At 47.7% G+C, this 144,179-nt stretch overlaps 1 protein-coding gene and 1 long non-coding RNA gene across 5 annotated transcripts; one reads left to right on the forward strand and one right to left on the reverse strand.

Moving 5' to 3' along the window:
- Positions 1-8,754: 8,754 nt before the first annotated feature.
- Positions 8,755-98,938, reverse strand: LOC144176070 (uncharacterized). Of its 4 annotated transcripts, XR_013323770.1 has the most exons (6): positions 98,300-98,938; positions 97,413-97,465; positions 85,916-86,024; positions 77,691-77,841; positions 65,605-65,695; positions 8,755-9,254 (listed from the first exon to the last, which is right to left on the reverse strand). It is a non-coding gene; the product is annotated as an uncharacterized LOC144176070 (long non-coding RNA). The 4 variants fall into 4 exon arrangements; XR_013323769.1 differs by lacking the exon at positions 85,916-86,024 and having other exon boundaries at positions 98,300-98,934; XR_013323768.1 differs by lacking the exons at positions 77,691-77,841; positions 85,916-86,024.
- LOC144176069 (zinc finger MYM-type protein 1-like) lies at positions 28,778-30,729 on the forward strand. Its single transcript, XM_077705191.1, has one exon. The coding sequence runs from the start codon at positions 28,836-28,838 to the stop codon at positions 30,249-30,251; it is 1,416 nt and encodes a 471-aa protein (XP_077561317.1). The 5' UTR covers positions 28,778-28,835; the 3' UTR covers positions 30,252-30,729.
- Positions 98,939-144,179: the final 45,241 nt, after the last annotated feature.

The raw sequence follows: 144,179 nt of genomic DNA on the forward strand, positions 1-144,179 counted from the left end.
ACACCAACCGCGGCTTAATTGGTGCATTTATCAGTAAATTAGAAAAACATGTAAATCTGCGACTTTCCTAACAAACAAAGGAGCCACCCACGTGGTCGGCTAAGTCGGAAAATAGAATTGCCAAGTAAATAGCAGTAGCACCACCGTATCGGGCGTCGCCTAGCGAAGAAAAAGACACCCCCCATACTAAAATCGGGAAAAAATCAGGTTAGGTAGCAAATTTTAAGCGAAATTCGAAAAGCAGCAGCACCCCTCAGGACTTGGTTGTTTTGATCTCACTGACCCCTATAACTCTGCGCAGGTGCTAGCTAGAGCGCCCAAATTTGCACCGGGTGTTCGCTAGGAACACCCGACGACAGCAACATCTTAATTACAAAGCTCGGCTAATTAGTTTTTAATTAAGAGGCAAAAACTTAGGAAAATCTAAATCCTCTCAAAAAACCACTTTTTACAAATTTTACCTAAAATCCAACCGTAGCACAGCCTCCGCAATGTGAACGCGATAAGAACCATAACAAAATTGTCAAAATCGAATAGGAATTAACAATTTTAGAGTCGTTTTTCTGGAGCGAGTTGTAGCAACAAGGGGCCACACACGTGGTCGCCTAAGTCGAGAACCAGACGCGGCACAGAATCCGGAGTAGCAACATCGGTTTCGGCTGACCAAAGCTTAAAAGGAGACACCACCATTGTTAAAATCTAATAAAAAATGGGTTAAATACAGATTTTTAACTGAATTTTCAAATTTGGGGACTGAAAATTTTTCGCTAGAACAAGTAATCTCTGAAGCCGGAACTGTCTGCGGTGAGGTTCCTAGGGAGGTTCTCATAGACCCATGAGTGTGTGAGCCAGGGCCGCATACAGCGCGTGAGCCCCCCCCCCCTCCTTTTTTTTTTTTTAACTCTATTTCACTGATGACAGGGAAGAAGAGGGGTGCGGCAGGGCGGCTCAAGCCTGCAGACGCGCCAGGCACACCGAAGCAGAAGCAGCCGCACAAGTCGGCTGAGTTTGTGCCTTCCTCCGACAGTGAAAGCGAACGCGATGGGTCAGTTGCCAGCAGGGTCGGTTCGGGCAGCTCGGAAGGCGCAGGCAGCAGAAGGGGAGATGAGAGTGCCGCAGAGGGCGGTAGCGGTGACGACGGCCAAGGCCGCACAATCCCTGCCCTGGGAGCGTGCAAAACGGCCGCCACTGCGGAGGTTCCTGGTACAACTGGAATCAGGTCCTACGCGGAGGTCGGGCGGTCGGGTGTCGACCCGGCACTTGGTGATGCGATTGAAGCAGGAAAGCGGATCGAGATCGACCAACTATGACTTCCTTTGGCTGGGGGAAAATGGCGAAGCAATGTAATCCAGCGTGGGAGGAGGCCGCGGAGTCAAGTTGCGAAAGTAGCAAGTGCTGCAAGCGTACAGTCGTGCATTGGGAATACCGAGTAAATTCGGGAAACCTTGCAGGCCGGGGGACTGGCGACCCTTGTAACCGCAAGCTTTGGCGGGGCCAGCGACCTGATCGCTATACGTCGGGGGGAGTGACCTCGCCCCTGTAACCACATGTCAGGGGCCAGATGTTGTACAATCCGTATGAGGCTGGGGGAGGTCGCGCCCCCCTGTAACCTTGCTGTGAGGGGCCTATAGATTGATCTTCTCTGGCTTCCACGGGACGTGCTACCACGAGCTACTGGGTGTTCCGCAAGGGGAAAACGAGGAAAGGTGAAGTTAGTACACCGACCGGGGAAACTCCTGGCTTAGTAACGGCTAGTAGGCCAGGACCGATCTCCTCTGCTGAGCCGCCCAGCCCAGCGGCAATGCCACAAGACTCTTGTTCCATTGAGCGATAGAGTAGGCACAGAGGAGGACATAAGAAAAAGGGACCGTAAAGAAAAGGAGAAACGGAGGATTTAAGACTAGAGCCCTGCGAACGTGGTTGGCTTGCCAACATGGATTTCAGTTCACGTTCGCATACAAACTTCCGGTGTCCGGAGACCGTGAAAAGCAGGTGTTGCAAGTACCCGTGTAGAGTGGAAAGCTTCATTGGTGATTCATGAGTACCCTGTGCGGGGCAGTTGATCGAGGACGTTAGTACGCATCGGCCGCAGAGCTGGGGGTCGGGGAGGACCTGACCGTCGCCACTAAATAGGGTACTTCCTGTCTCCGACAGTTGGGGCCCAGTTATCGAACCCTATGGGTGAGCGGTAACCCGTGGCAGGGACCGCATATTTGGCAATTGGCACTGTCTGATGCCCTCGCTGAGCAATCAGTCTTGGAAGAGAGTCAGGCATAAAGATTGGAGCAAAATTGCTTCCCTCATTCCCACCCTTTTCCCATAACCCAACCCGATGCCCAAGTTCCCGTTCCCAGCAACGCACCCTATCCGGCTTTTTCCTAGGGGGGACAAGAGGGGTCCCCCCGGGCTCGCTCCCCTGGTGGTGGGTCGCAAGAAAGTTTTTCCCGTTAATTTCTCTCCACCTTCGTGTGGACAAAATTTTCTTTGCCGGTTGGCCCTATTTTTGTACTGTTGCAATTGGGTATAACCGGTTGTACTTCGTGTGGTACCGGGGAGCTATTGAAAGCTCCATTTACTCATGTCCCTATCTACTACTCCGCGCCGCGCCGCCGCCGAGGAAGGACGTGCTCCGACCGCGCTCTGGTAAGCTCCCGCGATGGGCATCCGTTTTTTTTACCATTCTTTCTAACATCGTAGCTTAGCTCAGACTTGAGGTAGGGCAACTAAACTTGCACCGGGTGCTGTGCTAGATCAGCCGACGACACCAAGCTATTAATTTTCCAAATCGGTTCATTAGTTTTTAATTAATGATCAAAAGATGTAGGAAAAAAGTTTTCACAGAAAACTCGCGTTTATTCACGTGCCGCCAAAATCCAAGACAGCTAAAGTGTCCGCAATAGCCTAGCGATCACATAGATATCATTTTTGTTTAGATCGGATCAGGAATAACCATTTTAGAGCAGTTTTTCTAAATTCTCCCCCTTACCCTCCCCCTCAAGATTGGAATGTGGCGTGTAACGTAAAAACTAGTTAACTCAGAACAATATAATTGGTACCACCGTGTACGCTTGTGTAAGCGATCAAATTGAGACCAACCGCGGCTCAATTGGGGCAATTTTCACTGATTTAGACAGCATGTAAACTTCTGTTCTCCCCAGCGAACAAAGCAGCCACCCACGTGGTCGGAAGTCGGAAAGTAGAATAGCCACGTGAAAAGCAGTAACACCATCGTGTCCGGCGTCGCCTAGCGAAGAAAAAGAGACCCCCCATACTAAAATCCGGAAAAAATTAGGCTAGTTAGCGAATTTTAACCGAATTTTAAGCGAATTTTAAGTTCAAAGATCGGATAAGTAGTTTTTAATTAAGAGGCAAAAATTTGGGAAAATCTAAATCCTCTCAAAAATCCACTTTTTTCAAATTCCACCTAAAATCCAGCCGTAGCACAACCTCCGCAATGTAAACCCGATCACAACCACACCAAAAGCGTCAAGATCGGTTAGGAAATAACTTAATTAGAGAAGGTTTTCTAAACTAACTTACCACAACAAAGGGGTATAGCCACATTGAACTTAGGCATGTAATCAGGATGTAGGCAAGGCAGAAACAAACCAGTCACACGGTCGTGAAGCGCTCACCCACGCGAATAAACTAACTTAATCCGCAAACTCCTAGGACAAATTTTCACCCGTTTCTCTAAGGTGTAAACTCCCAAAAATCTATAAACAAAGTGGCCACACACGTGGTCGCCCCAAGCCAAAACCAGACGCGGCAGAGTCACAGAAGTATTACCGTTGCATCCGTCTGACGAAAACTAAAAAAAACACACCTCCCAAGTAAAAATCCAACAAAAAATGGGCTAATTACCGATTTTTAACCAAATTTTCAGTTGTACCAACTTGAGAGTTTTGCCAAACAACCTAAATCTCGGAAAGCCGGCTTGGCCTGCAAGTGAACCCTCCTGAAGATGTTTGATTAGACGCAGCAAGGGAGGGAACCCCCTTTTGTTTTTGTTTTTAACGCTATTTCACGGCGGGGAGGCTGCTGCGTGCCTCACACAGCAGTAGAATGACAGGGAAGAAGAGGGGTGCGCCAGGCACACCGAAGCAGAAGCAGCCGCACAAGTCGGCTGAGTTTGTGCCTTCCTCCGACAGTGAAAGCGAACGCGATGGGTTAGTTGCCAGCAGGGTCGGTTCGGGCAGCTCGGAAGGCGCAGGCAGCAGAAGGGGAGATGAGAGTGCCGCAGAGGGCGGTAGCGGTGACGACAGCCAAGGCTTTCCCTCCCTCAAGGAGGTGGCAGAGGAGGAGGAGCTGAGCTCGGCTGAGTCTCTCTTCCTCACACAGCTGCTGAGGGCCCAGGCAAAGGGCCTAGAAGAAAAAGTTGCAGGGGAACTGCTATGCGCTTTCCAGACTGTAAAAGAGATTGCCCAAAGGAGAGCAATAAAGGTGGCAGGCCTTGAAGGCGAGGTGCGCGGCCTGTCACACCGGTTGGACCAGAGGCCCGCAAGGAGGCCGACCTCCCAGACCACTTGCGACTCAGCCGAGCAGACCAGGGAGGAAACAAATAGAGAAGTAAATCAGAGGAAGGAGACGAAAGCCCTGCTCATAGAGTCAACCGACCACCAGGCCATAGCACCAACCAAGGTGATGGAGATGGTCCAGAGGACTTTCAACCCCCAAAAGATAGGCTTTAAAGAGGTCCTCATGAGACCCACCAGCAAGGGGGTGGCGGTCGTCTCCTTGGATGTGGGGGGGCTGGATCAGTTGGCCTCCGCCATTCAGAAGAGCAGCGCCTCGCAGGCCCTGAGGGAGGGGGAGGAGCGTCGCCACACGTACAAGATAGTGGGGATCGACCCAGCCGTGGGGGCGGACATGCTGGTCCCACAGCTACTAGAGCAGAACGAGTTGGAGGGGGAGCACCGGGACATCCAAATCATTCGGGATAGGGAAGGAGGAACCGGACTCCGCACTACCATTCTGGCGGTGACAAGGGGGGTCAGTCAGCAGCTCTTCTACAAAAAAAGGTCGCAGGTGGGGTGGACACGGTGCCCCATCTACAAGTAGCCGAAGGTAGCGAGATGCGGGCGCTGCGCCCAATACGGGCACTACGACGCAGACTGCAGGCAACAACAGCCAACATGCATGCACTGCGCGAAGGGGCATGCTACCCAACATTGCCCTAAGGTGGTGTTTGAATGCCCGGCGTGCCGCAGAGAGGGCATTCCAGAACGGCAGCACTCCATGCCAGCGAGCTGCAGTGGCCATAAAAGCTTGGGGGTTCTAAATGGGCGACCTGCGCATAGTCCAAGCTAACCTGGCAAGAGCGTTTCGCGCAAGCGAAAACTTAAACATTTACCAAGGGGAAAATTCGCACCAAATTTCAGTAATTCAAGAGCCCTATCTGTACCAGGGCAAACTAATTGGATTTCCTTTAACGCACCGAGTAATAGCAGCATCTGGTAATGCAAAGGTAGCAACAGTGGTGCACGATTCAGAGATCAAACTCCTACCGATTAAAATTTCCCAGAAACTAGTTGCAACAAGTGTCACATGGCAACACCATGACCTACTCATCGTCAATTGCTATGCACCCCCCAGTGAGGATATTAAAGATACGATAACCGAAATCGAGGAACTATTTGCCATCCATCAATTTGATAAAATCCTGTTACTGGGCGACTTCAATGCAAAGAGTACGGTATGGGGAGGCCAAAAGACAGATGATAGAGGAAAAGCATTTTCAGAATTTTTAATACAAAGGAACCTCTATGTTCAAAACGACGCTGGCTCTCTCCCGACTTTTGAAACGAAGAACGGCAGAAGCTGGATTGATCTAACGATAATCACGCCTAACTTAATCTCGGAGATGCAAGAGTGGAATGTGTTGGAGGTCCCCACAGCTAGTGATCATAGGTATATAGAAATAAAGTTGTTTAAAGAGGAAATACAGAAAACTAAAAGACTGACGTTACGAGGTAAGGAGAAGGTGCTAAATACACTCAAACAGGATCCATGGTTTAAGGAGGTGGCACAGACGGAAATAGGAACACCAGAACAACTCGAGGAAGTAATAGAAACGTTTTATGATCAAATAGACTCTCTGAAAAGAAAATATGCAAGGGAAGCACCAGACAAGAATAAGCAAGCTAAGCCCTGGTGGAATATGGACCTAGAAATACAGAGGAAGCATACAGGGGCCCTTCGTAAAAGATTTCAGAGATCAACCGGACAGGACAGAGAGATTAACAAGAGAAGGTATTATGAGGCGCATAAGAGGTATGTAGAAAATATAGCGAAAGCCAAGAAGGACAGCTGGCGGGACTTCTGTTCAGCGACACTCAAAGGGAATCCTTTTAACTTACCTTACAAAGTAGCACGTGCGAGGCTGAAATCCCCGGTAATTTTAAACAGCATAGAGAGGGAAGACGGCACGTATACCGCTACACAGGAAGAAACGGCCCGCTATGTCATAGAGGAACTGTACCCAACCGTAGCGGAATTCCCCCCGCCAGAGGGTAGTCAAGAGTCAGCGGATTCGAACAATGCAGAGGACGATACGCCATTTACCAATCTGGAGATAGGGAACTGCGTACGGCACCTGAGAAATAAGGTAGCCACAGGGCCAGATGACCTATGTCCTATCTTTCTCAAAAAGCTTTATGAAATGCACCCAGAATTCTTTCAAACTATTTTTAATTCGGCGCTAAGGACTGGCTCTTTCCCCAAGAAATGGAAAACATCTAGAATAATTCTAATCCCAAAGGCCGTAGAATCTCCAGGAGCTCCAGTGGCCAAAACAGTGCGTCCCATCGCCATCAACTCAGTTCTAGGCAAGGTTTTAGAGAAGTTACTCAAGAATCGACTATACTATTTTATGAATAAAAAGAGACTGTTTAACAGCCGTCAATTTGGGTTCACGCACGCCACCTCCACCACTAACGCACTAAGAACTATTACAGAAAAAGTACGGAAGGCCAAAGAAAGAGGGGAGGGGACAATAATGATAGCACTGGATATTTCCAATGCATTTCACTCTATCAATGCAGAGTATATAAACGCCTACTTGATTGAGAACCACTGCCCGGCCAACATACGGGCGCTGTGCATTAATGTGATACGCAACCGAAGCCTCACATTTCAATGTGTAGATAAAAAAATTGACGTTAAATTAGCTAAAGGCTCCCCGTAGGGGTCACCGCTCAGCCCACTTTTGTGGAATATTACGATCTCTTCTCTTTTAGATAAAAACTATCCAGACGGGGTGCACATACAAGCGTTTGCAGATGATGTGGTTATGGTGGTGACCGGGGCATCCAGGAAAGCACTTGAAGGAAAGGCAGAGCACAGCCTTCAAATAGCCGACGAATGGGCCGGGGAAACACAAGTGCACTTCAATATGGCCAAAAGTAAGATGCTGGTGGTGGGGAGAAAATATCAGGGACGACAACCTAACGTTATTATGCAGAACCAAACACTCAAAAAAGAAAAGGCCTTGAAGATCTTGGGAGTGATATTCGACCCCGGGCTTACGTTCCTTCCTCATTTAGAGTACGTACAAAAAAAAGTGCGAATCTTAAGCCACAAACTATGTCTATTGTCGGGACCGGAATGGGGATTTACAGGTAGTAAGCTGGCGATGGTATATAAGAAGGGTATTGAGCGAATGATAGTATACGCTGCGCCGGTGTGGTACTCTGCTCATCCACATAAGGCCAGAAAACTGCGGGCCATTCAGACTCACTAATCAGAATCACTCAGGCCTACCGCACAACCTCAAATATTTCCCTCAACGTTCTGGCCGGGATCCCACCGGTACACCTCATCATAGAAAAGGAACTCGCCATATTTAGGATTTTTCAAGAGGGAGAGAAGTTCTGCTGGGGGGAGAGTATTTTGAGAGACTACAAATTTCAGACAGATTCGATATCTGGGAACGCCACCCCAGTGAAATTAGTAGTATCATGTTCGATATGCAGCAAGACGGGAACGCAGATGTAAAAATTTACACGGATGGGTCAGCCACCGACGATGGGGTGGGAGCGGCTTACGCAGCGTATGACGCCCAGATGCAAGTATTACAGGAGAGTAAACGTAAATTGCCTAAATAAAGCAATAACTTCGAAGCGGAGGGAGTGGCCATTCTCAAAGCATTAGAATACATCAGTACTCTTGAGGAAGGCCTGCACGTAAGGGCCCTAACAGATAGCTTGTCCACATTGAAGGCACTATCGAACGCAGAAAACACAAACTGTCTCATTAATCAAATCAAATTGAAATGTCAGACAATTCAAAACCATTTCCTTGTACATTTTACCTTCGTCAAAGGGCATATTGGGATAATAGGGAATGAACAAGCTGACGAATTAGCCAAGGACGCAGTGGCAAGGGGGTTGCCTACAGAGGTTCCCATGACGAAAAGATTCATTAACAAAGAATTAACTACTGAAGTCTTCAATAAATGGCAGCTTTTATGGATTAGGGAAGGACGCGAATCACCTACGTATCAATGGATTAAAAATGTCAAGCATATTCCCTTGCATTTTCCCACCAACAGGTTCACATCACAGGCCTTAACTGGACATGGGCGATTCCCGTTCTACTTTCTACGGTTCGGGATTCAAGACAATCAATTGTGTAAATGTGGCGCTAATGCGGAAAGTATAGATCATTACTTAGAGGATTGTAATTTAACTAAACAATTCATAGATGCCCTCAAGAAAAGGCATCGGGGGAAATCAACTCAAGCTAAACCGGAAATTGTGAAGGATAAGGTCTCTCTTGACATTGTAGGCACAATGATTAAGGACATTAGTCAATGGTAGACAAGGATAATAGGCTCTCTCGGTGGACGAACCCCCTCCTGGCAAGCAGCTCTCCGTCAGCGGGTTGGGCGGGCCTTCTCCCCAGCACCACATCCACATAACCGGGATCAGTCAGACTCTCCAATTCAAACTCCTGCTTGGTTGTTGGATAAATGTACAAGTTGGTCAACCCATAATACTTAGGAAGGGCCATTGTTCACTCTCTGGGAGGCGGTGGCACGCGACACGGCACCTAGGCACGAGGCGCTAACTTAGACTTAAGGAGTACAACAGGTTAGCTGCGAGGGCGCTCGTCAGTACAGGCCCCCCCCCCCCCTCTTCGCTCGGGATGAGGCTTAGAAGTACTCCACGTCGGCCGACAGTGGGGTGGCAGTTCGGACCGTCCCAGGCCGGCCGCCGCCGTCTCGACGCTGCTCGCTCGGCGGTAATGGCGGCCTGCAAAACGCACCAGACCCCACCGATTACGACGTGTGAGGCCGCCCTTCCAGGGCGGGAGGGCATACGGGCTAGTACGGAGACCTCAGCAGCACCTGGCCTCCCGCTGGTGCTGCTTCCAGATTCACTGGTGCAGCCACTTTTCGGGGGCAGTCACCAGTCACCTTTTTTTTTTTTACATCATACTCTAGTAGTAGGTCTGTGTTTAGTGTAGTAGGTATTTTCTGGTGTGTTTTATTCTCTTATTGGTGTATCTTCATTAACACGATACCCCTTTCCAGTATTTTAGGTTCCTTAATTATTTTACGTATTTTTCTCTTTCTATTTCGCTAGATTGGGTTTCGTCTCGTTTTTGTTTTGTTGCTTGTGTGTTTGTTTTTGTTTTGGCTTTGTGGGTGTCGGGGGTGCAATGCCTTTGGGGCCTTACTGTCAACCACATAGGATACAAGAATCCGCTCTAAATTGGGGAACTTAAGGCCAGGATGGGGGGGGGGGTGTTTTAACAGGTTTTTCTTAGATGCAGTGCGCAGGAGCAGGGTCAGTATCCAACTAACTCTGAACAAGGACTGCAAAATACTGCAACCCAACGGCAGGACATCAGAGCAAGACTGGGACCGGGAGGAACCTCGGCCATACCAAGACGTCCAAACAAGAGCAAGAATGAAGACTCCGGCTCCTAAATTAAACAGGTCAGGAGAGGTTGAGACCAGTCTCATCACCCTGGGAGGTTTTTTAACCCAGCCAGGAGTGAGAGGCACGGTTTTTCCTCCCAGGGGTTGGGATAGTTTTCCAAACATCTGAAAAGTGCATTTTATCATATTGGCTTAATTCAGACCTCCACTGGCACTGCACACTTAACATTCTTTTTTTGCCTAATAAATGCCGCTGTGTTGCTTTGCCTGGGGCTGTGCGTTTCTGCAGAAGTAGATTCTTTCTTTCTGTTCTCTCGTTTTTTTTTGTTTTCTCTTCTTTTTTTTACTTTTATTTACTCATTTATTTTATTTTTTATTTTATTTTTTTATGTTCATTTCATTTATTTCATTTTATTTTCCTTTCGTCTTCTCTCTCTCTTTTTTTATATAACCGGTTGTACTTCGTGTGGTACCGGTCGAGGCAGCTTTGCCTCATTTACTCACTGTCCCTATCTACGGCCCCTCCCCCCCTGTTGTCCCCCCCCTTTTTTTTGTAAGCAATTTTGTTGCGGGGAGGCTGCCGCGTGGCCACACACGAGCTAACATATGGCTGGGAAGAAAACGGGTGAGGCTGGGCGACTCAAGCCAGCAGAGCAGGCGATGAGCACACCAAAACGAGGGAAGCAGCAGCACAAGTCGGAGGAGTTCGTAGCTACCTCCGACAGCGACAGTGATCATGAGAGGTCAGTGAACGGCGGGGTGGGCGCGGCCCGCTCGGACGGTGCAGGCGGCAGGAGCAGGAGAGAGGAGGTGGGTGGCGGAGAGTCAGACAACCGCGACACGCAGCCAGAAGATGAAACGGAGGATGCGAGCAGCACCAGCAGTACGCCGGCAAGGGGTGCGTCCAGCCATAAAGCAGGGGTAGGGGAACGCACACAGTTCCCCAACATAGAGGAAGGTACAGAGAAGGAGCTCCTGGTCAGGACAGACTCAGAGTTCCTCAAACAGCTGTTGCAGGCTCAAAACCAGGGGCTTAAGAACGAGGCAGCAGGGGTGCTCTTGTCCGCGTTCCAACAAATGAAGCAACTTGCACTCAGGCAGGCTTTAAAGGCGGCCCGCCTGGAAGGGATGCTTCGCGGGGAAAGTCAACAGCAGCCCCAAACGCAGCTACAGACGCAGACAGATGGGAGGGCAGTGACCTACTGTCAGGCAGCATCGACGGGAGCAGGACAGCGGGATACTGTTAAGAGCGGCAAAAATGAGGCATCAAGTCCCGCAGCGCTTTTGGTAGAGTCGACTGACTCGCAAGCCATAGCGCCGGAGAGGGTGGGGGAATTTCTTCAGAAAACGTTCCAGCCGGAGAAATTTGGGTTGAAAAGAGTGGGGCTGCGACAGATTTCGAAGGGGGTGGCGGTACTGTCTCATGATGAGGCAGGTCTGGAGAGGCTGGCAGAGGCCATTCAAGAATCCTCGGCTGCCGGCGCGCTGTCAGTAAGAAAGGGAGGAGACAGGAAGGCGACCTACAAACTGGTGGGGGTGGACCCGGGCGTGGGCATAATAGACATCATTCCACAACTGTTTGCACAGAACGAATTGGAAGGCCAGGCGGAGGAGTGTGCCATCCTGAAGGACTTCGTGGGCAGGGGAGAGCGCGCACGGTCATAATCTCAGTGCCACAACAAGTGGGCCGGCAGCTGAGGGCTAGGCAAAAGGTGCATGTGGGGTGGGCGGTCTGTGCGGTGTATATGAGCCCTAATCTGCCCAGGTGCAACAAATGCGCAAGCTATGGGCACTTCAGAGTGGCATGTCCGGAACGGCAACCCACATGCATGCATTGCTCGGGTAGTGTAGGGCGGAACGCCGCAACTGCCCTGCCTGCCGGCGCCAGGGTCGCCAGGCTGATCGCGAGCACTCGATGTCGTCAGCCTGGTGCCCAGTGGCTAAGGCCACCAGGTTTTGGGCTTAAAAATGGAATCGCTGAGCCTTATCCAAGCTAACCTAGCAAGATCATATAAAGCCAATGAAAATCTAAGCATTTTACAGCAAGAAAACGCAAACGAAATCACTCTTATTCAAGAACCATATCTATTGCACAACAACCTCATTGGATTCCCAATAAAACACCGAATAATTGCAGCCTCGGCTGGAGCTAAACATAATTCACGATACTAACACAGAGGCACTTCCCATTCGGGTTCGACAAACCTTGATAGCTGTAGGCACAACATGGCGGAAACAGAAAATGTTAATTATTAACTGCCATGCACCACCCCGAGAGAATATAAACGATACTATACAGGAAATTGAAGAGGTGCTGGAATCAAGCAGCTACGAAAGAATAGTAGTGTTAGGTGACTTTAACACAAAAAGCACGGCTTTGGGGGGAAGTAAAACAGATGACAGAGGTAAAATCCTATCAGAATTTATAATCACAAAAAACTGGTACATTCAGAATGACTGCACTTCACTCCCCGCCTTTCAGACAGTCAACGGCAAGAGCTGGATAGATCTTACTATAATCTCTCCAAACCTAATACGGGAGGTCCAGGAATGGAACGTCCTGGATCATCCGACGGCTAGTGATCACAGGTACATTAAAATCAGATTATTTCAAGCCCCGGAAGAGAAAACAAGGAGACTTACAATGAAAGGGGAAGAAAAGGTGCTGAATAGTCTAAAGGAATTTTAACCGAAATTTTCACTTTTGCGGACTTAGAAATTTTCGCCAGAATTTTCACTGTGGACAAGTGTTCAACATGCATGTTGTAACCGCGCTAGAAGCTGGCGTGTGGTAACCGGCCAGTGCCAACGAAGGTGTGAGCAGGGGTCGCATTCTGAGGGCCGCCCCCCTCATCCCCCCCCCCCTTATTTTTTTTTTTGGGGGGGGGGTGTTTGTGTTGTTCCCCTGGTTTTTTGACTAATGAATAGACAACTCAGTCAACCAATGGGCCAACTAAGGGTTAATTTTGGGTTTGTTACAAGTTGAATCTGGGGATCGTGTGCAGTCGTGCAGTGCAGGGCACTGTAGTCTTGCTGGTAGGGCCAAGAGTGTTGTGGTCACTAAGACAAGTGGCCTGCAACCAGGGGGCCTGCAAAGGGTTCTGCAGCCCCGCCGCATCCCCCGGCCTTTTTACTTGCCTTTTATTTTTATTTTATTTTTTTTTACTCATTGTGACAAGGGATGCCGAGGGAGTAGGTATGATGACTGAACACCAGTGGCAGACAAGCTCGAAGAAAAAACTCTGCATGAAAGAATTCATTAGACGAGAAGGAGAGGACGACGAGGTGGGTCGGGACTCGGATTCGAGCAACTTGGGGCCAGTTACCAGCAACACGGAGGGCGAGGAGGACGTGCAAAGAGGAGTAGGAAGGTCCCCCGAACAAGCAAAAATGAATCACGGCAGAAAAGATCCCGAAGACTCCCGCGACATGCAGCCAGGCGAAGAAAAGGAGGACGCTGAAGACAAACAAGGCCGATGCGGATTTTCTGACGCACCTGCTGAGGGCGCAGAACAGCGGATTAGGCTTGGGGGCAGCACAGGGAATGCTGGATGCCTTCCAAAGGATGAAAGGGATCGCTTTGAAGCGGGCCATCCGAGTGGCAAACCTGGAGGGGCAGCTGCAGGGACAGACTCAGATGCAGCAAGACATGGCACCCACCAAACCGACGTACCTGGAGGCCCTGTCCATGAAGGAGACCACTCGCACGGGCGCGCGGACAGGGTCACCTTCACAGGAAGATAAGCAAACACCACCACCCAAAGTCCTCTTGGTGGAGACGACGGATCCACAGGCCATCGACTCCAAGAAGGTACAGGAGTACGTCAGCAGGTCCTTCGATCCCAGGGCAATGGGATTGAAGAAGGTGACCATCCGGCCCACATACAAGGGGGTCGCGGTCATCACGAACGACGAGGCAAGTTTGGACAAGCTGGCGTCGGCCATCGCGGCCACGCCGGCCTCCAGGGCGCTTAACGTCCAGCAAGGCAGCGAGCGTAGACCAGTATACAAGCTCGTAGGGGTCGACCCGGCTGTCGAGCCGGACACGGTGGGATCAAGGCTCTTGGAGCAGAATGATTTGGAAGGAAACAAGGAAGAGTGCAAGGTCCTGAGGGACTCCGTAAATGAAGGGGGCACCAGGATTCTACTGGTAGAGGCGTCCAAGCAGATTAGCCGACAAATGTTCAACAAAAACAAAATCCAGATAGGCTGGACAGTCTGCGCCCTCTATAAGAACCCAAACATCCCGCGTTGCACTAATTGTGCCAGGTATGGGCATTTCACCAGAGACTGCTTCCAAAAGGAACCTACTTGCATGCACTGCAGCGCTCCCCATCCGACCAAGCAGTGCAACGGAACTGTCTACCCTGTGTGTGGCGACCACGGTTTCAGTTACAGGTTTCCATGCAATGATATAGGTGCCCGGTGTACCGCCAACAAGTCGAGAGGGCAACGAGGACATGGGTGTAAGGGATGGAATCGCTGAAATTACTCCAGGCCAACTTAGCTAGAGCACTTAAAGCTAACAAAGTATTAAATGTTTACCAGCAAGAACAATCTCATCACATCAGCTTCGTTCAGGAACCATACCTTTTTCAAGATAAACTGATCGGGTTCCCACTAAAACATCGGATAATTAAAGCAAATGGTAAAGCAAAAGTCGCTACAATAGTACATGACTCGGGTCCGTCAAACAATGGTAGCCACAGAAATTACCTGGCACAAACATAAAGTGCTCGTCACCAACTGCTACGCACCCCCACGAGGAGACATTAATGAAACGTTGGGAGAAATTGAGGACGTCCTCGAGAACTTTTATTACGAAAAAACAATTTTCTTGGGGGACTTCAATGCGAAAAGCACAGTATGGGGAGGCCAGAGGAAGGGCGTTAGCAGAGTTCATTATCTCCAAAAACATGTACGTTCGAAACGACACAACCTCCCTCCCCACGTTTCAGTAAGCAATGGTAAGAGCTGGATAGACGTAACTATCATTTCCCCAAACCTAATTCGCGAAATAGAAAGCTGGTCGGTCTTGGACATTCCAACGGCAAGTGACCACAGGTATATCTCAATTGAACTCTTCAACGAAGAAGTGCCGAAAACGAGGCGAGAAGATAAGGTACTGACAGCACTAAAAGAGGATGAATGGATTAAGAATATGGCAGATTCAGAAATTGCCACAATTTCAGAACTAGAGGCAGTACTCGACAAATTGTACACAAAGATCGCGCACCTACGGGAAAAATATGCAAGAGTAGTTAAGCACAACAATGAACAGGCTAAGCCCTGGTGGAACGTCGACCTAAAAATTGAAAGAAAAAGAACAATAGCGCTCCGGAAAAGATACCAGAAGTCCAACGGACCCGAACGGGAGGTCGACAAGAAAAAGTACTATGATGCTCACAATAAATATGTGGAAAACATTGCAATGGCTAAACAAGCTAGTTGGAGGTGAGCTATGCTCGGCGGCACCCAAGAGAAACCCATCTAGCCTGCCATATAAAATAGCAAGAAAGAAAATTAAAACCCCTATGACCTTGGGAACCATCAAATGACAGGACTCCTGATACACCAAAACCCCCAGAGGAATCGATCTCTTACATAATGCAGAACCTATACCCGGTCGTGTCAGAGTTTCCGGAGAATCCACAGAAAATCGAGGCGCCCAATGATACCCCTTTCGCAAATGCAGAGGTGGACAATTGCGTCAGCAATTTGCGCAGTAGAGTCGCCCCTGGTCCGGATGGGTTACGCTCAATCTTTTTCAAGAAGCTATATAACTATCATCAGAACTTTTTTAGAAATATTTTTAACACAGCATTACGACTTAGACACTTCCCACCGCAATGGAAGATGTCAACAATTACCTTGATTCCAAAGGCAGGGGTTAACCCAGGGGAGAACATCATTAAATCATTAAAAGTGTGATACCTATAGCCATCAACTCCATCCTGGGAAAAGTCTTGGAAAAGTTGCTCAAGTTGCTACTTCATGAACCCTTGCTACTTCATGAACAAGGGTGGCTTCCTACAAACATCAATATGGGTTCCAACATAACAGGTCTACATCCAACGCATTAAAGGCACTAACTAAAATTGTTCAGGAGGCGAAATGTCAAGGGGAGTCTACCATTCTAATAGCACTCGATATCTCGAACGCATTCCACTCAATCAATGCAGAATACATAGACGAATACCTCTGCCTGATCAACTGCGTGCACTGTGTATAGACGGATTACGGAACAGGAAGCTCTCATACCAATTAGGCGACAAAAACCTAGAGTTTAAGATTGCTAAGGGATCCCCTCAGGGATCCCCTCTCAGCCCACTCTTGTGGAACATCATGATGGAATCTATGCTAAGTAGGCCACTACCAGAAGGGGCTCATGTTCCGGCATTCGCAGACGATGTGATAATAGCAGTGGTGACACACAGCAGGAACGCACTGGAGCAAAAGGCCAGCCTCTGCACTACAGCTGCAGAACAGTGGGCAGCGGAAATGGGAGTCCACTTTAATATGGCGAAAAGTAAAATGTTGGTGATGTTGGCAAAGCCCCTAAGGTGATGTTGAATGGTCAAGCTATCAAAAAAGAAAAACTCTTGAAAATACTTGGAGTCATATTCGATCCTGGACTTACGTTCTTACCACACCTGGAGTATGTACAAGGCAAAGTGAGCAAGCTAAATCACAATCTCGCCGTCTTCACGGGCCCCGACTGGGGGTTTACGGGCAAGAAGTTGATAGATGTGTACAAAAAAGCTATCGAACGGATAATCGTGTATGCAGCGCCGGTATGGTACTCGAACCATCCACACAAGATAAGAAAACTGCGGTCTATGCAGAGGTTCTTGTTACTCAAAATAACCCAGGCATATCGAACAGCTCCCAACAATTCAGTCAACATAATGGCAGGAGTACCCCCGGTCCACCTTATCATTGAGAAAGGAGACACTATGTTCGCAATTCAACAGGAGGGAGCACCTTTCACATGGGAGGAAACCGAGTTCCGGGGAGAGCAAATAGTAACGAAATTCGACTCGTGGGAGCATCACCCTAGTGAACTTAGTATAGCATTCGACAATGGGTCAGAACCGACAGAAGGGCTCAAGATTTTCACAGATGGCTCGGCTAGCGAGGAAGGGGTGGGAGCAGCGTTTGTGGTATTCGATGAGACAGGCCGCAAAGTACACAGCCTTCAAATGAAGTTGCCAAACTACAGCAACAATTTTGAAGCTGAAGGGGTGGCAATCCTCAAAGCCATAGACTATATCTCAACCCAAAAACAGGTTCAAATTCTTACCGACAGCCTGTCAACCTTACGGGGAATGGCAAATTATGAAAACAGGAATACGCTGGTCAACCAAATCAAGTCAAGATACAGGAGTATATGCGGAAAATTTCAGATGCAATTCTCGTATGTAAAAGCACATAGTGGAATCGGAGGCAACGAGCTAGAAGATGAACTGGCTAAAGAAGCCATAACGACTGGCAAAAAACTAAATATTCCCATAACTAAACGATTTATCAACGAACAGCTTACCAAGAACATCTTCGAAAAATGGAACAGCATCTGGACTACGGAAGGCAAAGACTTGGAACTGTACCAATGGATTAGAAATGTCAAACACATACCGGACCACTTCCCTAGTGACCGCCGGACCTCACAAGCCTTAAAGGGGCACTGACACAAAAATTTAGCATCTTGTTTTTTTCGTTGCGATAAGTAGCTAGTGACCTACTTATAACCTGTAGAAACCTCATTTGCTTCAGCGTGCGACGGTTGTTTAATTAGAGGCATTTTCAATGCGGCCAGTCGCAGTTTCGGTTTCAGCGAGTGCCGCGAAACGATGGATTTTGTGTGAACAAAGCTGACCACGTGACCGTCGGAGGGATATCACAGAGCAGAGCCGCCGTAGCACTGTCGAATCCGCATCGACGGCAGTTTCTCGTGAGGCGCTTAATTAAAAAGCGACCGTGGATGTGACTCAGGCGCTGCGAGTGCAAATGCTACCGCGGCTAAAGAACGACGCGCGACGCTCGAGACGCTGGGTGGCAAGACGCGCGCTGGGAGCAGCCGGCCGGTCTGCCTACAGGTCCGCCTACAGATGTGTTCGGCTCAGCACTGCGGCGGATATTCGAGTGCCGCTCTCGTAAGCGGTGCAGATTACAATTTTTAATGCAACCCGCCATCGCATCATTAACTCCTTTCTCATGTAAGACACTATGGTCGGGACTTGGGGACAATTTCGTGCAGCGGTAAGAAGCTATCACTCGAGCTACCTGCGCCGGCCTGGGCCACTTCGCGGCCGTGGCCGCCGCCTGCACAGCGACCGTGCGGCTAGCTCAGTGGGCTTTTCGTGCCTCCGGCGCGTTTTCGCATCCAATGGTAATAAACAGTAATAGAAACAGAGTGCCTGGAATCGCTGTAGAACTTTGGTCGCGGCCAGCTGCCCGATTAGCTGACGAAATCACGGCGCCTCCGCCGCCAACGATCGGGTCGTTCGTTCTCGAGAGCAGAAGCTCCGCCCTCCGGCCCTCCGATTGGAGCGGCGAGCCGGGCGAGCCCGCGTAAAACGCCGGTAGTGCGGAAGCGGCAAACACAAACTCGTGACGTGTTTGGATGTTGTTTATTTACAATTGCGCGTGGTCCTCTGCTGGCTGCTCGGTTGCGTTTCGCACACTTCAAAATTTATTTTAAATATGTTCTAGGCTGTATTCGCCGCTGATATTTTGCAGATGATGTATATGTGTTCCCACCAATCTATCTCCGACGTTATCTCGCCTTCAAAATTTTGTGTCAGTGCCCCTTTAACTGGTCATGGAAGGTTCCCGTTCTACCTTTACCGCTTTGGAATCCGCGAAAACAACAAATGTCAATGTGGGCTACCGGCAGAAAACATGGACCACTTCTTAAAAGACTGCCCGTTAACAGAAGAGTTTAGAGCAAAGCTGAAGAAAAAGCACCATGGCAGGATCATTGAAGCAAAGCCAGAAATAGTGAAGAGTAAAGCATCGCTTGCCATTTTAGGCGAAATGGTGGACCACATTAACCTAAAGGCCTTATAGACTTGCCCTCTCCCAAAGGATAGGTCCTATGCTTCACTTACAGTCTACTATTAGTATCAGCCAATACTCTCTTTCCTACCATTACTCCGCTGGACTGAACAGCAAACGCTTAACTCGACATAATGGAACAGGGGCTCGCATTGAGCAGGAAAACAAAGCAGCAAAAAGCAGAAATAAGGCCTTTGCAGGGGGCAGTCGTATGGGTTGGGGGATCAATCCTCTGAAAACACGAGGCATAGGCCACACGATCAATGCAATCGTCGTTGATGCTTCAGCTGGGAGGAATGAGCCCAAGGCGGAGTATCTCAAAAGTGCGGCCCCTCAACTGACAATGGCACAGCTTAGAAGTTCGCCCTGCCGACCCAACGTGGGGTGGCTGTGGCCCACACCGGACTGCCGGTGTTGCCGCCGCTCTTGCGGCTCGAGGGACGCCGACCCCACCGAATACGGCAGTTAGGCCGCCGCTGGCCGATGGGCAGATTCGGGGCCAACACAATGAGATCCCTTTGTGGTCGGACGCCCAGGGGCCCGGCAGCACCCCTGCAGGGACCCGCTGGCGCGAACTAGGGCATGGAGGAGAGCTCATCTTGGCTTGCCGCGCCAGACCTTTCCTTTCAGGAAAAGTGTGTAATAGTTTTGCGTACTTAACAGCGCCATATAGATGCTTTTATGGTTTCTTTCTCTTGTTCTTTTGTTCTCTTTTTCGTATTTTTTTCTTTTTTTCTCTTCGTTTTGTTCCTCAACATATAACCACACTTTTTTGGACAAAGGCCATGTACTGTAAACCTGTCAAGCGTCCAATACTAACAAATTTTTCACCCTCCTGGGTCACTTTTCCTAAACACTGCACATTGCAGAGGCATTTACCACACATTTCCGGAGCTATCCCCTTCTGTTCATTATATGCATTACAGAAAGGGGATAGCGAACAGGCTACAAAACAAGAAAACAAAAAAAAATATTATAAAAAAATCTTTCCCCGCGATAGAACGGTACTTCCAAAAGCGCAGCAGTTTCAAAAGTCACCGCACTAGGCCTAGACCCCTAGGCTTCACGTAGGGGAGGGGGGGGGGCCTTTTACACTCTTTTGGCTCATTCCAGGGGACGACAAGGTTGGAGGAACGACCAGACTACAACTGGAAAGGTGGGCTGGAGCCAGAAGGGCCACAACAAAGCCGAAGTTGATCGCCGCCGCTCTCAGGAACATGCAGCCTTCCGTGCAAGACTGCAAGAGCCAACCAGAGCCTATGGACACCCCCATTCTGGAACCGGGACGAAGCCATCATCTTCCCCAATCATTAGGAATTGGTCAGAAGAGGTGACGACCATTCCTATCTCCCTGGGGGGTGTATTTTCGCCCAGCCAGGATGAGTCGAGGCATGGTTTTTCACCCCCCAGGGGCAGTCGAACAATTCGAACAAACACCATTGGAACTTAATAAAATGCCGCATTTTGCCGGCCCACTCCCTGGGCTTGGTTTCACAGATGGTAGATCTCTCTACCAACATATCTTCCTCTTCACCCCTTTTCTACCTTTCTCCTACACTTCTATTTTTCTCTGCTTTCTGCTTCACCATCTTTTCTTTCCCCCACGCCAATTTACTCAATGTCCCTATCTACTATCATCGGCGCCATCGCCTTGTTCGGGCTACTGAAAAGAAGCTCTGAGTCAAGATACGAAAATCAAGAGAAAAACAGTGAGTAACCATCTCTCATTGTTACTAAAGTGCATCGGAAGTTTCAGCGAAATTGTGACACTGAAAACAGCGCGAAAATCGCCTGGAAAATACCAAAACGAGAGCGTAAACAAGATGAGGACTGTTAACCCTAATTCGAAGTATAAGAAGACGAAAACTTTTAAAATAAGGCTGCGACGACCTGTTCAGTGGTGGCAAATGCTTCCCTGAGAAGGAAAATATACGCGGTTGATTACAGGAAGCTGTTTTGTGAAGAAAAAAGCTTTTTGGTTTGGCTTGCCAAAGCCCAGTGGCAACCCAATATGGCTGCACCTCTTTGAGGGGCAAGTGGCTGACCGACCAAAATCACTATAACTTTTGAATGGTTTGACCAATTTCTATCAAATTTGTGGCAAAATAGTCACGAAATTATGTTAATGGTCGCATAAAAAAGTTGGCGAACGAACGGCCTCAGGAAAAAAGAGAAAAGTACAGAACGCCACAAAGAAGAGGGAACAAGACACAGAGTTGCTTGACCGCGAGTTAGTAAGTAGCCAAATTTGGCAGAAAGGTTCTTTTAGGCACGTTTTCTGCCAGAAGGCATAAAAACTGATGGAAAAAGAGGAAAAAAGGATAAGGATAAGATAAAGAGAAATGAGCGGGAAAAGGGAAACAGTTTTCTCGCAAACACCAAAGGAGAATGTAAAAAGTAGAACACAACCAGAAGAGACGCTGGAAAAGGGAAAAGGACCCAAACAGGTACAGGGAAGACTTCAGTCTGGCCAGGGACGCCGGAACCGGGGGGGCAAGGGGGGCCAGAGCCCCCCCAAGCATTTTTATGTCAGGGATCGGCCCCCCCTACTTCCTGCCTCATTGACATTTTTTTGCGCAACTTACGGTCTCCAAGTTTCTATAAATTTGGCTCCATCACTGACGTGAGAGTAGCCAATTTTGCGTTGATAATACTCGCAAAACGTGACAGCTGCAGCCACGGATTACCGAACCGACACGCTGACACTGGTCTGCGTGGCTGCAACTTGCGCTGAGGTAAAAAAAAGCGGGAGCTGTTTTCTCGTCTCCCTAGGCCTGCAGTCTCAGACGTTTCTTGTGCGGGGTTACAATAGGTATTGTACTGACTCAGCATCGCGACGTGGAATAATTGCCACCGCCACCACTACCAACAACATCATCATCATCATCATCGGCCTATTTAAGTCCACTGCAGGACGAAGGCTTCTCCCATTGACTTCCATCCGCTCCTGTCCTGCGCTGTTCGAGTCCATTCTTTGCTTCCGAACTTTCGTATTTCGTCCCTCCATCGAGTTACCGGCCTTCCCCTCCTTCTGGTCCCGTCTCTCGGTAGCCACTCAGTTACCCTGGTGGTCCACCGGTTGTCATTTCGTCTCATTACATGGCCTGCCCAAGTCCATTTCTTCTTATTTTGAATTATGATATCTTCTACTCGAGCGTGTTCCCTGATCCAGGAGGCTTCGTTTCCTGTCCCTAAGTGTTACTCGTAACTATCATTATTCGTTCTATGGCTCGTTGAGCCGACCTAAGTTTTCTTTCCAATTGTTTAGTAAGGCGCCAAGTTTCCGCCCCATATGTCAACACCGGTAGTACGCATTGGTTGTATACTATTCTTTTTAGTGATAGAGGTAGCTTAATTTTGAATATTTGGGGGTGCTTGCCGAATGCACCCCGTCCCATTCCTATCTGGGCCAGATTTCTTTCTCGTGGTTAGGGTCAGCACTGACAACCTGTCCAAGATGGATATAATCTTCTACTTCTAGTATTTCGGTACCTAGGCGGAAGAGAGTGCTTCCAGCATGTTTATTTAGCATTACTTTAGACGTATTCATGTTTATCTTTAATCCGATGGCCCAGCTTTCTGACTAGGTCTTGAAGCATTTTTTACAGGTGTTCTGCAGTCTCACTGAACAAGACTATGTCGTCCGCAAACCTCAAATGGCTCAAGAATTCTCCGTTTGCCCGTAATCCCACCTCTTCCCAGTTAAGCTTCCTAAATATATTTTCCAGACATGCTGTGAACAATTTTGGTGCTCCCTTTCTGATCGTAAACTTTTCGCTTTTCGTGTGGAGGATTTTCCTGCCCGTACACCCCTTATATATGTCGTCTAGGAGTCTTATGTAAGTCTCCTCGATTCCCTGGTCTTTTAATGCTTCCAGCACTGCTGCGGTGTCTAGCGAATCGAACGCTTTTTCATAGTCTATGAATGCCATGTGAAGGGGTTTATTATACTCCGCTGATTTTTCAATTGCTTCATTGATGACATGGATGTGATCTGTCGTCCTTTTCTAAAGCCGGCTTGTTCCCTCGGTTGTTGGAAATCTAGGCTGTCGCTTATGCGGTTAACTATTACCTTGGTAAACAACCAACACACCACCGAGAGGAGGCTGATCTCCCTTCTTGTGGATAAGAACCCCCCCCCCCAGTAGGTGCGCTGCGCCACTGCTAGTAATGGTGCTTTACATTACCTGCTTGTAGGGAGGCGGCGGCAGCAAAGAGACGAGTGCATTGAACCTTCGGGTCGGGTTATAACTATGCGAACTGACCCCTTCTTCTGGCGGCTTTTCTGTTTTAATCCGGTATTCAAATCCATCCACGCTCTTTCTCCGTATTTTTCCACGAACAAGCGCCCTCCCGTTCCCCAACGGCGTGTCGAGGGAAAACATGAAGTACAATGGCTAATTGTGTCTTACTTTACCTGCCAGTGGCGAGGCTGCGGTAGCGCAGACACAGGCGGCGGCAGCAGAGAGACGAGACGAGCCGTTTGAACCTTTGGGTCGCGAACTGACCCCTTCTTCTGGCGGCTTTTCTGTTTTAATCGGGTATTTAAATCCATCCGGGCTCTTTCTCTGTATTTTTCCACGAAGAAGCACTCACCGTTCCCCATCGGCGTGTTGCGGGAAACGCATGAAATACAATAGCTAATGGTGTCTTACTTTAACTGCCAGTGGCGAGGTTACGGTAGCGCAGACACAGGAGGCGGCAGCAAAGAGACGATAATTGCCTGGTGGGGTCATTCTCCTGGCGCGAGAAAGCGGCAGAGGGGCGCGCAGCTCCAAGTCAGTCTGGTCGGAAAAGGGGATTGACTCGTCACGCCGTGGCGGGGGAAGCAAGGCTTGAGAGTGAGTGGAGGAGACAAACTAGAAACGACTGCTATTGATCCTTGAGGAGTGCTACCGAGGCTGAAAGGCGACGCCGAGCTTTTTCTGTCTTATCAGTAATGCTTGTCAGTAAGTGACGGCGGCAAGCGAGGTACACCAGCTTTTGATGGGTGAAACTGAAGAGAAACCGGCGAGCAGGATTTCGTATTTGTGTTGCACCGGAAGGGGCGACGGAGCGGACAATGTTACCATGCACCAGAAGCCGAGGCGGCAGACAGACGACCATTCTTGCGATGGATGACCATAGCTCTCGAAAGTACGGAGAATTCGGCGCGTCATCGTAAAAGCCACGTGGACGACCTTAGGTTAACGCACCCACCGGCATGTGTGGTGGTTTGGCGGCAAGATAAGCCGCCAAACGATGCCGCGCCGCCGTGCAGAAGCGCCAACAACAGTTGTTCTGTGCCACCCGTTTCTCCCCTCTATTCCACGTCTTTGTCGAAACCGCAGGAGCGTTCTGTGTACATTATAGGTGTGCAGTCCTCACGTTCGTGCACGGCGTGTTAGCCCTCTGAAATGGGGAGGAACGGAGTGTTTCTATGTAAAACGCGTATGGCGGCACTTTAGCTCAACGCATCCAGCGGCATGCGTATTGTGGCGGCGGATGGGCTCGCACGTGGGCCAGGTCCTTTAGCTTTAAAGAATAGCGCGAAAATAGCGCGAACGATGCCGCGGCGGCGTTAAACATCCTGTAAGGTGCTGCAGTGTGTCCCCCCCTTCCTCACCTATTTCCTGCGTTTTTTTCTAACCGGCAAGGGCATTGAGCGTAAGTTTGTTGTGGGTATGCAGTCTTGCAGTGCGCCCAAGGCGTGTCCCTCTTTTGAGGGTGGTGCAGCAGAGAGGGGACCTGTCACTTTTCCGATGGGACAGCATTGTTTGCGGAGACTTTCTGACGTTGGAAACCACGAAACGATGGGCAGATTAAAAGGCCCTGCGGCGGGTCACAAGGTGTTTAAATAAGCAAGTTCAGCTTGTGCGAAGCTGCACTAGTCCTTCGCACAGGAGGCACGACGGCGACCGGCCCTACTACCGGACCGGCAGACTGCGCTCGCTACGGTATGTACCGTCCTTTACAATTATTATCAGTTCGGTAGGCCTGTTTAGTCTTCCTTTTTTGGACATAGACAATCAGTCACTTATACACGCTACGCTACAAATTCACTAGGCCCGTTGGCGCAGTTTGTGAGCAAAATAGTCGTCATTTTCCATTTAGGCGTTGGAAAGGACGTTCTTATGAATTTATCCACATGTTGCCCTTAATTCTTGAGACGCGACAGCCTGTTCTGATCTTATGTTCTACTTCCTCCAATCAGCATGTAACGGCTTTGGCAGTACTTTTAGACCGAGTTTACTACATAAAGATCGGTGAGATACTGTAGGCTTTTAGAAGCAAGATGCATCCGCGCTAATACCTTGATGGACGTGAACGGAGAACGAAAAGAAATTATGATATAAAGTTCTCATTAAAGAGCATTGCTGGTACCCGGTAAGAAAGTCGAACGTTATTTAGCTAGGTCATGAATTTTACTTGATGTTTGTTTTTATTTCTTTTGACGATTTGATATTTACGCTTGATGTAGAAAAAGAAGACTGTTTCCTTTTGATCGTAAATCTTGATCGTAATCTTCTTGCACATGAACTGGAATTCTATGCTATTCGAGGTATGGCTTTCAGCCTTATTACATTATAATTTAGTCATCGTTCCCAGTTTGTGACAATAATACAATTGCAAGTCGGATATTCAGGAAACATGTTCTGGTGTTCCCCAGGGCAGTATTCTAGGACTGCTCTTATTTCATATTTATATTAATGACATTGTGCAGATAGACCCGTCAGTGAAGTTCGTAATTTACGCCGACGACACGAGTTTGTTTATCGCAGAAGAGGCTAGCGAGAGATTACTCCAACGAGGTAATGAGGTCATTGAAAAATTAGCCGTATGGGCTTGTTGCAGTGGGTTCAAGAATAACACTGAAAAATCTAAGGCAGTTATTTTTGGTGCAAAAGGTGAATATGTCAATAAAAACCAATATTTAGTTTTAAATGCGTGTCCTGTAGAGATTGTAGCCAGCTTTAAAAATCTTAGGAGTAGTTTGGGAACACATGCTTTGGGAATTGCACGTTGACCAAGTTGTCAACAAACTGTCGAGAGTAACGAGATTGCTTTACAAAAATAGTGACCTATTGCGGACGAATACAAAGCTACTCATTTATTATTGGCTGTTCCTGTCGTACTTAAACTGTTGTTTTCTTGTTTGGGGCCCAACAACGGTTACAAATATTCCTACAATATCTAGGTGCAAAATAAAGCTGTTCGATTTATACCCAACGTTGCAGCAGACAAGCCAACTAGATCTTTGTTCAAATAGTTTGGTTTAGTCAACACGAACAATTACTATAATTACCGTTTATGGAAGGCGTGGGTTGCTGAAAGAATAAGGGAAACGTTTTCTATTTGTACTATGTCCAACCTAACCGTTAAAGAGCATTCCTACAACACGAGACGACCTGATTATTAGACTCTCCGTCCCACTAGAACAAATTATGACGACCACTTGATGCAAAACATTGTCCCGAAACTTTGGATGAGCAGTGGAAATCGACTTACATTCAAAGATGGGCTTGATTTGTATGTATAGCGTAGTGTTTGAGCGCCATTGTCGCTAATGTAGCGTTTGTTTTTAACTTTACCACCTTTCTTATTTTTTTCAGTTTCCATTGTTTGCGAGTTGTACATCTCCCATGCAAGTGTTGTATAGGTGTTTGTAGCATGCAAATTTTGGTTTTTCTCTGATGTGAATAGCTTTGCTTGAATTATTTATGATTTCACTGTTGTACGCCATTTTCTTTTCTCCGAGTGGGAGAACTTTAACAGTTTGGTTTGTCACCGAAGCATCCCGTGATTTTCTCACATATGTGTTTTTATGTTAATGTTTTTAATACGTTTTCTCATGTGGTATTACAACTATGTAGCTGCTGACCTCGTAATCGGGCGGGGGGAGGGGAGCAATGTCAAGCTACGAATGTTTCTATTTGCAAACATTAAATAACGTTTCTATGTCGACGTCTATGACAGCCACCACGGGGGGGGGTCTCGGGGCCTTTGGGCTGTCTTTCAGATTTTTTTAAATAGGCCATAAAATATCCCGAACCCGAATTACCGAATTAAAAATACTTCCTAGCTCTCATATTATAACAGCCACATGCTGCTCGACATTTCCTAATACAAATGCAATTTAAGTTCCCATTATTCAAATTGATATAGCCCTCGGATTACGGATCACCGCTTTTCTATACAATAAAATATTTGGCCTCTATATTTTCTTTCGTACTGGTCACAAACTGTTCAAAACATAAAAAGAAACAGGACAGAGGTCTATCAACGCTGAGTTTTGTTCAGCTCGATCCATGTTGCACTGTTAGTGCAACAAAACCAAACGAACTGGGGCATTGATCATGCCGACGTGTGTTAGGTGTGGGCAGCGTCAACTAACGGCTCTTTTATTTGATCCCAGCCCTCACGCAATGCCCGGCTCCCAAAGAAAGATCAGTGGTTTCTTTCTACCAGCTCCAAAGCGTGCATGCCTTGGAAGCAGAGATTGTCAAGGTATAATAATGCACATATTTTTGTATATAATCACGAGTTCTGTTTGTGTGAATGCCTCCGTTCAACAATTCTCTTTGCTTCTACGCTTTTCTCTGTCGCTACCAGATATTTCTTCTGAAAGACCCGGCCTACAGTGTCATCGCGCAGAGCAAGGCACAGGCCATGATGGTAATAATTGATATTTCATTGATACATTTTTGCATTTTAAAAGTGGCATTTTGAGACAGTTAAGGACGGTGCGAATTTTGCAGAAATTGGTCCATCCCGTACCGACAACACGAACGCCGTTGTTGCACAACCATTACCTGACGACAGCGCCCGTCCTCCGGACCTGTCACCACTGTCGACTGATTGCTCAGCGGGTAAGTAGTTTCAGTATATCCAAATTAAGGTCATGCCTATCGGTTATGCCAATAATACTTTTTTGTTAGACATAGGCTAGGGAAAATAGTGTAAACTTGATTTAAAAACCGAATAGGAACAGAAGAAGCAATGAATGCCTTTTATTTCATTTGTACAAGCCCAAACATCGCGGCCTGCTAGCCGGACGGAAGAAGCAACCAGCTCGGACGAAATGAGCAATCTGCAATCGCTCGCCTTCAAGAATTCGAGAGAGAGTTCAAGCGAGGACGAGTCAGCGCTGAACGACCATCCGTCACTTCCGGCAAAAAACTACAGGTTCCCAAAAAACCAAGGAGGTAGATCATGTCAACATGGCTGGTTTGAGCGATTTTCTTGGCTGTCCTACCAAAGCAAGAGCGACTTAGTCTTTTGTCAAGAGTGCCGTCGACATTTCAAGAAAAAAGGGGACAACACTAGAAATGTGGAGCGAGCTTTTGTTAAGACTGGTTTTAACTGGAAAAAGGCTATCGAAAGGTTCAAATCGCATGAAAAGAGCCAATTTCACGTTGACTCCGTGAGCCTAAACTTGTCATACCAGAGAGGCATTCCTGTTTTGAGTCTCCTTTCGCAGCAATGCAACAAACATCAGGAGGATGCCAGGGCAGTACTTCGCGTCATAGTTAGCTCTGTGCGCTATCTCTGCCGCACAGGGCAAGCTCTTAGAGGACAAGGTAAACTGGATGGAAATTTTCTCGATTTGCTTCATGAGAGATCAGAGGATGTCCCGGTCCTTAAGACGTGGATGGCTAAGAGGGACAAATGGGTGAGCGGGGACGTGCAGAATGAGCTTATAGAAATTATGGCGCATACCGTACAGCGAGAGATTGTGGAGGACGTGAAATCCGGCCCGTTCTACGGTATCATCGCTGATGGAACAACGGATGTGAATGGAATGTGAACGGAACGCTGATGGAACAACTACGCTAGGGTACAGGAGCAGTTCACCTTTTGCGTGCGGTGGGTGCAGAGCAAGACCCTTGAGCTTCGGGAAGAGTATATTGGCATGTACAACGCGCCCGACAGCAGAGCTGAAACTCTATACTCTGCCATCAAGGACATGCTTTTGCGCCTGGGCCTAGACTTTCACTGCGTCCGTGGCCACTGCTTTGATGGGGCGGCAAATATGTCCGGTCGTTTTTCGGGTGTACAAAAAAGAATTAGCGATTGCGAACCGCGTTCTTTGTATGTCCACTGCAGTAATCACTGTTTAGATCTTGTACTGCAGGAGGCTAGCAGGAGCTGCGACATAATTGGAGACGCTCTTAGCACTGTTAAAGATATTTCCAACGTAATCCTCGACTCCAAAAAGCGCAAAAGTGCTTACGCCAACATAGTAGTTTCTACAGGGGGCGAAGTAGATTTGGAGAACGGTTCCAGGCCAAACAATTTACTGCCGCTTTGCCCTACGCGATGGACCGTTAGAGTTAAGTCCATGCGAAGGTTTCTTGACAACTACGCTAGGGTACAGGAGACGCTCAAGGAGCTTTTGGAGACACCAGGTTCAGTGACAGATGGCAGCAAGGCCATTTTCAGGGGTTACTACACCCTTTTGCAGAAATTTGAAACGTTGTTAGGGATCAACATTTCCATAGCTTTTTTCGGCCCTTGTGAAGAATTGGCAAGGGCTTTCCAGAGCTCAACATGTCGAGCGGCGGGTGCAAAAGAGGCTGCAGAGGCTCTCCGCGAGGCGATCTCTCGGCTGCGCTCTGATGCCGCGTTTGAGGAGCTGTGGCAGCACACGAGCACAACTGCAGCACGCCTATGCCTGAAAGAGCCTCGAGTGTCCAGGCCGGCAAAACCGCCTAGGCGGTACGAGGCGACTGACAGGCCTGTTCAGCCAGTTACACTCGACGTTAAAGCAGCACTGCGCAAGGAGTATTTCGCTGCTGCCGATCGGATTATGAATGAAACGCAACGGCGTTTTGAGCAGCCGGGCATGTTACAGCTCGTAAAACTGGAAGGCATTTTAGCCAGCGCTGCAAGGGGAACTCAGTTCACAGCTGATGGGCTAAAGGCGTCTTTGGGAGTGCATGCAGTAGATTTTGACCTGTGCAGACTCTCGGCGCAGTTTCTGCTTCTACCAACTCTTCTACACGATGCCGATTCCACCACATCCCTGGGCATTTTGAAGATGCTGCAAAGCAAACCGGAAAACATTCGCGAGCTAATGGACCAGGTCGTGCGGTATGTTCAGCTTTTGCTGTCCATACCTGCATCGGTTGCTTCTGGGGAGCGCTCTTTTAGTGCTCTGCGCCGAGTAAAAACTTATTTGCGCAACCGAATGACCCAGAAGAGGTTGTCGCATCTTCTGATTTTGAACATTCATAAGGAAAGAACGGCGGCCCTCAGGTTAGAGGACATCATCAAAGAATTTGTGAGCAGAACAGCGGAGCGAGTAGCAACCTTTGGTCCCGTCTAGCTGTCCGAAATGCCTGCTGCTTTTGTGCATTTTTGACATTCATGTACAGTCATGGTCACATGAAGTGCGAACACAAAATTATGAACAAGAACACGCAAAATTGAAAAATGCTGTTCTTGGAGGTCCAAAAATGGCGCACTGTTGGTATATTTTGAAAGCCACATTTTCCATCTTTGTTATTGTTATTAGGCCACACATCAATGTGACTTGCATGGAGAGAAATCGCGCTATTTATGTGTTCTGGTTTATATTATCCTGGTCGCGTTTCATTTGTCCGTGACTATACATACATGTATTATAGCGTGCTTGTTCGTATTGTTGCATTTCCATTATTTTTATGTCATGTTTTTATATGCGTCAATATACAAATAGAAACAGACCTAACTTTACAGGATGGCATCAAAGAACTTTGGAGATAGCAGCAACCTTTGGTTCCACCTAAGCCCCTATAGCAATAACACCACTGACTGATAAGTGTGATGCTTGTTTGCAATATTTCCAATTGTATGTATGTATTATAGCGTGGCTGTTTGTACTGTGGTATTGCAATTTTTGTATTTGTATTACGCTTGTTTTCTGCGCCATTGTATAAACGTACCAAACATTCTGTTGCTTAAATAATATGTCAAATGCGAATAAATATGTGGTCACTGAAAATTCACTCTATTTTCTGCTTAATAGCACGCGGCCTATCTTGACTAAGATGGCCACTCGCAACACATTCTCTTTCTTCCCCCTTCCCCATCCCGTTTATTTTTTATTCAATGAACGTATAATAAGCACAATTTAAAGTTAAGAATAACCAGTGGGTAAAAAAAGATTTTTGCACGTGGTTAATAGAAAAGAAGTCGATTTTTTTTTCTTTCTAGCGAAACTCTGATTTTAATCGCGTAAAAATTTCGAAGTACATAAAAAAATAAAAAAATTGCTTCAGCCCCCCCACTGAAAAAGTGTTAAAGGAAGTGCTTGCGTATTGTTGTCTGGAGTGCTTTGCATGTGATGAGGATGTGAAGTACGGATAGGCCCTCCCCACACCTGCTACACAGGGGTCTTGGAGATCCAGTGAGCAGAAGGGAGTGTGTGACGTGTGTGTGGCCTACCCGTAATCTAGCTAGAGCAATATCGATGAATCTGTTGTGTGAGTCACTAGTGTATTGTTGTAAGTGTGGTTTTATTATGTGTAACTTGTTGTCTGTCTGTGTGCTCCAGTCGGCTTGCCATGTTTTGCGAAGGTGTTGTCTTACGTGTGGCTTGAGGTCAGTGTAGGGTATTGTTGTTATGTCCACTGTGTTTGAAAGTGCAGCAGTGGCGGCCATTTGATCCGCGGTCTCATTTCCGGCGATTCCAGCATGGCCCGGAACCCAGCACAGGATTAGTTGAAAATTCTTAGCATATATAGACATTATGGCATTAAAGACAAGATTGACAATGTGGTTTTTACTGGGTCTGTGTGAAGACAATGCATGCACAACACTCAAAGAGTCTGTAAAGATGACAGACCTGGGAATTTGTTTAAGAATGTGCTGAACGATGAGTAAAATGCCATATGCTTCTGCTGAGAAGATAGTGGTGTGTACATTCATGATTCTGCAAGAATTAAAGTTGGGACCATGAGCGGTGCATGACGCCGTATTTGAAGTTTTCGAGGCATCGCTATAGAATTCGGCACATTTATATTTATCCTGAAGCGACAAGAAATGCTGCAGAATCGCAGCTCTCGGAACCCTGTTTTTATCTATTTTCATAAAAGAAACATCAAACCAAACAGGCTGCAGTTGCCATGGTGGTATAACGTCAGAAAATGATGATGATGTGCATACATCTAAAAACCCAACGGCAATACCTGAAGCTTCCTCTCTCACCCTCAGAGAGTAGGGAGAAGACACAGATGGACGATTTGAGAATAGCTGGGTTGTAGATGTATCATTGAGGACAGGTTTAAAAGGATGGTTATTCAATGATGAGACCTTAAAAGCTTATAATAAATCAATGTACATTCGTCGATGTTCAAGGCACCATTTGTTACTTTCAGCGTACAGACTCTGGGCCGGGCTAGTGCGGAACACACCACACGCAAGGCGCAGGCCCAAGTGGAGCACTGGGTCAAGCATTTTTAGTGCTGTTATTGATGCCGACCCATACACAACACTACCGTAGTCTACCCGAGACCATACACAAAACTACCGTAGTCTACCCGAGACCCGACTAAGGCAGTAAAGACACGCAGAAGGAGTTCTTTGTCTGCACCATAGGACTGGTGGGAGAGGACTTTGAGAACGTTTTCAGACATTTGTGTTTAAGTTGTTTGATGTGTGGAATGAACGTCAGTTTTTCATAAAATATGACACCTAAAAACTTGTGCTCCTTTCTTACAGGAATAGAAGCGTGATGAAGGGTGATCTCAGGGTCTGCCTTAATCCCGCGCTTCCGGGAGAACACAACACAAGTACTTTTTACAGGCTTCAGTTTAAAACCGTTTGTGTCCGCCCAGCCAGCAATTTTGTTCACCCCAAGCTGGACTTGGCGTTCCCAAATTGAAAAGTTGCAGGACTTAGAAGATATTTGAATGTCATCTACATAAACCGAACAGGAAATGGTTGGTGGCAATACCTTCCGAAGAGGGTTCATCTTAACAATAAAGAGTGTACAGCTCAAGACACCGCCTTGAGGGACACCATTTTCCTGCACGTATACATTCCAAAAAGCACTGCCAACCCTCACTTGAAAGGTCCTTTCTGACACGTAGCTACCAAGCGTGTTCAGCATATTGCCAGAAACACCGAACGACTTGAGGTCACACAAGATGCCGTACCGCCAGGCAGTGTCATAGGCCTTTTAAATATCAAAGAAGACTGTTATGCAAAACTGATAATGGATAAAGGCATCTTTTACATACGATTCCAACGCAACCAGTTGATTGTTGGTGGATCTCCCAGCCCTAAAGCCAGCCTCGCAGCTGTCGAGAAGACCATTGTACTCTAACAAGTACATGAGTCTCCTATTGATCATCTTCTCGAACAGCTTACACAGGCAGCTTGCCAGGGCGATGGGACGATAACTTGCGGAAGAGGAAGGGTCCTTCCCCTCTTTCAGAAAGGCCACTATAGTGGCCTCCCTCCATGACCCTGGGAGGTGCCCCGAAAGAAATATTTTGTTGTAGAGGTGAAGGAGGGTGTCCAGTGTGTCTGTGTGAAAGTATTGAATCATAGTGTATGTAATGTTGTCTGCGCCTGGAGCTAAAGGTTTACAAGAACTAAGTGCGATCTTCAGCTCATGCAGTGAGAAGGGGGTGTTATAAGATGAGGTTGACTTATTACTGTCTCGCAAGGACTTCTTCTCACAGGATGTTTTGTGTTTTATACAAGTGTTCGTGTGGTGCGCTGAACTGGACACGGAAGTGTTGGAAGTTAGCCTGGTCTTCCAGTGTGTCCCCTGTTGTACTAACCAGGGGCAGGCTGTGTGTCTGTTGTCCTTTTAGTTTACGTATTCGTGTCCATACTTTTCGCGTGTCAGTGTATGAGCTGATGGAAGTGAGGAAGGTGCACCAACTTTCCCTTTTCGCTTCACGACACACTCGCTTCCCAAAAGCCTTTGCCCGTTTAAAAGAAATGACGTTATCTGACGTGGGGTAGCGGCGAAGGACACCCCACGCCTTGTTCTGGGCCTCTCGCGCCCGCGTACAGTCCTCATTCCACCACGGCCTCCTTTGGTTGCACGGAGTGCTGGAAGCGTGGGGAATGGACTTTTCAGCAGCGTCGAGGATGTGCGCCGTGATGAGTTGGGATGCTTCCTCCACGTGTAGGTGTTCTATGGTTGTGCGGTGTAGTTTAGATGTTTCTGTGAATATAATCCAGTTTGCTTTTGATTCTTTAAACCTGTGATGGGAAGATGGACTGCATGGGCCTTTACCTATATATGTTAGGGAAGTGGGGAAGTGGTCACTACCATATGGGTCAGTGCCCACGCCCCACTCAAGACATGGAAAGAGAATTACAGAACCAATAGCCAAGTCGAGATGTGAGTATGTATTATGTCCTAAGTTATGGTATGTAGGCTGCTTTCTGTTGAAAAGGCATGCTTCTGAAAATGTAAGGAATTTCTCTATCAGGCGACCTCGGGCATCCGTTCTGGAAGAGCCCCAAAGAGAGTTGTGAGATTTAAGGTCGCCTGTAAGTATGTACGGTTCGGGCAGCAGGTCAACCAGCGCCTCGAAGTCGGTGCTCGTAAGTGCAACATCAGGAGGAATGTATATGGAGCATACCGTTATCAATCTATTAAATATTATTGTGCGGACGGCTACAGCCTCGAGGACAGTGTTGAGAGCGATAGGGTGGCATGCTAAGGATTTGCGGGTGATTATGGCAACACCGCCAGAAGAGTGTGTGCAGCCATCCCTGTCTTTCCTGTATACCATGTAACTATTCAAGAAATTTGTGTGTTTGGAATTCAGATGTGTTTCCTGGACACACATTATACTTGGCTGATTGGCATGCAGAATCTCATAAACGTCGTCAAGATTATTCAGAAGGCCTCTGCAGTTCCATTGAACTATGTTTTCTCTTCCCATTATGGAGATTTAAAAACTACTGAAGTTTGTGTGTATGTCTGTTCATGTGTCTTTCGGGGCTGTTACTCTAAGATTTGGCTTTTTGGGCCTTTCTGCTGGCTTGGGCGTCGGAGGCCGCTCTTTGCGGTGCGTAGCAGGCACGAGCGGCGCGACGTCCATCTCGTCCTCAGATGTCCGGGGGGTGCCCGTCGAACTGGGCCCCCCGGACCTGGCCGCCTTTCGGGAGCCCTTCATTTGGGCCACCACCGTCGGGGGCGGCAGAGGTGGCACGGGCGGTGCGGTGACGGTGGGAGCTGGTGCGGGGCCCGTGGTGTCCATCACTTCGGTACCCTCCAACGCACAGGAGGACGGGGAGGCGGGAGCGGCACCGGTCCCAACAGAATTGGTTTGCACCACAACCGCTGCTGCCTCAGCAAGCGGCGTGGTGCCGGGTCGGGCTGCGTGAGGCAACCCAGCGGGGGGCGGGGGCGGGACCAGGTCAGACTCGCTGAACTGGGTCCCTGTGGACACCAGACGCCGCTCCGCCCCCCCCGGTGAGCCGCGTCAGCGTACCTCCCGAGGGGGAAAGAGGCGAACCTCTTTCGCGCCTCCGGGAGGGTGATGTTCTCAGTTACCTTGATGTTGATTATCTTTTTTTCCAGTTGAAACTTTTCACACTTGCGGGAGTCCGTTGCACGCGGCCCACCGCAGTTCACACAAGACAGGGTATCGGATGGACAATTGTCGCTCGGATGATCATGCGCCACGCATTTCGCACACGTCGTTCGGCCACGGCAAGAGTTTGTACCATGCCAGAGCCGCTGGCACTTAAGACAGCGCCGCGGGTTTGGGATGTACGGACGGATGGAGCAACGGATAAAACCTGCATTTATGTGCTGTTGGAGAACTGCGCGGTCAAAAGTCAAGATAATGTGCTTGGTGGGAATCTCCTTGTCGTCTCTGCGGATAGTGATGCGTCTCACGGCAGTGACACCCTGATCCTTCAAGCCGGCAAGGAGATCCACATCCGTTTTGTTCAGGAGATCTGTCTCGGATATCACACCCTGCGAGCTGTTGAGGCTCCGATGGGAGTGACCCTGATGTCGAGATCAGCCAGTCTAGTCCGAGCTAGAAGCTTTGCAGACTGCTGCTTGTCATTTATTTCGATTAGGAGCTCACCAGACCTTTGTTTTTTGCACTTTTCGCCACGGTTGGACATGGCTTATGTATGGGAGCTCGGGGTCCGTGGTGTCGCTGCTCACCGTCACCATGAATACTTAAGGTGGCTGTCTGCGGCTGATCGCGGGCACAAACGACAAGTCGTCGCTCCAATTTCCTCCTGGATCAAAAAACCGTGAAGTTCTCAATCGGCAACATGATGTAGACTGTCCCGAAATACACACTGCGTAAAAAATCAGTCCATGTCAGTTTGCGGCTAGGGAAACGAGAGAACAGGGTAACACGCTGTGCTGTCGCTTCCCGCAGTGGTTCCCGCAGTCGCCGCTAGAGGCACTCTTTAAACCCGGAAAAGGTCCATTAGATGATGAGGCATCTGGCGAAATACGTTAATTCCACCGGCAAAGCCGGAGTGTGGGCCACTGGGGTCTAAAAATCTGACATGTGTCACTAGTACAACACGATGGGCCGTAGCCCAGCCGGTGTTTGGCTGTACGACGTGTTGTTTCCATGCCAGCGTGCCAGAAATTAGCTAAGCTGGATGGAACGAAAGATTAGAACGAGCTGCTTAGACTAGATGGAATCCCAGTGGCCGGCCTCGTACAAACAAGTGCCTGTCCACAACAACCGAATAATATACCGCAAAAAAAAACTTGATAAAAAGAAACCAAAGAACAAAGGATCAGAATATAAAAGTCAACTCAGGTGTACCCCCCAGGACTCATCGTGTAAAACGTTGCATGGTAATCAAGCTCTTACGCACAACACATGCCGACAACTAACTCATATCTCTCGGGAGAAGACCCAACTCCTTACCGCCTGCATTGTCTCCCGACACAACATTGACCGTGCTCCAAAAGTCATCCCATGAAATGAGACTACGCCACCAGGAAACAGTTTGTAACACCGAATACTTCTCGACCTTCTCGCAACATTCCTGCTTGAAAACGCACTCATTGCTGTCTTACAAAAAAGTCATAGTTACTTCCACAGTTTACCCGCGCTTTTTGGAATTTTTTTCAGTGACAATCAGAGCACTGGGCAGAAATCGCATTGCGTCAGCACCGACCAGCGGCCCTCACAATGCTTTGTTTTAATTAGACAGTCGGATTCTCCCGGTCCGTGCCAGTTCTGAGTCGGCTGTTTTCTGCCGGCCGAAGCAAGAACCTCCAGGTGCGAAGCCCATGCTAAAAAATAAATGTTCCCTAAAAATAAAAACGAAATAAATGAAAACTGGAAAACCTGCACCAGCTTAGCTATAACAGGTTAAAGCCAATTAGAAAATAAATGAGGAGGGAGCCAAGGCTCCAAATTCTTTTGACAGAAAAGCCAACCATTAAAAAAAAAGACTCTTCCTTCGGTTGGCAGACAACAACACAACCCACAACTCACACCTTTATTCCTCCAGAATATAGCAGAGGCGCCTCTTATAGCAGAGAATATAGCAGAGGCGCAGAGCAACGGATAAAACCTGCATTTATGTGCTGTGGGAGAACTGCGCGGTCAAAAGTCAAGATAATGTGCTTGGTGGGAATCTCCTTGTCGTCTCTGCGGATAGTGATGCGTCTCACGGCAGTGACGCCCTGATCCTTCAAGCCGGCAAGGAGATCCACATCCGTTTTGTTCAGGAGATCTGTCTCGGATATCACACCCTGCGAGCTGTTGAGGCTCCGATGGGAGTGACCCTGATGTCGAGATCAGCCAGTCTAGTCCGAGCTAGAAGCTTTGCAGACTGCTGCTTGTCATTTATTTCGATTAGGAGCTCACCAGACCTTTGTTTTTTGCACTTATACGATTTTCCTATTATGGCTTCAAGATACTTGGCAATCAAGAAGACTGACTGAGATGCAAGAGGGTGGGTTGGATTGAGGGACTCCATGATAAATAAATCGAGAGTAATGATCTGGTTCAGGAAATGTCAAAGATGGCAATGGGGGAAATGATACTTCGGTGCAGCCCCTTTTCAGGGACCGATCACGGTGGGGGGGTGGGGGGGGGTGGGGGGGGGTTTGAAAATCTCATACGGCATAGTATAAAAGCAGGGAGACGGGGGTACTTTCTCCTTTGACCTTACCCTGGTCGGTGTATGAGTTGATGGAAGTGAGGAAGGCGCGCCAACTCTCTCGTTTCGCCTCACGACACACACGCTTCCCAAGAGCCTTTGCCCGTTTAAAGGAAATGAGATTATCTGGCGTGGGGTACCGGCGAAGGACACCCCACGCCTTGTTCTGGGCCTCTCGTGCCCGCCTACAGTCCTCGTTCCACCAGGGCCTCCTTGGGTTGCGGGACGCACTGGAGGCCTGGGGCATGGACCTTTCGGCGGCGTCCAGTATGTGTGCCGTGATGAGTTGGGATGCTTCCTCCACGTGTAGGTGTTCTATGGTTGTGTGGTGTAGTTTAGATGTTTCTGTGAATGTACTCCAGTTTGCTTTTGATTCATTAAACCTGTTCTAGGAAGATGGACTGCATGGGCCTTGACTTATGTACATTAGGGAAGTGGGGAAGTGGTCACTACCATATGGGTCAGTGCCCACGCCCCACTCAAGACATGGAAAGAGAATTGCAGAACCAATAGCCAAGTCAAGATGCGAGTACGTATTGTGTCCTAAGTTATGGTATGTCGGCTGTTTTTTGTTGAAAAGGCATGCTCCTGAAGATGTGAGGAATTTCTCTATCAGGCGACCTCGGGCATCCATTCTAGAGGAGCCCCAAAGAGAGTTGTGCGCATTAAGGTCGCCTGTTAGTATGTATGGTTCGGGCAGCTGGTCGACCAGTGCCTCGAAGTCAGAGCTCCAAAGTGCATGATCAGGAGGAATGTAAATGGAGCATACCGTTATCAACCTATTAAATATTATCGTACGGATTGCTACAGCCTCAAGGACAGTGTTCAGAGTGGCAGGGTGGCAGGCTAAGGATTTCTGGGCGACAATTGCCACACCTCCTGAAGAGTGTGTGCAGCCAACCCTGTCCTTTCTGAATACCATGTACCTATTTAAGAAATTTGTTTGTTTAGAATAGAGGTGGGTTTCCTTGAGACACATGATACTTGGCTGATTGGCATGCAGCATCTCATACACATCGTCAAGATTTTTAAGGAAGCCTCTGCAGTTTCATTGGATGATGTTTTCAGTTCCCATTATTTAAATTTAAGAATAACTGGAGTGTGTGTGTGTTTTTGTTCATGTGTCGTGTTTCGGGGCTGTTATTCTAGGATTTTTAGGCCTTTCTGTTGGCTTGGACATCGGAGGCTGCTCCTTGCGCTGCGTTGCAGGCAGGAACGGCGCGACATCCATCTCCTCATCGGATGCCAGAAGGGTGCCCGGTGGACTAGGCCCTTCGGACTTGGCCCCCTTTCGGGAGCCCAGGGTTCATACAGGCAACAAAGGCCAAAATTCAAGGGTTTTCAAGGACTTTCAAGGACCAGAAAACACATTTTCAAGGACCCAACATAACGCTTCTCAAGACTGCAAAACTTGTTGCACAACACGTAGAATATTTTGACTGTAGCATATTTAGGAACTTATTGCACAACACTTCAGTAGGTGATTCATGAAAGCTCTTTCATCTTCTCGGTTATTTCTTGGCTGAGGCTTAGGAGCTCTTCCGTCTTCGTTTAAGCTGTTTTCCTGAGGCTGTTTGATTTGACAATGAGGGTAATATCCCCTGTCTCTTCCGCTTTCTCAGCAAAGGTATCCGCTGAAGAAATCAGATCAGCTACCATTGAAACAAGCTTCGCCTTCTTCCTCAAGTTTTCAATCTCCTCCTTGACAATGCGCCTTTTCGACTGTCTTGCTCCATCAAGCTGCTCCTTCTGAGATTAAAGATACGCTTGATAGCGGTGCCTAGCTGCTGACATTGAAATCCTCAACTCTTTGGTAATGGGAACTTGCAGGATACCGCCTACCTTGTAGACGGCATCACATATGATCCTCTGCGCGATGTAGGAGGCATCCTTCAAGTTCTCGACAGAGACTTGACGGTTTACACTAAACCCCCTCTCTACGGTGGCCTCGGTGTAGGACGAATTGAACTTCAGAAGTTCTGCGAAAATTCGTCCAGCCTGTCTGCGCTCTTATCGAACAGTCTCAGCTTATGCTTTTCTTCTTGCAGCTTCCCAGCATACTCGGCAAATATTGAGTCTCGTTGGTGACTATGCAACCTTCTTGCAACAATAAGGGCATCCAGAACTTTCTTGATACCTGCTAGGCACTGCTCTGGTTTGGTGCACATCTGCCGGGGGTCCAACGAGGATAAGCCCCTCACAAAGGTATACTTCAGAGGGCTCTTCTCAAGGATCTTCTTGGTCATGCTCACTAAGAACGTCTTGCACTGCATCTTAAATGCAAATGAATCTTTGGCGCTGGCTTTGGAGTCCTTAAGGATTTGTTCGGCTGTGTGGCCGATATCCACCTTTTCAAGCGCACGGTGGTTGCTTGGGTCTTCAATGTTAATTTTCAACAGGTTTGTGACTGCTGTTGACGCAGACAGAACTGAAAACTTTACAAACTTTGTGAGAAGCTCTTTGGCAACAGTCTCAAGGTCCTTTGCCAGAAGGAACACAAGAGGCTTGTCTGCTTGATGTTCTGTCAGGAAAGGCGTTACCCCAAGTGCAAAATGAAGCATTGCTGGAACCAGTGGGTCAGTGGAGAAGTTGCACAAGTTCTGGAACGAGGCACACTTTGGCAGATTCACTTCCTTTCTGCTTGCAGACTCAATGTATTTTTTCACATCAGACCACAAAAACAGGGCTCGCTCAATCACGGGGACATTTTCCACCCAGCGATGGGCAACGTACTTGAGGGGAAATGTTGTCTGGCCAGTCACTGCTGTGAAGTCTTCACGTCTCGCTGGAGAGTCCTCGAACAGTGCACTCAGGCTTGACCGTAGTGTGTCCAAGCCCCAGTGGCTGGCAGTCAGCCCTGCCCTGAAGGCATTGTGTACAATGTGCAGTCCACAAGTGCCCAAATCTACACACTGCACCTGACAGTTTTGTTGAAGATACTCCTGCAGACCTCTGAAAAGTTCACATTAGGTCCGTCCATGGAAATTTGCAGGACCTTCGACAGCGGCAACTGCTCCAGTGAGTTCAACAGCTTTTCTTGAATGTCATCTGCCGTTGCGTGGCCCATAAAAACGGATGTGAAGTACCTTGTCGTGACTCTTTGAGATGAGTCCCAGTATCGGATGTGAACATCCATTTGCTTTTGATGTAAAAAATCGTTAGCAGACTCATTAAACAGGACGACGTAACAGTCGGCTTTCTCTATCTCCTGTTACATAAGCGCACTTTTTTTCCCCACAAGCAAAGGCCTTTGCGATCTCACTGTCCGGGAACATTTTTTTGAAGAGATCATTTGTGTGCGCTGATGAACTGTAAGAGTAGTGAGACGTCACCACCTTTAAAGTCCACACAATCTCCGCATCTGTCACCAATTCGTGCACTTTGACTGCTGAGTTCAAATCCGATGGCTGTGTTGGGACCGCGGGGACGGGTCGGGCACTCGTGCCACAACTCGTGCCGAAGAGCTCGGAACCGAATTTCGCTTGCAACGTGTGCCAAAAAGACAAGCCCACTGCCAAAGCCTGCCCGCAAGCGATATTGAAGCCTACTTCAGACGAACTGTCTACGTACCCCTCTTGGATAACGTCCTTTCCGACATTGTTGAACGATTTCCATCTGCGACGCTCGATATATTTCAACTGTTTGCTTTGCTGCCTGCTTCGGTAAATGCCACGAACACCGCACTGGATCGCTTAGTTTGTAGCAGCCTTGCGAACAAGTACAGCTCAGTCATCGGTGCGGAAGCAACTAGTGCAGAAAAGACGCTTGGAGCTGAATATCAGGTCTGGGCTGCAAAATGGATCCGAGAGGAAAAAAGTGGGACGCGTATTGCGACGACGGCTCTCGAAGCCTTCAACTCTTGCGACAAGCATATGTTTCCGACACTTCACGTTCTTCTGCAAGTGCTCGCAACGCTACCAATCAGCGTGGCGACAGCCGAAAGAAGCTTCTCTACGCTACGTAGGCTGAAAACTTGGACCCGATCGACCATGGGCGAGAAGCGGCTGCTAGGTCTCGCTTTGCTGGCGACTCATCGGGACATTTCTCTTGACGTTAGCCGAGTCATCGAACGTTTTGCCCACGGTGGGAAGCGCAGGCTGCTATTTTCTATGCGAGTCTGACAGTGACTTCTAAAAGTTGAACAAAACCTCTCCAGTAGATTTTTTTTTTTTTTGATGTTAAGTGAAAGGTGTCCGGTTAAAAACATGCCTTTATTTTCAAATATGTTGATGTATGGTGTCAGCACTTGTCTTTTCATACCTTTCTCTTATAAATATGCGCAGAACTCCACTTGTGTAAATAATGTCTCTCATTTAAAGTTGACGAGTGCATCATATTTATGTTTTTTCTTCATTTGAGTGAATTGTATGACATCCTCAAAGTAGCCGTGTTATGCCGCTATAACAATTGTGATAGCCCTCCGTGGTTATTGTTGGAAGTGTACGGACCGATGCGATTTTTTATGTTATGATGCAAAATAAATAAAGAAGCATAAAAAACGACTGCTTTCTTGTTTGATGTAGCTCTACGGGATGTTTCCCCCATGTTTCAAACTTCTTTCAAGAAAAAGTACTGTCAATTCTTATTACCTACGCAGTGACCAATATCCGCAGCCGTGATAAGTACTAGGCAACTGATATTTTAGTTGTATGTTGAAGGTGGTTTAAAGTTGTATGTTGAAGGTTGTTTAAATTAATTCTCGGTTCTCCGCTATGGCATACCCCCACTGCGTTTAGTTTGCTCCACAATTTTATTGACACTTTTTTAGACACACTGAGCTGACCGCATAAAGCTATTTCTTCTGAAAAGTTTAGTGACATTACGCCACTTGTGTGTGATTTGATTGTAGGGGCTTAACGCGCCGACGCAACGCAGGCGATGAGGCGCGCCGTAGTGGAGGGCTCCGGATTAATTTTGACCACCTGGGGATCTTTAACGTGCGCCGAAATCTCGTACACACGGGCGTTTTTGCTTTTCGCCTCCATCAGAAAAGCGACCGCCGCGGCCGGGGAATCGAACCCGCGACCTCGTGCTCAGCAGCGCAACGCCTTAGCCACTGAGCCACCGCGGCGGGTGCCACTTTTGTGTATTGTTTGACCCGTGTATTTTCGTTCTCTGAGACCAGTCTACTGAGACCACTCCAAAACATTGAGGTGTGGAGTGGTCTAATCCAAAAAGCTAACAACCAGCCTGCCCCCCCCCCCCCCCCCCCCCTCCCGCGGCCCCACGCACACACACACACAAACACATGCATGCGCACACATAGCTTTTTTTTTATATCCTCGTGAGACCCAGTGTACAATATATTGCACACTCGTTCTCAGCGCCGTAGCGGTTTTCCAACAGCCGTAGAAGCAAAGACCGCCTGTGCAAAGAATTGCACAGACATGTGCTGCCATCTAGCGCGGAGTGGGAGAAGTCGACTGCGCGGTTCTTTTTGCGCACCATTTTGGACGATGGCCTCCGTCCCCATGAAGTCGTTCTACTCGGCCCGGCCAAGTAAGATGCTCTTATTATCTTACCGCTTTACGGAATGGTTTGAAATTTGTGTTGAATGGGTTCTTGAATGTGTAGGGACAATCTAGAACTCAATTTTATTTCGCACAAACGTGTATTTTGTTTGTTGTCGCGCTGAATTCTTTTGTGTACATTTTATTGCACACTGGGATCGAGGTACATTGTATTAGGTATTTTCGAGTGTGTGCGCCGTATGTACTGTTACAATGACCGGGCAGTAAATTGACGTTTTTATCTCTACCAAATAAGCTTTTTTCGGTTTATAATACAATGTTTTCAATTCGGATTTTCTGGACTGTGCTAGGGCTGCGGCTGAAAACGGCCGAGGCGATTTTGGAAGCCATTGCTTCTCAGGATACATCGGATCTCGACTTGTCAGAAGACGAAGAGGACACGACTGTTCTACAGACACCCCTCCCAGATGCTTCCTCTTCAGGTGGGTTGCGTTTATACAAGCCTTTAAAGAGTAGAACACGGCGCTGCATATTTTTATCTTTTTCTTCTAGAAGAGTCGGATGACGAAGATCGCGAATGTGCGCCATCCACAAGCGCGGGAAGACCAATCCCCTGGAAACAAGGCACGGAGTTTTTGCCATCCCTTCCGGCCGTGCCTCACACACCGGATAGTGAACCAGATTCTCGCGCAAATTGGACACCTTGTGACTATGTTAAACAGCATATTTCCGATGAAATGTACGAAAAAATTCATGAAATGACGGATGTCACCTACCACCAGAGAAAGGGGATGGCGTTAAGTACCAGCGCTGTAGAGATCAAGAATTTCTTTGGCGCAACGTTCATGATGAGTTGCTTAGGCTATCCGCAAATCCGTCTCTACTGGGCAAGGCAGACACGCGTTACAGCAATTGCAGATGTGTTAACCCGTGACCGCTTCTTTTTGTTGCGAAGCAACATAAAAGTTGTGAATGACCTGGACGTCACTGACGATGAGAAGAAAACCGACCGTCTGTGGAAGTTGGGACCTTTCATCGAGATGATTAGGTCGGCTTGCCTGAAGCTGCCAAGAAGCCCATCAGCGAGCATCGATGAGCAGATAATTCCGTTCACTGGGGAAAGGACACTGAAGCAGTATGTCCCCGGTAAGCCACACCCTACAGGGCTGAAGAATTTTGTTGTCGCCAGCCCTAGCGGTATGGTACTGGATTTTGAGATTTACCAGGGCAAGTCTTCGCTGGCGGCCAACACATCCGCCCTGGGTGTGGGTGCCCTAGCAGTTTTGCGGTTGTCGCAGTCCATGCCAGCAGGCAGTGCGTTGTGTTTTGACCGCTTTTTCACCACTGCACCGCTGCTCAAGCGTCTAGCGAAGGACAACCTCCGGCCAATGGGCACGATAATGAAGAACCGGATACCAAAGGATGCGAAGCTCCCCGAAGACAAGACACTTGTAAAGAGAGGCCGCGGTTCGTTTTGCCAAGCGGTCAATGAAGCCGATGGCATTTGCCTAATCAAGTGGATTGATAATAAGCCCATTATGTTTGCTTCCTCGCACGTTGGGGAGGAGCCAGTGGGGAAACGTACGAGATGGTGTAAGAAAGAAAAGATTTACAAAGACGTGTGTCGACCTGCTGTAGTCGAAGCATACAACAATAACATGGGAGGCGTTGACCTCTGTGATAGGATGGTCAGTCTGTACCCCAGCAAGGCCAGGACAAAGCGCTGGACTCTGCGCACTCTCTGCTTTCTTGCAGATGTCGCTGCGGTCAACGCATGGCTGCAGTACAAAGAAGACTGTGAACTGCTGCAAGTCGCAAACAAAAATCGGCTCAAACTACTGGATTTCAAACTGCTGCTTGCTCACCATTTGCTGAGAGGGGAACCGGACGTTTGTGAAAGCGACAAAGAACCGCCACCCAAACGATCTGCGACCACGACAGCACCATTGCCTCCTGTCTCTTTCCGGACAGCCGGCGCCAGACACATGCCCGAGCTTTCTGAACAAAGGTCACCATCAAGGTGCCGAAACCCCGGATGCTCTCAACGCACGAAGTTTCGGCGACGTGTTTCTTTGTTTAACTTCCTCAAGAAACTGCTTCAAGCAGTTTCATAGCTAGAATTTCAAGCTTGAGAACTGTCGCTTTCGTGCAATATGTGATTTTGTGTTTTTTTCGTGCACTGAATCCCGGTGTGCAATATATTGCACATGCCAGGATAGACCAACGCCAAATGTTTCGTCAATAAAACTTTTTTGTTGTGATTTCCTGGGTCCAATGGGCTTATGTACACCTTTTCTTCAACTACACGCAGCAGTTTCTTAGTCGGCTCTCACGAGGATATACTGTGGGAGCCCTTGGAAGCCTCTCTGGATCCGCCCGTCTGGGAGTGTGGACCGGTCAACAGTAAGGATAATGTGCTTGGTCGAAACTACTTTGTCATCCCTCCTCATAGTTATGCGCCTCACAGCTGTCACGCCCTGATTTCTCAGGCCCTCCAGCAGGTCAGCATCTGTCTCATTCATCAGGTCTACTTCGGAGATGACAGCTTGAGTACTGTTCAGGCTCCAGTGGGGTGTCACCCTGATTTCAAGATTGGCTATGCGAGTTTGTTCAAGGAGGTTCTTGGCATGCTGTTGGTTGTGTACTTCAACCAGGATTTCTCCAGTTCTTTGATTTTTGGCCTTATATTTGTCACCAATGATGCCCTCCAGAAATTTCGATATTAGGAACACGGACTGTGATGCAAGAGGCAAAAAACGGGGGTAGTTATCGGGCTTTGGAAGACTGAGGGTTGGGAGTGGCGGAAATGAACCTTCGGTGCGGCCCCTTTTCAGGGGCCGATCATGTTTGGGGGGGTTTTACGATTTACCATATGGCATGTAAAAGAAGCAGGGGACGGGGGTACTTTCTTCTAAAACCTTACCCTGATAGCCTGAGAGGTCCCGGAGCTCCCTGCCTGGTAAACAGACAGGGAGCCCATCCGCCGGAGCTTGACCTGGGCTCCGACAGCCACCGTTTGAGGTTTCTGCCCTTCACCTTAAAACTCGTTACCACGGTCGGTTACAGCATGAGTATGGGGGCTCGGGGTCCGCGGTGTCGCCAACACCGTCACCAAGATTGCTCAAGATTGCTTTAAAATGTTAATGGTTTTTAGGCATTTTTGTTTGAGTTTCTTTAAGTGCTGTACGTACGTTAGTTTTCCGTCAAGTACAACACCTAAAAACTTGTGTTCTTTCTTGACAGCAATCCGTTCTCCGTTCAGTATGACATCGGGTTCTCGACGAATTCCACGCTGTCTTGTGAATAACACACATGTACTTTTGTGAGGATTCAATTTAAAACCATTTTCTTCCGTCCATTTTGCAAGCCTGTTCACACCTAACTGTATCTGCCTTTCACATATGGACTGATTGCATGACCTAAAGCTTATTTGGACGTCGTCAACATACATTGAGTAGGAGATTGAGGGTGGCAACGATTTCCCAAGTGAATTCATTTTAATTATAAACAGAGTACAGCTTAATACTCCACCCTGGGGAACCCCATTTTCTTGTATGTATGTTCTTGATACCACTGTCCCTACTCTTACCCTAAATGTCCGCTCCGACAAATAACTTTCAATAGTGTTTAGCATATGTCCAGACACACCGAATGCCTTGAGATCAAGCAGTATGCCGTAACGCCAAGTTGTATCGTATGCTTTTTCTAAGTCAAAGAAAACAGAAAGACAGTGCTGTTTGTGGATAAAAGCATCTTTGACATACGACTCAAAGGCAACTAGCTGGTCAGTTGTGCTTCGACCTGATCGGAAACCAGCCTGACAACTGTCCAGGATGCCGTTATATTCAAGAAAATGGATTAGCCTCTTATTTACCATTTTTTCAAAAACCTTTCCTAAGCAACTTGTCAGAGCTATTGGTCGGTAACTGGGAGGTAGTGAGGCATCTTTCCCCTGTTTTAATACGGCAACTACGACTGCTTCTCTCCAAGCTCTCGGAAAGTATCCCGCCGCCCATATTTTGTTGAACAAGTGCAAGAGTGTTCGGAGAGTTTCTGGGTGCAGATGTTGTATCATTGTGTATGATATACTATCTGCCCTAGGCGCTGAAGCCTTACATGTTCCGTGTTCTTAAAATTCCGTGTTGTATGGTTCGTCAGATCTTTTGTTATCACGAATCGGTTTCTTCTCCATAGATGTTTTGTGTCGTAAGAAAGCATTCGTGTAATGAGCAGAACTCGATACATATGAAAAGTATTTCGCAAGTGTGTGTGCCTGGTCCTCTAGGGTATCGCCTGTACTGTTGACCAAAGGTAGGGTGTGTGTTTTCCGTCCATTAAACTTCTTAATTCTGTTCCATACTTTGCCTGCATCTGTGTACGAGTTGATAGAAGTCACGAAAGAGCGCCAGCTATCTCTTTTTGCTTGCTGGCGAATGAGTCTTCCTTGTGCTTTTGCACGTTTGAAGGAAATCAAGTTTTGCGTAGTGGGGTACCTGCGAAGGACACCCCACGCCTTATTTTGAGCCTGCCGTGCAAGCCTACACTCTTCATTCCACCACGGCCTCCTAGTGTTAGGTGTGGCACCAGATGTTTGCGGAATTGAGCCCACGGCAGCATGAAGAATGTGTGCAGTCACCAGTTCACAGGCTTCGTCATTGCCCAAATAGCTTAAGGACGTGTATGAAAGCTGAGATAATTGTTTAAATTTTAACCAATCAGCACCAGATTCCTTAAACTTTTTATGGCAGATGGAACTGTTACGGGCTTTATCAATGCCTTTCAAGATGACAGGGAAGTGGTCGCTCCCATAGGGGTTGTCGTCCACTTCCCATTCAACAGCCGGAAAGAGGACAGAAGAGCCGATCGCCAAGTCTATGTGTGAGTATGTATTGTGTGTAGTGTTGTAGTATGTCGGCTCTTTTTTGTTAAAGAGACAAGCTCCGGATGAGAAGAGGAATTTTTCTATCAAGCGGCCCCGGGAATCTGTGCGTTCAGATCCCCATAGTGGGCTGTGTGCATTCAGGTCACCTACGAGTAGGAACGGTTCCGGCAGCTCATCTATGAGAGACTCAAATTCAGAGCTAGATAAACGATATTCAGGGGGAATGTATAGTGAGCAAATTGTTGTTAATCTGTTGAAAATAATTGCCCGGATTGCAACCGCTTCTAGGGCGGTACGCAATTGAAGAGATTGGCAGGGGATAGATTTTTGCGTAACTATAGCTACGCCACCAGAGCAGTGCGTGCAGCTATCTCTGTCTCTCCTAAATACTGAGTATTGGTTCAGGAAATTGGTGTGCTTAGGTTTCAAGTGTGTCTCCTGTAAACATAGGATGACTGATTGCGTTTTGTGTAGGATTTCATATATATCATCTAGGTTTTTAATAAGGCCCCGGCAGTTCCACTGTGTAATTATTTGTGCTACCATAAATGTTTAGGGAGGAGATTTTACCTGGTGTAGATGAGGACTCGGGCTGGATGTATACTATCAGTTCTGACTTGGGCCTGTGACACGGGTGGCTGGTGGCTTTTTGCCTCGCCCCGCCATGGTGCGCTGTTCTCTTTCCGCTTTTGGCACTGGCAGAGACGGTGTTACCTCCATGTCATCATCCGAGTGGTGTGACAGGGACGCGATGGAGTCCTTGCAGGCTCCGCCTCGGGATATGTTCGAAGTGGAGGCAGGAGCCCCTGCCGTCCCCGACTGTTTGTTGGACACAGAAGTGGTCGTGGGACCGACCACATCTACGTCCATGGCCGCCTGCAGTCTGGCAGCCGGAAGAGGAGGATTGACGGCACAGCCGTCACTCCTCACACTCGCAGCTAACACAACACTTGCGGGCGCCACAGGTGTCGTGTCGGATGGTTGGGCTGCCTTGGGCAGCACCTGGGGGGGCTGGGACGGCACCAAGTCTGCTTCGCAGTACTGGGTGGCCGCCGTGACTAGACGCCGCTCCGCCCCCCGGCGAGCTGCATCGGCATACCTTTGCGAAAACATTGAGTGTTTCTGTCGTGCTTCTTGATAGGTAATGTTCTGGGTGACCTTCATGTTTATGATTTCTTTCTCGGCTTTGAATTTAGCACATGACCGAGAGTATGCAGCATGGGGTTGTTCACAGTTGGCACATTTCAATACGTTAGAAGCACAGTTCTCTGAAGGGTCATGATGTCCTGCGCACTTGGCACATGTCAGTTTTCCGCGGCAGGTGGTAGTACTGTGCCCATACCGCTGGCATTTGAAGCAGCGGCGTGGGTTGGGTATGTAAGGTCGTACGTTGCAATGAAGGAAGCCTGCAGTGACAGACTCCGGTAGGACACTTCGGTCAAAAGTTAGGATCACATGCTTCGTTTTTATTTCTTTGCCATCGCGTCTGATCATTATTCTTCTTATCGCAGTAACGCCCTGGTCACGCATGCCTTCGAGGAGGTCAGACTCACTTTCATTGAGCAGGTCCATCTCAGATATGACGCCCTGCGAGCTGTTAAGGCTCCGGTGTGGCGTTACAGCTACTTCAAGGCCAAGTAGGTCGGTCTGGTTCAAGAGACTATCAGATTGTTTTTTAGTAGATAGTTCTACAAGCACGTCCCCCGATGTCAGCTTCTTTGCCTTGTAGTTCGCGCCAACTACACTCTCAATGAACTTGGCAATTAAGAAGACCGACTTGCAGGTAACTAGAGATTCCTTGTTCTTAGATTGTATCACTAAGAAGCGAGGAAAGTTGTCCGGGGTGTTAAATTTCATGTTGGGCAGAGGTTTGAAAATTACATTGGTGCGGGCCCTTTTTGGGGCCCGATCATTTGGAAGAGAGGATTTCAAAAGTACCATGCGGCATAGTATAAAGCAGGGAACTGGGGTACTTTCTTCTTTGACGTTACCCTGATGGTCAAAGAGGTCCCGGAGCTCCCAGCCTGATAGACAGACAGGGAGCCCATCAGCCGGAGCTTGACCAGGGCTCCGACGGCCACCGTTTACGGCTTCTAACCCTTCACCTTTCAACTTCTCGCCACGGTAGGTAACAGCTTAAGTATGGGGGGCTCGGGGTACGGGGTGTCGCCACTCACCGTCACCAAGATTACTCAAGGTGCCCCGTGCGGGGAGGCTTTCTTTGTATGCAAGGACCATCAACACGAAGTGCTGGGTACAGCAAGCGCTTAATATATATTTTAATTCGCTTCTAAAAAGTACCTAAAAGCTTTTCTAGAGATCGGGACCCATCGCTAGCGCCACTAACCATGACGTCAGTGAATTGCCAGCATAACAAAGTTTGTGACGTCATACCACGTTAGCGACTCGAGCAACGTCAACGTGAACTCCAGTTACCAGTTTGTTTGGTCGCTTGGTCGTATCAGAAACACTGGGCCAACACAATGGCGACGACAGCGCGACGCCGAGTCGCCAAACCGTCGGCCAACTTCCGAATTGCCAGATCGCACAAACACGTTGGCCGATGAAAAGTCGCCGTAGTGTGACTGACTCGCCGACCGAAGACGCCAACAAAACCGGTCGCCTGACTGGTCGCCCGACGTGTTGTCGGGAATCGACCGAGAAGTGAAAACTGCGCCCCGACAACATTCGTTCCACAATGAATGCGGCTCTATTTTGTTAGTTTCTGGTGTGTAATAAACTCAGTAAGGTCCATGAAGCCCATACAACTCAACACTAGAGCTGGAACCACCTCTAGAGCTGGAATTAACACTTCTGGAATCACCTATCTCATCTGGCCCTGTGACGTCAACGGAATGTTCCCATATAAAGCAGCGGCCTCAGCTCTTCATCTTCAGTGGGCACGGTGGGCCTTGCGCAAGCATGGCTCTGACCAAGCCATTCTTCTTTTTCGTGCAGGGCTTCTTGCTCTCCGTTCTTCAAACCGCAGCACACAGCAGCCAGCCTTGCAGCGCCATCCCACCACGCTCGCACCAACTTCAGCTGCAGTAGGAACCTCCCCCTCCCTTCTTTCTTCTGGAATCCCCTATCTCATCTGGCCCCGTGACGTCAACGGAATGTTCCCCTATAAAGCAGCAGCCTCAGCTGTTCATCTTGTGGGGGGCGAAACCCCCTTGGTGGGGCGAGGGCGATCCTCGCGCGCCTCCCTCCTCTCCCTACGAGGCGACGGGGGATGCGTGCAGGAGACTCCCCGGGAGGGAGACCGCCCTTGGGACGCGCAGAGATCGCACGGTACGTAAATGCCCTTCGGCCACTTCTGGCCGTTTCTTGCATTGGCCGTTGTTTCCCACTTCCGTGGGTCACGGCACCCACCGTGTCGATTAGCGCATGCCTCGATTTGCGTCAGTGCGTTTATCTAGGATGCCCGGCGAGTCTCCGCGGGCATATTCCACTTCTTGGTGGGTTGCCCCCGCGTCCGCGATGTGACGGCTTGCGCCGTCTGAGGTCAGCGGACGAGCACCGATGCCGCCCGATCGAGTCCAGCGGCTTGAAATGTGTAGCGGCCACAGAGAGCCCCCTTCCCCTACGTCGGGAGCGTTGCGGCCGGCCAACGCCGGCGGACGCTAACTGCTGCCCGACTACGGGCTGGGCACACACTGACGGCTGTATGCCCCAGGGGCTAGGTGCTTAGTGCAGTGTAGTGTTTGTATCGTGGTTTCCCGCGTAATAAACCCCTGTACTATAAAATATCTCGCTTCCCGGTGGAGTGATTGAAAACGTACACTCGCGGCGAGAGTCGTGGCTCGCTCTCGAACCCGTTGTGGGCAGAGTCTCTCAGCAGGACAAGTTCGGTACTGCGCGAGAGCAGTGAGGATAACGCCGGCGCGTTTATTCTATTACCCTATTCCTTAATGGCAAGTATTAAGGGTAGGATGCGATGATGCCCACAATCTTCAGTGGGCACGGTGGGCCTTGCGCAAGCATGGCTCTGACCAAGCCATTCTTCTTTTTCGTGCAGGTTGGTTCAATTCATAGCTCTGTTATAAGTGACTGCCGTTGTCTTGTAGTCCTGCCGTGCCCATGGAAACGCTGGTTTATTGCGTATGTTTTCTTATGCTCCAGTTATTGCTCTGCGGTGATGTTGAGCTGAATCCCGGCCCTACCAACCAGGAGCTGTTGTCTAAAATTCTGGATGGGCAAAATCTTCTGCGTAGTGAACTAGCCGACCTTAAGCGCAAAACGGAAGGAATGATTGCTGAACTCAAGACTCATTTCACTGCGATAGAAGAGCACATTACAGAACTCAAACTAAAATCCGCTAGACTAAATGACCTTGAAAACACAATCAAGATGTACAAACACTCAATGAGCTTCCAGACTCGCAAACTTGCTGACCTGGAAGACCGAAGCAGACGATCTAATCTGGTAGTTTTTGGTGTCCCTGAACCTCCGAACGAAACAGAATCCGATTTAAAAAGAAAAGTTATTACTGAAATTTTTTTAAAGAATGAAATGCACCAACGTGGCTTACACACGGACACAGGAGAGAGTACTTGACACACACGAGCGCTGAACCAACAGTTTTAATGAAAAAATAGACACACCTATATATCCGCACAGTAGTCACGCTTATCTGGGTTTTTATACACGGCGCATGCGCAGAAAGTCAAATTCTTTCGCAGTAAGGGCTAGTGACGGTGAACTAACGCATGCTTGCCCAAGCCTGTGGATTAATTCAGCTTCAATAATCTCCCGTGTGATACGATCTGAGCATGTCTTTACGACAGCAGTTCTATCAAAGAACGGTACACATCCGCACGTGTGTCAGTGCTGCGCTAAATATCTATCGAGCACTTTCTTTTCGAGTGCGTTGTTTACCTTATTTGCATGTTCTCTTAACCTGTCGTTCAGGCATCTTCCGGTTTGCCCTACGTAAAATCTTTTGCAGCGGAGTGGAATTTTGTAAACGACCCCTTCCACGCATTCAACATATGTATGCCTTCCTGTGCTTAGTGTTGCAGTGCCTTCCCCGCACGGCCTCTGGGTCGCTCAATCTGCACAGCTTCAAAAGCTTGTTTGGGGCGGAGAAAACGCCTGCAGAGCGCTGGCTACCCAGCGCCGGTGCTCTCCTCCGTTGCAGAAGGGTTACTCGGAGGACTGCGTGGGAAAACTCAGCCTTGTGCTGATCCTATGGAGGGCAGGCAGAAGGTTGCGGTGATCCCCTACATGCACCAACTTTCCCATAACTTGAGGAAAATGGCCCAGCGTTCAAATGTGAAGGTTGTTTTCTCCGCCCCAAACAAGCTTTTGAAGCTGTGCAGATTGAGCGACCCAGAGGCCGTGCGGGGAAGGCACTGCAACACTAAGCACAAGAAGGCATATGTTGAATGCGTGGAAGGGGTCGTTTACAAAATTCCACTCCGCTGCAAAAGATTTTACGTAGGGCAAACCGGAAGATGCCTGAACGACAGGTTAAGAGAACATGCAAATAAGGTAAACAACGCACTCGAAAAGGAAGTGCTCGATGGATATTTAGCGCAGCACTGCCACACGTGCGGGTGTGTGCCGTTCTTTGATAGAACTGCTGTTGTAAAGACATGCTCAGATCGTATCACACGGGAGATTATTGAAGCTGAATTAATCCACAGGCTTGGGCAAGCATGCGTTAGTTCACCGTCACTAGCCCTTACTGCGAAAGAATTTGACTTTCTGCGCATGCGCCGTGTATAAAAACCCAGATAAGCGTGACTACTGTGCGGATATATAGGTGTGTATTTTTTCATTAAAACTGTTGGTTCAGCGCTCGTGTGTGTCAAGTACTCTCCCCTGTGTCCGTGTGTAAACCGCGCTGTCTTCTCCTAATAATAATTTTTTAAAGAAGTTAGATGTAGTCTGTGAATCTGTTGGTTGGATTCACAGACTCGGTAAACACATTGGTAATAGGCCTGTCATCTCGTTCTTTCAAAACTTCAACGAAAAAATGAACGTTTTAAAAAATGCTTCCAACTTAAAAGGTACCAAAATATTTGTTCAAAGTGACTACACTCTGAGCACACACTCCAGAAAAGAAAGCTGCTATGGGAAAGCACTAAATCCGATAAGCTGGAGGGAAAGAAAGTAGGTCTGTTTCATGGTAAGTTAAAAATAGGCGATGCTTGCTACATCTGGAAAGAAAAACAGCAAATGAGCGACAAAAGCTCCCACCTTTGAAAGTTCACTCTAGACCCGCCAATCGTGAAGTCTCCTGTAACAGAACCTGCGCGCGCATCCCGCAGCGCTGCTTCGAGTGTATCCAGTGATCACAGTTCATCTCGACCGGCTCGTTCCAAATGTATCAGACTGCTTAATATCAACACGCGCAGCGTCGTAAATAAGACTGAGCAGCTTGAATCCCTCCTATTATCTCATGACCCGCACATTGTAGTTTTAACGGAAACCTGGCTTCACGACGGCATTCACGATGATGATTTAATGCCTCCGACATACAATATTTTCCATAGAGATCGGCTAACCCGTGGTGGCGGTGTCGCAGTCATTGTTAAATCCTGCGTTGAGGCTACTGCTCTTCCTCAAGCTGAGGATAGTGAAAGTCTTTTCCTGAGGATAAAACTTTTTGAGAATGTTTTCATATTATGTGCCGTTTACAGACCTCTGGAATCGGAGCCTGACTTCTTGTTGAATTTACAGTCACATATGGCCCTATATAATCACCAGAAATTAATTATTGCCGGGGATTTTAACCTCCCAAGCATTGATTGGGATCGCTTGAGGTCAGGCGCTGCGTGACTGCAGCGCCACTACTTCGCGTGACCGCCACCACGGCCGCTTCGGGAGCGGAGCTGTGAAACTGAATTGTTCTAAAAACGTTGGCGTTCACTGTTTTATACTTCAGTTCTTGTTTCTGCTCTTTGTGTGTATGTGTGTGTGTGTGTGTGTGTGTGTGTGTGTGTGTGTGTGTGTGTGTGTGTGTGTGTGTGTGTGTGTGTGCGCGCGTGCGTGCGTGTGTGTGTGTGTGCGTGCGCGTGCGCATGCGTGGGCGCGTGTGTAAGCCCACGCATGCCATTGGCTCTCGCCGCTTGTGAGCCGCCATCGCCCGTGTCGTTCCGTTCGCTACTTCGCGCTATCTTTTCTATCGTGTGTTGTTAATCATGAACGGTGAGGAGAAGCATGACTTTCATCGCCGCAAGTCCTGGACTTCACGCCCGTACAAGGGAAAGCAGAAGCGGCGCAGCCTTGCAACGATTATGGCCAACGCCGGCACGACTGGCACGGCGAGGTCAACGGCGACCCACCTTCAAGCGATGCGAGCGCGGCTCAACCAGGCGAGGCTGGTTTTATCAGTGACACTGTCAGCTTTGTAAGTGCACCGGAGAAGAAGTTTCAGCCTTCCAAGGTGGGGAGACAGTCGGCAACGGGAGTGGTGCAAGCGCAGTTATCTCCGAAGTCGACGGTTTGAGTGACCTTGTGAGCGGCGCCGTGTGCGCGATGTGCGGGAAGTACGAACTCATCGTAGTTGAGGTCGCAGACAAGCGGAAGGGCCTCGCATCGGTACTGGAAGTCAATTGCAAAAACTTTCAGTGCCCTGCAGGAGCGGTTTCTTCTATCTACTCGTCGCAGCGCGCTGCCGCCATGGCCGCAACCCGGAACTCTGCAGGGGAAGTCCCCGTGATAGTTTCGCCATCAATGTGAAAGCGGTACTCGCTGCACGCGCGGTTGGCATCGGACACGATCAGCTGTGCGGGATTTCTGCTTTTCTTGGTCTACCAAAACCACTACACCAAAAGGCGTTCCACAACATTGACATGAAAGTAAAGTTCATGCCGCGGCCACAGAAGTCGTCTCTGACAACCATGCTGAAGCAAGGCAAGTAACTGTGTTGCAAACTGGTCAGACTGACATCAGTGTGATGTTTGATTGTACTTGGCAGAAACGAGGACACAAAAGCCAGAACTGTGTTAGCGCTACCATTTCTCTCGACACTGGTCTCTGCCTGGATTTTGAGGTGCTGTCAAACTACTGTCAAGATTGCAGCCACCCCCAAAAGCTTGATTAGCAAGAAAAGTAAGTGTGGCAAGCCTTTCATGCCCCTGTGTGTGAAAAAAATGTCGACTAATCATCCATAGAGACAGAAGCACCACTGCGCATCTGGCACAGGACGGTATCGTACAACCTGCAGTTCACTGTAGTGGAGACTACCACTGCTCTCACGGTGTTGTGGTTCAACAGGGGCCACACTAGCTTTGAGCAAGTTCTCCAAGAACTGGGAATCTTCCCTTCAGAAGAACTGGTTAGACTAAGCAGTGCAAGTGACCAGCGGAGGATCAGGCAAATGTCTGCCAGGCTAACTGCTGCGGCTAGGTCCCATCGCCACAGCCTGGTGAAACGGGCCTGTACCGAGGACTCCACCCGCAAGAACCGTGAGGGTGCAACTTATGCAGCAGGAGCGTTCTAGTTTTAGTACCTCAATGTGGACATTTCAGACTATATCCCCACCAAGTTTCATGTTGTTTGATCGAGAATTTCTGAATCTTCCAAAGAAATAAACTTTCAATTGCGTTTTTCTAAGTTTGATGTTTTTGTCCGTTTTCTCAGTTTGTGCACACTTATTTTCCCACTTAAAGGCCAACTGCACTCAAAATTTCGACCACGCGAAATCACTGTTCCTGCATAGTATGACTAAAAAGACCGCGATGTACGAAGTATAACGCCTAAAATGTGCGTAATTACGCCGCAAGCGACCAGCAAAAATCGACGATTTTGAAAACGAAACTGGGCAAAACGCGGCCATTATGGACAGGCGGAAGTGACGTATCAGCCGTCAGCGCGAGCGGCCAGACGGCCTGGCCTGACGGCGCGAGCTGTGCGGGCCCGGCAAACGCGGCCGGCTCGGCCACCCAGGAGGAGTGTGCGAGCGCGCGCGTGCGGGGGTGTGGGAGGCGCGCGGAAAAGCGAGCACTTGTCCCGCAAGCACGACACTAATCGTGCGCTCCGACAGCAGCACATCGCGTAGGCATAATGTTGCGACGACACTGGAAAAGGAGAGAAGTGTACGGTTATCGAAGCCTCTTCCGAGCCATGCAAGCCAGGCGTACCAGCAGCACGAAATACGAGTTTCCTGGATTCTCCCGCAGCGAGGAAGGCCGATCGGCCTGGACGGCTGGCATGTCATTCCGCTAAATGGATGTTTGCGCGACACGCCGGCAGGTGCTTTGTCGTCTGCAAGGGCGCTATCTGAGTGCCTGAAACTGAATAACCACGCATTGCACAGAGCTACCGGTCTTGTCGCAGTAGTTCTCATGGTACCTACTACACATTTCGAAGGCATTTACCCAGGGTGAAATTTGAGTGCAGTTGGCCTTTAAAGTTGTTGTATCACGATGAAATTTTGCACAGATGTTCATTATAACACGTAGAGAGCACAAATCTTGTTCATTATGCAATTTGTGTCCTTAGATATTTCTGACGGTCATAAAACAAAAATATACAGAACAAGAAAAGGCACACCACCAGACTTTTTTTTCGTGGTGAGGAAAATGAATATGAGGCTTTTTCAGGTAGTTTTGTTCAATCTGCAGATCCTAAAGCGCTAACCACATGGAGCGATTTTTCCAGCGACGCGACTAGGATCCGCAGTCGCCGAACCAAAGTCGCTCGCCGAGGCAACCACATGACAGCGACGGCTCGAGCGACTGAGGATGGCGATTTCCATGTTGCCGCACACACGCGCTACTTGGTACGCTGGTTGTTTGCAAACATTTTTTTGTTCATTTGTCATAAACAGCATGACTAAAAAGTATTACGCCTTTCTACCTTGCTTTTTGCACTTCATTGCATCTTTAAAACTAGTTTGGGTTAGCGATAGCGCACGCTTTTCCTTCTGCGCCTCGTCTCTCGGCTCCAACATGAACGCCGTGAAGATTTCGCTTTCTTGACGTCGTTTTTCCCATAGAGTTGGTTTATCCCACACGGGTCTCACCCAAGGTGTGCGGGAGCCTTCTTGCTCCTGCTTCAGCGTGTACACAAGCTTTGCCACGCGAAGCTTTCTTTTCCGCTGCACCGCTGCAGAAAATCCGCTGCTCCGCTGCGTGGATTTGCAAAGTCTTCCCCCCGTTCTCTTCCAAAACCGGAGGTTGCGTGCTTACGTAGGGGCTCTCCTATTGGCTAGTCGCTGAGGCCACTTCCGGGAGGCGAGCGACTGTTTCTGGCGGCCCAGAACCGAGCGATTCGATGAGCGACTTGATCCGCGGCGAAAAGTAGTTCGTCGCTAGTCGCGTCGCGCCCCAAGTCGCTCGCAAAATCGCTCCATGTGGTTGGGGCTTAAGGCAGTGGTGCCACTGATGAACGTGATTTGGAGCAATTTTTGTATCAGCACATTATTAATTTTGGAGCAATTTGTAGCACCTAAATGCCAGTTTTGCAGCACCTTGGAGCAACTAAAAATCAACTGCTAGATGTGTCCAAAGCATCTCTCAACACTAAAAATTGACCAGTATCGTCCAGTAATTGATGTGGAGGTCGCCATGGAATGGGCTTCAAGGTGCTTTTCACACATGCGATCACAAATGGACGGCACAGCTGAAGAATAATGGTCTTGTCCCTACTTGGGGAACACTTTTTCAAAAAGTCACTGAAAACGCTTCATAGTTGGCAGGCTCGAACATGCATTAAAAATAGCTTTCTCCCAATAGCCCAAGAATAGCCAAATGGCCAATAAAGAAAATTTCTACAACCACAAGAAAAAGTAGCCATATTTGGCTCTTTATAGCCCAACCTGGCATTCCTGGGGCAATGGGATTTTTTTCCCCAATTATTTCGAAACAGTCGCTAGAAGTCGCCAGAAGTTTGATGCAATTAAATCCCCTCAGTATCCACGCAATAGCGAAAATGCAACAAAACATAATTTGCAAGGTATTTAGTTCCTTTCTGGTGTGAATAAAAGACAACATGCAACACGATAATGAATATTGAAAGGCTTCGACAAACCTGCCTAGCAAAAAAACAACGCGCCTCTTTTCTAGTTTATTAATTGTTGAGGCAAGCCCTTACGTTTTACTTTTTCATTTTATTAGATGCAGGCGCTTGCTATCAGCAGGGGTGAGACAGCTGAATCAGATTTGGGAGCAGTTTTTGGAGCAGCGAAATCTCGATTTTGGAGCAGAAGAACCTTGATTGGGAGCAGTTAGCTACATTAAATTATGTGTCACCTTAGGAGCCTAAAAAATCAAAATTTCGGCAACTCTTGGGGGGGGGGGGGAGTCCACTTTTTTATCGGTTTTGAGCGTACATAACACTAAAACAGCCTTTGAATAAAGTTTTTTTCTACAAGAGTATCACAAGGTACGAACTGCACTACCTTTTTGCAAACCATTTTTTAATTTTTAGGAATTATGCATAGATAGCGTGGAGTGCCGTTGAAAACATCGACTTGAAAAACTAAGCAATCGTAAGGCATTTTTAATATCATGTGAATGCCGAAATAATTATTTTTGTAACCCCAGACTCGACTTTACGCACAAGTGTAGAGCCACGGCTAAAGTTGCGCAAAACGAGGTGACAGTCGCTGCACCCTACCAGCCCTCCCATTTCAATCTCCAAGGTATACGTTCACTATGATCATAATTTGAGTAACGTTGGTATGTTTAGCCACCTCCCTTTTGGCCTTAAATTTCACTTGACATAGATGAACCATTATTACTAGCGTGCAAAAATAGCCCGTCCCGCTATCAGACACTGCTTGAACATTTTGCGGCAATGTAGCCTGCACCGCCACTTCTGCAGTGTCGATCGGCCCATTCCCGTCGCTCGCAAGCTTGCTGTCAAAGGCAGCAATAACTCAGCGTTTTATAATCCCGCAATGGGTCCGCAATTTCACTTCATGCACGCACCGCGCCTCCCAGTCAAGGCCGAAACACGGCGAATTCGCGGGCACCAGGTCGTTTTTGATGAACTTCCGTCTTCCAAGGCACGCAACTTCCCGCACCAGATCAAACGACTAAATGTAAATCCAGCCACCCCCATAACCAAAACCACGGTAGGAATCGGCGAAGAGCACTCTGCCTGAATTACGAGCAACTGCTTCGCCCCAACCGCACCAAGATGGCGGCACCCACTCATGTCGTTCCGGAGATACGGCGCTCCGAAAATTGCCGTTGTTTCATCAACTTGCGCAAGTAGTTTGTCACCTCAGTACACATAAGTATTGTTTCTACAGGGCTTTGCAATGGTTTTTGATGGTAAAACTTTAAAAACGCCCAGAATATAACATGTCCAACCCGACACTGTGACTTTCGAAAAAACTATCTCGGGGACATCACCTTGGAATGCTGGAAAATTATGCAATCAGTAAGCATTTTTTCCCACTGCAACTGACAGGAGCGTTAAAATCCTTGGCTCACAGACTGTTTCGGAGCAGTTTGGCGCAATTTTTGCAATTTTCAAGCTTTTGGAGCAGCCTGGCGCTGGACAACAAATTCGTATCAAAACTGCGCAATATGCGCAGCTGTCTCACCCCTGTATCAGTCCTCGTGCGCATTTCCACACTAGCTGAAAATTGCACGAGAAATGCCCATGGAGCACTTTTGCATGCAATTCGTGCGCGTCGGCGTTGCGCGTGCGATTTTTTCACGCCAGCGTTGACGATTCCACGCACGCGGCAGTTTCTGCCACGCTCAGAAAATGACGCGCGTCGCGCGCGGTAGTGGGAGGAGCCTGGCGACTTGCGCCAATGGGGAGGCGCGTGCCTCATGGCGGCGGTTTTGAAGCGCTTGAGACAGCCCGGTCACGGCCGGCTGGCTCCATCGGAGGTTTTTAGGCTTACCACCCCGGCAGGTATTGCATGAACGCTTTCACTAGCGACGCGGATGATGTTTTATAGTACCGATTTGGCCCACATTATAAGCTCCTTTACCACACAACCAACTTCGTTCGTGCCTTGAGCGGTGTTTTAGAGAGCGCTTAAAAGTGGTCGCTCGAGCTCCCCACACCACTTCGCGGCCGAAGCCGCCGCCATATTGCCGCGCCGCGCGCAGCGTGCGGGTGCTTATGCGGCGCGTTTTCGCGAGCAGAAAACGCTCCATGAGGTTCATGCTTTTGAGAGACTGGCCGTTTTTCACGGCCCGCTTCACTTGCGACGGTCCCCTCCGCGAGCCCAACAAGCAAAGCGAGAGCTTGCAGCCGAGCGCGTCAAGCATGCCGCGAAACGGCGCTCCCGCTGGCTCTCGGAGCGGAGAGGGCCGGCAATAAGCGCCACCTAAAACTACCTATTGTTTATCGCAGAAATTATTGGAAACTACAGCAAGAAGGAAAGTTTTAAACCGCGGTACGCCAGCGCTGCAATGACTTGCTAGACGAAAACACTGTATCGGCGGTACAGTGACGGCGCCAACCAAACTCACCGCGGCAAACACGATGACGGGTGCTAGGGAGTTCAAGTTATCAACCTGAATTAGTTATACATGTCTAGAGACCACTGTGAAGTAGTGCTTGTAACAGGCTGCACGCGATTTGCGCGACACAAATTTTGGCGCACTTTTGGCACACTTACTTGTAAAATCGTGGTTTTTTATCAGCAGGATACCTCATTTGGCGCAAATTGGCGCAGGAGTGGGAGCACTGCTAAGGAACCACCTAGGCTATTTTAAAAGTTTCAGGAAAAATTTTTACTATAAAAGAAAGTGTGCACAAAAAAGCCATTTTTCTGCAAGTCATGCTGCATAACATTTTATCCGGAGCAGCTATTCGAAATCTGATTGCATATATGACCAGAGGAGCTCAATCTCTACGAGATTTGAAAATTTCAGCCTCCTAACTTCATTATTAAAAAAACAGTTGTTTCGAGGAGCATGTCCCCTTAATCAGCGTAATTCAGGGACCTGCATGTTTTCTCCCGACTTAACAGACCTTCTCAATAATGGGCAGGTGTTAACGACATCATTTGGTACTTTGAGGAAGACACATGAACAGGAAAGCAATGAGCTCTTGCGGTTGGCCCCGACATTATCTTTAAAAGCATTAAATCCATCCAAGTTGGAGCGCCAGATTGTCAAGCTTCTCCTGAATATTTTCAACCTTTCAACTATTGCAGCACTGACTAGTTCCACATTAGCTCAACTACAACATGCCAAAGGAACGGCTGAATTTATCCGCATCATCTTGACATGGTGGAACATCGTAACCGTCAAAACGCCTCACAAAGGACAGCGCCTACGTGACAGCTGTCAAGAGCCTGTCAGAAGTCTGCCTTCCCCTCAGATCAATTTCCTTAACAGTGTAATTGACCGGCTAGACTTCTGGGAAAGCCTAAAGCATGATGCAGGTCACCTGACTCGTGAAACACAGCGCATTCCGCCACACCTCCCATGCACTTGTAGAAGTAACACGCTACTGCATTGAAGAGCTCGGCTTCTCGTACGTGTTGCTGGGGAAGTTCCAAACTGACTGCCTAGAGGACAGCTTCGGAAAATATCGTCAATTGTCGGGAGCACAGTATCATGTGTATATACGCCAGATCTACGAATCTGAGCACAAGCTCAGACTGCAGAAAGTGCTTGAGCTCCCCGAACTCCCTCAGCTAGATGTACTCACTCCTTGTGGTTCTGTTAATGACCCACAAGATTTAAAGCATTTTGATGTTGCTCTGACAGAGCAAGATGTTGCAAAAAAGCAGCCCATGCTTCCTGCCATTACATATGTGGCTGGGTACTGCGCACATGCAGCTACAAAAAAGCTTGCATGTACAGGTTCGCACAGAAGTAAACGGAGCACGGGAGCGGTGGCCGAACTGCATCGCTGCGCCGCGTGTGGGCGCCGACGGGAACCAAGGAGCGCCGGTCTAAGAGTGTGCTCGCACTGCCCCCGCCGCCCTATCTGATATGTTTAATCGCCGCTCTGCTGGCGTGTCATGCTGGACGCGACGGTTTTCAAAAGGCAGCGCTGGGCTATGGAGGAGCGCTGGTTGCTTTGCCACTCGCAGGCATCACAGCGGCCGAATCCGCTGCTGTTGAGCTGGACGAAGCTGCGCGCGCACGGAAACGTGCCTTGTTGCACGGTGTAAAGAGCGACATAAAACTGTCGGCCGCGGCGGTTTTCCATAGAACGTCTTTACCATATAACTTATTGTAAGCCGACACCAAAATTGCTTCAAACAATATAGAAAGCACATTCACAGAAATTTTTGTCGTTCGGAACAAACAATCTCGCTTTCAACAATGTTTTCTTTTTAGTTTTGGTCTTCTCCCAAGCTACTGCTGCTGCCACTCAGTTCTGGTTTGTTCTGAAGGAAAATACAAAATTCCCATGCGATGGAAAATTTATGTGTTGAGGAACGCCGTGAAGAATAGATACAATCATCGTCTTCTATTACAGCGGGCCTCACAGGGCGCATGTTTTGTTTTCATAATTACTCTCTCGCAACCGCTGACGAGTATAGTCGTCATAAGATTTTGTACCAATTGACCGATCACGAGGTATAGCCGTCATCGCTCAGGACGACTATTTTCGTCCTCGGTAATTTTAGAGCCCTGACGGCAATTTTTTTTGCAAGACACCGAGGCTGTGCGGTGAAGCCACCTTCGAGTTGTCTTTTTTTTTTATATCTTAAAAGATATAAAGGAATGTTATTTCATTGAAATATTGGCGCCGTGTGAAGCCATCTTCGGGCAATCTTTCTTACGCAGTTAGAGAAATAAAGGAACGTTGTTTGATCGAAATAATAGTGTCATTGTATTTAGAGCAGACAGCTGTACAAATTGAGAACAAAACATCTTTTGGTAGATTTGATACATTTTTCTTTCTTTTTAACGATACGGAAAGGGTTAAAACCGACGCTGTTATCTTTCACAAGCACCTTCTACAAGTGAAGCAAATGTTCCCCATTTAAAACCTATGGTGCTGTTATGTCGATGGCATTATAAAACATTAGCTGATGGTTCGACACGCGCCGTTAGAACAATTCAGTGCCCATCCACTTTGTGAAGAATGATGACCAGCGGTGAGGATTGTTAGAATCGTTGTAGCGCCTAATTGTTAATAATTTATTTGCCGACAGTTCCGCTAAAACAACAGTAACCACCATTTTCTGTAATCAAACTTCCTGCAGAGATGGCCATTTATAGACAGCAGACAGTATCGTTTACAACAGCAGTGTTAACTCAACAACACCACATTTGGAGCTGTTTTCAGTAATCATGCTCCCCTGAGGCGCCCTACCACTGTGCTCGGTCGGCCCGCGGTCGACTGCACTTGTACCAAGAAGCATTGCCGCCGCTATCCCCCTTGACCACACGTCCCTTACCAACGCTTAGGAGCGCTCCACAAAATCCACCCCTCTCAGTTCCCTTCCCCCAACTGTTTCTGTGTGACTCCCTTGGCACTTACTTACGCCAAGTGGCCTGTCCTGTCACCCCATCCCCCAAATCTGCAGCATCGAGCCATGGGGGAACGCGCTGGGCAGCTCGCAACCAGTGGTGCAACTACAAATGGTTGACCGAGCTGCCAGTATCACCGCCAGCCTTCGGCCTGGTCGGGTTCGGCCGCGGCCCAGTTGAGAGGGAACAATTATGCGCCATTTTTCATCGCGCGTAGTTTCGGTGATTGTGAACGGATTTTCATCACTCTTGCGGGAGGAGATTGCTGGGACGATAGCCTTTGCCTTAAAATACATTCCGTGTAGTCGACGGTAAGTGTTGCAGGGTCCCTTTAAAGCCAGTGAAAATTGTCCAGGTGCAGTGATACATGAGAAAGGGCGATACAGGAAGCTTACCACATAGGAAAGAACGGATGGGATTTTGTCAGTGACATTTCTTTCAACCGGTCTTCATATGAAAGAGCTTATTTATTAGGCTGTGAACTTTCCTTATCCCAATTTTTTTTGCATGCAAGTGGAGTCACGTAACTTTGGCCTGCAATTATGTGTATTCTTATGCTGCCTAAAAGTTAGCTGCTAGTCATGGCCTGTTCTCACCAGCTACTCTCTGTGATATTTCAATATTTGAATATTTCACGCCAAGTTCAAGTATCGTTAAGATGCACCAACTCGCCAAACAAGCCTTTCTAAGCTTGAAAGAGGGGCTGAAATAACCTTAAACACAAAGCACTCATACTGTGCTTCATGGCTATGCCAAGGAACCCACCAGTAACTATTACCAGCAGGTATTGTCTAAAGCCTAATAAACTGCATGTCAATTTCCTCGATTTTATGATGCAGAAATCCCACAAACCTTGTGAGATTAGCAGCAGTGACGCACAGATTTCGCCCTCTCGTCCACAGCCGTTGTTGCAGGATCAGTAGTAACGAGCACATGCCAGGCACTGAAAAAACACCCCCCATAATATACGGTACTTTGCGAATGAAAGATGGACAAGCAACCAAAACGAAAAGAAAACCGGGCAAGCATGTTGAATGCTTGAGCGGGGTCACAAACTGTTACAAAATAGTGAAAATAAATTCTTTAAGATCTTTGCAGCAGCCATAAAAATTTTGGAATTTGTTAGCATCAGGAAACGAGTCTGTAAACGGGTCGTCTGCACAGGGGTTCCCTCTCACAAGTGTTGCAACGTAATGAGAGCATGCTTGTCAATCTTCCCACGAAAACCTGCCTTGAGTTGTTCGCAACACCCAGAAAGTTTCCACAGATGCCACCCATCCCTGCGACAAGTGAAGGCATCACGAACTGACAACCTTAGGTTGTCCAGTGCTTCATGTTCAGACGATATACGAAAATGCTATGAATCAGGGGTTGGCAACCCGCAGCCCATGGGGCAGTATTATGTGGCCCCCGGCACAAGGGTAGACCCCCTTCTCCTCTGTCACTTACTACCTGAAGGCCGACATGGCAGTTTCGACCTCAACTGGCATGAAAGCTCGTGACGTTCGTGCTGAAAATAAACATGATAAGGACTGCCATTCTAGTTTTGCACACTGCTTTTAATTTCCCCCCAAAAATTTATTTGCCTGCAAAGCCCCTTCCCCTCCGAACGAATTTGCCCTCCGGCCCCCTCCGTGTCCATTGCCTTAAACCCAGCTATCCACCTGAAAAGCTTGCTGACCCCTGCTATTCAGCAAAAGTTGCAAATTCTTAACTCTTTCGGGACCGCCGGAAAAAGTGATGAAAAAGGGAGGTCTCGGTACAAATTTTTTTTTTTACGTAAAGCAAAGGCACCATCCTGCCTTAGCATATACCAAAATGCAGCTAATTATATGTTCTTTTACATACAATACCAAGTTTTACTTCAACACTGACGATAGAAACATGAAAAAATCTGAAACTAAGAACTTCGTAAAAAAACTACAGGAAAAGATAGAAAAAAGCGCAAATATAAAAATATTAAAAAAGAATAAAATTATTTCAGGATATACAAAATCTAACACAATGCTTTGTTTCTTCATTGAAAAAGTTTGATGCGGCTCGGTGTAACTGGTTTTTTGTTTTGTGTGTGATCTCTTTGGCACTAGGGCCATGGCTACGTCGTCGCCCAGGTACACGCCGGGCTCTTGTCTCAGCGAAAACTTGATCCGTTTCTGCGCTGGTGGCAGGAGATCACCACCATAGGTAGTTAACACCCTAGCGAATAAATATAAACCAGCCAGAACATAGTTCGAGTGCACATACCTACTCCAGAGCCAATTGAAACCGAAACCAACACCCACCTTTGAGCGCGATTTGATGTTCCAGGCTGATCGACACCCGAATCCTCACTCGAGCTGAAATCCGATCTCTAAAGCCGCATTTTGACTCTTCACTGCCACTCTCATCGTTAAAATCCACAGTAGAAGGCGAAGATATGCGAGCCGAGACGACGCGGATTTCTTATCGCGCTCGCACGAGTAAGACGCCATGTTTGTTTACATTCGAAACCACTGCCCGTCAGAATGAAATATCTGACGCGTTGCCGCCTGGCGATAAAAAAAGAAACTTCACAAAAGAGAAAACTCCAGTTTTCAAACTACCTCCTAGATGTCGCTAGGTGTTCCATCGAGTGAAAATTTGTATCCTGCAGGCTCGCGAAACCATCTATCATATGTGATCGATGGCCTATGATGCTACCGGCTAAGGCCGCTTTGGAGCAGTTTTTGGAGCAGGCAAAAATGCGTTTTGGAGCAGCAAAACCAGCTTTCGGAGCAGGTGTTATGTAATGCCCTCAGGGCCCTTAAGGTGGAAATAAATGAAATGAAGGTGTTGATAGAAGCAGTTTTAAGACACATATTGCATTCATGATAGACAATCGTTAAAAGCACGCCCTTCAACAATAACAAAAATTCAAAGAACCCAGAACATGGATATTTTGTCCCCATTTTCATCATCCTGAAGAATGTCTGCCTAGAACTTTGTGCAGCGGCCTGCACAACAAAAATTCCGATAGCAGCGCTATGGTTTACAAAGGCAGTGGGCAGCCATTTCTGGCAACCAACATGCAGCACCTGGCTGAAGGTTTGCCGCAAGCAACCAAAACTCCTCCGTTAATGACTAGGTAGCCCATTAGTACCTCCCCCCACCCCCGAGACTATGTTAATTCCCTGCGAGGCTACATGCGCACATTTCACCTTCAATTTCCACGTATGCGAATTCTATGCCTCTATGAACTCTACGTGAAATCTAAGACGGACGTCGTCATATGCGTACCGTACTAGTTAAGCTCGGAAACAACGTCAGCTGTCGTGAAATTGTCGTACTCGCTCGCCAGATCGCGGCCCGAACTATATGTCACCGTTTCCTGCCCTTGCATACTATTTTCTCTCCCCTGCACTTTGTAAATTCTCATCTGTTTACCGTAAAATCTTGATACGAATCTTGCAGCACGGCGAAAACTATTCGTATCATCCGAAATTGGTGTAAACAACACAGACCAAAAAATTAAGCACTAAAACAAGTTTTCGATTGTTTCTTATCTTACTTTTGCGTGACAAGATCCGTGACGTTTTTTTGTTGTTTTTTTTTAACCTCCATGTCACCGAGCGGTCCTTTCTTGACTTTCATCTCCTCATTCGCGGTGCCCAAGCTGTTTTGCACGCGATTCGTGCGCGTCGGCGTTGTGCGCGCGATATTTTCACGCCCGCGTCGGCGATTCGGCACCCACGGTTAGAAAATAACGCGCGACGCGCGTGGCAGTGGGAGGAGCCTGACAACTGGTGCCAATGGGAAGGCGTGGGGGTGATGGCGGCAGCAGTTACGAAGCGCTCAAGACAGCCGGCTGGCTCTGCCGGAGATGTTTAGGCTTAGCACCCCGAGAGATATTTCATGGGCGCTTTCACAAGCCGCGCGGATAATGTTTTATAGCAACGTTTTCGCTCGCATTATTAGCTCATTTACCGCACAAGAAACTTCGTGTGTGCTTCCAGCGGCATTTTAAAGAGCGGTTAGAAGCGGTCGCTTGAGCGTCCCACATCCCTTCGCGACCGAAACTGCCGCCATGTTGCCGCGGCCGGCCACGCCCCGCACAGCCTGCGGGTGGATTCGCGGCAGCGTCAGCGTGCCTGCGGGGTGCGCGGCGCATTTTCGCGAGCAGAAAACAGCGTGGCCGTTCCTGGAGAAAGAGCGACAGAGGGCAGAGAGCCCATACGTCGCCGTAGCTTGCTCGCTCGGCAGTCGGGTGCCTCGCCAACTCGTTATCATCTGCCGGGCACCGCAGGTCCGTTCGTAACAGCCGAAATTTTTCCCATTTCAAACAGTGCAATTTCGCTGGGATTTATCAGAAATTCGTATCATCCAGATTCCCCTCTACCTACAACTCCTGCATCCTCATCTCTTGCCTACTTTTCTTCCGGCACAACTCCGCAGGCACCCGGTCGACGCGTTCGCTGTCGGGGCGCGTTGGTGAGCGAGTACGGCAATATCATGTCGCCTGACGTTGTGGTCGAGCTTCACGTGTACGGCACGCATATCGCGGACGGTCGCGACGGCGGCAGCCGGTCTCGCGAGCCCAATAAGTGCGAAGCGCACTGCACGGAATTAAGTCTCGGGTAGGGGGAGAGGGGGGGGGGGGATTTCACAACGCCTACGAGGCGCCTGCCGCAAAACGTATCATCGCCGTTATCGCAACAAGGGCCTGTTTGCCTTGGCTTGGCTCGGATTGCGTCCTGAAAACAGGTGCATCGCGATGCCGCTTTCAATGGGGAACCTCAAGTAGTTTTGTTTCTGAAAGTCGGCGTACAGCCTTGGGCGCAGGTTGGGCGCAGAATCGCCAAATTTAGAGGAAATGTAGCAGGATGTAGCAGCCAGAGCACTTGGGCGCAGTTTGGCGCAATTGGCGCAGCGGTAGCATCACTGCATGCATCACGCAAGCATACAAACCCATTAAACCCTTCGTAATTTCAATAAAGGGCCCATGAAGACTTGCTAGGGTTGAGGCTAGGCCAAGTTGATTCTAAGTTGATTCTAAGTTGAAAAAGACGAGACTGCAAAATGGGCAAGATACGTAAGACAAAGAAATGAGGAAAAACACAAGTGCTGTTGTTTGTACTTATTTCTTTGTCTTTTGTGTTGCCTGTTTTAGGCGTTTCCTTCCTTTTCGCCCAAGACGACAGCAGACATTTTTTTAAGACTGACTAATTGTGTTCAATGGAAAACACTGGCGCCATCACTGAAGGATCTGCGTTTTCTCAGAAGGATCAGACAGAGCAGGCCGCCTTGGATACGTCATGGGAGCCCTGAATTAGGCAGTTTGGAGAGAGGCACACATGGCATCACACTGATGTCGATGTCGAAAGGGAATCCGTCCTTAACTTTTTCGAGCATGCACATATTAAAACTGACTCAAAATATGTTCTACCCAACAGTTACAGGTTAACCTTTCTGAGGAGTATCTCCATTTACAAAGAAAGCTTTTTATGTAGTCATCTGTGCTTTGAAATTTTGTGCCAGCACTCCTTTAAGGGGCAGATTGAAGTTTTCACTATTCCCCACACTATAATGTGGCAAGGGCTCTGTGACAGCCTGGAAGGCAGCAGCAAACAAATGGGCAGTCAGCAAACTAGATTCCACACCATTGTGATGAAACCAAATCTTTGGAATCGCTGATCAAACCTTGCGGACCTTATCAGTGTTTTATGTGCTAAATGATATAGCCATGGTGCTCGTTCTTGCTTTAGGTGCTGACTCTGAGTAGAAGCAGGCAACTGAAGCTCACCTGAACCCTCAGGGAGTTCCGAGGAAATGCCAGGCATGATTTACATGATTTGCCGATGATTCTTTCAACTTTAAAAGCTGCCATGCTGTTGAAGAGCCATCCAAAGAATGGTGTAACATCTCACCATTTGCAAAACAGCTTTCCTTCATTTTATGCTGCTCTCCTCATGCAACTGCATTGTAGCTGTTTGCCCTTCATGTTATCATTAGAAAATATTGTTAATTTTGACATGGAGCCCTAGAAGTTCTGGCAAGAAGTCAACACAACGGTTTTAATATGGAAATATTTTGGTTGTCGCCTCACCATCCCTTAATTGAGATTAATACCCTAGTTACACGGCAGAAGTAACCGCAGTTGCGTTTAACGGTGGTTTATAAATTTTAACTGCAGGTATCGCACACTGCGGTTTTGGCTGTTACATGCGAAATTCCAAGTGTGTCGACAGCGGTCACTTGGTTGTGAGCGTAACAAAAATAAAGTAACAAACTTTCAACCTCCCGATAAAAACCAAAGGCGAAGCAGTGTAGACAAAAGAAAATATCGTTGAACACTTGGTTCAAACGCAAACGCGACGCACTCGCACACGGCGAAAAAGGGGCTCCCCAGCAGCTCGAGACCGTCTTGTTCTCAAGTCGGTTCGGTGTTGGGAACTGGTGTTGGGATATTTGACCGGCGCTATCTCTACAACTGCGAATTACAATCCATAGCAGAATTTTTAACCACACTAACATCCACTTTCTTGCAGGTGGAAGTTCTTTCCCACGATCAGATTGATTTCGAAGAGCGGTGACAAGCTGTTGCTGCCGTGGTCTGGGCCGGTTCGAGCCGCTTTCAGTGCCATGTGGGCAGACGCGTCGGCGTGTTTCCAGGCACGGCCGACGTGCACGCGGATCGTTTCCGAGTGCTGAAAACGCCTCATGATTGCCTGCTTTGTCTATTTTTTTTTGGCAAACAATGAGCGGAATTTACAAATTTAGGCTTTTCTCACAGTTGACCGGGTGGACCGGGAAACGAGCTGCTGCTCACGGGCGGTCGTGCCAACTGCGAGGGCGACGCGAACAGCACAAGCTCCTCTTGGGGGCAGCTTTGGGGTTTCCGCTATCTGAGGCCTTCGTCTCCTGCGAACGCCAGGTGATTTTTTTCGCCTCCGTTTTTTCACTTGCGTCCAAACTGACTTGTGCCATTTTTGAACACTGCGGCAGCGGCAACTGCAGTTAGCGTAACCAAACTGAGGTGACCAAGCTCAGCTTGCGTTAACCATAGTTAGCGGGGTAACTGTGCCCGTGTAACTAGGGCATAAGTCTCCCAGTCCACCGTGGGAAACTAGCAGGCGAGTTTTACTCATTACATAACCAACTGAAGTGTGTGTTAAAATAGGTCATTTCAATCTCAGTTGGAAAAACAAAGCCTATGAAATGTGTATTTTGAGAACACTTATTGATACAGTTCTGTCATTAGGCATCATACTACATTTCCCCATAGCAGCCACGAGTAAAAAGGTTTGTGCGAATGACGGGAAAGGAATGCTTCTATCATGAAAATACAAAACCTGGTCCTCGTACTTATATTATTGCACTTTTTACGGCCTGCATACCGTTGGCTTTATTTCAGTTGTTTCAATTACGGCATAGTACCGCATTTCCTCTTTAGTGTTGTGTAATAAAGTAAGGGTATTGCAAGAAGCACACGCCGCAAAATTCTGCGCATACGTGCCCTCGCAATGTTGAGCCTCAAAAAAAAAAAAAAAGCACACGCAATAAGAAACAAACAGGCCCAAGTTTTTTGCACTACAGCTATGAATGGTCAGTTGCCTAGATTGTAAAACTCTGCTGCCCCAATATTGTTGAGGCCACGGACATGGCAGGGAACAAACTCAGTACACTTGCACAAGCTTTGCAGCCACAGAAATTGCAGCGTGCAGTTGTAGTTGACAAATAAAGATGCCAAAAAAGGTGTGCATGTGTATGTAGGGGGGGAGATGGGCCATCAGTAGTTGCTCACTAAAGCCATTAGCGGTTGTGTTACAACTAAAGGTAGAAAAACTATTTTCTGCCAAAAAAATGCATGAATGCATTTGACTACTCATTGTTTAGCAGTACAGCACTTTCCAAGCTCACTGACGACTTATTTTTAAGAGGTTCACAGCACTGTAGAAAGACACGGCTTCTTTCTTAATAACTACGACTGCTCTAAAATTACAGCCAGGCTGCAATCTGAACTTCTCTACCAGAAATACTGTTTTGCGAAGAACAAACTATTCGCCGCAGTGTTTCACTGAGCATAATCTTTACTGCCTTCAAAACAGCAGTTCATCTGTACAGCAGAAACATGGCTTGCAAATATGTTTCTTTTTTTATATTAGCTTTTTAAGTAAGGTTTTCAACCTCCATTTTGAAGGCTAGCAGTGTACCATGTTCGCAATGGAAAAAAAAAAAGAAAGAAAAACCAACCAGCCGGCAATATTCACGTCTCTGCTGCGGTGCTCACAGGATAGCAGCGGCCCATGCCCTACCCCAAAGCTGGGAAGCATGCACGCACCACCATTCGCAAGCAAAATGCCTACAACCTCCTAGAGCAAGATCTTCCGAGAAATGTCATCACATCGAAAAATACACTTTTTTCATTTCGTGCAAGAAAATGCGCTACAATTTCCTACTACAGTTGAACCCCTTTATAAGAGACACGTACCGGGGAGCAGTTTCTGGCTCTTATATGACATGTCTCTTATAAGCAGGGAACCATGTTTTCACTTACTAATCAGATCCTAGTTCAATGTTGGCATCGTATGACTAAAATACGCTCAAAAGAACGCTACAGCATGTTGCAAAAGATTCATTATAATTTACGTTTGGCCCTGAAAATTTATGAAAGTTTTCTGAATCTTTGTTTGCTTCATGACTGTATTTACACTGTTTTTTACGACCGATTCTACAAGCTTTTTTTCCTTTCCTTGTTTGTGGAAGATGAATCGTAGATATTGAGTTCACAAGCCTGATGAATAATCAGAGAGCACAGCTTCTTCCGCTGTGTGCTCAGGCTATTCATTACGCTTGCAGGACCCAACATGTGCGATGCTTCTTGATTGGGAGCTACGCGAGTGGGAGAGCCCGCATGTGCGATCGCGCTCCATCCAATGGATGGCAGTGGGCTTCAATCACTTCCGTAAGTTGCATTTCCATTGGCAGGGCTTCTCATCGTCATTTCATAGCTGACTGAACCACTTTGTGCTTGCTGAAGTTATAATAAATAGCGACTGCAGGCGTCTGTCGTCCACCTGTGTTTCCAGAATGGAAGCAACTGTAATTAGTGACTGGTGGCACTGCATCTGAAGTTAAAATGACTGTTACAAGCGAGATTATCGATTAAAGTTCAGGAATGACTTGTCCCTTATAACCAACTGTCTTCTACATCCGATTTATAAAAGAGGTCAATTTAATGGGAAAGATAGGGCAGCCAACCATGTGGGTGAATAGTGTCTCTTATACCCATTTGTCTCTTACATCCATGTCTCTTATAACGAGGTTCAACTGTATCTTAACTGGACCTTTACAAACCTTTACTGGAACTTCTTAGAAGCTCTTGATCGAGGTCTGTATTGTGATAATTGCTTAACGTTATCTACCTCAGCCCTGATTCATTACTTCAGGCACCCCACTGACTCCAGGGACCTGCCAGGAGAAATGCACACATGGCTTTTTCCACACTGGCATAGCGAATGGCAAAAAAGCCGCTGCCTTTCGAGCTAGTGCCGCAGCACTGACAGGAACATTGTCAGCTTGTTCTATCACACGGTTACTAACACAGTAAGCTACTAGCGAACAACAGAGGCTAGAAACTTGCACAGGAAAGGATACTAAAAAAACTGAGCAAACTTTGTCTACACAGTACAAGAACTTCTGAACTTGTGCTGAGTTTCTGAGGAAGCATAAATAAATGCTGTTGGAAAGACAATAAAGATGAATTGCTGTTGAATTTACATTGGCAATATTTAGTTCTTTGTACGATTATAATTTATGTTTTATCCAGCCGCCCACAGTAAGGAAGTTTTCAAGCGCAGACTCGATTTCAGAGCACCCATCGTGAACTTGTGCGAGAAGCTGCATCTTTCATGCCTTTCAACAATGCAATGAACTTTCTAAAAACAAAGCACTGATGAGGTTGGATAGTGCCATTACCATCAAACAGTGCTTACTCAATTGCATTCCGGACGATTTGTCTCAGCACCAAGGTTTTGGCAAGTACAATTTTATTCAACGAGTCAGCACCCTACAGCTTAACAGCGCACTCATGGTGGGCGAGAACTAATTGCACGTTGGGTTTGCTCATGCTGTGCACAGGCTGCAAATGCACCGTGTCGCATGTTGTCTTGGCCTCTGGGTGGTATATTTTGTCTCTTGAATATAACAGCTGAGCCCACATTTTTCACTTTTTTTTCTCCAGCATGCAGCTCGGCATACGTTGGGTGAAATTAACAATGCGCAAAGGCTACTTGTTTGAGCGTCACTGCACAGTTGCTGAGTACACAAAAAAATAACAAACACAAAATCGTTACGCATTAAAAACCATAACTAAGATTTTGGGGGCCCCTGAGTGCTTCCGCCAATAGATTATCACGCCCAACTGAACATATTTGAACGTAGCACCTTTGCAACAATACGCGCTGTCGCACGCTATTTTCAGAGCCCAGTTATTGATTCCCATCCCATTATCTATCGCTAATTTTTGTACCCTACAGGTTAGCTGTGTTCATTTTATAGAAGAGAAACAAACATTATTATTTGTTTATTTTAAAAAATGTTGAATGTGCTGATTGTTTGTTGCGCATCGGTACACACGATTTCAAAAAGACTACTCTTTCCTCTATCGAGTGCCTCGTATTGATGTCCCTACAAAAATTGTATTGTTTTTATTTTCATTTTTTCTTTCTTTTTCTCCAGCGTATAGCCCTGTCTTTGACTGTGTTATTCTTTGTATAATAAATGATATTCTTTGTATAATATGGCAATATTTAGTTCTTTGTACGATTATAATTTATGTTTTATCCAGCCGTCCACAGTGAGGAAGTTGTCAAGCGCAGACTCGATTTCAGAGCACCCATCGTGAACTTGTGCGAGAAGCTGCATCTTTCATGGCTTTCAACAATGCAATAAACTTTCTAAAAACAAAACACTGAAGTGACACTCAAACAAGTAGCCTTTGCACATTGTTAATTTCACCCAACGTATGCCGAGCTGCATGCTGGAGAAAAAAAAGTGAAAAATGTGGGCACAGCTGTTATATTCAAGAGACAAAATATACCACCCAGAGGCCAAGACAACATGCGACACGGTGCATTTGCAGCCTGTGCACAGCATGAGCAAACCCAACGTGCAATTAGTTCTCGCTCACCATGAGTGCGCTGTTAAGCTGTAGGGTGCTGACTCGTTGAATAAAATTGTACTTGCCAAAACCTTGGTGCTGAGAAATATTGATATATTTGTATAATACATGATAGCATGTGCAGTTTGTGTAATGCCGAAGTACGTGTAGTACCACAGTACAGCTTCTGCGTATTTACTGTGTTGGCAGTTAATTTTTGGTCCATTTAACTTCATTTTTTTTTCTCTCTCTCTTTTGCTCTCTTTTCTTTTCAATATACAAGTTGTATTTGATGTTGCCGTTACGCTGCCCAGTGTTTGGGGCCTTGCAGCTCTGTCAAGCTGTCGATTTTTCACAGCTTTTACTGCTCGCTCCCAGCGTCATGTACGTTGTGCAAGATGCGAATAAAGACAAACAAACAAACAAAAATCAACCCTTTTCTAGTGCTACAGCTCAGCTCTGCGGGGAAGGTGAGCGCACAGCTAATTCGTAGGGTATAGAAGTCGGGTGCAGCAATTGACTGGAAAAAGCCTGGCACAGCGAATTATAGCTCCACAAACCGCGATTTCGGTGAGAACCACGCACAGCATGGTCCATTTGCGGCCTGTGTACAGCATACGCAATCCTCGCATGCAACTAGCTTTCGCTCGCCTTTAAAGGGGCCATGAAGAGAAAACACAAGTTTGGTTCATTCAAAAGATTGTCTCGTTAGAATCATACTGACACCACTTTTAACGTAAACTTCGCTCAAATAAGCTACATAATTAGGAAAAACGGGAATGGTCATGCGACCCACCAGCTCATTTCCCGCAACAGAACCTGTGATGTCACATGGGCTAAGCTCTGCGATTGGCGGAGGCTGGCAGAAGCAGACGCAAATTAGGTAGAGCTTACAAACTAGACGAACGAGCGATTTGCGCTTAAATTTAGGGCACATTCTTTACAAAGCAATAAGAATGATGGGACAAACAGTGGAAGTTACGAAAGCACATGTAAACATAGAAGTACTGATGCGTTCTGCTGTTCGTACTGCGCACAGCATGCTTTGGTTTAGCTGCACAGCACTACGGGGCTTGGGGTTGTCGCAGACGACACTGGCCGATTGACGCAAGCAACGGTGTCTTACGTGACCCCATTTGTCGAGCGAGCACTGTTTCAGGGAACGAATATTTTCTCCCAGAACAAAAACAAGCCAGGTTTAAATGCGGGCAAAAACAAACCAAACGCTTGCCACGGTATGGTGGCGCCATCTAGGTTACGGAACGTAAAGAAACGCGGGAACAAACCAACACCGCTGTACAGGGTGAAGACAATTTTTGAACGGTCCCGTGCCGCCGCAATTGGGCCAACGGGCTCAACGCGTTATTCTTTTCGTTTTCCACGAGACCTAGCAACGCGAAACAGACAATATGATTCAAACTTCTTCAGTAAACCGCGTTGCGGCGATAATTTTAGCACGGTTTTGACACTTGCTTCGGCGGCGAGCGAGCAACCGAACATGGCGGCGCCAGCGTTACGTGTCTCTACCCTGTACGGCGGATGCGTGAATGAAGGTATTCTAGGCTGCAGAGCGGTCGGTTCCGGTGATGTCACTTGGGACCACGAAAACGCACGATTGAGCGGGAAAATCAAAATTTTAACCTAAATTGTTTAATTTCTCAGTGAATAAAGCACCGTTTGTATCCGGACAAGCGCTGGGGGCACTATAAAACACGAAATCTTTCGAATAAAACCAACTTGCATTTTCTCTTCATGGCTCCTTTAACCCACTTTCTACTGCACTGTTCAACTGTGGGTTGCAAACTGTTGAATATGAACTTACCAATTTCAAATCAGATTAGGTGTCCGAATCAGCCACACGATACGCAGTCCAATGCGGCTCGTGGCATGTGGCTGGGGCTGTGGCTGCTCCCGCTGTACCCCGGGCAATGCCTGCACCAGCTCCACACCAATCCCGGGAAAATGGCGCCACCCTGAGAGGGTTGGAAAATTGTGGTCTATAGTCAGGGCGCCTACCAAACTGATGCGTCAAAATTTCCCTAGTTTTTCAAAATTTCAATCAGTGCTTCAGCAAACTGCCATGAGCAACATGAGTTCATTCATCTCTAATGATGATCATGGTTGGGTTTTTGATGGCGCAAGGCCGACTAAGGGCAAAGAGCGCCAGAGGAAAGTTTATTTAATGCAGTGAAGTGGTTAGCACAAAAAGGTAGGTCAAAAAAAAAAAAAAGCGTGTCAACCGAACATGGTAAAATCAATTAAAGATAATGGTGATGGCTGGTGTATAGGGCCAGATTTCATGATGCGTGATAGGAAATGAGGTTTAAAAACTTGACTTCTGACAAATACTCAAACACATGTTTCACGGAAACAACGGCATCGTCACCTAGAAAAAACGATGGATGTAGGGGAATATGTTGTCTGTAGAGTTCTCTGAAGTGTTTGTGACGTGTTGTGTGAAGTGCCTTGCATGTGATTAGTATGTCCACTATGGATAGGGCCTCTCCGCACCTGCCGCACTGGGGTCTAGAAGATCCCGTCAGCAGACACGAGTGAATTGCATGCGTGTGCCCCATCCGTAGCCTACCCAAGGCGACTTCCGTGTGTCTGTTGTGTGAGTCAGATGTGTACCGTCCCAAGTGTGGCTTTATTACATGTAGTTTGTTGTCTGTCTGTTCGTCCCAGTGTGTTTGCCATGTTCTGCGCAGGTGTTGTCTTATGTGAGGCTTGAGGTCTGTGTAGGGTATCGTTGTAATGTCTACAGTGCTCCTGAGTGCAGCTGCAGCAGCCCTCTCGTCTGCCAACTCATTCCCAGCAATCCCTGCGTGTCCTGGGACCCAGCAGAGGACCAGCTGATGCTTATGCGCATATACAGACATGATAGTGGTAAATACAAGATTAACTATGTGGTTTTTGGGGGGCTTGTGCGATGGCAGTGCACGAACAACACTCAGAGAATCTGTGTAGATGATAGACTTCGGAATTTGATTTTCAAGTGTGTGTCGTACAATGAGTAAAATTCCATATGCTTCTGCTGAAAAAATTGTTGTGTGGACGCTCATGGTTCTGGCTGCAGTGAAATCCGGACCATGAGTAGCGCAGGAGACCATAGTGGAGGTTTTGGACGCGTCACTGTAAAATTCTGCAAGTGGGTATTTAAACTGCAGAGACAGAAAGTGCTGCAGTATTGCAGCTCGCGGTACCCAAGTTTTGTCAAGTTTCATAAAAGAAAGGAGATCCGCATCTCTTTCGTTCAAGAGATCCATCTCGGATATCACACCTTGCGAGATGTTGAGGCTCCGATTGGGTGTGACCCTGATGTCTAGATCAGCCAGTCTAGTCTGAGCTAGAAGCTTCGTGGACTGCTGTTTGTCATTTACCTCGATTAGTAGTTCACCAGACCTTTGTTTTTTGCACTTATATGATTTTCCTATCATGGCTTCAAGGGATTTTGCGATCAAGAAGACTGACTGCGATACAAGAGGTTGGGTTGGATTGAGGGATTCCATCACAAGAAATCGAGAAAAATTATCCGGTTCAGGAAATGTTAACGAAGGCAATGAAGGAAAAGATACTTCGGTGCGGCCCCTTTTCAGGGACCGATCACGTTAGAGGGGGGGTTTTGTAAGTACCATAGGGCATACTATAAAAGCAGGGAGACGGGGGTACTTTCTCCTTTGACCTTACCCTGGTAGTAAAAGAGGTCCCGGAGCTCCCTGCCTGGTAGACAGGCAGGGAGCCCATCGGCCGGAGCTTGACCAAGGCTCCGACGGCCACCGTTAGAGGTTTCTACCCTTCACCTCAAAAACACGTCACCACGGTAGGTCACAGCTTATGTTGGGGGGCTCGGGGTCCGTGGTATCACCAGTACCGTCACCAAGATTACTCAAGGTGCCCCGTGCGGGGACATGTAGTTTGTTGTCTGTCTGTTCATCCCAGAGTGTTTGCCATGTTCTGCGCAGGTGTTGTCTTATGTGTGGCTTGAGGTCTGTGTAGGGTATCGTTGTAATGTCTACAGTGCTCCTGAGTGCAGCAGCAGCAGCCCTCTCATCTGCCAACTCGTTCCCTGCGATCCCAGCGTGTCCTGGGACCCAGCAGAGGACCAGCTGATGCTTATGCGCATATACAGACATGATAGTGGTAAATACAAGATTAACTATGTGGTTTTTGGGGGGCTTGTGCGATGACAGTGCACGAACAACACTCAGAGAATCTGTGTAGATGATAGACTTCGGAATTTGATTTTCAAGTATGTGTCGTACAATGAGTAAAATTCCATATGCTTCTGCTGAAAAAATTGTTGTGTGGACGCTCATGGTTCTGGCTGCAGTGAAATCCGGACCATGAGTAGCGCAGGAGACCATAGTGGAGGTTTTGGACGCGTCACTGTAAAATTCTGCAAGTGGGTATTTAAACTGCAGAGACAGAAAGTGCTGCAGTATTGCAGCTCGCGGTACCCGATTTTTGTCAAGTTTCATAACAGAAAGGTCGGAGGACACAGGCCGAACTTTCCAAGGCGGTAAAATGTCTGAAAAGGATGATCTGTACACATCTAAAAACGAAGCGCTCAGATCGGAGGCTCGCTCTCTCACTCTAAGTGAAAAGGGCAGAGGAACAAATGGGCGATTTACAAAGAGCAGAGATGTTGATGTATCGTTAAAGACAGGATAAAAAGGATGATTATTCAGCGATGAAATTTTAAAAGCATAAAGCAAGTCCATGTATGTTCGTTGGTTCTCAAGGCTCCACTTGTTACACTCGACATAAAGACTCTCAGCAGGGCTAGTGCGAAAAGCCCCCGACGAAAGACGAAGGCCCAAGTGTAGCACTGGGTCAAGAATTCGCAAGGCTGTCTTAGTCGCCGACCCATACACCAAACTGCCATAGTCCAAACGAGACCCAACCAAAGCAGAATACAAGCGAAGCAAGAGTTCTTTGTCGGAACCGTAGGATTGGTGGGAGAGAACCTTAAGTATGTTCATTGTTTTGAGACATTTATTTTTAAGTTCCTTGATGTGGGGAATGAATGTGAGTTTGTGATCAAACACCACACCTAAGAACTTGTGCTCCTTGTTCACAGGAAGCGACACGCCATTAAGATGAATGTCTGGGTCCGGATGGACCCCACGCTTCCTGGAGAACACAATGCAGGAACTTTTTGCAGGATTCAATTTAAAACCATTCTTGTCTGCCCAGCCGGCAAGTTTCTTGACACCAAGCTGGACTTGACGTTCGCAGATTGACATATTACATGATTTATAGGATATCTGGACGTCATCTACATACATGGAATAAGAGATTGTGGGTGGCAGTGCCTTACCGAGAGAGTTCATTTTTACTATGAAGTTAGTGCAGCTTAACACACCACCTTGTGGCACGCCATTTTCTTGCACGTGAACCCTTGAGAGTGCACCACCGACTCTCACTCGAAACGTTCTTTCTGACAGGTAACTTGCAAGAGTGTTTAACATGTTACCCGAGACACCGAATGACTTCAGGTCACTGAGGATCCCGTACCGCCAAGCGGAGTCGTAGGCCTTCTCGAGGTCGAAAAACACAGTTACACAATACTGTTTATGAACGAAGGCATCCTTTATATACGATTCAAGAGCTACCAGTTGATCGTTCATCGATCGCCCCACCCTGAAGCCTGCCTGGCTGCTCTCGAGAAGACCGTTGTACTCGAGGAAGTACACGAGCCTGCGATTTACCATCTTCTCGAAGAGCTTGCACAGGCAGCTCGTCAGGGCTATAGGACGGTAGCTTGAGGGGGACGACGGGTCCTTTCCCTCTTTGAGGAAAGCTACAACTATAGCCTCCTTCCAAGAGTTTGGAATGTGCCCCGAAAGCCATATCGTGTTATATAGGTGTAAGAGTGTTAGAAGAGTATCTGCGTGCAGGTGTTGTATCATTGTGTATGTGATGTTGTCTGGGCCTGGAGCTGAGGGTTTACACGTGCTCAAAGCAGCCCTCAGCTCATGCAGTGAAAACTCCAAGTTATAACAAGATGTTGACCTATTGTTATCTAGTATAGGCTTCTTTTCGGCCGTTTGTTTGTGTTTCACGAAAGTGTTTGTGTAGTGTGCTGAACTGGACACGTGTTGGAAGTGTTGTGCGAGGGTGTCAGCCTGGTCTTCAAGTGTGTCCCCTGTTGTGCTGACCAGAGGCAGGCTGTGTCTGTTGTCCTTTTAGCTTGTGTATCCGTGTCCAGACTTTGTGAGTGTCGGTGTACGAGTTGATGGAAGTGAGGAAGGTGCGCCAACTCTCTTGTTTCGCCTCACGACGCACACGCTTCCCAAGAGCCTTTGCCCGTTTAAAGGAAATGAGATTATCTGGCGTGGGGTAGCGGCGAAGGACACCCCACGCCTTGTTCTGGGCCTCTCGCGCCCGCCTACAGTCCTCGTTCCACCAGGGCCTCCTTGGGTTGCGGGACGCACTGGAGGCCTGGGGCATGGACTTTTCGGCGGCGTCGAGTATGTGTGCCGTGACGAGTTGGGCTGCTTCCTCCACATGTAGGTGTTTTATGGTTGTGTGGTGTAGCTTACATGTTTCTGTGAATGTACTCCAGTTTGCTTTTGATTCATTAAACCTGTTATGGGAAGATGGACTGCTCGGGCCTGTACCTATATACGTTAATGAAGTGGGGAAATGGTCACTACCATATGGGTCAGTGCCCACGCCCCACTCAAGACATGGAAAGAGAATTGCAGAACCAATAGCCAAGTCGAGATGTGAGTACGTATTATGTCCTAAGTTATGGTATGTCGGCTGTTTTTTGTTGAAAAGGCATGCTCCTGAAGATGTAAGAAATTTCTCTATAAGGCGACCTCGGGCATCCATTCTAGAGGAGCCCCAAAGAGAGTTGTGCGCATTAAGGTCGCCTGTTAGTATGTATGGTTCGGGCAGCTGGTCGACCAGTGCCTCGAAGTCAGAGCTCGAAAGTGCATGATCAGGAGAGATTTAAATGGAGCATACCGTTATCAACCTGTTAAATATTATCGTACGGATTGCTACAGCCTCAAGGACAGTGTTCAGAGTGACAGGGTGGCAGGCTAAGTATTTCTGGGTGAGAATTGCCACACCTCCTGAAGAATGTGTGCAGCCAACCCTGTCCTTTCTGAATACCATGTACAGTCTACGCTCGTTACAGCGGATCCGGCAACAACGGACTTTCGGTTACAACAGACCATTTCTGTAGGTTTGTCTCGTCCCCATGCATTTTAAATGGAGTCCACTCCGCTCATAACGGACCTGGCTAGAGCAGACTATCGGCTACAACAGACTAAATTTTAGGCGAAAATTGTTTCGATGAATGTTTATAGCGGACTTCCGCGGGGCCGGCACCCGATATCCTCTTTCTTTGTTTATTTTGCCAAGAAAACTGTTATGTCTGGCAACATTGATGGCAGCCGGGTCGTCGGCACAGCCAAGCCAAGCCAGTTCCAGTGACTTTTTTTTTTTTTTTGTTCGACCAGCGGCATGAGCGGCAGGGTAACTGATTTCACTCTAGGATAAATTACGCGCAATTAACGCTGTCGAACATGGGGAAAAACAAGCTGACATCGCCAGAAGTACAGGCCTGTCTAAGCAGACGGTCCGCTCTACCGTCAAGAACAAGGCCACTGTTGATAAACGCAACTCCGATGAGATTGAAAACAGGGCTATCTCTGAAGTCGTGCACCCGGAGGCGAGTCTGCCCTCGTCGTTTTTTTTTTTGTAATAAAGAACTCGGGTTCAGTGAAGTTGGGTCTTTATTATTCCCCTGCATGCATCGTTACCGTTCCGTTCGGTGAAAAAAGTAAGAAATGCCTCAAGTAGGAAGGTTGGTTCCCATCCATTGTGTGCAATCTGCCGGTAACCGGGCGCAGTCCAACTGGTCTAACCTTCGATTTCACAGCTGTCCAGCATCAGATTATTTCATAACAGCTGTTTCAATGACCAGACTAAAATCGTTAAACATGTGGAAGCTGCCTTGGGGGAACGTCAGGCAGCAATCCGATGTGTTTGACGAACGGTTTCGGGAAAACCTGCCTCGTCGTGAAGAGATTTAAAAAAGCCTAGCTAATTCTGATGGCCACGACTGATGTTTTATTGCTGGTTAGTAACTGCACCTAGTTATATTCTTGCTTTATTTGCTCAGCTTATCATGCGTCTTCACAAGGTTGACCGCATGCGCAAGGCCTTTTCCAAGTGCCGCCGTGCTAAGCTTTGGGAAGGGTTTTTATGCGATTCTTTGCCCTCGTGCGAACACTGTGCAGAGGTGCTGCAGGCGTGTATAAAGAACAAAGTGAATGTACTATGCATATGATATTTTGGTCAAAGTACCCACTTTAGGGCTCATACCCCCCCCCCCCCCCCTCCATCGGATACTGCATACTTCGGCTACAGCGGACGTTTTTTTCCGGATTCAGAGAGTCCGTTGTAACGGGCGTAGACTGTACCTATTCAAGAAATTTGTTTAGAATTGAGGTGGATTTCCTGGAGACACATGATACTTGGCTGATTGGCATGCAGCATCTCATACACATCGTCAAGATTTTTAAGGAGGCCTCTGCAGTTCCATTGGATGATGTTTTCATTTCCCATTATTTAAATTTAAGAATAACTGGAGTGTGTGTGTGTGTGTTTTTGTTCATGTGTCGTCTTTCGGGGCGGTTATTCTAGGATTTCTAGGCCTTTCTGTCGGCTTGGACATCGGAGGCCGTTCCTTGCGCTGCGTTGCAGGCAGGAACGGCGCGACATCCATCTCCTCATCGGATGCCAGAAGGGTGCCCGGCGGACCAGGCCCCTCGGACTTGGCCCCCTTTCGGGAGCCCTTCGTTTGAGCCGCCACCGCCAAGGGCGTCCGGGACACCAAAGGTGGCACAGGAGGTGCGGTGGCGGTGGGAGCTGATGCGGGGCCCCCGGTGTCCACGCGGTCGGCACCCTCCAACGCACTGGAGGACGGGGAGGCAGAGGCGGGAGCGGCACCGGTCCCTACAGAAGAGGTTGTCACCACAACCGCTGCTGCCTCAGCAAGCGGCGTGGCGACGGATTGGGCTGTGAGGCAACCCAGGGGGGGGGGCGGAGGAGGGACCAGGTCAGACTCGCTGAACTGCGTCCCTGTGGACACCAGACGCCGCTCCGCCCCCCGGCGAGCCGCATCGGCGTACCTCCCCAGAGGGAAAGAGGCGAACCTCTTTCGCGCCTCTGGGAAGGTGATGTTCTCAGTTACCTTCACATTAATGATCGCCTTCTCCTGCTTAAACTTCTCGCACGTTCGAGAGTAGGCAGCATGGGGTCCCTGGCAGTTGGCGCAGGTGAGGGTTGACGATGGACAATTATCAGATGGATGATCATGCTGAGCGCACGTTGCGCAGGTCAGACGACCACGGCAGGAGTTGGTTCCGTGCCCGAACCGCTGGCACTTAAAGCAGCGGCGCGGGTTCGGAATGTAAGGACGAATGGAGCATCGGATGAACCCTGCGTTGATATGATCAGGAAGTGAGGAGCAGTTGAATGTCAGGATAATATGTTTCGTGGGGATTACCTTATCATCTCTACGCATCGTGATGCGGCGCACGGCTGTGACACCCTGATCCTTTAGACCTTCAAGAATGTCGGCATCTGTCTCGTTAAGAAGATCTGCCTCAGAGATCACACCCTGCGAGCTATTCAGTCTGCGGTGGGGTGTGACCCTGATGTCCAGATCGACCATTTTCGTCTGACCAAGAAGTGTGGTTGCCTGCTGCTGGTTTTTTACCTCGACGAGCACTTCTCCTGTGCGTTGTTTTTTGGCATTGTAGGTTTTCCCAATTATTCCATCAAGGTATTTTGTAATCAAAAATACTGATTGTGAAGCAAGAGGGCGGGCTGTGTCAAGAGATTCGATAACAAGGAAACGAGAGTCTTTGTCTGGCTTTGGGAAGCTCATGCTTGGTAGTGGAGGGAAAGATACTTCGGTGCGGCCCCTTTTCAGGGACCGATCACGTTTGGAGGGGGGTTTTGAATTTTCCATACAGCATAGAAAAAAGCAGGGGACGGGGGTACTTTCTTCTCAAACCTTACCCTGATAGCCTGAGAGGTCCCGGAGCGGTCCCGTAAACAGACAGGGATCCCATCCGCCGAAGCCTGACCTGGGCTCCGACGGCCACCGTTTGAGGCTTCTACCCTTCACCTTTAAAGGAGCCATGAAGAGAAAACACAAGTTTGGTTCATTCAAAAGATTGTCTCGTTAGAATCATACTGACACCACTTTTAACATAAACTTCGCTCAAATAAGCTACATAATTAGGAAAAACGGGAATGGTCATGCGACCCACCAGCTCATTTCCCGCAACAGAACCTGTGATGTCACATGGGCTAAGCTCTGCGATTGGCGGAGGCTGGCAGAAGCAGACGCAAATTAGGTAGAGCTTACAAACTAGACGAACGAGCGATTTGCGCTTAAATTTAGGGCACATTCTTTACAAAGCAATAGGAATGATGGGACAAACAGTGGAAGTTACGAAAGCACATGTAAACATAGAAGTACTGATGCGTTCTGCTGTTCGTACTGCGCACAGCATGCTTTGGTTTAGCTGCACAGCACTATGGGGCTTGGGGTTGTCTCAGACGACACTGGCCGATTGACGCAAGCAACGGTGTCTTACGTGACCCCATTTGTCGAGCGAGCACTGTTTCAGGGAACGAATATTTTCTCCCAGAACAAAAACAAGCCAGGTTTAAATGCGGGCAAAAACAAACCAAACGCTTCCCACGGTATGGTGGCGCCATCTAGGTTACGAAACGTAAAGAAACGCGGGAACAAACCAACACCGCTACAGGGTGGAGACAACCTTTGAACGGTCCCGTGCCGCCGCAATTGGGCCAACGGGCTCAACGCGTTATTGTTTTCGTTTCCCACGACACCTAGCAACGCGAAACAGACAATATGATTCAAACTTCTTCAGTAAACCGCGTTTGCGGCAATAATTTTAGCGCGGTTTTGACACAATGACTTGCTTCGGCGGCGAGCGAGCAACCGAACATGGCGGCGCCAGCGTTACGTGTTTCTACCCTGTACGGCGGATGCGTGAATGAAGGTACTCTAGGCTGCAGAGCGGCCGGTTCCCGTGATGTCACTTGGGACCACGAAAACGCACGATTGAGCGGGAAAATCAAAATTTTAATCTAAATTGTTTAATTTCTCAGTGAATAAAGCACCGTTTGTATCCGGACAAGCCCTGGGGGCACTATAAAACACGAAATCTTTCGAATAAAACCAACTTGCATTTTCTCTTCATGGCTCCTTTAAAGGGGCCCTGAAAGGCATTTTGAGCACACTAAATGAACTAGCGCAATCGCTAGATTGGGTCGCCAACGTCACCTGTGCCAAGTATTACTCTTTTACGCGCAGCGGAAAGCTCACACTTTTGTTGCAAAGTTTGTCGCTTTTTTCTCACCCTTTCCTTCGTGTTTTTGGACGCCGCCATCTTCACATGTCTACATCATCGATTCCCAGATGTTCGTCATGAGCTAGACATCCTGCTATTGGGCGGCTTTTTCACGCACTTCCGGCAAAGAGATGAGTCGTCTGCTTAGCGTCGGCTCACCGGCTGATCTGCCAGCGGAGTGCCGGAGTGCTTTGACATTTTACGACAAACGAAACAAGTGTAAACAAACGCTTAACCGTTTGTATTGAATGCAACACGGCCATAACACGACGTGGATTTTATCTTACGTGAGTACGTACCATAAAGAAAGTCCCGTGGCACTTCTTTGGTGCAATCGCAGAGAACGCCCTGAGCCGAATGCCCGGGTTTGACGCGTACATTTTATTCAACTTCAAAACAATCCAGAGATGCGTTCCGAACGAACGCAACGTCACAACATGCGTTGCAAGTCTGAACCGCGATTTACAGACGATGAGTTGCCTCCTCCTGCCCGTCGTAAATACGGCACTCACCTCACACCCGGTTTGCGGGGACGAGCAGCAAGTCACAACTCTGGTGCGCAAGCGAGAAGGCTTTTAGCCAGGCACACTGCACATACCCCATGCGAGGTTGAGTGGTACGTCGTTCGAGAAAGATAATCCAGACCATGGGAAGCACTATCCACCCGCAGAAGTACAATGTCGCATTTCATCGCGAAACGAACGCGTCCACAACACACAGGAGGCGATGCACACACACACACACAGCTTCGGTCGCTGCATTGGCTTAGCTGCAAGCTTCGTTCGGACAATCAGCGATGCTACGACGATACAGAGCTGCGTGAGGACGACGTGCTAACCACTTCACGTATTTAAAAACACAGGGGCAAAGAACTAGGTTCATCGGAAGCAAAAAATCTTTCCTCCATTATAGTGCCTGAAATATACTGGCTAGTGTGCCGAGGGCGGGCTCCAGGCGGGCGCCGGGAGCGATGTACGCGGCCGTCTGCCGCTTGGGGCGCTGCCGTGCGGGAGTGTGCGCGTTCATCCGGCCCGAGCAGATCGCGCGGTTACCTCCGAGCTGCGTAGCAGACGGCAGCGGCAGAACTTTCCATTCCCGCTTGCGACGAAAGCGAGCGAAAGCGACGGGAATTCTGTCGCGCAACCAAAATTTGTCCCGACCATTCGACAAAAATGATCGTCGCGCGACAAAGCGACGGAATTCCTGCCGCTCTCACTCGCTTTCGTCGCAAGTGCGAACGGGCCTTTATGCGCAATCTCCGCCCCACATAAAACAAGCTCTTGCTTGTCGCCTGAGCATACGGTTGATATCTGACTACGTTACACTGTGCTTGCCAGTGTATTTAAACGATGTCACTAGGTTTGAAACGTACGCGCTCGGCGTGCAGCTTTGTAAACGCAAGCGGTTTCACATACGCACGCTATTTTGCTGCTAATAGAGTTTTAGTACAGCGTTTGTGGCCTTTGCATACGCTAAACGCTAAATTTTTGCGTCCCGCTACGTGACACCGCGATGGGAGTTTTAGTAGAGCGTCTCATCAGTTTTGCGTAGCGACACACTAATGCATACGGCGCCATCTGTCAAATGTTTTCCGAAATGTCTCGCCGGCTGATCTGCTAGCGGAGTGCCGGAGTGTTTGGACATTTTACGACTATCCAAACAAGTGCAAACAAACGCTTTCCCGTCAGTGTTGAATGCAACACATGGGTGCAGCTTGTCAGAACACGGGTTCTCGCTGATCGAGTGCAGCGTTGGTTTGCTCTTCGCCTTCACGTTCATCGCCGCTGATAAAGCGATCCGATCCGGCGCGTTTTGTGCACGGGTTCTGTGTCGGTTGAAAATGTCTTTTTTCACATGCCGCCGGTAGTAGGAATTACAACCACCGCAAAATAACACCCGGCACCAGCGGGGCCACATCTGAGACCGCGCTTTTTGGATAAACAGTGCGCGGTGCACCAAAGGGAACGAGCGCACGATTCTCCCCACGCGGCTGCGAGTTCGCCGCCGATACCAACTGCAGCCCTGCAGCTACGTACACCGCGAAAGGGCAAGGCCAGGCCGCACACATGCGGCCAGGTCATTCGTTCGCTTTTCCAGCCTGTGTCCATGGTGTCTACAGAGATGAAAAAGCCGAAAGAGCTGGCCCGTAGCAGACGGCAGTCTGTGGGAGCGCAATAGCGGAAGTACGTCACCGCTGAGGAGCGGAGCATCATGGGAGGGGAGGCCAACAGCGAAGAAACAGTTGAAAGGAGGAGGAAATACGGCGCGACGATAATTCGCGGTTTTTGATTTACGATTTCTCAGCTAATACTCATCGCTTTAACAAAATTCTTGCAGGAGGAGATTGCTAATACATTGCTTTATTTGGTTACATGTACATCCATGCATCGGCGGAAGGCATTTCAGGACCCCTTTAAACACATCACCACGGTAGGTTACAGTTTATGTTGGGGGCTCGGGGTCCGCGGTGTCGCCAGCACCGTCACCATGAATACTCAAGGTGCCCCGTGCAGGGTTCATTCATCTCTAGGCAGTCTGAAAACGTCACATGATGATGTCATGCTCCAGTATGCTGAACAATCAAAACAATAGAGGAGGTGAACAAATTGATTGATTGTGGGGTTTAACGCGCCGACGCAACGCAGGCGATGAGGCGCGCCGTAGTGGAGGGCTCCGGATTAATTTTGACCACCTGGGGATCTTTACGTGCGCCGAAATCTCGTACACACGGGCGTTTTTGCTTTTCGCCTCCATCAGAAACGCGGCCGCCGCGGCCGGGAATCGAACCCGCGACCTCATGGTCAGCAGCGCAACGCCTTAGTCACTGAGCCACAGCGGCGGGTGGTAATTCAATATTGATTAACAGATATCGATCGACATACAGTCAAACACGGATATATCGAACACGGGTATATCGAATTATTGTCTATATCGAACTCATAAATTATCCCCTTGAAAATTATGTGTAAAAGTATAGGAATTCGTACGTTTATATCGAACCGTATTTTTTCCGAGATTGGGTATATCGAACGCCGCGCGAGCTGGAAGGTGCTCTTCGGCGGTCGCTGCACCCCCGATTGAGGTTGACGAGGATGTGGAGGAATCCGCGGGCATGGCGAAGACTGGCTCGCGGAACTAATCCCACCTACGGAACGAATTTGCGCTTGCCCAGTCGGGCCCCGCTACCGGCCGCCGTAGCGTTAGCGGACGGAGCCCGGTATGCTAAATCTCGCTAGGCACACAAGCCCGAACGCTCAGAAAATGTGACAGTGCGAGGTAGGAATGCCCCGACTGCGCACGTCCTTTTTTTTTCGGCTGCGTACGTTCCCGGCTCGCCGAAAAAGAGTTTTTTTCTCTCTCTCTCTGGGTCTGTCTTCCCCCGATGTCGTCTCGGGAAAGGGAAGAGGGAACCAAGGCGCTGACGGCATCCTCCTTCTTTTGCATTTTGCTGCTGTTGCTGCTGTTTGGCGAGTTTTCCCGCACCTTTCGGAGATCACTGTTTCTCACGGAGATGACCATCGCGAGCGCTTTGTTGGAGTCCGTTCAGAGAGCCTTGGAATTGTTACCTTCAAAGTTCTTGTGGCACGTGTGCGCTGTTCTTCTTTTGTGTGCGCGTTGGGCATGGTGTGCGAAGGCGCAGCGTACTGCTGGAATTTTCTAGTCGTGCAGCCTCGACAAAATCTAGGCCAAGATCAGCGATTTTTTTTTCACGGAAATAAAGCGTCCTGTTGCGTCGTGAGTGCGGAATTAGTTGTCATTCTTGAATGCGACGATCGATAAGTGATCGTCCGCCATAGGTGAGGTCTCAGAGCCCATATTTATATATCGAATTTTTCATATATCGAATTATTTCGCGATCCCCTTGGAGTTCGATATATCCGTGTTCGACTGTATCTTAAACTGAATTGAAATAGTTAAATACAAATACGAATGTTGCTGTATTTAAACTATTATAACACGTTTTCTTTTTGCACCTGAAGTCAACCCTTGCGTTACAATCGAATACCACAATTCAAGTTGCCTAAAAATTGCAATGATGCACCCAATTGTCATCAATGGCTACAGTTTTGACCATTTCGCAATCTACGTCGCCAAGATGTGCCAGAGCTGTTCGGGTCCACAACAAGCTAAGACCGACGTTTTCTGTTTCCTTGCTTTTTTTTCTGTCGTGGTTGACAGCGTGCACAGCGTTTTTCCTTTGCTTTGCGCCGTACTTTTGTTTTGAAGCATAGGTAACTCTCATTGCCCTAAAGTGTTTCAACACCTTCAGGTCCCACTGTTATGGGCACGTGTTGCACTCAGTATGACCCATGCTATTTTAATGGCTCAAGAAATCGGCAATCCAGAAGCTACCTGAAGAGTCAACATCGACCGTCTGTGGATGGAAGCTACTGCGGGAGCGCCTTTTCACATGCGAACCCTGCCCAAAAGGTTTTCGAGAGCCTTGCTACAGCTGCCACGTCAAATTACAAAAGGGTGTTGCTGATTTCGCCACCAAACAGTGCAACTGCCTCTTGGCAGTCAGTGTTGAACTGATACAGCTCAAAACAAGCGATATCTCTCGACAGATGGGCTTTCTGCGAAGTTATAAGTGTCACATCACAGGTGGGCGCCCAGCCCAAGTGCTTCAAAAATAAATGTGCTTTTCCATTACTCCATTGGTCTCACGTGAGTACTTTGGCGGCTTTTTTTTTTTTTTTGGCGCGTACCCCTTGAGTTACTTTTGTGGTTTTAATTTTTCTTTCTGGATGCGATGAAGTCACCCCTTACATTGCAATCATGGTCGCATTACAATTCAGTAAACACGGTATGTGGTTGTCTTTGGCATTATTATTGGAAGGGCACAATTCAAAATTAGCACACACTGTGTTCTCTGTGTTTTTTTCGGACTGATCTTGATCAGAAAAGCAAGACTATAAGCAACAACGAAACGAAATCTTATTTGTGCCCGATCATCAATGAGAGAAAAGCTTTTGAGGAATCAAGAAATAATCAGATTGAGTACTGTTTCAGGTACCCCTGCTTCACATGCTGGCCACAAAATAAGTAGACACTAAATACTACACACTGTAAACACACAGAAAGTAATTGGTACACAGGGGGGGTGCTGCGGCCAAATCACTAAGGAGCACTGCCTTGCTGCCCCAATGCCTACCAAAAGTAGACCATGCAGGGGCACAAGCCAGCATGGTCTACTTTAGGTAACCTGCCCATCCGTGCCGCAGATGCATTTCATTTGCCAGGGCTATGAGCAACGTTTGCCTCATCCCACCAAAAGGCACTGATAAAAGTCATGTGCTTACGTTACGCCGTCGGATTGATTGATTGCAGGGTTTAACACGGTGAAGCGGCCCATGGGCTACGAGGCGCGCAGTAATGGAGGGCTCAAGATTAATTATGACCCCCTGGGATCCTTTAACTTATGCTGAAATCTCAACAGAAGGGTGTGTTCGCTTTTCGCCTTCATCAGAAAAGCAGCCACTGCAGCCAAGATCAAACCTGCGTATTTGGGCTCAGCACCACACCTTAGCCACTGAGCATAGCTGCGGGTGCATTACGCTGTCAGTGTCTCAAGCTTGCAAATGCAGTAAATGCTGCTAGCTGCTAACATTAAAGGGGCACTGACACAAAAATTTTGCATCTTTGTTTTTTTTGTTGCAATAAGTAGCTAGTGACCTACTCATAACCTGTAGGAACCTCATTTGCTTCAGCATGCGACAGTTGTTTAATTAGAGGCATTTTCAATGCGGCCAGTCGCAGTTTCGGTTTCAGCGGGTGCCGCGAAACGATGGATTTTGTGTGAACAAAGCTGACCACGTGACCGTCGGAGGGATATCACAGAGCAGAGCCGCCGTAGCACTGTCGAATCCGCATCGACGGCAGTTTCTGCGAATGCCCCCACGTACTGATCTCGTGCGGCGCTTAATTAAAAAGCGACCGTGGATGTGACGCAGGCGCTGCGAGTGCAAATGCTACCGCGGCTAAAGAACGACGCGCGACGCTCGAGACAGTGGGCGGCAAGACGCGCGCTGGGAGCAGTCGGCCTGTCTGCCTACAGGTCCGCCTACAGATGTGTTCGGCTTAGCTCTGCGGCGGATATTCGATTGCCGCTCTCGTAAGCGGTGCGATGACAATTTTTAATGCAACCCGCCATCGTATCATTAACTCCTTTCTCATATAAGCTGCCATAGATGGGACTTGGGGACAATTTTGTGCAGCGGTAACAAGCTATCACTCGAGCTACCTGCGCCGGCCTGGGCCACTTCGCTGCCATGGCCGCCGCCTGCACAGCGACCGTGCGGCTCGCTCAGTGGGCTTTTCGTGCCTCCGGCGCGTTTTCGCATCCAATGGTAATAAAAAGTAATAGAAACAGAGTGCCTCAAATTGCTGTAGCACTTTGGTCGCGGCCAGCTGCAGCCGACGAGCTGACGAAATCACGGCGCCTCCACCGCCAACGATCGGGTCGTTCGTTCTCGAGAGCAGAAGCTACGCCCTCTGGCTCTCTGATTGGAGCGGCGAGCCGGCAAAAAACGCCGGCAGCGCGGAAGCGGCAAACACAAACTGGTGACGTGTTTGGGTATTGTTTATTTACACAATATCCATGGGATGTCGATTGCGCATGGCCCTCTGCTGCCTGGTCGGTTGCGTTTCGCATACTTTAAAATTGATTTTAAAGATGTTCTAGGCTGTATTCGCCGCTGATATTTTGCAGATGATGTATATGTGTTTGCACCAATCTATCTCCGAAGTTATCTCGCCTTCAAAATTTTGTGTCAGTACCCCCTTAACTTAGAGTGCAAATACGCAAACTTTTGACTGCTTCTGATTTACATTATTTGTACAATTCATTTTTTTTTGCATCGTTCGTACACTATCTTGCCCAATATATGTTCAATATGATGACCAGGCGATAATGCCTTGCCAGAATTACCAGCCCATCAAGTCCGAAAGAATGAAATCGTGAATTCTCATGATTCCAGAAAGCAAACTCGTGGTCGTGAGTAGCACGTGGCTATGCTACATTTTAAAACAGAACCCAACCTGTAAACTTTTGTCTGCACTAAGCATAAGCACTAAAGACGTTTTAAAGGGACACTGAAGTGATTTGTAAACAATGCGGGATTACGAGCGCAAATTGTAGTCCGGAGTCCCTAGGCCCTGTTTCGACCACTCTGAGCGCGTTTACGCGAATTTATTCAGTAGAAAAATCAATTCGAAAATGCTGTCCTCCTCTCTGCACTCTCGCCCATTTTCTTTGGCGTTTTCGTGTGACGTCAGCAGGAGAGGAGCTGGCAATTGGCTGCGCTACTACACGGCTCGCCGACCTTCCGCGACCAAGTCAGTCGGCAAAACGTTTAGTCCGCCGGCCGCCGACAGGTCATGGCAATTCGCTCGATCAGTTGAAACTAAGGCACAACACGTTTGTGAATGGAAAAACGTGCCTTCCTTTACTTCGTTAGTTTGTACTCTCTATCTAGCTCCAAGTCAAGGTCGCTTCACACAAGCGCACATGCGCCGCTTCGCTGACTGGTACGCCAGTAGAAAAATATAAGGCCTCTTGAAGGGGTAGAAAAGTCAGCGAAGTCAATATAGGTACTAAGGAAATAAAATGAACTGATATTTTTACCGTACAGCGTAAACTAGGGTGCGGGAAGCACTTTTTTGCGCTGGGCGAACAAGTACAGCGGTCAGCAGCACGACTACGCATCTGCGAACGCTTTTCCGTCTAAGAAATGCAATTGCTAGGCGTGAGCTATTGTGGAAACTCGGGGGACGCTTACTGCACGAGCGCAATACAACAAATAGTCACCTAAGCTGCTTGAAATACTAAAACTAAATAAAAGTGTAAACTGGGCGAACAAGTACAGCGGTCAGCAGCACGACTACGCATCTGCAAACGCTTTTCCGTCTAAGAAATGCAATTGCTAGGCGTGAGCTATTGTGGAAACTCGGGGGACGCTTACTGCACGAGCGCAATACAACAAATAGTCACCTAAGCTGCTTGAAATACTAAAACTAAATAAAAGTGTAAACTGGTTTTACATTATATACCTTATATTTCCATTATCGGCAGCACTCTCGCCCATGGCCGTGTCGTCTGGAGCACTAGGTATATGATCACAACTGTTTTGCCCCTCACAAGTTCGAATCCCTGCGGGGAGAAGCTTTTTTCTTTTTATAAGGTAACTTTTTCGTTTTTCGCCGATGTTTTCTATACTGAGTTCACCATTTTTTTGTGCCGCAACATTCACTGCTCCACGAACTAGTCCGCATAACTCGCGCAGCCTGGCACTGGCGCGCTAGCGAGTTATCGTTGGCGTGCTGTTGCCATAAGCACCGACTGCTTGCAGGCAGTGGGCACAGGCCAGAATGAACAGACCCTTGGCCTGGTGCGAACACGCTTTTTACGACAGAGGCATGAGTGAGGCAAGCTCCAAATATGGGGGAAAGGCGCATGCATTTGTGCGTCTGCGGGGACGGGGAGGGCGTTCATGCACTGGGTAGGCCTCGGCTAGTGAATGCTACGATTCCAAGCCGTCCTGGGAGGCTTATCGTATGCATTTTACAGCCGACAACATGGCAGAAGCGCGGTACTACGATTACTGGGATATTGAGAATGCGCATCCAACGACGCCATTGGATGTCAAACATGTTGTTTTACAGAACCGAAACCGAAACTTGTTTGATTGCTAACCTTGGGCATCGTCCAATCACGGTGCCCCCTCCTCCCAACGTCACAGCTTAGTTGGTGCGACAACCGCAAACCGCGCATGGTAGTTTTTCTTCTTTTGCGCTTTGTAAAATAATTACCGATTTGTCAACCGGATAAACGATGAAAAGTGTGCTAATTTGAGCCAGTCTACGCAGTGCAAGCAAAAACGGGAGCTTGACAAATTCACTTCAGTGTCCCTTTAAATAGATGAAGAACATTATGTTTAATTATGAGCATTAATAAACACAAGATGGCAAAGAAAGCATAACAGTTCATTTTCCTTCTAGAAAATATATTTAGTCAATAAATTTCAAATTGTTCACATGCTCATGCCACGACAACTGCGCACTGTGCTTACAGCATTTTGAGCAGTCACAGTATACAGCTGACATATAGAAATGAATAACGATGCCTCATTGCAGGTGCCACAAACACTGCAGCTCGGTGACATACGCAGGGTCTGATTTTGAAGGGCTGGGTGTGCTTGAACACAAAAAAAGCTCGAGAGCTCAATTCACAATTCAACTTCAAAATTAACTTTGGTATCCTGTGGGCATACTCTGCATAACCTCCCATTGTTATTATTTTGCTTGAACGAAACTGTGAAACGGTTTTTTAACTGGCCACTGACAAGGACCCCATGTAAATTCAGTGCATAGATTGCAAAAAAAAACGATGCAAGGACTCTGCATTGCCAGAAAACAATAGTTAGTGCACTCATTTTGCCTTCCTGTATACACAAGTAGTTCAGCTTAACTAGCTCACGTGCACTGGAAGCGTGCTGGATACGCTGCAAGGGTCCGCTATGAGTACCATCACCCCACTGGCGCAGCATCCAACATGCAATGCTTAATGCTCAGAGCCATGGTAATACCGAAGAGTTGATAGGTATACAGGCTTCCAATATGCATGTGTATGTGATATGCTCCTGTCAGTTACAACTGGTGCAGCTACACAGCCACAGCTCCAGCATCACAATTACTTCTTGCGGCAGCGGTACTGCCCCTGCAAAACCTTGTGCTTGCTCACATTACCACACTTTCGACATAACAACTGCCCAGCCTCAAGCCAACGTTGAAGGACTCTTAACCCACAAAACCTGGTTTGCAAAGGCACTACATCATGTGCAAAAAAATATCATAAAAACAAGAATTCACTTGCACAGATAGAAAGGGACCAGACATTCAATTCAAGGCCCCAGACATTCAACACAATTAAAATGTGTTAAACATGCAGAGAATCCCATCACTGAAAGGGCTACATACTACTATTATTGCTGTGGTAACGCAAGAATAAACTCCCACAAGTTGGGTGGGCACCAATTCGTGCTGTAAAGGCCCTACCACCCCAAACACATGCTTAGAGGCCCAGTTCTATTTCTGGGTTCATATATGGGTCACATAAATGCAGTACCTACCTGTATTGCTTGTCATCTTGCCACACATCTCCCACCTCCTGAAGGTCCAGCCACTTTTAAATGAAGAGGTTGCAAAGAGAAGTTACATGAGCATAAGCATCATTACATGCCATAGTTAAAAGCTCTGCACATTCGGAGAAGTAAGCACACACACTCAATGACTGCTTTGTTATCAAGACAGCTATGTTAAGCGACCTAACCACACAACTGGTGAAGGGTGCTTAAAACCAATGCTAAAGGCTCAAATAAATGGCTTGAATGGATCAAGAGCAGCGATGTAGGCGTAGATATCGTTTACAGCAATGTTAAATATACTCAGCTGAGGTGCTCCAGCATTACAAATTGGTTATAGAAAACAAATATTTTCCAAAGAAACAGAACCCGCGAAAGCATTTAGGAAAGGTTTTCAGCCAGTAATCAGATATAAATGAAAATGGGAAAACGCTTTGATTGCAAAGCTCAGATTTTTAAACTATTTCCGTGTTTCTTTTTTTTTTTTTTTTCTCAAGAGAAATTTTAGCTCTGAAAAGTTCAGCAGCCGCTTGTATTTTGCCTCGTTCAAAGTGGCATAGCTATCGAAGTAAAACGAAAGTGCGGTGAAACTGAGCTCGTGCGATATAACCTGCATACGGTACAAAACACCTGCATTCCTCACGATGTCATCAAGAGGACCGGCAATTATTTCAGACTTCTAGCCCCCCTCCGCTGCGCCTACCACCTGTCCGTCAACAACGCTAGACATATCGGGTGGCGTCAGCATAAATAAATTGAATTTATCTTCCGCGACCCACACCGTGACACTGATGCGGAAGCGGGAAATCAAGCCGTAACACGTTTCTGTACCGAACCTTATCGCGCAAGAAAAGGCCCAGCAAAAATGAACTTACCGAACTTCTTTGTCCGGTCACAGGAAAACAAACAACGCCGTTCGTCGATCGTTTGCAGCAGCATTTCAGGTTATCCTTAACCGCTCATATTTCCAAAGTGGCAAGCAGGCTTTATCCGCAGAGCGCGAACACGTGTTTTGACGGTATGTCGCCCAGAAAACATAAATTGCAACACGAACAACGCACATTCGCTGTCAACCATGCCGCGAAAAGCCGTCTGTGGGCCCGGGTACACTGGCTAGAATAGGAAAGTGTGATGACCGGGCCCTCTCCCGCGTGACGCTGTAGGAGGAAAATCCAGGTGGCGCTGTCGCACGATTACACGTTCGCTGCGACGGCGGCGGAATATGAAGTACGAATATATTTTCTTTCATGGCTATTCTACTTGGTCGCGCAAACTGAGATGCAATGAATGTCGTATTTTAAAGTACTACAATCGAAGTTTGAAGCCGACTCGGCGCACTTTGACAGCCGAATATAGCCGGCTGGCTCGGACACTTATGAAGCAAATCAGAGAATTGGGAACTGGAAGACACGCATTTTATTTTCGACGTGCTCGTTACAAACAGACAAAAACTACTCACTTTTGGTGAATTTCTCGTGATTTGTTCATTATTGCAAAGGCTCGAAGCCATCAACTTTCTTCGGTCAATGGGCGTTGCCTTTTGCTGCTATTTCTTTGTGTGTGTGTGTGTGTGTGTGTGTGTGTGTGTGTGTGTGTGTGTGTGTGTGTGTGTGTGTGTGTGTGTGTGTGTGTGTGTGTGTGTGTGTGTGTGTGTGTGTGTGTGTGTGTGTGTGTGTGTGTGTGTGTGTGTGTGTGTGTGTGTGTGTGTGTGTGTGTGTGTGTGTGTGTGTGTGTGTGTGTGTGTGTGTGTGTGTGTGTGTGTGTGTGTGTGTGTGTGTGTGTGTGTGTGTGTGTGTGTGTGTGTGTGTGTGTGTGTGTGTGTGTGTGTGTGTGTGTGTGTGTGTGTGTGTGTGTGTGTGTGTGTGTGTGTGTGTGTGTGTGTGTGTGTGTGTGTGTGTGTGTGTGTGTGTGTGTGTGTGTGTGTGTGTGTGTGTGTGTGTGTGTGTGTGTGTGTGTGTGTGTGTGTGTGTGTGTGTGTGTGTGTGTGTGTGTGTGTGTGTGTGTGTGTGTGTGTGTGTGTGTGTGTGTGTGTGTGTGTGTGTGTGTGTGTGTGTGTGTGTGTGTGTGTGTGTGTGTGTGTGTGTGTGTGTGTGTGTGTGTGTGTGTGTGTGTGTGTGTGTGTGTGTGTGTGTGTGTGTGTGTGTGTGTGTGTGTGTGTGTGTGTGTGTGTGTGTGTGTGTGTGTGTGTGTGTGTGTGTGTGTGTGTGTGTGTGTGTGTGTGTGTGTGTGTGTGTGTGTGTGTGTGTGTGTGTGTGTGTGTGTGTGTGTGTGTGTGTGTGTGTGTGTGTGTGTGTGTGTGTGTGTGTGTGTGTGTGTGTGTGTGTGTGTGTGTGTGTGTGTGTGTGTGTGTGTGTGTGTGTGTGTGTGTGTGTGTGTGTGTGTGTGTGTGTGTGTGTGTGTGTGTGTGTGTGTGTGTGTGTGTGTGTGTGTGTGTGTGTGTGTGTGTGTGTGTGTGTGTGTGTGTGTGTGTGTGTGTGTGTGTGTGTGTGTGTGTGTGTGTGTGTGTGTGTGTGTGTGTGTGTGTGTGTGTGTGTGTGTGTGTGTGTGTGTGTGTGTGTGTGTGTGTGTGTGTGTGTGTGTGTGTGTGTGTGTGTGTGTGTGTGTGTGTGTGTGTGTGTGTGTGTGTGTGTGTGTGTGTGTGTGTGTGTGTGTGTGTGTGTGTGTGTGTGTGTGTGTGTGTGTGTGTGTGTGTGTGTGTGTGTGTGTGTGTGTGTGTGTGTGTGTGTGTGTGTGTGTGTGTGTGTGTGTGTGTGTGTGTGTGTGTGTGTGTGTGTGTGTGTGTGTGTGTGTGTGTGTGTGTGTGTGTGTGTGTGTGTGTGTGTGTGTGTGTGTGTGTGTGTGTGTGTGTGTGTGTGTGTGTGTGTGTGTGTGTGTGTGTGTGTGTGTGTGTGTGTGTGTGTGTGTGTGTGTGTGTGTGTGTGTGTGTGTGTGTGTGTGTGTGTGTGTGTGTGTGTGTGTGTGTGTGTGTGTGTGTGTGTGTGTGTGTGTGTGTGTGTGTGTGTGTGTGTGTGTGTGTGTGTGTGTGTGTGTGTGTGTGTGTGTGTGTGTGTGTGTGTGTGTGTGTGTGTGTGTGTGTGTGTGTGTGTGTGTGTGTGTGTGTGTGTGTGTGTGTGTGTGTGTGTGTGTGTGTGTGTGTGTGTGTGTGTGTGTGTGTGTGTGTGTGTGTGTGTGTGTGTGTGTGTGTGTGTGTGTGTGTGTGTGTGTGTGTGTGTGTGTGTGTGTGTGTGTGTGTGTGTGTGTGTGTGTGTGTGTGTGTGTGTGTGTGTGTGTGTGTGTGTGTGTGTGTGTGTGTGTGTGTGTGTGTGTGTGTGTGTGTGTGTGTGTGTGTGTGTGTGTGTGTGTGTGTGTGTGTGTGTGTGTGTGTGTGTGTGTGTGTGTGTGTGTGTGTGTGTGTGTGTGTGTGTGTGTGTGTGTGTGTGTGTGTGTGTGTGTGTGTGTGTGTGTGTGTGTGTGTGTGTGTGTGTGTGTGTGTGTGTGTGTGTGTGTGTGTGTGTGTGTGTGTGTGTGTGTGTGTGTGTGTGTGTGTGTGTGTGTGTGTGTGTGTGTGTGTGTGTGTGTGTGTGTGTGTGTGTGTGTGTGTGTGTGTGTGTGTGTGTGTGTGTGTGTGTGTGTGTGTGTGTGTGTGTGTGTGTGTGTGTGTGTGTGTGTGTGTGTGTGTGTGTGTGTGTGTGTGTGTGTGTGTGTGTGTGTGTGTGTGTGTGTGTGTGTGTGTGTGTGTGTGTGTGTGTGTGTGTGTGTTGTGTGTGTGTGTGTGTGTGTGTGTGTGTGTGTGTGTGTGTGTGTGTGTGTGTGTGTGTGTGTGTGTGTGTGTGTGTGTGTGTGTGTGTGTGTGTGTGTGTGTGTGTGTGTGTGTGTGTGTGTGTGTGTGTGTGTGTGTGTGTGTGTGTGTGTGTGTGTGTGTGTGTGTGTGTGTGTGTGTGTGTGTGTGTGTGTGTGTGTGTGTGTGTGTGTGTGTGTGTGTGTGTGTGTGTGTGTGTGTGTGTGTGTGTGTGTGTGTGTGTGTGTGTGTGTGTGTGTGTGTGTGTGTGTGTGTGTGTGTGTGTGTGTGTGTGTGTGTGTGTGTGTGTGTGTGTGTGTGTGTGTGTGTGTGTGTGTGTGTGTGTGTGTGTGTGTGTGTGTGTGTGTGTGTGTGTGTGTGTGTGTGTGTGTGTGTGTGTGTGTGTGTGTGTGTGTGTGTGTGTGTGTGTGTGTGTGTGTGTGTGTGTGTGTGTGTGTGTGTGTGTGTGTGTGTGTGTGTGTGTGTGTGTGTGTGTGTGTGTGTGTGTGTGTGTGTGTGTGTGTGTGTGTGTGTGTGTGTGTGTGTGTGTGTGTGTGTGTGTGTGTGTGTGTGTGTGTGTGTGTGTGTGTGTGTGTGTGTGTGTGTGTGTGTGTGTGTGTGTGTGTGTGTGTGTGTGTGTGTGTGTGTGTGTGTGTGTGTGTGTGTGTGTGTGTGTGTGTGTGTGTGTGTGTGTGTGTGTGTGTGTGTGTGTGTGTGTGTGTGTGTGTGTGTGTGTGTGTGTGTGTGTGTGTGTGTGTGTGTGTGTGTGTGTGTGTGTGTGTGTGTGTGTGTGTGTGTGTGTGTGTGTGTGTGTGTGTGTGTGTGTGTGTGTGTGTGTGTGTGTGTGTGTGTGTGTGTGTGTGTGTGTGTGTGTGTGTGTGTGTGTGTGTGTGTGTGTGTGTGTGTGTGTGTGTGTGTGTGTGTGTGTGTGTGTGTGTGTGTGTGTGTGTGTGTGTGTGTGTGTGTGTGTGTGTGTGTGTGTGTGTGTGTGTGTGTGTGTGTGTGTGTGTGTGTGTGTGTGTGTGTGTGTGTGTGTGTGTGTGTGTGTGTGTGTGTGTGTGGTGTGTGTGTGTGTGTGTGTGTGTGTGTGTGTGTGTGTGTGTGTGTGTGTGTGTGTGTGTGTGTGTGTGTGTGTGTGTGTGTGTGTGTGTGTGTGTGTGTGTGTGTGTGTGTGTGTGTGTGTGTGTGTGTGTGTGTGTGTGTGTGTGTGTGTGTGTGTGTGTGTGTGTGTGTGTGTGTGTGTGTGTGTGTGTGTGTGTGTGTGTGTGTGTGTGTGTGTGTGTGAAGAAATTCAAGCATTTCGACGTTCGATTCTGCTCGACGTTCGATTCTGCTGTTACGTAAGGCAATTGAGCTTTAAATGCTTCTTCCTTTAACAAAAAGGCATGCCTTCTCCTTTTTCAATGCCTTCTTGAAAAAGTGCAGCTAGCGAGGACCAAAACGAATTTGATAGTCATGGACGGGGAGAGTGGCAGGCTTCTTCAGTATTTCAGATGTTTCGTAAATGCTTCCAATGTCTGCAAGGGTACGTGTACGGGCTTTGGCTTTATCCTGCGCAGTGCGACACACTGTAAGGTACTGTGAAGGGCGAAACACTCATCGTGTGGTTTCCCCCATGTTGCCGAAGGTCAAGTTCTTCACACAAAAGGAGCATGGGGTTCTTCGCTCGCACATAGCGGTGTTTTCCTTGAGCCGCTTCTCAGTACGTGGTATTGCTCGTCGCCACTGCGCCAATATAGACGCGCGTTCTTCGGAACGCCAAACAACGACAGTTTCTTTTTGCAGGACTTGTACACCGTAGAGCGGCCCGGCACAAAATTGTGGCTCTGCTTTGGCGGCAGTTAAATCTGCTACGGCACAGGAAACAAGCGGTGCTTCTCTCTGTTCAAAGCAGCAATCGTATTGCAGACGATCCGCGCGCGCCTCACCAGGCGACGTGTAAACGATCGCGCGCCCCCTCGCGGATCCCTATCGGCGGCTTCAAAGCGCCTCATAGGCGCTGCATGCCGCTAATCACACTTTCCTATTCTAGCCACTGTAGCCCGGGTAGAGTGAACTAGAATACTTGGGTAGTGGAAAAAGCGGCGGCTGCTCCCCATGGCGCCCTCGAAGCCAAACGTGTTAACCGCCGCGCGTGGCGCTGGTGTGCCCCGCCCGAGGAGATCCCGAAGCGGCGCGAGTTGATCGACGTGCCGCTATGCTGCAGTTCGGTGATTCACGCTGTGTTTTGACGTTTTTTAACCGCTGCTCATGGTCTTTTTTGTGTGTAATTACAAGAGTAGCCTTGCAGGCACTGCACTGATCCTTAAGTGTTCTTGATTCTATCTTTTATTGGTAATACGGACAGGGTGTTATGCGTGCGACGGTCTCAATTGCAGAAGGGCCATGGCTCATGCAGTTTGAAAGGATTGTGCAGTATTGTGGGGTGGGACTGCACCCCTAATAAATTTATGTGATTGCTAGAAATGTTTTATATTTGCGATCTGTGTTACCCTGCTTTTATTTGTTGAGTTCCTAACTGTTCATAATTATCTTACGTCTGCAAGACGTGGGCAGCACATTTCATGAACTTGTGGTTCATGAAATGTGCGGTAATTATTTTATGTTAATGAGTAACCAGCGTTTCAATGAACTGTGCACTTTCAAAATGATCGCGCGATGAAGTGGTTCTTTGCTTAGAACTACGTACGGTTGCGAATGTTGATGCTTTTCGCTGGCTTGAGTGAAGTTTTCAAAACGTATCGTGTGTGTTGCGTGGATTAGTGCACTGCAAGGGCCCGGGCCAGGTAGCACGCATTTTCTCGGGCCCGGGCCAGGCTCGGACTTCAACAAAAATATTTTGGGACGTGCTTGCCCGAGCGCATGCATGCAGTGTCTTCGTGATGGTTGATGCCACAAATTTTCCGCATTGATCATTTAGCTTAAATGAAAAACAAAAAAAATCAAAGTTCGAGTCACTGCAACGCCGTTCAAGATATATTTCGCTGATGTCACGATATTAATATATATATATATATATATATATATATATATATATATATATATATATATATATAAATATACAGTGTGTTGCGATGATAACTGGAACACTTTAAAAATTTTTCCTGAGCGATCGGCCGCTCTGTTCGCGCTCAAACTTCACACAAAGGTCGCATTTTGTGGTCTATTTTGTTTGACACCGGGAACAACAACGGTGGTTACCTGTTTATTCTGAAAATAAATAAAAACGATTTTCGCCTATGGGAAAATGGCGGCGATTTGGACGTGCGAGCCCGAAAACCGCGTTTTCTGATCGTCTGTTAGCTCATTTCTAGGTGCATTTTCTGATCGTCTGCTGCACCATTTGGCTCCGTACGTGAATCCCAAACATGCGTTTCACTCTGCAGGTGGTTCCGTCGTTCCAACATCAACTTGCGCTGGCTCGCACGTCCAAATCAGCGGCCATTTTCCCATAGGCGAAAATCGTTTTTATTTATTTTCAGAATAAACAGGTAAGTACCACTGTTGTTCCCGGTGTCAAACAAAATAGACCACAAAATGCGACCTTTGTGTGAAGTTTGAGCGCGAACAGAGCGGCGGATCGCTCAGGAAAAATTTTTAAAGTGTTCCAGTTATCGCCGCAACACCCTGTATATATATATATATATATATATATATATATATATATGTAAGAGAAGAAAAACTTCGAACAAGGTAAAAGCACGATTGTGGCCTACGTTTCAGCAAAGAGCTTGCTTTCCTTAGGGCAATCTCTCGCCTGGCAGGCACGGTTTATATAGGGGTAGGACCCCAGGTGAAAGGAGAGGGAAAGATGGAAGGGAAATTGAGCAAGCTGATTGGTTTGGGAGTGTGTCGGGGGAGAGATTGAGGGGCCAAGAAGGTTGTCTAGTTTTAAGCCGCGAAGTAGGTCACACGGAAGTCAGCTGGTGGTTGATATTCGTGGAATTTTTGGAGAGAAAGGATGAGAGGGTGTTTATTGACCCGCCCCAGGGTATAGGGAAAGGATCTCAGAACCGCCGGAAGCAGACCAGGCGGTGAGGGTGGGGTCCTTATCAGAAACTATCTGCAAGCCTCAGGTCAAAAGAAAAGATAGAGACGGGGGGAAACTAACTAGGGCAAGGAAAAAAGAAAAAAAATGAGAAAAAAAAACAGGAAGGGAAACCAGATAAACCCACACACAAAAGAAAAAAATTTCCCCGCATTTCCCCGAGGGGAAGAATGTGAAAGTGCGAATGCACGAGTTGAATTTGTGCGGTTCGGTAATGTTCGCGAAAGAGAGATCACACACACACACACAACTACAAAGAAAGAAAGATGCATTTATTCACAGACACCTATTTGTGTTGTCGTTGTACTTGATTGCTAGAGGGGATCTCAGCTTTGAAATTTCTTGTCAGCAGGGCCGTACCCAGAGGGGGGGTTTGGGGGTTCGAACCCCTCCCGAAATCTTTTCCAGGCAGCACGTAAACAATACTTACTGTTGCTTTCAGCAAAACTACCCCCTTCCGAAAATTCATAACCCCCACCGAAAAAAATTTCTGGGTACGGCCCTGCGTGTCAGTACTCCTTTAAGCGGGTGCATTAGCCCTTCTCACGCCCGATTCCTGGCCAATCCCCCACGTGGGTATGTTCCATGCACAGACACCTATTTGTGTTGTCGTTGTACTTGATTGCTAGAGCGGATCTCAGCTTTGAAATTTCGTGTCAGTACTCCTTTAAGCGGGTGCATTAGCCCTTCTCACGCCCGATTCCTGGCCAATCCCCCACGTGGGTATGTGCCATGCACAGACACCTATTTGTGTTGTCGTTGTACTTGATTGCTAGAGCGGAACTCAGCTTTGAAATTTCGTGTCAGTACTCCTTTAAGCGGGTGCATTAGCCCTTCTCACACCCGATTCCTGGCCAATCCCCCACGTGGGTATGTGCCGTGTCAGCGGCCAGGCAGCGCGCGCCCATCTCCCCCCGTTGCCAAGGAAGACGAGGAGATTCCTGGCCAATCCCCCACGTGGGTATGTGCCATGTCAGCGGCCAGGCAGCGCGCGCCCATCTCCCCCCGTTGCCAAGGAAGACGAAGAGCGCGCGCACCCGCAGTTGTTGCTATGTGGACGGACGGCGGTCACCGGAATTCAGGGTCGCTTATAAAGTGCATTCGCACTTAAAAGCAATGACCCCGCAACTGAAATGGCACGTGTCACCCACGGCAACATTCCTGGAACAGGCCCGTCCTGAAACTCAAAATCGAAAAGATAAAGTTAGAGTGACGTACGGGGCACAAGAGCACGCGGAGTAAAAAAAAAAGAGAAATAAAATAAATAAAATTGAATTCCAAAAGCAAAGGCTGGAGGGATGAGGGCGAGTATTAAGCTAGACGCAAAGGAATGAAAAAAAAAAGAAATTACGTGACCAGGTACAGAGCAGAGTGAACGGTCATAGTCTTTGGATGAAGTATATGCACGAAAATGCCTAATGCTGTATTCCCGGTGAATATCGCAAGGATTCCAAGTTGCCCTTAGACGCAATAATTCCAGCAGGTTCCATGGAGTTGAATTTGTGAATTAAGTAGGATTCTCGGTATTTCCTGTCCCTAGGAGACTTAAAATTTGACTGAAGTATATATAACTTAAGGTCATCAAAATTGTGGCCTGGTTGGTTGAAATGCTGCGCTACAGCTATGGAGGATTTGCTAAGAGTATCTGCCCGGTGACCATTAAGCCGTAGGCTCATAGGTTGACTTCACATTGAGCATTCCAACATATTGTCACGGCCCTCTTGACATTTCACATGGCAATGCACTGGATCACCTGGTGGTCAATCCATCGTACATTTCATCTATGGGTACGTGCCGCATCAGTGGGTCGCGCAAGGCAAGCCGAAGCGAAGACGAAGAGGTCGCGCAGAGACAGACTGGCTGGAGCTACGCTGGTATCCTCGGCTTCGGACTATACGCCTCATTCTTGGAAAATAGATCGCTTTTAAGCACAGCGTGTAAATAGCCCGCATCTGCCTCGTAACAATATACACAATGTTGGATGAAGTGCACGTAAAACTTGAATTAATCTTGTGGACATAATTACTGGCTGTGCTTTTTACAACGCAGTCTGTTTGCAGGTGCCTACAAGTCTTGCATCTGGGGCGGGAGCAGCTGGCTATGACTGGTTGCTTTGAAGGCCCTGTTTTAGCATGCACTAAAATATCTTTTAGATTCCTGTTTCTCCGGTAGGTAACCCTTGGTGCTTCCGGGAAAGTCTTTTTAAGTCGGTCGTTACTGGCTAAAATGGGGTAGTACTTCCGCAGTATATTGTTTACGTTTGGGAGGGCGTTTGAAAATTTAGTTATTAGGGCAGGTGGCCTGGCGCTTTCGTTTTGCCGCTGTTTGTTGAGAACGTCATCCCTTTTGAGATTAGACACACGTTTGTACGCCTGATCGAGCGAGCTTTTGGGGTGGTTCCTGTTCATAAGGGTGGCCTTGAGTTCGTCTAGGTGCTCTACGTAGTCACTGTCATCACTGCATACTCTTCTAAGCCTGGTGGCTTGTCCTACAAAGATCCCTTGTTCTCAGTGTCTGGGGTGATGGCTTTTATAATCTAGGTACTGCTGCCTGTCTGTTGGCTTTCTAAAAAGCGTGGTTTTAAGTTTACCGTTGTCTAGAATGACGGTAGTATCTAGGAAGTTCACTTCTTTTTCAGAATACTGGCAGGAGAATTTAATAGTCGGATTCGAAGAATTGAGATGGGATATAAACGTTTCTAGAGTCGCGCGACCGTGTTCCCAATCATGAAGATGTCGTCTATGTAGCGGAGGTAAACCTGAGGTTTACGCGGAAAAGAGCTTAATAGGGTAGCTTCAAGTTGCCCCATGAAAATGTTGGCATAGGTCGGTGCGAATGGAGTACCCATGCTAGTTCCAAAAACTTGCAAAAAGTAAGAAGAGTCAAATTCAAAATAATTGAGAGTTAGAACTAGTTTTAACAAAGTTATGTACACTTCTGGTGCATGTTGGTGCGGGTTCACTGATAGAGATTTTGAAATCGCTGCAATTCCTTCGGCGAACGGAATGTTTGTATACAATGCAGCAACGTCAAGAGTAACAAGGAGGGTTCCACTGGGTAGGCGCCCGCCCATATTTATCTCTTCTATTATGCGGAGGAAGGGGGGGGTGTCCTGAACGAATGAAGGAAGAAGAGCCGGAATGTCAGATAGGTGATGATTCAGAAACAGAGATAGTGCTTCGGTTGGGGTATTGTTATTCGAAACTATGGGTCTGCCAGGAATGTCGGCAGTGAACAATAATTCTACGTGGACTTTATGGACTTTTGGGAGGAGGTAAAAACGTCCTGCATGCTTATTATTCGGTTTCATAAAATGTAAGTCAGTAGTCGTTATTAATTCTCTAGATCGTAGATCTGTGAGGCTCTGGAGGATTTTTAGGCTGTATTCCTGGCTCGGATCGTTATCTAAGGGCTTGTAGTGGCAAGGGTTATTGAGCTGCCTATAAGCTTCATCTTTGTATTTTCCCATAGGTAAAACAACTACACTGCCACCTTTGTCGGCTGGCTTTATGACTATGTCGGTTCTGGCTGATAGGCAATTCAGGGTAACTTCTTCCGACGGAGGTAGGTTCTTGCGCTTGTTTGATCGCTTAGTTGTTACCAATATTTCTCTTGATACTGATTTTAAGTACAGATCCAATTCTGGAGATTGATCTACATCTGGAGTCCAAGTGCTAGGAGGGTGGAGGGTGCGTTTGTTAATGTCAGGTTGGTCCTGCTTCTCCGAAAAAAACTCGCTTAGTCTCATTCTCCGAGAAAATTCAGTGAGATCTTTGTGTAACTCGCATTCGTTCACACTGTTATTTGTGGGACAGAAAGTTAGACCTCGTTCTAGGATACCTTTTTCGTCAGCCGTTAGTGTTTTGGAAATGTCAGTAACGTTACTGGGGCAGGTAGCGAGAGAGCTCGTTTTTTCTATAGGATTATTGGCTGGGGGAGGAGGTTCTATTAAAGCGATCTCTGTATCGAGGGGGAACATTACATGACCTAGTACTTCATAGTCCCGGATATTGAGAGGCTGATCTCCAACAGTACATGCTGCATTTTGCGAGGGAAGTTGGTCACGCTGAAACTTGACCGCTTGCTTATTGCTGAGATCATTTTCCTTACGATTTATGAAAATATTGCGGTCTAGTTTCTCCTGCTCGGTTAGTGGAAGAGCTTCAATCTGGTCGTTGAAGAGGCTGAGTTGGCTAGTACAGTGCTCTCTAAGAATTTCTAGGAGGGAAAGAGAAGCATTATTAAGAATATCTTGCCACCTGGCAGCTAGTTCAGGAGGGAGCTCACCAAGGGCACATCTAACTTTTAGGCGGAGGCCTTTGGGGATCTTTTTGCTTTGGAGATACGAGGAGTACGTTTTTAGATGAAATCTGTAGTTGGTTTGTTTGCCGGCTAGTTTTCGAGCTTTGAGGAAAGAGCGGGATTTAGGGGTTGGAGCATACGGCCTACTCGGTGGTAGACATTTGTGTTTGTTCCGAGCAGACCTCCGGGGTGACACTTTTTTGCTTGGAGTCAGTATTTTAGGGGGGCTGCTAGGGGTGAGGTCCACATCGATGCCTGTTTGGGTGCCTGTTTGCGTTATACTGCGTGTTGGGGTCTGCGTGAACCATGAGCGTGTTGTCTTTGGTGGGTCGGGTTGTTGTTCGCTCACGTGCTGTACAGCTGGTGTTGCGGCCACGTCCACGGTTTGTGTGCTGGCGTCACGTGTGCTGTTCTTAGGTGGACATAGCACTTCGCTACCGTTGGGGGTGTTGGGTTGGTTCTGTTGTTCTGTGCTGGCCGGAGACGGGAGGTTGATACGTGAAGTTGGGAGCGTCACCTTAAATGTGTTCCTCAGCCTGTGCTTGATGTTTTCGGAAATCAGTTGGACGCCTCGAAAGTTAGGGTGTAGTCCGTCCTTGGCCAGGTGTCCTAGGGGGTCGTGGTGAAGTTTTGCGCGGTGGATGATGTCAACGTTTCCTGTGTTGTGCCCAAGGTACATGAGGAAGTCGTTAAGCTTAGTATATATATATATATATATATATATATATATATATATATATATACAGAAAGAAACGCCGGCAGTCTACAACGCCAAAGAAGGCATAGGGGAGTGGTAAGACTTTTTTTTTTACCGTTAGTGATGTTACATTATTTTTTTTATTAGTATTAATTACGTGAGAAAGAAAGAAAGAAAAACACGCGCCCAGAGTGGGGACCGAACCCACGCCTTTCGATAATACTAATAAAAAAAATAATGTAACATCACTAACGGTAAAAAAAAAGTCTTACCACTCCCCTATGCCTTCTTTGGCGTTGTAGACTGCCGGCGTTTCTTTCTGTATTTTCTAACGAGCCCCTCATTTCCAAACCCTATTATATATATATATATTTATATATATATATATATATATATATATATATATATATATATATATATATATATATATATATATATATATATAAGGAGTAGCAGACCTTTGAAGATGGCAGAGCACACAAGAGAAGAAAAACTTCGAACAAGGTAAAAGCACGATTGTGGCCTACGTTTCAGCAAAGAGAACCTGAGGAAAGCAAGTTCTCTTTGCTGAAACGTAGGCCACAATCGTGCTTTTACCTTGTTCGAAGTTTTTCTTCTCTATATATATATATATATATATATATATATATATATATATATATATAGTCGTGAAGTGGAGTCCTTAGCTGCTGCAGGAATACGCACAAAGTAGAAGTACGCTCTTCGGAGACTTTATTTCCAACGTTTCGACCTGAGGCAGGTCGTCCTCAGGAATGAAAGCTTTGCGTAAAATCGATTTTACCCAAAGCTTTCATTCCTGAGGACGACCTGTCTCAGGTCGAAACGTTGGAAATAAAGTCTCCGAAGAGCGTACTTCTACTTTGTGCCTATATATATATATATATATATATATATATATAGACGACAAAAATAAGGGTTGGCAGTAAAGAAAACCTTGGAAAGCGAAGGGGAGGATGTGGTAGGTTATTGAAACAGATAAAGAATTTGGAAAGAAAGAGAGAAAGTGGAGAAAAAAATGCCCGCCAGGTGGGATCCGAACCCGCGACCTCCAGAATACCGGTCTGGTGCGATAACCACTACGCTACCGGCGGGGCGATTTTCCCGTCCACTTTCTGGGGTATTTATGTGAAATTATTTTTCTTTCCTGTGCTTGGGGGTGGGTGGTAGCCGGCGCCACTCGGACTACTTGGGGTGAAGGGGACCTTCTTTTTAACCCCCGGGCCGTGACTCGAGTGTCTACGACATGTCGAGAGGGGCCGACCAGCATTGAACCCTCTTAAGCTTTCTATGTCACCAAGACAGCCAGAACAGAGGCCCTCGCTATGCATGTAGCGAATCAGAATGGGAAATGAGGGGCTCGTTGAAAATAAGACAGAAATAAGGGTTGGCAGTCAAGAAAACCTCGGAAAGCAAAGGCGAGGATGTGGTAGGTTATTGAAACAGATAAAGAATTTGGAAAGAAAGAAAGAAAGAAAGAAAGAAAGAAAGAAAGAAAGAAAGAAAGAAAGTGGAGAAAAAAAATTCCCCCGCACCTCCCCGAGGGGGATTGTGAGGATGCAGAAATGCATTGGGTGCACCGATGAGTGTGATGCGATTAATGGCGAAGAGAGAGGCAAGAGTGTGAGCGTAATCATTTATTTTTTTTCTTTTCCCACACCCGTCATTTCCGCTTCGTTATAGAGAAGCGTCTTCGAGACCGCGTTGAGCGCAACCGCCAACTGCAAAGGATCGTTCACGTCAAAATCGTCGGGAATCGTTTCGAACTCACCGTCAGCATCATCGACGTCGTCTTCCTGCGGTTCCTCTCGTTCGCCGCCGTCATCGAAGTGATCGAGCCGACTCCAATCGACCCGAACGTTGATGGCGCGATACAGCGGGGTGTGTTCCAGGTGCTTGAGCCAAGTCAGGATGTTGCCGCGCTTCACCAACCCGCGCTTGTACGTTGCCGGACTCATCAGCCTCCGCTTGATGTGAACGTCGAACGCAACGTCCTCGGGTACCATGCGAGGAAGGCACCGCACAACCTTCGATACGTCGATGGGCATGTTCACCGCCTGTCCCTTGACTCCAAACTGCCCGTTGCCTCGAGTCAGCCGCCTGATGCTCATGAAGGGGAGTCGAGGCGCGATGAGCCGCTCTTCGACCGGGTTCAGATCGGGAAGATGCGCCGGCCGAGGAGGATAACGGTAGCCAAAACTCACGCAGCCCTCCTCTTCGCAGCTTTGTCTTCTTCTCCTTCTTCTTTTTCAGCGGTTCCCCTACGGGAAGATGAAGCTGGTGGTTGAACGCGAAGCTATCTCGTGATGGATTGTTTGGTTGGCCAATCCCTAGGGGCATCATGCCACAATCATCATCAGACGCGCTGCGGACGCCGGCCAACGTACGCAAGACAACCCCCGGCTCTAATGCATTTCTGCATAAAATGCCCGCCAGGTGGGATCAAAACCTACGACCTGCAGAATACCGGTCTGGTGCGATAACCATAGTGTCATAGATGTGCTGGCTATTATATAAAAAAAAACCAGCAGAGTGCTGCTGGGTTTGATAAGCACTCCAAGTCACTTACAGCCCAGGTGACAGCCTTTTATGTAACCACCGCCCGTTTGCACTTTTTTGTAAAGTCGATCAACCGCTTAAGAGCTAAAAAGAGGGCGGGTGCACGCTACTTGAAGTTAAGCCGCTGCACATGATCTTGCTTTGTATAACTGCAGCAGGAGCCTAGCAGGCACCACATTTATTTAAATACTTTTGGTTCTTTTGGCTTGTAATGTATATGTCAGTAATTAAATGTAAATAATGTATTATGTTATGTTTGTAGGTGTTCACTGCGCTGAAAAGTGCGCAGTTTTAAAATGATCGCGCAATAAAATTATGCCGTGTGACTTGGTGCTTTTCTGAGAATTGCGAATGCGAATCCTGTATTTGCGCGCTTTTCGTTGACTTGACTGAAGTTTTAAGCCATCTGTCATGTGTGCTGCATGGGTCAAATTTGAAAAAGGAAAACTGGAAACGTTTGCGTACGCACGACGCAGTTTGCTCGGTATGCAGATCTTGATAGAAAAATCAGCAAGAAAATAAAGAAAAAAAGCAGAAGTGACGTATGCTGGCCAGCCTAAAGCACGCCACTATTTCCTCAGTTGGCACAATACGATATCAAGATCATCAAAGAACGAAAAAAAAAATATCGGCATGATAGCGAGCTCGATCGCTAAAGCACTGCGCGGTCTGCTCGGTTGGCCAAATGGGATGAAGAAATGAGCAAACAATAAATACACGACGTAGCTACCTTTCCCATAAAAACCCTGGTACATTATTAGCATTATCAACGGTTTTTACACGAAAAAAGAACTGTAGCCCCTCGGAGACTGCCCCAACGCACGCCTACCCGCCGCTACCTGAGGCGAAAAAGCGGGCTGTCCCTATCCGCACGCCTCGCGCGGAATATTTTTAAAACTGTCCGCACGCCTCGCGCGGATAATTTTTAAAACTGTCCGCACGCCTCGCGCGGATAATTTTCAAAACTGTCCGCACGCCTCGCGCGGATAACTTTTAAAATTGTCCGCACGCCTCGAGCCCGAATGCAGTGCCGTGTGCCAAGTTTCTTTTTCTTTGAGTTATTATGTTTCTTCCGCTCTCAACTTGGATGCTATCCGCGTGTTACGTTGTTGTGGCCGGTTACTTAACCCAAGTGCAGCGTCGGTCTGCTAACGCTCGGCTTCACGCTGCGTGCTGTCCTGAGCCAGCTCACGGGTGAAGCCGGCGTGCCAAGCCCTCGTCGGACGACGAGAAACGGCGACCACGACGACACCGATCCATCTCCTGAAGAATCGAGGACGAAGTTTGCCATCGCTCGTTCTGCACTTCCTCTCCTACAAGTCGCGTTGCCATCAGCAATAACATGCAACAATGTGCCAGAGATCACCACACGAACTAATGCCGTGCTGTGATATGGCGAATACAGTGGGGTGAAGATGACTGTGTGCATCGGGGCGTAGAGCTCGACGTACTGCCACATTCGGCTTGTGATTGCGGTGACGGCGTAGTACATGGTAAATGCGCGAATGAGGTGTGGTCCAGTGCAGGGTGTGTTTTCTGTGCTATCGCCCTTCATGCCGGCGCATTCGGCGGCTCGATGCTTGCACGGGCAGCGACATGGATCAGCGGGAAGCTTAAAGGGTGCATTTTGCAGAAACGCAGGTTTGGTTCACTCGAAAGGTTGCCTAGTTATATACATACTGACACCATTTTTAACGTGACACGAGGGTACGTAGAATAATGCTCACTGCACAAAATAAAAACAACTCATGGAAAAGGAGAAGAAAGACGCGCTGTTTGCTTGGAACTAATTTTACAGCTCATTAAACCTTGCTGGCAACACTGGCAAGGAGCCATTTTGAGTGCCAACTTCAAACACTGAAGTTTAATGAGCTGTAAAATTAGTTCCAAGCGATGCATAAAAAAACTGATTGTCTTATTGCACTCACCAGGGTTCATAGTGTTGGAAAATGTAAAGATTACAGTTTTCTGACCTACACAGTTTTGTCTATTGTTCCTCCAAAAATGGTTAATCACCTCTAATTATCTCGAGACCTAATTGACCAACAAAAAAAATAATTCCATATTTGAAATCAGTGGAGGAAAAGCAGCAAGGCTGACAAGTTTCACAGAGTTTACTTAAAAATTATAAGAAATAGTTTTAAGAGGAGTGTCCCCTCTTAAAGGCCAACTGCACTCAAATTTCACCTCGGCCAAATTTGTTTTTAATGCGTAGTAAGTACCCCCAAATAAGCTGAGACACAAGTGGTAGCCCCGTGAAACGCCTCGTTAATCAGTCAGAAGCGTTTAAAAAGGCTCCGCCGCAGACCACTCTGCACCTGCCGGCGGATCGCGTAAACAGCCATGACGCGCCTGTGACGTTCCAGCCGACGGTGGCTTTTTCCTCTGGCCAGCCACGCAGCGGGAGAACCGGTCGAGCTCTGCTGCCCCGTGCGCGCGTAGAGCTTGCGCGCAGACATTCTCCCGAACTGGTGACCGTCCTGCCGCTCGCTGGACGGCTGCAACGTCACTGCAATGGCCGCGCTCTCCTCGGTTTCGGTTTCAAAATCGCCGATTTTTGCTGGCCGCTTGCGGCGTCCACGTGCGTATTTCAGCTGTTGTATTTTGCATGTTGCTTTCTTTTTAAGCAGACTATACGGAAATAGGGTTTTCAAGAAGTCGAAATTTTGAGTGCAGTTGGCCTTTAAGGGCAAAGGGTAAGCCAAATTTCTTTAAAAAGTGACTTTTTTGTCTTTGCTATTAGGGAAGTTCACCTTCTTATGCACATTTTCCAAGGTAAACGTATTTCTAGCTAAAAAACAGTTTTTCCGTGTGCAAGTAGAAGGTGACCATGTCCGATTTTAGAATGTGCTCCGTGTGTTTATTGTCATTTTTTCCATCAAGAACCTCCCAGCTCCAGATCAAAACACTAGTCTGGGATGAGCTGTATTAAGAAGTTGCTTGGAAGCCATTGCATAGCTGATGTTTCATCCAAGGCAATCCAAAGATGCTGTGCATCATGTTTTTACCACATTTGTGCTTCAAAGCCACGCACCAAAAAATGTCTTTGTTGAGCTTCACCCTCTCAGGATTGCAACATTGGGTGCTGGTCTTTCATTCAGTGATGGTAGCATTGCAAGAGCCATCATTCGAAATAATTCGGAATGAACCCTGTGCGCAACAGCACCAACAAGTGGCTAAAAGAGGTTGACTCTGTTCGCAAAGATACTTTGTGAACAGAGCTGCACAACAGTCGACTAAATAGGCAAGGCAGGACAGACGACTGGCTGAAAAGCGAAAACATGATTTCGACGGTGATTATGAAGCTGGTGCTTACTAAATAAATGACGAGGGATGTTTGTGGCAAAAAAGTGGTTTTTCGCCTCATTTCTTATTTTTAACTCAATTATCTCAAAATTGTTTTTCACGTAGGTACCATTATTTCCTATATCTTCCAGCAGAACCGGCCAATTCTTTTTTCCTGTCATCTACATGTTGTGACATCTACTGTGCCAGAATTGAAAATATGCACCTACTGGTTTTCTTGTTACAAAATTTTTATTATGTAAAGTAAGAAAAAATTTAGATACTGGCGGAAAGAAATTCGTAAACATTGTAATTTTAGTGTGATTTTAGTAATTCTGGTAGTTAAAACAGCCCCAAATTTGAAAGAAAATCATGTACGCATTATATAGATGCCTTTAGTAGATGCCGATCAAAGTGTACCTCGAAATGGCCAAAAATGCATGGGTAGTATAGGGCTTACCCTGTGACCTTAAATCGCCTTTATTTTTCACAGGGGCAAGAAAGATGAGAACAGGGCTCCTTTCGACATAGGTGGCTTAGTAGCACCCACTTTTCACTCAGCACAAAGGAAAAATTAAACACAAAGTTTTGTTTCAGGCTGTTATAAAAGGACCATTACCTTGTTCATAATTTTGTAATGAGAAGGGAAATAGGTGACATCAGTGTCAGAGAAAGGTGCCCAGAGGTTGTTTTTATTCATGTCAAGTACAATTAGAATGCAGAAGTTTTTAGTGGTATTATCCAAAAGGAGGGGTAGTGATGTGGAATGATATGTGATTGTTAAGCGCATGATTATTGCATTTTATTGAGTGCAGGAATCACCACAGTTGAAACACCTTGCATTATACAATTTCAATGTCGAGGCAGTGCTGTTGCGCAACTCACCATGCTTGTGATGTCGGCTTGTGAAATGAGAGCAGCCTTAGTAAAACTTTACTGAAGGAAATGCTGAAGATAAACAAATCTCTGAAATCCGCTTTCACGCGCTAACTTTTTTCTGCAAGAAGTTGAGCACAATAAGGTTTTTTAACAGCCTCATGTCGTTTTCAAATTTTTTTTTGTGGATCATGCTCCTCACCTTCTCTTCCACAGATGTTAACTCCGGGTGGCTGCTGTTAGCCTGAACTGTAGTTTATGGCCTAGTTCTTAGGTGAAGCTGTGCATACATTTAGACAGTGTTTTTTGGGTGGAATCGGTGCAAACGAAACGAAGAGAGGAGAAGAAACATAAGGACAGCCGCTGGCCTAACAACTGATGTTACACATGCTGGATTTATCACGTAGCCATAGCTTTAGCCATGAAAACATTCTGGCTTTTGCGTGCATGACAAACTGCCCCCTGCACTGTAACTAACCTGAAGTTGATATTGGAACCATGAGGCAGAGATAATTAGAAGGATCAGAATGGGGTGGGGTGCATATGGCAGACATTATCAGATAATGAATAGCAGCCTACCATTGTCGTTGAAGAAGAAAGTGTATGACAGCTGCATCTTACCGGTACTCACCTACGGGGCAGAAACTTGGAGGCTCACTAAGAGGGTTCAACTTAAATTGAGAACGACTCAGCGGGCAATGGAGCGGAAAATGATAGGTGTAACATTAAGGGACAAGAAGAGAGCGGAGTGGGTCAGGGAGCAAACTGGTGTTAAAGACATATTAGTAGAAATTAAGAAGAAGAAATGGACTTGGGCAGGGCATGTAATGCGAAGGCAAGATAACCGCTGGTCATTAAGGGTAACAGAGTGGATCCCTAGAGAAGGCAAGCGCTGCAGGGGGCGGCAGAAAGTTAGATGGGCAGATAAGATCAAGAAGTTTGCGGGGATAAATTGGTCACAGTTGGCACAGGACCGAGGTAATTGGAGAATAATGGGAGAGGCCTTTGCCCTGCAGTGGGCGTAGACAGGCTGGTGATGATGATGATGATGATATTGGAAAGTGTTCGGTATCTTTCAGCAAGCTACTTGATCAAAAATAGTACACTGGAACCTGCCAGAGGCAGCGAGTACATACATAGTTTCAGTAAGCCTGCCAGTGCAGAAGGATCTAACATGGGGCCAAATGTGAAGAATATGCAAGATTTTTAAAGTGACAAATATTCAGTCTCATCTATGATATGCATTAAGTTGACTTAATTTCTGAGCCATATATTGGGTCTTTACAGTGACATTTTACCTGTTGTCCACGGGTAGTCGCAGGATTCTCCACACCACAGGAATACATGCGAGCAAGAAATGTCAGATTGCCTCTTGGGGAGTACGCAGAGAGTCCACGACTGATAATTGAAAACCCCTGCCGTTGTCGCATAACGACTTCTGTTGAGCACTATTTGGCTTCCAAGTTTTTTCTACTCCTCCTACCCATTTCTTTCTTCCTTCACAGGTTGCCTTTTAGTGTAAAAACAGGGAGACCTAAAAGGGATTGAGAAGAAAGTGAGCAAAAGGGTAGAAATGGCGGTAAAGGAAAGGGCAGTGAACAGTAATGATAGCGGGAACGGTGGAGTATATGCAGTGCAATCAGCAGTCCCTCACACAGGCCAACAATCAATAGACTACCTTCACTGCACACATCGCCAAGAATGGCCTTGGTGCTACAGCGAAGGATCGGCACCTTCCCCAGCCATTGGTTGGCCGGTCTAGACTGCCTGTGTGTGGGAGAATCTTCCTCCTGCTGGAAACAGTACAAGGCAGGGAGCAGATGTAGCAGGACATTAGAGGGCAGAGATTTTTGAGCTACAGAAGGCAACAGGACCTGATGACAGTTACTTGGCAAGGATTCACATAAGGCGAAGGGAAAGTGTGGTCGGCAAAGTGGTTACAAACATTCAGGCTGTGCTCTTGCAACTACTGTATAGAGATCTTGAACTGCGGCTGTAGATACCCTGGCAGACTCAAACATCGTCCTGTTACTTCAAGTGCTTCACTGTGTTGATTGAACTAGCATACACGTTATCTTGTGTTGTACAGTGCTTACAGCATTGACAGCACAGCGTACGTCTTAGAGAATGAATACAGGTGACTTCACGTCTGGATGGGTGAGGCTTGCAAAGGTTATTCACCCTCCTCTCAGTGGAATGGCTGCTTCTGTGTGCAACACAAAGTGGGCCTGAGAAATAGTAGCAATGGCTGTAAAACATCACAAGGGAAGGTGTGAGAAGGCTCGCCGTGAAAATGAATATAGCACCAAGGCCACTCGCAACTGGAGGAACATCGCTCTTTTTTGCTCTCATTTACAAAGTCCATGATAATGCTGAGCTGGGTGTGTTCCTGCACAAGGAAATAGACGGACACCAAAGCACTGCGACAGAGAGGATGGCTTAACTGTTAAAACCGTCATCTTGTGCCGTTACTGGGTCTAATTAGTCCAGGCAGGGCAGTCGCAGCTGCAGGAGGTGCACTTCTATGCAGACATGATACAAGTTTATTTTATTCGAAAGATTTCATGTTTTATAATGCCCCCCGTGCTTGTACGGAAGGAAGTGATGCTTTGTTCGCTGCAAAATAATCAATTTAAGTTAAAATTTTGATTGTGAGTTTTAAAGACGTCTGCAACGACAACATAAGAGTGGGTCTTCAAGCTAAACTTGGTGTGAAGCGGAGACTTGCTTACTGTTAGTCAACCTAGATAGTGCCAGCATACCGTAGCGGGCTGTTTTCTGCCTTTGCTTTGTTTTTGACCATATTTGTACCTGGCTTGTTTTTGTTAAGGGAGAAAATAATCGTTCCGTGACACATGGTGCTCGCCCGACAAATATGGCCCGTAATACGCCGTTGCTTACACCAATCGGCCAATGTTGTCTGAGACAACCCCGAAGAGACGCAGTGCAGTGCAGCTAAAACAAGCACAGTGCGTGCAGTACACATCGGTACTTATACGTTTACATGTGCTTTCATAACTTCCACCGTTTATCCCACCATTCTTATTGCTATAAAAAGAATGTGCCCCAAATTTAAGCGCAAATAGCTTGTTCCCCAAACTTATAAGCTCTGCCTAATTTGTGTTTGCTTTTGCCGGCCTCAGCCAATCCCAGTGCTGGCGTGTATGACATCATGGGTTCTGCTGCGTGAAATGAGCTTGTGGGCCACACGGCCGTTCCCTTTTCTATAATTATATAGCTTATTTGAGTGACGTTTACGTTAAAAATGGTGTCAGTATGTATATAACGAGGCAACCTTTCGAGTGAACCAAACCTGCGTTTCTGCATAATGCACCCTTTAAGCTTCCCGCTGATCCATGTCGCTGCCCGTGCAAGCATCGAGCCGCCGAATGCGCCGGCATGAAGGGCGATAGCACAGAGAACACACCCTGCACTGGACCACACCTCATTCGCGCATTTACCATGTACTACGCCGTCACCGCAATCACAAGCCGAATGTGGCAGTACGTCGAGCTCTACGCCCCGATGCACACAGTCATCTTCACCCCACTGTATTCGCCATATCACAGCACGGCATTAGTTCGTGTGGTGATCTCTGGCACATTGTTGCATGTTATTGCTGATGGCAACGCGACTTGTAGGAGAGGAAGTGCAGAACGAGCGATGGCAAACTTCGTCCTCGATTCTTCAGGAGATGGATCGGTGTCGTCGTGGTCGCCGTTTCTCGTCGTCCGACGAGGGCTTGGCACGCCGGCTTCACCCGTGAGCTGGCTCAGGACAGCACGCAGCGTGAAGCCGAGCGTTAGCAGACCGACGCTGCACTTGGGTTAATTAACCGGCCACAACAACGTAACACGCGGATAGCATCCAAGTTGAGAGCGGAAGAAACATAATAACTCAAAGAAAAAGAAACTTGGCACACGGCACTGCATTCGGGCTCGAGGCGTGCGGACAATTTTAAAAGTTATCCGCGCGAGGCGTGCGGACAGTTTTAAAAATTATCCGCGCGAGGCGTGCGGACAGTTTTAAAAATTATCCGCGCGAGGCGTGCGGATAGAGACAGCCAAAAAGCGCTCGGGCGGGGCACGCGAGCGCCACCGCGCGGGGTTGACACGAAGTGCCTCACTCGGCGGCAGCCGCTTTTTCCACTACCAAAGTATTCTCACGGCCGCTGGATGAAAGGCGCTGCGCACTACTCTAGTCCACTCTAGCCCTGGCCCGGAAGTTGCATCGGAACCGACCGCAGCGCCAAAACGGGAAAACACCTGAGCAGAGTTCCGATCGAAAACGACAGCAGCGCCAAACGCATAAGCAGAGTTCCGACTTTGTACATGGAGGAAAGAAAAGGTTAGGAGAGGCCCTGAAGTCACATTTGTGAAGCCGAGTACCGCCGAGTACAATATAACCAGAGGGGAAACTGGCGCTGCGATCGTACGCCTCAATGGGCGTGATGGGTAGTTGTGGATTCGGATTGGCGCTCGATGGCTCGCAGAACTTACTATGGATTGCAGGCAGTTTCGTTTTCGTTTTGGATTTATATGAACGCATTTGCCTAGGCGGGGTGTTGGGAGGAGTGATCAAAAATACGTTTCTCCTTGAACTGCATGCCTCGCGTGCACGGACGCCACCCTGAGTGGAATGTTTTATAACCAGAGTTGCGAATTGGGTGGGTTATCAATGCATTGTCGCACAGCGAGCATGTAAACACAAATGACGGCGCTCTGTGCGGCGAAGTTGTCTGCTAATTAGGAGTTGCGGCGCTGCTTATTCGGCAGAGCAATGCATTGTCAAAGCTGACGATGGTTGCGAATCACTTGGAACAGCCACACCTTTCGTGCGAACGCCGGCTCCTACGGCGTAGAACAGCAGCACCGGCGGCTGATAGGAACGCAGCTTGATGTATATCACTATATAACTTCTCCAAAGGTAATCGGTTTCTTTTTTCTTATGAGCACAAAAATTTTCTTACTATTACGAACCACCAGCGCCGAAACCTTTACAAGTAGTTTTGAAAGAAGATTGATTGATTGTAGGGTTTAACGCGCCGACGCAACGCAGGCGATGAGGCGCGCCGTAGTGGAGGGCTCCGGATTAATTTTGACCACCTGGGGATCTTTAACGTGCGCCGAAATCTCGTACACACAGTTTTGAAAGAAGTCCGCGTCCTGCTGTAATTGGCAGAAAATGGCAAACCTGCTCCACAAACCCCATCGACTCCGCGTCTGCTTTTTATTTAAACGCGCGGTTTTATTTCGTACAAACTTGGTTTTTCGTTACTAACTTTCTTGTTTGCCATGTAATTTGTAAACGGAGAGCCGGGCAATTAGAGCTTTTTTGTCAAAAAACACAATTTGCGCAGCCATAAGCCCGTTTTGATCCTACGCAATCCGGTTCCACAAATACCCATCATTCCCATGGAGGAAGAAAAAGTTAGGAGACGGCGCCGCCGGAGAAACGTGAAGCCTATACATAAAAAGTAAAATCGAAGTCGGCCCAGGCGTCACTGCACCACGTGACCCCACCGCACCGCCTCTGTTTGGGCCGCCGCGCTCTTCAATTTCGTCTGCTCGAAACTGCTCTGCGGCCCGTTGTCGCGAAGCCTGCTATATGTTGGTTTTTTTTCCCACGGCTTTTGTCTTCCACACGTACGCGGCACTCATGCCCGCACACGGGCATGAGATTGCCGAGCAGACAAATGCAGGAAGGACGGGGAACAGCTACCGCCAACGAAACACGAGAGATGCCCCGGAGTCGGAGACTCCGGGGCATCTCTCGTGTTTCGTTGGCGGTAGCTGTTGGAGACCGCCGCCGGAGACCGCCGGAGACCGCCGCCGCCGCCGGCCCACCCGACCTTGGAGGGCCGACTGCGGCGGCTTGAGAAAGGGAAACGGCGGAGGGAGCGGCTTCAACGGACCTGGGCTTGCGAAGGCTAGCTGCGTGACGTCATGCCGTCTCCTAACTTTTTTTTCCTCCATGATCATTCCCATTGAAGCGTAAGCGCCGCTGCCATGTTCGCGTTGACACTAGCGCCAGTTTCCCCTCTAGTTATTTGTATGAAACTCTATGACCGCCATGACTTGAGCCCACTTAGCCCAGCACTCTATCCCATCATCCTTTGCTGTGCCCGGTTTGATTTGACTAACATGGCGCCGCCCTGCCCTCCCGCTTCGAAGCGGAAACAACTTCGTCGCTAATTCCTCGGTGCGATGTCATGTTCTAAGCTGTTGATTTCACCTTCAATTTGCCCATTCTAACCCTCACGAAAAGTTTCAATCGAAAAACGGCCTTCGTTTTTGAGCCACCATACTGCTCTGCACCGCTCTTTACCTTTACTTTGTTTTTCGCTGTATTTGCATCTTCCTTGGTTTTATTACCGTACGTACTAATTGTTTCGTAAAACACTGGGTACGTCGACAATTAGAGTCATGTAAGGCAATGTCGCTTACACCGATCGGCCAGTGTCGTCTGAGACAACCCTAAAGTGCCGCACTTTTGTGCTGCTATAACAAGCATGGTGCGTGCAGTACCAACAACAGAACTTAGTGGTTCTTCTTTTGTAACTTCCTTTGTTTCACCCCGCCATTCTTACTGCTATAAAATGAATACGCATTACACTTAAGCGAAAATAGCTCATTCTGCAAGCTTATAAGCCCTACCTAACTTGCGTTTGCCTTTTCTGGCCTCAGCCAATTTGTCGCGAAATTCATGTCCCTCGTTGACGGGTTTTTTTTGCCGCTCGTCATTTTTTGCCGTTCGCCGAGAGGAGCCGTACCGCGAAGCGAAGGAATGTTCTCGCCGCCATTGTCGCACCCGGGTCGGCTGGCCATGTGTTTCGGGGAGAGAGGTGGGCGAGAGTGCCGCGGCCTACTGAAGGCTGCACCCCGGGAATTCTCGGAAGACGCGCGGCCCGGTGGACGGTGTGCGTGGTGCAGCGCGGGGTTTCCGGGGAGAATGGGCTGAGAACTGGTGGCGGCCGGACGTACGGCCGTGGACGCGGCGTCGGCCTTGAGGGCTGTGCTGTGGAGGCCGAGCGACGACGGCGGTGAACTTCGGGCCCCCGAAGATTCCTCAAGGAGGCGACAGTGCGCGGCCGGAGTTAACCCAAATTGCGTCGCTGATCAGCGGCGCCCCACCACAGACGACCGACAGCCTCCGTCACCCCGGCGAGACCATCAGCCGGACCGCAGCTAAGATGTTCTCCCCTTCTCCACCTTTCCTCGGACTCTTCCTATTCATCTTCTGTGTTGTATTTCCCTTAACGGACTGCACGGGCTTATCCGCCTCCTTCAGTGCACCACGCGGTATGTGTTTCTAGCGGGCCTATTGTTAGTAGTTGGGGGAAGCCTCCAACCCCGCCTATTGTATACTCTACTGTCCCCTTCATTTACTGTCGTCTTCTCCTCGGGCTCGTAACGGCGTGCACCTTTTCTTTCATAGTGATTAATGTAATTCGTGTCGGTGTCTTGGCAGCTCTGACCCCAACGGGGTGTCAACTGCAGTGTGTATTAACTCGTCAACCCTCCTTTCTGTCTGTTTCGAATTTCCTGTGAATGTGAAGTAAATGCCCGTTGTTTTGAAACTCTTTTCCCGTGCCCCGTCTCGTGCCTCACGCCAGCGGCCAATCAGGCGTGGACCTATCGCCGGTTAGCAGGTCCGAACCACATTCTCGAATTCGCACGTAAGGGGGAGTTGTTTGTCGCTCCTCCCGTCCGAGCCATCGGCCACTAAATTATTACCTCGCTCAATTCTGTGACACAATTGCACAGCTGTGCATATAGTGTCATGTTCTAGTGCGGGAAATGAGCTAGTGAGTCGCATGGCCATTCCCTTTTTTCCAAATTATGTTGCTTATTTCAGCGAAGTTTATGTTTAAAGTCGTGTCAGTATGATTCGATCGAGGCAATCTTTCTGATGAACCAAGCTTGTGTTTTGTCTGCATGGCCCTTTTAGTGGTTTTAAGTAACCTTCTGTGCACTAATGTGATTTTCCTATGTCGTAAAACATGTTTCACCTTTTGGTACTTCACAAAGTACTGCACTTTCAGACCTCATTCTTTATGCCGTAGGTTGCTTAGAAATTAGAAGGCCGCCAGGGGGCCACGCTGAGCGCCCGCTCTCCCGTCGGCTCCGCAGATTAATCGTTTTAATTGGAGAAAGCGTTGATTGTCGTCTCCACAGCTTGCTGTGGTTTCACCGGAAGACAGCTGGACCCCTTGGGTATCATCCTTCAGGGCATCCTTCCAACTTTGTCTTCGCTACAAGCCACCGAAAGACTGGACCACGCCGCTCGCAAAGCTAGGCCTAACCAGGCCTACCGCCACAGCCTTGTTCCACGTTTGCTCGCCACGCTGGCAGCTGCGCATCGCCGCCCTTCGCTTGCCCCTACGCCATGGAAAACGAAGTCATGGGTGAGCCCATCACTCCGGCTGAACTAGCCACGCCGGGTTGGGCGCACATTCGCCGCAAGCAGAAAGCCATCCGCAACGTAGAATCTCCGCCGCAACAGGCAAGTGTCTCTGCACAGCATGCCCGCTCGACGCCGCGAGGCCAGAGAAGACCCACACCGCGAATCGCTCCGATTGAGCCGTTCCCCCCGAACGACGTTAAGATTGTCCTGCGTCCACGAGGCGGACTAGCCTTAGCCACGCTTCCGGTAGCGGCTCTCGCGGACACAATCCAAGCGCATGCTCAAGTAACTCCCAACTGTGAAGATCAGATCCGCATTCAGGCAAGATCCAATTTTATTGTGGTCAGCACTCCTTCCGAAGACCGAGCACTGAAATACGCAGCACTATCATCCCTCCTAATCGGTGAGCAACGTTACGAGGTAGCAACTCATGTACCAGCGCCAGCAAACACAGCCCTGGGTATCATCTTTAATATCCCCGAAACGGACACTCCTGATCAAATAGAACAGAGTATCTACAACTACAATCCTCACCTTAAGATCCTGGATGTTCGCCGCCTCAACACCTCGAACATGGCGCAGATACTTTTCGACGGGCCACACGTGCCATACTGGATTCGGTACAGAGCGGCTACATACAGATGCAAGCCTCTACGCCGGAAGACCGAAGCCTGCGCCCGGTGCTGGCAGTCGGGCCACCGCCAGGATGTGTGCCCGAACAGGCAAACCGCACCCCGCTGTCCTCGATGTGGCATCACCGACGCCCCCGAAAATCACCCCTGCACTCCGCAGTGCATAGTATGCGGAGGAAGCCACCTCACGGGTTCAGCGGACTGCCCACGACGCTACAGACCGAGGCCCAGACCGCTTTCCTATGCGCAAGTTGTGGGACAACAAAGCCCTCCAACACTTGACTCCTTCCCACCGCTACAATCTAAGGACCACAAGAAGTCGTAATCCAAAACGGCCAGCAACGAGCGACACCCCAGCAACTCTCAACACCTGATTACCAAGACACCACCTGGAATACAGCGGCAACAGGTGAGCGGCTCACGTGCGCCTCCCAGCTCACAGCTCCATCCCCCTCCTGTCATCCCCCCAATAAACAATCCCCTAGCTGATGTATTACGAGAATTACAAACCATCCGAACGGAAATCGCCGCCCTTAAGGAAGAAAATGCAGCTCTCAAACGAGAAAACTACATGCTCAAACATCACCCTCCCCCTAGAGAAAACCCCACGTCGCCTCCTCCTAAGCGCAAAGCCCTCTCGAATTCACCCTCAGAGGAACCGCAGAATGAACCCCCCGAACGGTCGGCCTCGCAAACAGAAACACGCTTCGAAAAGCTTGAATGTACCCTCATAGAACAGAAAGCCGAATACACACAGTTCTATCAATCACTTCTTAGTGCCCAAGCGGCTATGCAAGCATCGATAGAGGCGATGAGGGCGGAACTGCACGGCTGTCTCAGTCAATTCGTTACTCCGTATAATGCGCCTCTACCCCAGGACTTTGACATCACGGATGAAGCTAACCCCTAAAGAAATCTGTATCTGGCAGTGGAATTGCCGAGGTTTTTTCCGAAAACGTTCTCTTCTGGAAATGTTAATAAGTACGGTTGCTAAACCCCCCTCCGTCATAGCAATACAAGAACCTGGTCTTCGAGTCAGATTAAGTGGATACCAATCATTTCAAGACCCCAACAACCCATACACCACAACTCTTGTACATCGCAACATTTCGGCAACCCATAAACGCTTCGACAGCGTGTCCATACCGCACGACATGATTACCATGTATCCAAAGTGTCCGTCTTCTCCTCGTCTGTATATACTTAACGTATACAGCGGCCCAAAAGAGCATAAACACACTTTCAGAACCCTGTTTTCCCTAGCCAAACAAGAAGCGAAGAATCATCCTCTCCTAATAGTCGGAGATTTTAATGCCCCACACACTGCATGGGGCTATTCTACAATCACCAAAAAAGGACGCTTACTGTGGGAGCATACACACTCGCACAGGCTCACTCTCGAAACACCACCGGACATACCAACAAGAATAGGAAATAGCGCACAGAGAGATACCACTCCGGATCTTGCATTCACTCACAACATAAAAAATGCCTGTTGGAACAATACGGATAACCATTTAGGCAGCGACCATTATATCATACAGCTTACCATCCCATCCAGCGTCACCCCTCAACCTGAACGCAAACAGCAATGTATAACGGATTGGCATGCCTTCAGGATAACCCGCAACCAATGCTATGAACAGTCTTCCGAACAACCAACCCTAGACACGTGGGTTGCGGACCTAATTAGTGATAAGAAAGCGCATGATCAGCTACTTGATCCAGAAATTCAGGCACACATGGTAGACTCGCGCCTCCATAGCATGTGGGCAGCCCTACGTAGCCTACGAGAAAGGTGGAAAGCCACTAAACACAATAAACGACTAAGAAAGAAAATAGCTGAACTCTCACACAAGACAGAAAAATATGCGACTGAGCTAGCAACCCGTAGATGGGGAGAAATTTGCGATCAATTAAGGGGAACAATCAGTATGAAACGCACATGGTCCCTGCTTAGGCACCTACTGGACCCGTCTCAGTCCAAAACAGCACAAACTAATCGCATGACACAGTTAATACACAGCTACCCTGGTACACAACAACAGCTCCTTACAACTCTCAAAGAAAAATACATTCCCAGTGGTGAACAACGCCCCCTTCCTGACTATCGGGGAGTTCCTAATGAGCACCTAGATGCAGACATTACGGAGGCGGAAGTCAGGGCAGCACTTGTTAATCTCAAAACTGACTCAGCCCCGGGTAAAGATGGGGTAACCAACAAAATGTTACGTAATCTAGACGACAACTCTGTTACCACATTAACTTACTTCTTTAACCAACATTGGAATGCAGGTACCCTGCCTGAAACATGGACTCACGCAAATATCTCTTTAATTCCAAAGCCTGGCAAACCCTTGAGCATTGATCACCTTAGACCAATATCACTCACATCTTGCATAGGGAAACTTCTTGAGCATATCATACTTTCTCGCCTCCTCAAACTCATAAATCAAAGAAACTCTCTCCCACCCACAATGTTTGGCTTTCGTGCTGGGCTCTCAACTAACGACATTCATCTTCAACTTCATCATGACATCCTAGCCACACCACCGCGGGCCGACACAGCTGCAATTCTAGCCTTAGACCTTACAAAGGCCTTTGATAGAGTCACGCATCAGGCAATATTACAGGGCCTTTCTACTATCTCCCCCGGCATAAAAACATACAACTACATCAAAGCCTTCCTCACCTCACGAACAGCGACGCTCCGCCTTGGTCCTCTAGAAACGGAAGAATTTAGCTTACCATCAATTGGAACACCGCAAGGAGCAGTGCTTTCACCGCTACTCTTTAACTTAGCCCTACTTCAAATCCCGGAAGCACTGAACAAAATACCAAATCTTCGCCATAGTCTCTATGCGGACGATATTACACTCTGGACGAAGGGGGGCAGTGACGCCGAAATAGAAGAAATTCTCCAAGCTGGTGCGACAGCTGTAGTAGAGGGCGCTGCCCTCGCTGGCCTCCAATGCTCCCCCACGAAATCTGAGCTATTGCTTCTACCCCCAAGGAAAAGACAATATTGGAATCCAAATATCCATGTTTACATTGCGTCAACCCCTATACCGATTGTCTCAAAAATCAAAATTCTCGGACTCACTATAAATCGCTCCAGAACTACCACGGACTTTATAAAACAACTTTCTTCTCACGTCACCCAAACCATCGGGCTAATTAAACGCATTGCTACCCGAAATAACGGCGTTAAAGAAGCTGATCGACTACGTTTAATCCAAGCATTTATCATCAGCCGTATTACTTACTCCCTTCCGTACCTCCTCCCAACTGACGTGGACCTAGCGAAAATAAATTGTCTAATACGGAAAATCTATAAGGTTGCCTTACAACTCCCACCCGGCACTTCCACTGCCAGGCTTGAGGCCACCGGTACCTACAACATGGCACAGGAGCTCATAGAAGCGCACCGTATTGGACAACTGAATCGACTAAGCAAAACACTTCCCGGACAGCATCTGCTTCAACGCCTCCAACTCAAAGCGCCCATCATCACAGCTTCCAAGTCTTCTATCCCACTGGAAATTCACGCTGACATCAGAATCCGCCCCCTCCCTCGAAATATGCACCCTGATGCACACCGGGGCCGCAGGATGCACAGGGCCAAAAAGCTTGCTGAAAAGTACCCGATACGCCCAGACACAGTGTATGTCGATGCAGCTGAATATCGGCACCGCAATGCATTCGCTATAGCAGTCATCAACTCCCCAAACAATCCGCCACTCACTTCTCTCACGATCCGCACGGCAGAACCGGTCACGGCGGAAGAGGCGGCAATCGCAGTAGCCCTTGCAAGTCGGCCACCACCCTCAATCATATTTTCTGATTCGAAAACGGCCATTAGAAAGTATGCTGCGGGTACCATCTCACCCCAGGCCCTAAAACTTCTCCTCCAAAACCCACCTACTACCCAAGTTGAGCTGATTTGGACTCCTGCCCACACTGGGCTTGGGGGTAACGAGGTGGCACACACGACAGCCCGAGCACTCACCTCCCGGGCGTGCGCCACCTCCGTAGCCTCACGGAGCCAGATCAGCCCGAGATAGTCTATTGAGCTACAACGAAATAACTACTCATTACCGCCTCTCTCGCCTCAAATACCCACCGGCCCACCCCTCACTGACGTACACGGAAGAACGACTATGGAGGCTCGCACAGACCGAATCCCTTCCCAATAGGGCCCTCCTCTATCACATACACCCCTCAGTTTATCCCTCTCCCTTTTGCCCGCTATGCGGAGACAAGGCCACGGTGCAACATCACATGTGGGCCTGTCAATATGATCCCCTCCCTCAAATCAATTCCTCGGAGCTCTGGGAGGCAGCGCTGAGCTGCTCTGACCCGGAGAGACAGAAGATCATCATAGCCAGGGCTACGAAGGTCGCCGCACAGCTCCGGCTGCCGGCCACCTCCCTCGCTTAGAGGTCTTCTTTAATAAAGTGCTTCTCTCTCTCTCTCTCTTAGAAATTAGGCTGCCTATTTGTAAATGAATTTTTCAGATGCATGGCGAATTTCTGAAGTAAAAGAGAAGAGACAATTCTTATCTTTCTGTACATGTGCTACCTTTTGAAATTTTTCACGTGTAATTTCACTTCTGCTTCAGCTAGTGGAATTTATTGTGAGACACAGAAGTCATGCACGAAGCTATAAAGAACTTTCATTTGTAGTATTAGAAATGTATGGTGTACCTTTAGAGTGCTGCTTGAATTTGCCACTGGAGGCTGTTATGTATGAAATTCGTCCAATAAAATGGTTTTGCAAAAGGTTTTGCACAGAGTTCTAATTGGGCACCTGAGTGGAGGAAAAGCTCCATTGCAATGGAATGTTGAGCTACACCCACATATATTAATCAAATGTGTCCTGAAAAGGACCTACGAGCACCTTTTTGGAACATCCCAAACGTTTCCTTTCTTTGTTCTACATGGGATGTCAAACCTCCCAGTAAAGTCCTAGTCTGGGACATCCCAGGGAGGTCTATTTTTGTATCACTTGGGATGTTTATGGAACTTTTGTGGGGTGTCCCTGGGAGTTCCCAAACTCCCAGGTGAGACATCCCTAGCACTTACCTAGGATGTATGTGCGTTGTCTGGGGCATGAGTGGGTGTCTCAAGCATTCCTGGAAAACAGAAAAGGACAAAAGTACTTATTTATATAAAATACCTCACAGCTTTCTTTACAGGCGATTGAGTAATTAAGTGAAAAGTCTTCAGATAGCGTGCAAGAGAATTTTCAATGAACAAGAGAAGCCGACCAACTGATGACGACGTGGCACGTCGGCAATATTAATTGAAAGAAGACGATAATTGCCTCAGTGCCCATAAACATAAAAACACAACGAATTGACTTGGCAGTAGCGGCGACGCGCTACGCATCTTGGCTGATAGCCTCTCTGCCACTCGTTGCAGATCGCTGCGCAGCTGCACCAAGCGCCGGAAACTGGTTCAGCTTATCGTGCGGGGTGACTCGACGAACCTTCCATCCGCTGCATCCAAGAAGCGCGGCGGTCAGCGACGCAAGACCCGACAGGTGGTGGAATCGGCGCCTTCCAGCAGGCTACAAAAAGGAACGGACCACTCTGATGCCCTTCACTTGGCCGTAGCGGCGACGCGCTACGCATCTTGGCTGATAGCCTCTCTGCCACTCGTTGCAGGTTGGTGTATTTGGCAAGATTTGAGTTATTGTGCCTTGCTTTTTGCGTCGTTTGCTGCTGCCAAGTTGTTCTGATCGCGATTGTTCTTTTCGTTTGAAATATGTCGAGAGAAAGTGGAAAATTAAAGGACGAGATCAAAGCTGATATTCTTAAGTTCAAGGAAGAGTGGAAGCAGGAACTCAAGACCTCTCGCGAAAACCTTGAACGGGATTTACGAAATGAAATCCGGGAATTACGAAACGAGCAGCAAACCATGTCTAAAGGCATTCAGTTCGCAGATGATACGATTGAGGAGCTCAAGAGGGAATTAGAAAGTCAGCGAGCTAAGAACAATGAACTGAGTAATGTGATCGTAGCTCTGCAGGCACAATGCGTAGAATTGCAATGCAAAAACACTGACTTAGAGACACGTGTTGTTAACATGGAACAGTACTCGAGGAACAAGAACATCGAAATTCAGGGCGTGGAACAAACCGAAAACGAGAATGTCGTGAGCATCCTCGCCAAAATTGGTGCCGCGATCCAAGAACCGATTGAAGAATCTGATATCGAGGCTTGTCATCGTGTGCCCACACGAAACTCTGACAAGAGTAACATACTAGTTCAGTTCCGGTCACGCGCAAAGCGGGATCTTGCCTTGAAAAAGGCAAAGAAGATGAGGCTGAAGAACAGTGGCATTGGACTGGCCACTCATGAACCCGTGTACGTTAACGAGAATCTCTGTCCCTCATTGAAAAGGTTGTTGGGTATGACAATCAGAAGGAAGCATGACCATGCGTGGAAATCGGTGTGGGCATACAACGGCAAAATCTTCGCACGGAAAAATGACGACGCCGACGCGATACAGATTACCAGGGAGGCAGACCTTGCTAAGATATGGTCGGAACAATCCACTAACGCCCATGGTCCTTAGGCGCAACTGCAGAAGAAAGTTCTCGCTTCCATTTAGCGTCATCCCAAATGCGCTATCACGAATTTGCTTTGCCGCAGTCCATTCATAACCAGCAGCATGCTTCTGTCTTGCACATTAACACCCGATCTGCATCTAACAAACAAGATTATATCACCCAATTCCTGCAACAATTTTTGTTTCAGTTTAATCTCTTGATACTGACCGAGACATTGTACACTGATGATTGCCCTATGATCCCGTTTGTTGGATACAATACTTTTTTTCTTAATCGCCAGAATCGCCGAGGTGGTGGAATAGCAATTTATGCTAAAACTCCTAATAATTACACTGTATTGTCCGAGTTTTGTGTAACAACTGATGACTACGAGGTACTGACTCTGCAAAGTAATAAGGAAATTGTAACAGGGGTATACCGTCCACCGAATGGTAATATAGCTCGCTTTTTTGCCTTCTTCGAGAAGCTGCTGGATCACATCTGCTCCAATAATCTTTATCTTCTTTGTGGCGGTGACTTTAATATAAATATTCTGGAACAATGTCGCACTGTCCATGACTTCACAAGTATAATTCACTCCAGTGGTTGTACTACGGTAATCACTACGCCGACTAGAGTCACTGTGTCATCTTCATCTTGTCTTGATCTATTCATTACAAATATTGAAACATTTATTTTTGAGGCTGGTACGGTGTCATCTGACATTAGCGATCACTGTCCCATTTTTATGCTGTATAGTAACCATCTTGCACAGAATCCAAAATCAGAACCCATTACTCGGCAGTTTATATCTGATCAGGCTCTGGAGCGTTTTAAGCACGCTATTTCCTCGTGTGACTGGTCGTTTGTGTTAAATAAAAGTGACGTAAATGCGGCGTATTCGGCATTTATGAACACCTTTGCGCAGATATATATGTCACACTTTCCTTTCAAGACCGTCAAGCCTTACAAACAGGCTAAAAAGCCTTGGATTACACGCACGCACTTAACGTTGATAAGGAAGAAGAACCGCCTTTATCATTCTTTCCTTAAGACACGTCTGCCAGAAACCTTAAAGGAATTTAAGATTCTAAGAAATAAATTGAATGCTCAACTTAGACATGCTAAAACATTGTATTATCAAGAATTGTTTTCCAACATCGCGAAAAACCGCCCACATGAAACCTGGAAAGCTTTAAACACCGTGCTTGGTCGCAGAGACCAAAAAGGGAGTCCTGAAAATATTACGCATAACAACGAGGTACTGACCGGAGGATCGTTGGCACATCATTTCAATTCGCATTTTGTAAACGTTTCATCCTTTGATGACAGTTCACCTCCAGTAGACATTTCATTCCCTGGGCCTATTGACAGCCTGTTCTTCGAACCCACTGATGAATTCGAAATTATCCGAACCTTTTTGAGCCTAAATGATAGCAAGGCACTTGACGTTGACAATATACAGGTAAAGCCAATAAAGTATATTATACATTCCATTGCTCCAATACTTGTTTACATTTTTAACCTGATGTTTGCGTCGGGTGTATACCCTTCTGCAATGAAAAAATCTAGAGTGTCTGTGCTGTATAAGGGTGGTGACAAGAATTCGGTGGCAAACTACAGACCAATCTCGGTGATACCTATTTTTTCAAAAGGAATTGAAAAAATAATTTGTGCACGGCTTGTAAAATTCTTAGACAAACATAAAATACTAACTGATGCTCAGTTTGGATTTCGTGCCGGAAGGTCTACGGAATCGGCGTTACTAACACTAAAAGAACAAGTACTGTGTAATTTCGAAGATAAGCTGTATACCGTTGGCCTATTCATCGATTTCAGCAAAGCCTTTGATTGCCTACAACATCGTATACTAATAGATAAGCTTTCTCACTATGGAATTCGTGGTTTGCCTCTGTCCTTGCTAACGTCTTATTTAGGGGATAGACATCAGTGTGTATGCATTGGCAGTTACCGTTCATCGTTTCTTCCGTTACAATGTGGTGTACCCCAGGGTAGTGTGCTAGGGCCAATCTTATTCAACCTTTATGTTAATGACATTGTTAACATTGACACAGCCGTAAAATACATTATATACGCTGATGATTGTACCTTGCTGTTTTCCGGAATGAATCTTGACTCTAGAATCAATCCTTCCAAAACTAAAATTATTATTTTCCGCGCACGGAATAAGGAAGTTAAACTACATCAGCATTTCATTTATGCTGGTCAGGAGATAGCGGTCGTAGATGAACATAAAATACTTGGTGTTACATTTTCCTCAAATTTAGCCTGGGATGCACACATCGATCACCTTTGTTCTAAATTATCCGCAGCCGCTGGTGCTCTGTCGCGCTGCCGAACTTTAATTCCACTGCACGCAAAACTCAGCATTTATCATGCCTTATTTGCTTCGCATCTTAATTATTGCAGTTTGGTATGGTTGACTACGACGAAGAAAAACATAAAAAAAATTATAACCTTGCAAAAGAAAATCATTCGCAACGTTGCTGACGTTGGTTATCTGTCCTCAACGCGTATCTTTCCCTTGTATATTATTGTTAAAATTGAAAACATGTACAACTTCCGAATACTGCGCATGTTTTGTTTTTCATCCAGTACGCACAAATGTTTTCTGGCAGATACTGCCTCTTTGACGCCCAATATCACATGTGTTGTTACACGAAGCACAGATGAGTGGTTTGTACCCCGGTTTCGAACCAATTACAAATTTCAGATGCTCCATCATAATCTGCCATTTATATTAAACAGCTACACTTTCTTAACATTCAAAGATATGCGACAATGTTTTGTAAGCTTGTAAATTTATGTTGCTCTGCGCGCGTGTATAGCTTGTTTGATATGTTTAATTTTATGATATATTTCGTGTGTCATTTAGATTTTTTAGTAGCAGTTTGAAGAGTGTTTATTTAATTAACTATGTGGTTAACTGTGTTTCTCGTACAATAGGTGTGTATTTAATTCTGTATCGAAGTTAATTTCGTTAGCTATGAAGTTGTACACCCTGTATTTCTCTCTGGTCTTCATTCTTACATCGTTCGTATATCTTTTTTTTATTTTTTTTTCCTGTACGTACTGCTCCGCCGTTGCTGTCTTGTAATGGCTTCCCGGGACCCGTCAAGCTGTGTAAAACAGCTTTTAGCCCAGGAAGCTTCTCAGGAACCTCTGGGAAATAAATAAAGAATAAAGAAAACAGGCAATTGCCAAGAATGGAAACGTTACACAAATTACAACCATGTATTACCTTGGTTGCCTAATTTAAATTTACCCTTTGCTCTCAAAAATCTGCTAAAACTGGCATTGAGCTGTTTTATTTTTTTTGCGTATGCCATTTTCTTTATAATTGTAAGCATCCGACGAACACCAGCTTTGGACATGGAAAATTTGTGAATACTACCAAGACGTAAGGCGTTGTTTTACATCGTAAGATGGTTAGCATAAGCAGCTGATAACATGAATAAAATTGCAACGCTAGATTGTGTTCTCGAACAGCATGCCGCTGAAACGCGCGTGAAATCAAACATGACAACGAAGTTAAACTTATTAGTTTTATTTTTCGCGCGCGTGAGAAGCTGTGGCGAGAAGTCAATTAAAATCCAATCGTACGTATCGAGGTTCTTGCAGAACCTACACTCCATTTCAGCATCATAACAAAAAATCTACTTCTGAGCGCCCACCTCATTTCGCATTATATTCTTTCCATATAAAATTTAAGCGCTGAATACATGTTCCACCTTTTACAACCGTACGCATTCACAAAAGCAAGAAGGATATGCTTAGAAGCTAGAAACGGGAGGGCAGTAAACTGCGTTCGAAAGAATGAGGCGAGCTCTGAAAAACGAGCGCTTACCTTCACTGGTCGGTTGCTATGAACTTTCCAGCCCACAAATATTCCCCGTAACATGCGGCCACACAACAAAATTTCGTATTGGTCCCTTCTCCATTCCGCTTGATTGTCAGGGTAGCTGCTCGTTTCTTCAAAAGCGCGCGCTTTTCGTTCGCTCTCCCCACCCCAACGCACAGCAGCCACTGCTGCCAAGCGCAGAGGAGGAGGAGAGACCCCTCTGCGAGGGGCGCGCACGTGTGCGCGTGTGAGAGGAGGGTAGGACATTGGCCAAGGACGAAAGCCTTTTCTTTTCGTTTTTCTTTTTTTCGGCCATCCCCAACTTCGCGCTCGGCTGCTAAAACTTCCTTTGCGACACACTCTAGAAGGGACGGGGCGACGACGAAAACAAAAAATAAGGCATGTAGGTAGAAAGGAACGCGCGAGACGGCGTGCCTCCAAGCGCCCGGCCTTTTTCTGAGAACGCCCGGCGCCCTGTATTTCGTTTCGTGCCAAGCAGAGCGCGACAAGTGTTCGATGCATTGGAGCCTCTTACGAATAAAAATTACACCAGGAACAATCTGAAGATATATGTGCAATGCTAATGGAAGGGAACAAAAGCGAAAATGAGGAAGTTAGTTTTCAGGTTACTTAAGGTCCGTTTGTATAATGACAAAAGATCCTTGAAATAGGCCAATGAGCTTTCGTACTCGCAGTATCGGCTGGAAAATGAATATCACACCAGGGTTAGGTCTTTGTTTTGTTTTATTGTTTCATATATGTTACAATATGATGGTGCTCTGACTTTGGCGCTCGAGGTAAATGAAATGTCTATGGGGAAGTTGAAATATAAAACAGCTCACTTCATGTTGTTTATTTCAAACAAAGGTGCGAGGTGTGTACTAGTTGGAACGTTCACTGATCAGAGGGGCTATAAAAATGACTAAATTTCACATGAAGGGGGGCAATTGAAAGAACATAAACTTTGGGTTTCAGTCCATTTCATGAATCAAATGCAATTACTGCGGCAGCATGAAGGGAAAACACATACGATTGTATTTAGCTGGCGACATGTATGGCTCGCACTCCCACGTCACAGATGAACAGAAGTTTATATAGCTTGCATATAAAATTTCTCCAGTAAATTATTTTTTTCAAGCAATTATGAGGATGCAGCAACAAGGAAATCTTTGAGCCTTCTATCTAGATTATTTTTGTCTAAGGATGTACAGGTGGCAATATAAAAACAACCCGGCCATGCATAATTTAAAGGGGCTCCAAATAGGCTTCCGAAGGTCGCCATTTCAATCGCGCAATCACTAGAATCTCCCCATATTACTAACTTGCGTCTTAGAAAAGCGCTTCAGCCACGGGCGTGTCGTTGGGCCACTTGTCGCTACTCCTTAATACTGGCTTGCTGAAATATTTGCGTCACAGTGAGGGCAAAGTTAGACGACTTCTGGGAAATCGGTACTCGCACGTTAGGCCGTGGGTACTTGGAAGAGGCTCGAGGAGAAATAGATATATCCGCTTCGCATCACTCATGAGGTGTAACTTGCGTCTTAGAAAAGCGCTTCAGCCGCGGGCGTGTCGTTGGGCCACTTGTTACACCAAATATTACACCTATTACATCTAACCAAAACAAACATGAAGTAAAAATTTGGTGTCAGTACTCTTTTAAGGCAGAAAGTTAACAGTGCGAGATGATTGTGAAAACTTAGCAAAATGGAACTGGAAGTTTCCCTTGTCGATTTACGATTACCTTTTTATAATACAGCCGCAATCTACTATTTACGAAAGGCGTGCAATGTTTCAACAATAGGAAATGAAAGTTGGGAAACCATTTGTGGGTGCTGTTTTCAGGCAGGTATGAAAACAAAGCTGTATTAAGGTGTATCTGCGCGAACTTCTTAAAGATACGGCCAACACGTCGAATGAAAAAAACTCCCAAGCATTTCCCTGAGGGTGAACATGGTTAAGTGCGAATGCACGGGGTGATGCTATGAGGGGGAGTAAAGTTAAAATCCGTTGGCATTCGCCCGTGAGCGCGCGCGAGCCGACCCACGGAGGTCTGGCAGTTTATCGCTGCATATATAGGGGGGTACGCCGCGCCGAGCGCGCCGAGCCAGGTGGCTGAGAGAGGAGGCGAGCGCAAGGGGAGAGGGACAGCGGCGCACGGCAGCTGCAGCCGAGCGAGGGGGAGAGGAGAGAGTGTGACGTCACGGTGGAGAGAGAGGCGCGCGGCAGCTGCTGGGGAAGGAGGCGCGCTGTGATGTCATACCATGACGTCACGGCGCGAGGAGCGGTGCGGGGAGCGGCGCGCACCCGCGCAGCCACGGCGAGGAGGCGGAGCGAGCGCGGTCACGTGGGGAAGTGACGTCACCGCGCCGTTGCTACCGACGCTCCTCTCCGCTCCACGCCGTTGCTAGGGAGAGGAGGACTGCGGACGTCGCCGCCGCCGGCGGTGGAAGGTTTGGGGTCGCTTATAAAGTGCATTCGCACTTAAAACACGGAGTATACCCGGTCATTATGTCTTTCCATACGGTGCACGTTCCTCAAAAGAACATGCGTTGTAAAGAGGCCGCGTTAAATTTGGGATGTACATGGTGCTACGGGAACGTAGAGGAAGCTAAGTCGGAGCAGAGTTAACTCGATACTATTTGATGACGGCATAAAAAGTTATGTTCTTGTAATTCCAGTTTATTTATTTATTCATCCAATAATGAGTGCGAAATAACAGACGGCAATGAAACCCAAGTTCTCATTCGTACGCACTGACGTCGGAATGCTGCGCCGTCCGTTTCATGCGCGCGTTGGGTTAATTAGCAGGCGCTGTATTCGGTCAGTTTCCAGGATATATGCGGCATGCACTTCGACAAAAACGCACCCGACTGGCATTTGTAAAATACTCACGAAAACAGCCCGATAGCTGGCCATGCGTGACAATGCACAGTCGAGGGTGAAAACTGCGCGCGGCTTCATCGATGCGCAGCAGCTGTGGTTTGCTCTTTAAGTTTAATGATGCGTTAAAATCGCCCTAAAATATCTGATTTGACTGATTATGAGGTTTCACGCGCTGACGCTACACAGGCGACGATGCGTGCCGTAGTAGAGGGCTCCGGATTAATTTTGACCACCTGGGGATATAATTAACTTGCGCCGAAATCTCGAACACAGGCATTTTCGCTTCTCGCCTCCACACCCGCAAAAAAAGCGGCTGCCACGGTCTGGAATCGAACCCGCGTCATTCGGCTCAATTCTTGCGCTCAGCAGCACAACAGCCACCATGGTGGGTTCCTAAAATAACTAAATCACACTAAGATGCGACAATCGGTATACCAATTGCATAAGCGACACTGCCTGTAGGGGCTGGTGCGAACCGTTGAGCTCTGAGTGGTATACCGCACGGATGTTCCAAGAGCGCATTCGCAGAATGGCAAATTTGGTGTCGTACATCAGTGAAATGCTATTATTTGGGTGGCATTTACTGGAAGTAGTGATTTTGCAGAGCATGACTGTCGCACCTATATAACTTGATTGGCTTTCATCTAGGTGTGGCACAGCGACGCTTCATCGCACACGTTCATAAATTTCATGGGGATTGGACTTCACGGAAACGCGTCCATAGCTAACAAAAGCCCAATCTGTCCAAGAAATGCATGTGTCAGATGCACGACGCCAAGAAATGTTTGCGCGTATAAGTCGCACGCGTATATACGTTTAGAAAAAGTGAATGACAAAAAAAAAATTCCCCCGCACCTCCCCGAGGGGGATTGTGAGGATGCAGAAATGCATTGGGTGCACCGATAAGTGTGATGCGATTAATGGCGAAGAGAGAGGCGAGAGTGTGAACGTAATCATTTATTTTTTTCTTTTCCCACACCCGTCATTTCCGCTTCGTTATAGAGAAGCGTCTTCGAGACCGCGTTGAGCGCAACCGCCAACTGCAGAGGATCGTTCACATCAAAGTCGTCGGGAATCGTTTCGAACTCACCGTCAGCATCATCGACGTCGTCTTCCTGCGGTTCCTCTCGTTCGCCGCCGTCATCGAAGTGATCGAGCCGACTCCAATCGACCCGAACGTTGATGGCGCGATACAGCGGGGTGTGTTTTAGGTGATTGAGCCAAGCCAGGATGTTGCCGCGCTTCACCAACCCGCGCTTGTACGTTGACGGACTCATCAGCCTCCGCTTGATGTGAACGTCGAACGCAACGTCCTCGGGTACCATGCGAGGAAGGCACCGCACAACCTTCGATACGTCGATGGGCACGTTCACCGCCTGTCCCTTGATTCCAAACTGCCCGTTGCCTCGAGTCAGCCGCCTGATGCTCATGAAGGGGAGTCGAGGCGCGATGAGCCGCTCTTCGACCGGGTTCAGATCGGGAAGATGCGCCGACCGAAGAGGATATCGGTAGCCAAAACTCAGGCAGCCCTCCTCTTCGCAGCTTTGTCTTCTTCTCCTTCTTCTTCTTCAGCGGTTCCCCTACGGGAAGATGAAGCTGGTGGTTGAACGCGAAGCTATCTCGTGATGGATTGTTTGGTTGGGCAATCCCTATGGGCATCATGTCACAATCATCATCAGACGCGCTGCGGACGCCGGCCAACGTACGCAAGACAACCCCCGGCTCTAATGCCGGGTTTAGAAATAAGGTATAGAAATAAGGTGCCTCGTTGTTGAGTCATATGTTCAAATTATTGTGGGCACCTCACCGTAAACAAGTACACATTTGTTCAGCAACTCCATAAGAAAAATTCGACTACAGCACGACGAGTAGAGAATTCATGATTGCTTTTGAAAGTGACTGTTTTTGAGCGATATTACGGAGGCTGAAGTGCAAATGGGACATATAAATGGAGTAGGGGTAAGCAACAAGTAGGAGGCGAGGGGGAATGCAAACTTCTCATTATTGTTTATTGCTGAAAACAAATAACGCGCTGCAAAGATTGGCTTAAACTGAGCTTGCTATTTTGTAAAACTAAGAGGAAACAGCACATTTATATTTGTAGGACGTAACTATGATTATAATAATTACGCCTGCATGACTAACAGAGGTTCGATTTCTTCCACGTGGACGAAATCGCCGCGGGCCCATGCGCCCGACACAAAGGAATGCCGCGGCCAACGCGATCATTGCGGGTGCCGCGAGCTCATGCATGACACCAATAACTTAGTGAGACTAGAAAGAGTATTGGCTATGATCAGGAATCTGCCTGCCTGACCTGTTAAAATTCTGTCCTCCAACATAAACGAAGCCTGTTTGTGTGTTTTAATTCGACGGAATGATACAGCAATAAATGAGCGTTTTTGCAAGTTTTCCTGAACAAAACAATCTTTTGTTCGCGCTCAATCTTCAATCGAAGGTCCCATATTTCTGGTATATTTTGATTAACACCAAGAACGGCGATGAGATTTACCCGCTTACTAAAAAAATGAAATAAAAACGAATTTCATTTATGGGACAGCCGGCGGCCATCTTCAAAAAATGACCGTCTTAGAACGGCACAGCACATGGCTTTAATGAAACGCACGATGCGCCGAATGGCGGTATTATTTTATTCTAGGCTGTATACTCTACATGTAGTAATATTGTGTGATCATCCAACAAATGAGGGACTAAAATAAACGGATCTACCGCCGAGTTTGGTTGCGCCTTCCATCGAACCGGCACCACGCGTTTCTTTCGTTTTGAGAAACGTTCAAACGCTCGCGGTTCCTTTTAGATTTCATAGGGGTATTTACACGCTCAGCGTGACACTCCTCCACATGCATTTCTGCAGTTTTTCGAGAGCTGTGTCTCTAAATGATCACACATCGATGTAGGGTGCCCTGCTGTCTGCCTCTGAATAACTTCAAATCTAGTACAGGTACCGCCCTTTGTTCCGTTATATTCCCCGGTCTGGGGTGCTACCTGGTACTGTGGTATGTCATCAGGGGATATCAGAGAGGCTAAACCAGATCGCCTAAGAAAACGGCATCCATTCACGAGAACAAGATTGGCCCCTTTGGTGTAGCATTCGGCGAAAACTTCCCGTACTGGGAGAGGCCCTCGTCCTGCAGTGAACAGGCTGACGATGGGGATTTCATTTATGTGCGTGCTTCGTGCGTGTGTGTGTAAGTGCCGTATTCTACGCAGCTAAATTACAGTAAAGTACAGGAGGCGATGGTACAGCTAGTGAACTGTGGCTAAGGTGTCTGTTGTGCATAACTATTTGAACTTTTATAGGCGACGTAATTCCTCCAAAACATGGGTTAGTGTGGTGTTCACATAATAAATAAATGGAAAGCTGCTATACATTCAACATTCCTCAATATTGCGGCAACCTAGATAATCATGAACACATGCAATGTTGTTTGTGGTTTTTTCGTGGGCATTGTAGAAACTGTGGATCACATTTAACCACACTCCCGAAATTAACGTATCCCGACGTATACATCGAAAACATTCAAGTCTGCTGTACGGGATCATTTGAACTTTTAGGCAGCTTATGTAACTCCCTATACAATCGTTTAACATCATAAATATGACATTTTCCAACATTTGGCAACATTGCTGCAACGCGAAAAAAGCGCGTTAAAGGGCAACGTTGAAACGTTGCATGAATATCCAACGTTGGCCAACATTTGGCAACATTGCTGCAACGCAAGACAACGTGCCTGTTGGAAACGTTGCCTATGCGTTGTTTGTAAACGCTGCGTGAATGTTGTTGGATGTGTCCAACGTTGGCCCACACTTGTCAACATTGCTGCAACGTGAAAAAACGTGTACACGGGCAACACTACCCATCCGTTGTTTGTAAACATTGCGCGAATGTTGTTGAATGCGTCCAACGTTGGCCCACATTTGGCAACATTGTCACGACGTTGTGTAACGTTGCCTAACGTTACACAACATTGGCAACGCAGCAGAAACGTTGCGGAAACAATTTGTGCTACTAGGGTTGGCACACACACATGATGCTACGACAAATTAGGACCTGGGTCCTCCAAAAGGTACACGGGCTAGGCGCTTCATGCCATAGCTGCTGCATTGGCATAAGCTTCACGTCTCTCTGTATATCCGGCGGTATATGCTATGTTGGCCAGATTTTACCGAGTCCCCTCATGCAAAGGGACTCAATTCAGGACACCCAGCCGACAGTGTCAGAGAAGAAGCTGTACAGACTCAGACGGTAACACGAAGGGTATACACTTGGCCGACCATCGTGTCTAATACACATACATGCACTCCGGCATATGAAAACCCATGGGTTCTACGCAGGCTCAGTAGTCAACGTCAAAGAGAATCTTAAGATGTGCCTGGAATGTGAAAGCCTCAGCGGATTGTTTGTGTCCATGGGTATAAGCAGCGAGCACACTGCAAATGTAATTGATAGGCAAAGGTCAAGGCTGTAATGGTGCTAGTTTAACCAAAAGAAATGGTGAAAAACATCCCAATTTCAAACTGCATTGATGTAATATGGGCACGAGTGACGTTATATAGACGTGCACTGTAAATGCAGTTATCTGTGTGTTAACTGTACGTTAGCACTCAAGTGATACGATCAAACAGAATGGAGGCCCCACTGCAATTGCCCAGTTATGCTTTTTTTTGCGGTGGGTTAGGTCGGTGGCTGTCAATTGCACAAACAAGATCCTGTGATGTCTGGAAAGTGTGTATGGAACTTCCACTGCTGTACACATTTTCTGTACTACCTTATTTGTTTGAAGTTTACAATAAAATTGATGTCATTTGTTTTTCGGGCAAATAAGCCTCTTTAATGAACAAACCTTGCAGTTT

The sequence above is a fragment of the Haemaphysalis longicornis genome, unplaced genomic scaffold (genome assembly GCF_048455015.1).
Source record: "Haemaphysalis longicornis isolate Haplotype H1 unplaced genomic scaffold, Haemaphysalis longicornis Haplotype H1 scaffold_3, whole genome shotgun sequence".
Taxonomy (NCBI): domain Eukaryota; kingdom Metazoa; phylum Arthropoda; class Arachnida; order Ixodida; family Ixodidae; genus Haemaphysalis; species Haemaphysalis longicornis.

What these genes read in the sequence shown, in the direction of transcription:
- LOC144176069 (XM_077705191.1), top strand. Translation starts at nt 28,836, where the DNA reads ATGTACAACGCGCCCGACAGCAGAGCTGAAACTCTATACTCTGCCATC.